The sequence below is a fragment of the Sphaerodactylus townsendi genome, linkage group LG12, assembly GCF_021028975.2.
Source record: "Sphaerodactylus townsendi isolate TG3544 linkage group LG12, MPM_Stown_v2.3, whole genome shotgun sequence".
Classification (NCBI taxonomy): Eukaryota; Metazoa; Chordata; class Lepidosauria; order Squamata; family Sphaerodactylidae; genus Sphaerodactylus; species Sphaerodactylus townsendi.
The window spans coordinates 18,299,754-18,421,649 of NC_059436.1; the positions used below are offsets into that span (position 1 = coordinate 18,299,754).

At 44.4% G+C, this 121,896-nt stretch overlaps 4 protein-coding genes and 1 long non-coding RNA gene across 6 annotated transcripts; 4 read left to right on the forward strand and 1 right to left on the reverse strand.

The window, feature by feature from the left end:
- Positions 1-17,014: 17,014 nt before the first annotated feature.
- On the forward strand, positions 17,015-50,458 carry LOC125442027. The gene is made up of 27 exons (XM_048513122.1): positions 17,015-17,090; positions 17,836-18,018; positions 18,921-19,013; positions 19,579-19,752; positions 20,345-20,500; positions 21,025-21,145; positions 22,226-22,443; positions 22,799-23,050; positions 24,342-24,442; positions 24,655-24,750; positions 26,390-26,539; positions 27,087-27,158; positions 28,977-29,194; positions 31,478-31,529; positions 32,413-32,552; positions 34,309-34,499; positions 34,947-35,003; positions 38,290-38,469; positions 40,502-40,628; positions 41,940-42,139; positions 43,289-43,501; positions 43,723-43,868; positions 44,885-45,012; positions 46,480-46,612; positions 47,755-47,887; positions 48,433-48,588; positions 50,322-50,458. Exons 1-27 carry the CDS (start codon positions 17,015-17,017, stop codon positions 50,456-50,458), a joined length of 3,903 nt encoding a protein of 1,300 aa, XP_048369079.1.
- A 266-nt stretch (positions 50,459-50,724) lies between these two features.
- Positions 50,725-77,897, forward strand: LOC125442028. The gene is made up of 16 exons (XM_048513123.1): positions 50,725-50,750; positions 52,396-52,607; positions 55,373-55,505; positions 56,858-56,937; positions 58,733-58,893; positions 60,243-60,353; positions 61,225-61,390; positions 61,899-62,065; positions 62,338-62,416; positions 63,501-63,659; positions 64,516-64,848; positions 69,090-69,208; positions 71,962-72,077; positions 73,853-73,991; positions 74,488-74,625; positions 75,951-77,897. The coding sequence occupies exons 1-16, from the start codon at positions 50,725-50,727 to the stop codon at positions 76,155-76,157; spliced, it is 2,346 nt and encodes a 781-aa protein (XP_048369080.1). The 3' UTR covers positions 76,158-77,897.
- LOC125442078 lies at positions 58,822-62,012 on the forward strand. The gene is made up of 3 exons (XR_007245937.1): positions 58,822-58,893; positions 61,225-61,390; positions 61,899-62,012. It is a non-coding gene; the product is annotated as an uncharacterized LOC125442078 (long non-coding RNA).
- A 1,705-nt stretch (positions 77,898-79,602) lies between the features above and the next one.
- Positions 79,603-84,096, forward strand: LOC125442063 (uncharacterized protein CXorf65 homolog). 2 transcript variants are annotated; one of them, XM_048513184.1, is made up of 7 exons: positions 79,603-79,773; positions 80,025-80,062; positions 80,497-80,583; positions 81,329-81,445; positions 81,834-81,908; positions 82,488-82,589; positions 83,401-84,096. In XM_048513184.1, the coding sequence occupies exons 2-7, from the start codon at positions 80,038-80,040 to the stop codon at positions 83,475-83,477; spliced, it is 483 nt and encodes a 160-aa protein (XP_048369141.1). In that variant the 5' UTR covers positions 79,603-79,773; positions 80,025-80,037; the 3' UTR covers positions 83,478-84,096. The 2 variants fall into 2 exon arrangements, with proteins under 2 accessions (XP_048369141.1, XP_048369140.1); XM_048513183.1 differs by lacking the exon at positions 80,025-80,062 and adding an exon at positions 80,160-80,342.
- A 6,147-nt stretch (positions 84,097-90,243) lies between these two features.
- Positions 90,244-120,681, reverse strand: ATP12A (ATPase H+/K+ transporting non-gastric alpha2 subunit). The gene is made up of 23 exons (XM_048513006.1): positions 120,435-120,681; positions 117,405-117,554; positions 113,050-113,109; positions 110,582-110,785; positions 110,014-110,127; positions 109,179-109,313; positions 107,849-107,966; positions 107,085-107,353; positions 105,859-106,057; positions 105,380-105,489; positions 103,986-104,120; positions 103,698-103,890; positions 101,568-101,743; positions 100,549-100,685; positions 99,778-99,928; positions 97,845-98,013; positions 96,390-96,544; positions 95,856-95,979; positions 95,141-95,286; positions 93,563-93,696; positions 92,975-93,076; positions 91,800-91,891; positions 90,244-90,731 (listed from the first exon to the last, which is right to left on the reverse strand). The coding sequence occupies exons 1-23, from the start codon at positions 120,441-120,443 to the stop codon at positions 90,703-90,705; spliced, it is 3,111 nt and encodes a 1,036-aa protein (XP_048368963.1). The 5' UTR covers positions 120,444-120,681; the 3' UTR covers positions 90,244-90,702.
- Positions 120,682-121,896: the final 1,215 nt, after the last annotated feature.

Below are 121,896 nucleotides of genomic sequence, written 5' to 3' on the forward strand. Positions count from 1 at the left end.
CTGGCTGGAGCCTCCTCACCTTCCCCTACAGGTGAGCATGCCTGAGAGGCCCTGGAGGATTTGTCGGCATTCTGCCGGTCCACGCAGAACAAGTGTGGGACTTGAGGCCAGGTGGCACCACCGAATGGCCAATGGGAGCCGCTGGTGCTGATAAAGATGGGAATCCTACTTGTGCTGTTTGCTTTATTTTATTTGAATTTGTGCTACGTCCTTTTTCTTCCCTGTTGCTCTTGTAATGGGGAGTGGGGAGGACAGTCCAAAGAGTTCACCTGCCACCTTAGCATTTCATTCTGCAATATATTTTCCGAGCCGCTGTGTTTTTAAAAGAAATCTGTAGACCTGCTCCCTCACTTGTTTTAAAAGATTGCTATGTAAGGGAATAATCTGAGCATGGCGGCTTACATTTTACTGACGACGCGTGTCTTGAAAACACTCTTGTGGACTGGGAGCATAAGTATTGCTCACCAACTCTTCCTTCATGCCGGGTTTTCAGACAAAGGAGACCTATGCCCCGACGGTCACTTTTGTCCAGAGGGAACCAGCTACCCCCTTCCGTGCCATGCAGGAACCTATAATAATCTCACAGGGCAGGCCGCTTGCTTCCCGTGTCGACCTGGCTACTACTGCCCGGAAAATATCACCGACTACAGTGGGTTTCCCTGCCCACCCGGCTTCTACTGTCCCAGAGGTGAGAGGTGCTACATGAACAAGGTATGAGTGTGATGGATATTTCTGTGGTCTAGAAAATCACTGAAATGCTAATGCAGAGGTCCTCGTACCCAAGATTTCTTATAGGAGAAAGTTTTTTAATTGAGGAACTGGAGAAGTGCTTCTTTTTGCTTCTTCATTCTTAGGAAGAGCTGGGGCTGATTTCCAAACAGAAACAGACCAGAGATTTGAAATTCCCAACAAATCCAGAGATGTCAGCGCCACCTGCTGATCGCACAGGGTAGTGGCATTAAGTATTGGAAACAATGTGGGCATTTGATCATGGTGCTCTGGCACCCCTGGTTTGTTTAGCCCAGGGGTCTGCAACCTGAGGCTCTCCAGATGTTCATGGACTACCATTCCCATCAGCCCCTGCCAGCATGGCCATTGGCCATGCTGGCAGGGGCTGATGAATCCATGGCTATCTGGAAACCTCGATTACAGGCAAAGGATTTCAAGCCCGGTCTGCAACCTGAGGCTCTCCAGATGTTCATGGACTACCATTCCCATCAGCCCCTGCCAGCATGGCCATTGGCCATGCTGGCGAAGCTGATATTGATCCATCAGGCTCAAACCACAGGCAGTTACCAAGCAAGGGAGAGCTGGATTGAGCCAGAAGCAGCATCAATGCCCTGTTAACAGGCTTTGTGTTGGCTGTTTGGAGTGGCCCAAAAAAGCCAGCTATTGTCAGGAACTAGCAGCTTTGAGTGTTTGAATACTCATGGGCAAACTGCAGCTAGAGCAGAACGCTGTGATTAGATTGCTGTTCAGGGCCAGGTATTTGGAGCATGGGACCCTGATTCAGCAGCTATTATACTGGCTACTGATCCACTCCTGAGCTCCGTTCAAGGCCTTGATTTGGTCCTTTAAAGCCACTTAACCTCTATGAGGAAGACAGGTGGCCAACAAATGTTTTGAATAATATTATAGATTCAGCCTGAGATTTGCTGCAAAAGTCTTGTTCTTAAAGCTGGTAATTTCACATCTGCATTGCAGCAATTCTGATGTACAAATGGCTGACGTGGTAGGATTCATGTCCTCCCCACCCCCCAAAACTTCTCTGCAGATAAAAAGCAAGCTAGGTTACAAACTTGTTATCATATGGATTTGTGTGGAGTAGCATTCTATTGTAACAATCTCTACCTGTAGCCTGCGGTGGTATATCCCAAATACTAGTTTTTCTTAGAAAGAGGCCAAGAGGACAGCAAAGGAATCGTATATCTCCTGAGTGACTTGAATTCTAGCATCCGTTTTGTTGCTGTGTTTTAAAGGAACCAAGTATGCCACGCAGTTCCCCTGCCCTCGTGGCTATTTCAACCCTGATCCCATGAGTCACAGTCTGGATAGCTGCCTGCCCTGCCTACCAGGGCACTTCTGCGGGAAGGAGAATTTAACAACTGTCTCGGGCAAGTGTGACGCAGGTGAGGTGGAGCCATCTGAGCAGAAGCTATTCTGTGTCTGATGACATTTCAAAGTTCAGTGAAAAATCAATTTGGTTTCCTCTCCCTGACTCAAGAATTTGATGTTTTGTAAGTTTGCTTTTAAAATTTACTTTCAGCATGAAAACTTTCAAATATTTCAAGCTGCTTGTTTAATTTTTTTTTAAAGATCACATTTCTTTTACCAGTTATGGTTCTAATATGAGCCCTTTTGGGAAAATCAAATGAAATAAATGATTCACAGTTAATCTCTTGCACCCTTACAAGTAGGCCTGTGTTTACCTGTTGTCCCTTTATTTATTTTAAGGGCTTTTCTGCACATGTTATTTCATCACTTGAGTGCCTCTATTGCATCATGGGATTTTTTCTTTTCTGTGTTTGTTTTGCTCCCTCTAGTGGTTGCTTCAACATTTCATCCCTATATCAACCTCATATTCCTGAGTACTGTAAAAGTGCTGGGAAATAAGCTGGAGACAAAGGGGTGAAATATCAAAATGACTGCTAGAAGGTCACACATGCAGAAAACAAAAAAAAACCTGGTTGCAGTGTGGGCACTCAAGCAACAAAAACATGTGTGGATGAGCCCTTATCCTGATGCTAAGATGTCCAGAAGGCACATCCCTCTAAAGAGCTCCTGTCCATTGTGTTAGGCAGTGATAAAAGACCAGCATTAGATGCACCATTCCGATGCCATATGCATCATTTAGACCTTAAGTAATTTCAGATGCATCTGAATGAACCTAGTGGAACTTATGCTTTTTTCATATCTCATGCTTTTTTTTTGTTTTGCTTTGTTTTCGTTCTGCTCTCTTTAGGCTGGTTCTGCATTTCAGCAGCCTGGTCTTCCCAACCCTTTGATCTGGATAACTACACCAATGATAACTGCCTCTGCCCAGCCACGGCCACTGGAGCAAAATGCTCACCTGGGTTCTATTGCCCAGAAGGCAGCCCAGAACCGGTTCCATGTCCCCCAGGCTTTTACTGCAACGCACCAGGTAAAAATGGAGAAACATAAACAGGCTGTATGACTGGGAAGAGGCAGGGAATGTTTGCTGAAGGCTATTCTGTGTCTCTTGCTAGCTCAGGAGACCCTGGCCACTAACTCTATCTTAAAGCTGGTCACCCTCAGTTTCAGTCTTCCTGTCCAGATAGTTGTGGTTCACTCCTTTCTCTCATTTTTCTTCAGGTCTGTCTGCTCCTAGTGGAGAATGCGCTGCTGGATTTTATTGTGTGGGTGGAGCAGCTTCTTCCAAGCCAGTCGATGGTGTTACAGGCAATATCTGTCCACAAGGAACTTACTGCCGTGAGTATCTGGGAAATACTTTTGCCTGGATAGAAGGGATGCTCACGGTGCTCTATTTTTGTCAGCATAACCACCACTCACTTCTACCCTGTGGAAATAGATTACCTTTTTCGTGCTAAGGATGGCAAACTATTGGCCTTTGAGCAGTGGTGGGATCCAAAAATTTTAGTAACAGGTTCCCATGGTGGTGGGATTCAAACTGTGGCGTAGCGCCAATGTGGCTGGGCGGGGCACAACGGGGGCATGGCGGGGCATTCCGGGGGCGGGGCATTCCTGGGCGGGGCTGTGGCAAGGATGCAGCCGCTGCACCAGTCCTTGGGCGAGAAACAAATGCACGCAGGCGCAGGCTGCCATGCACGCTGGTGCACCTTCTTCTAGACTGCTTCCAGTTCTGCGCGCCACTGCTGAGAGGAGGGGCGTAACTAAGGCCAAAATCACGTGGCAAAATCACCAATTAGTAACCCCCTCTCGGCACACACAAATAATTAGTAACCTACTCTCGGGAACCTGTGAGAACCTGCTGGATCCCACCTCTGCCTTTGAGCAGCTTCAGTTAACCAGAGACCTTATTCTACTGTATCTATAGACATGACCTGACTGATTTTAGATAGGAGTAAATCTGCATTAATTCAGGATCTCAGCCTCCAGTGGGCCTGGAATTCCAAGCACCTTGGCATATAATCTACAAGCAAGAATAACTGTTTAATGTATTTATTTTGTGTCCCTTTTTACCTTTCCTGAAGTCCCTGATATCCAAAGAGTGCTGTTTGAGACACAGAGAGGACTTGACATATTACTACCTGCTGCCAAGCATTTTGTAATCTGCCCCCTTTTTTTAAACTTTCCTTAGTTGCTGGATCATCCAAACCAAGCCTCTGCCAGCCTGGCACCTTCTCAAACCTGCTGGGACAAGATGCGGCTTCTGACTGCCATCTCTGCCCTTCTGGGTTTTACTGTGAAGGAACAGGACTGAGTACCCCCACTGGAGAATGCTGGGAAGGTAACCCACAGTGCCCAGTGAGAAGCAAGGATGAATTGGAGTAACAGCTCAGAAGGGAATGTGGGAGAACTTTAAAATAAAACAAGTGGAAGCCACATAAACTGAGAATTGGGGGGTTGAGGTGAAATTTGCGGTTTTGAATTTCTACAAAGCCCAGCTGAGATTCTGAACTGCTAAGTGTTTGTTCTTTGTTTGTTTGTTTGTTTTGCTGTCAAGTCACAGCTGACTTTTGGGACCTCATGGGGTTTTTAAGGCAAGAGACATTTAAGATAGTTTACCATTGCCTGCCTGTGCATCACAACCCCAGTATTGGAAGTCTGACCCCTCCCCCCCCCCCCCGCAAACTCTTGTGGCTAAGAGTTTGCAATTGGCCCAAGATCACCTGCAAGTTTCCATGGTAGAGTGGGAATTTGAACCTGGCTTTCCCATATCCTAATATGACATACAAATGTAATACATAATAATACAAATATAATAGATAGTAATGATACAATACCCTGGGTCTCCAGCTAGGTTACTACATATATTTAAATTTTCATTTTCTTTCCTAATCTCATTGATGGAATAAATGCTTGGCTGCCCATCAGATGAAAGTATCAAGAAAAAGAGCTAAATTATAAAACAATATGCCAAAATAGCATTCTTGAGGTAAGCAGAACCTAGTAATGTCAAACGAGCTCATGTTGGAAAAACTAAATTTGTTTTTCCTTCAAAGACTTGATATTGGAACGTCTGAACATAACTGCATCACAGATGCATAAGTAATTTTCTCTTCCCGGGCAATCCTGAGAATTGTGGGTTTTGGAAAGGGGTGGTGGATTGGTGCTTGAGAATATTTAGTACTGTCAGAAAACCCAGTTTCCCAGGTTCTTCAGGAAAACCATAATAATTAAATTACTTTTAAATGGAAATATGCTAATAATTTATATGCCATTAAAGGTTAAAAAGAAATGAAATGAAATAATTAAATTATTTAGAACCTAGTGTATCTTGAGTGTCCTTTGGGATAGTGGCAGAAGAACCATAGCACATTTTCTGTCCTCCTGTGACATTAAATCTGCTTTTTCATTTCTGTTTCAGGCTACTATTGTGATAACAGTGAGGGACCAATCAGTGACTACACCCTCTACCCCTGTCCCCAGGGCTTCTATTGCCCACCAGGTACACAGCGGTCCACCCAGTACATCTGCCCCTTGGGGACGTTTGGACCCCGACAGAAACTAATGAGCATCCATGAATGTCAGAGTTGCCCACCAGGAAAATTTTGTTCATCCCCTGGGATTGCCACTCCAACAGGTGAGTTGTTCTTCTAGAACAGGATGCCTGAGCATCGACCATGCAGTTGATCAGTCAGCTGAGTATAGAGTGTTTCTGTATAACCTGGGTTCATATTTTAATTCCAGTTTGTAAACTTTCTCCAAGATAGGTAAATGTGAACAGGTAGCCTACCTTCGTTTCCCAAAGCCACTAATGATATCTTCTGTTTAGGAGATTGTGCCGAGGGATTTTGGTGCAAAGGAGGGGCACAGATTCCCAATCCCACAGACGGTGTCTCAGGAGTTTCCTGTCCTCCTGGATATTACTGTCCATCAGGTACTGAAATGTCTATCACCATTTGATACCTGCAAATTTCCCTTGGTAGTGAAAAGTGCCATCAAACATAGCTGACATACGGTGGCCCTGTAGGATTTTGAAGACAAGAGATGAAGAGAGGTGGTTTGTTATTGCCTGCCTCTGGATAGCATTCCTGGACTTCCTTGGTGCTGATTCGTCCAAGTACTAGCCAGGGTTGGCCTTTCTTAACTTCTGAGATCTGATTAAATCAGGCTAGCCTGGCCCATCCACATCAGAACTGTGTCCCTTGGCCCACTGTAATTCTTCCTCCACTTCAATGCTTAAGAAAGACATCTACCTCTTACATTTCCTCCTAGGATCCCTCGATCCATTGGCCTGCCCGCATGGAACCTGGTCTGGTGATGCAGGGAATAAAAATCTCCAGAATTGCCAGCCCTGCCCTGGGGGGCATTTCTGCAATGGGACCGGCCTTGTGGTTCCATCAGGACGTTGCTCAGCTGGGTACACACAAGACGTGCTTTCTAAGGTTGCAGTTGTTGCTTTGAGGCCTCCAGAAAATGTCGTTAGACTCCAGCTGCAAATTCAGCTGGGGAAATTTGTCTCTTAATTGGTCAAGCCTGGGGCCAGGAGATTCACTGAATTTACAGCAGGGTTCCCCGCCATTTTTGAGCCTGCTGGCCTATTTGGAATTCTGACATGGCATCATCAGTGCAGCAACAAAATGGCTGCCACAAAATGGCTGCTGTAGGAGGTGGAGCCAGTCACAAAATAATTGCCACAGCTTAACTTAAGTAACACAGTAGTAGTTGTGACCAAAGCAACATTTTTAAAACATTTGCATAGCCAATCAGACCTCCAATAGTCAGTCAAAAGCCTTGCTGGGCAAAAGCTCTACCTGGCCCCACTTCTGAAAAACACTTGGGAAATACCTGGAGATCTTGGGGGGGTGGAATCAGGGGAGAGCAGCATTTGGGGAAGAGAGGCACCTCAAGAGGATGTAATGCCTTAGAGTTCACCCTCCAAAGCAGCCATTTTCCCCAGATATTGGTAATCTGGAGATCAACTCTAACAGCAGGAGAGGCTGGCAAGCCTAATTCACACACAACTAGGAATTACCCTCCAAGCATGGAACTCCTTGGTCACATTTGTTGACTCAAAAGTCAAGGCATTCAAGGGCTTTATAATATGTGAGCTGACTTCGGGAATAATCACATAAGGATTTTAAGTTGAAACTGTAAATTGCCTGTTTTTGAAGAACATTCCATTGGGCATGTTCTCAGGTGATGCAAACATACTGACTGGGTTTTAGCTGTGGCTGTTTCATTCATGCATGTTATCAGTTTTTGTTGCAGTCATAGGGGTTTGCCAGGTTGGTCTGCAGTAGAACTGCTAGATTTTAGTCCAGTGGCGCCTCGGAAGCTATCAAGATTTTTTGGGTATAAGCTTTTGAGAGCCAAAACTCCCTTCATTAGAAGGTGTATCTGATGAAGGGAGCTCTCAGTCTCAAAAGCTTATACCCCCAATTCTTGCCAGTCTCTAAGGTGCTCCTGGACTCAGATCCAGCAGTGCCAATTACAGAATTATTCATGTATGTGTGAACTCACCAGGAAGACCTGGGTTTCTGGTCCTTGCCTCTTTTTAGGTACTCGTGGTCAATTCTAACTTATTTCTCTTTGTATCTTGCTAGGTTTTACTGCCTCTCAGGGTCTACAACACCAACACCCACAGATGGGATTTCAGGTGCACCCTGCCCCATGGGGCACTTCTGTCCCTCAGGCAGTGACAGACCTGTGCCCTGCCCTCCTGGCTCCTACATGGCTGAGACACCTGGACAAGAAATATGTCATCAATGCCCAGATGGAAAATATTGTATCCCTGGTCATATGCCACAACTTTGCCCCAAAGGTGAGTCTTTAGTTTCCCCAATGCAGGGATATTTGTTCTCCTGAACTGCAGAATTCCCTGCAAAATCAACATTTTTAAAAAAGCGTTGGCTTCAAGTTCTCAAGGTTATATCAATATTTAGGAATGCCATGTCAATGTTTCAGGACAAAATGGTTTCAACAAGAGTACCTTTTCTTCAAAACATAGGCCGTACGGTCACACAGCCCAGAAATTCCCAGTTAATTCCGGCCGTGAAAGCCTTCAACAATACACAAAGCAGGTGCTTTTGAATTCTTAGAAATAAATTAATATTGATGAGTAAAATTATAATAATTTTTTTGAGTTGTCTCAAGGTTCTTCTGTCAGCCCTTGCAAATATGATGAAATAGGTTTTTGTCTGCAGAAACTCATGCCACAAAAAATAGGTTTGGCTTGAGGATGCCTTTGGGATTCTTGCTTTGCCTCAAAAGGCAAACCTGGTCCCCATTTGGAAATACAGCAATGGTCTTCTCTTCATTATCCCCCTATGCCCGTGGTGGCGAACCTTTGGCACTCCAGATGTTATGGACTACAATTCCCATCAGATGGGGATTGTAGTCCATAACATCTGGAGTGCCAAAGCTTCGCCACCACTGCCCTATGCTTCTGCTTAAGTAAACATGCAGATGATCCATTCTACTCTATTTGCAGTTCTCTGCCTGTCTTGGCAGCTTCTGGTTTACACAGATGTTTTCTCCCCTTCCAGGCTTCTTCTGCCCTGAAGGAACAGGTTCAAACTGGCAGCCTTGTCCCCCAGGGACCTACAGCCCTAACCAAGGGATCAGTAGCCACACTGACTGCAGATCTTGCGATGGAGGGAAGTTCTGCCTGGACTACAATGCATCGGATGTAACAGGACTATGTCAGGAAGGGTATTACTGTTCCCAAGGAGCACACAGGCCCGATCCTGAGATCCAGTACAATGGTATTTACTCTGTTACTTGAAGCAAAGTTCATTTTCTGGACTTGTCCCATTCTGGTTGTCCAAAATCTTTTCTTCCTGATCAGTCAGGCCGGTCACACTGCAGCTACTGACTGTGCCTCTCTGCCTATTCATCGATTAATGTAGTTAACAGCAGTGGAGAGGAGAAAACTGGTCCTGGATTAGTGTATGCGAATTAAGAGTAAAGTCTGCTTTCAAGGTGCTAGATCTCATGAGGTCTACCTTAATCTTGGATGGCCCTCCATGGTTTTTCTCCCCCATTGTCACCAGAAAAATAGCTTCTCATGTTTGTTTATCCATAAAATCTTGGGTATCATCAATTTTTTTTGCATACATGTTCTTTTCCTCTCTCCTTGTGAGCTAAACTCTTCCCCTCTCCCTGTTGATCACAGGTCATGCAGGCCCGTGTCCTACCGGTCACTTCTGTCCAAGGGGCACAGCTATTCCCCAGCCCTGCCCTGTGGGAACCTTTGGTCCAAGGAACAAACTAAGCTCTGAGGTAGGAAACTGAGAAACTGAGTCACAATTCTTATACAGAAATTAAAACCCTTTCCTTTCATCCTCTTGACAAAATAATTTCCCCCATTCAAAGAGGAGCCATTGAAGTGCTGATGAGGCAGGATGCCGATTTTCGTAAATCTTTAGTATAAATTCACCAACCTGTGCTAACTCCATTAAAATACTGGAGGATAAACAGGGCTTGTGTTATACAAGTTTACAGGGTTGCCAGCCTCCAGATGGGATCTCCTGCTATTACAATTGATCTCCAGGTGACAGAGATCAGTTTACCTGGAGAAAATGGCTGCTTTGAAGGGTAGATTCTATGACACTATACCCTGCTGAAGCCCCTGCCCAATCCCACCCTCCTCAGACTCCGCCTCCCCCAAATCTCCCGGTATTTCCCAACCCAGGTCTTGCCACACTATTGGTGATGGGGAGTACCATCAGGTTGCAGATGACTTATGATGACCCAATAAGGGGAGGGGCTAGAGATAGGCTCAGGGATAGAGCCTCCGCTTTCCAGTGGAAGGGTCCCAGGTTCAGTCCCCAGCATCTCCAGTTAAAGGACAAGAAAACATGAGATATACTGAACCTCTAGACCCCACTGAACTGCTACTAGTCTAGGGTGGCCATATTCTCCAGGTGAACTGATCCCTATTGCCAATAGTTGAATTGTAATAACATGAGAAGCCCAGCCACCACCTGGAGGTTTGCAACCCTAGAGATGAACCAATGGTCTGATTCAATGTAAGGTCATCTGACCCCATAGGGTTTTCAAAGCAAGAGCTTTGGCAATTTCCCATTGCCTGCTTCTGCATAGCATCTCTGGACATCCTTCATGGTTTCTCATTTAAATACTAACAAGGGCCGGTGCAATTTAGCTTCTGAGAGCTAATGAGATCCAGTGGGCTGATACATGGCCTTTCCCCACTTACCTTAAGCCCCACGCTACTATCCTCAAGTAGTGCGGGGTCCCCTGGCACTCCCCACGACAGGGGCGGTGACAACGCAGCCGCCCCGATGCTGCCGTTGTTGCGCCCCCTCAGCGCGCGTCATTCCTGGCGCTCTTGTAAATGGCACCTTTTGATGACCCCGCACAGAGCGCAGGGTCGTGGGGACTCCTGGGCGCGCGCCAGAAATGACACGCACTGAGAGCAGCATCGTGGTCGAGTGGGGAAACACCCACATAGCGGGGGTCGTGGTGAGTGGGGAAACACCCACAATGTAAGTGGGGTGGGGATATTTTTGTGCCTCTGTTAGGTTTAAACCACAGCATACATATTAATTATTTATCTACAGTGCAAAGTCTTTCAACTAGCTTTATACAGAATCCATAATGAAAAGAACAACTCTGAGCCCGTCTCTTTTGCCTTTTCTTATTTAATTCAATACTCTGTGTATTTCACCAAAAAAAAGTGTTTGTTGTATGTCTTGAGACTTTTGAAAAAGGTAAAGAAATATTAGACTGGCACATATTTACGACATTGGTAGAGCTTGTTCTTAAAATTCCGAGGAAAGCGTGTGGCTTCCACACTGCCTTGAATTTGTTTATTTTATTGGATTTATATCCCGCCCTGTCCCCCGCCGGGAATGCCCTGCCCTGCCCTGCCCTGGTGCCTTGATTTTCTGCTGTGTCAGAGAGTTAAAATTAAATTCTCCTGTCAAGGTACTAGGCTTCATTAGATTATTTTTGACTGCAGATTATATTAGAAACTAATCAGTAGACTAATTCATCTCTCTCAGGCCGAGTGCTCTCCCTGTCTGCCGGGCCACTACTGCAACGCTTCTGGACTGACAGGCCCAAGTGGACGCTGTGAAGAAGGATTCTACTGCTTGCTGGGCTCCACCATCCCCAACGTGCCCATCGTGGGTCAAACCGGGGGGCCTTGCCCTGAAGGTAGCTACTTTCCCAGGGACTCCATTGCAAAAGAGCTTGTGATCTTGTGGGGTCCCTGTTCAGATTGTCTCAGGCAAATAGAAACATCTCTGAAATGTTGGTCACAGCAGGATGCCGGCTTTCCTAAATTTTTAGTCTGAATTCACCAACAATTCCTACTGTGTCAACTCCATTTAAATATTGGAGGTTTAACAGGAGCTGTGGTGTACACTTTTATGGTGGTGGTAGGGGTTGCCAGCCCCCAAGTGGTAGATGAAGATGTTCCACTATTACAACTCATCTCCAGGTGCTAGAGATCAGTTCACCTGAGAAAATGGCCACTTTGGAGCGTGGACTGTATGGCATTATACCCCACTGAAGAAGAGAAGAGATTATACCCTGTAAGGAGACTTAAGGTGGTTTACAAGCTCCTTTCCCTTCCTATCCCCACAACAGGCACCTTGTGAGGTAGGTGGGGCTGAGAGAGTTCCAAAGAACTGTGACTAGCCCAAGTTCACCCAGCAGGAATGTAGGAGGGCGGAAACACATCTGGTTCCCCAGAGAAGCCTCTGCCACTCAGGTGGAGGAGTGGGGAATCAAACCCGGTTCTCCAGATTAGAATCCACCTGCTCTTAACCACTACACCATGCTGGCTCTCAAGCCTGAAACACCCTTCAGGCTCCACTCCCACAATCTGGAGCTGGCAACTGTACTTCTGTTTCTTGTGTTAATTGACTATTATAAATGGGTATCAAATGTTGTGAGTAGGCTGTTATATTCCTGGGGTTAGCATCAAATCTCTGATGGGGTATGGAAATCCCAGTAGAGTTAGGAGGGAGTTAGAGCCTGGGAGAGCAGGGTTTGGGATGGGAGGGGGCCCAGTGGGGTATAATGCTAAAGAGTCCAGCCACCAAAGTGACCATTTTCTCTAGAGGACCTGTTGTAGGGAGATGAAATCACCAGGTCCCTCCTGGAAATTGGCAACCATGCCAGAAGCATGCTACAGTGGTGCCCATTAATGCCTCTTAGACTTATTTGGGTTCGACAAAAGATGGCTGCGACTCCATTCTGAGTGCTTGGAAATCCCAAAAAGGAACTCCAACATTCAAATTAAAAGAGCGTAGTCACAAAACTCAGCAATGTTCCCAATTATAATCAAAGCAACTGAACAATTAAAACATTCTAAAGACAATGATTTAATCACAGTTAACAACGGTCCCTAAAAACAGTAAAGCAATCAAGCAGCAATGGGAAGGGGGGGCCAGAATCTGCCCCTCACCCAAAGCCCAGGAGAATAAACTCATCTTCACTTGGCATCTAAGACAGTAAAGAACAAGTGAACAGTGATTAGCAGTGACTGTGTGTTACCAGCCTGCAGGTGTGGGGTCTGGGTTCATCTCCAGACTACAGAGTGATGTTGCCCTGGAGAAAATAGCAGCTTCAGAGTGTGGGCTCTATGGCATCAGCCTGCCCTCCCCAAACCCCACCTTCCTCAAGCTCCACCCCCAAATCATCAGGAATTTCCTAACCTGGAGTTAGCAACACTATCTTGGTCCTTTCAATCCCTGGGGCCAAAGGCCGTTATCCATTCTGAAGCTGTGACGAACGATTTCCTGAATCTGCTGTGAAATGTTTTCTTTTGGCCCACTGAGCTTTCTGGACCTCCAGACTTTTAACATTTTGCTTCTCTTCCAGGTTACTTTTGTCCCAAGGGAACAGATGTTCCGCAGCCCTGTCCAGCAGGGTCATACAACCCTTTGCAGAGGCAAGCCAGCTGTCTCCTGTGCCCTCCAGGGTAAGAAAGAGAGCCATTAAATGAAGGAAATGACAGTTGTGTCTGCAGCAATAAGGGAAGGCAGTTTCAGGTGGATAGCCCCATTGGCCAGTAGTAGAACAGTTAGATTCAAGTCCAGTGGAACCTTAGAAACCGACAAGAGTTCCAGGACATGGACTTTCGAGAGCCAAAACTCCCTTCAGATACAAGTAGGAGTGGAGATCACGGAGTCCTTATATCCCAGTCTGAGACCAGTTATAATTCCAGGAGATCATACAATCATACAATTATAGAGTTGGAAGAGACCCCAAGGGCCATCAAGTCCAACCCCCTGCAATGCAGGAACCATAATCAAACCACTCCTGACAGATGGCCAAGCCTCTCTTTAAAAACCTCCAAAGAAGGAGACTCCACCACACTCTGAGGTAGCGCATTCCACTGTCGAACAGCCCTTACTGTCAGGAAGCTTTTCCTGATGTTTAGGTGGAATCGCTTTTCCTTCACCTTGAACCCATGACTCCTGCTTCTAGTCTCTGGAGCAGCAGAAAACAAGCTTGCTCCCTCACCAACATGGCATCCCTTCAAATATCTAAACATGGCTATCATGTCACCTCTTAACCTTCTCTTCACCAAACTAAACATACCCAACTCCCGAAGTCTCTCCTCGTAGGACATGGATTCCAGAACTTTTACCAAGTTGGTTGCCCTCCTTTGGACCCGTTCTATCTCGTCAATATCCTTCTTGAATTGTGGTGCCCAGATCTCCAGCCACCACGTAGAATCTGACAACCCTAAGGACAGAAATAAGTCAGCCATCTCACAGTGGAGTCCTGTGCAGAGTTGCTCCAGTCTAATCCTATCAGAATAAGTGGGCTCATAGCAGAGTATCTCTGCATAGGATTGCTTGTTACTGAGTGAAGACTGAAATGTCAGCCACAAAAATTGAACTTCTCTCTACCTTGGCTCTTTCCCTTTTGTGGCTGCAGATACTTCTGTCCCAAGAACTGCTCTTCTTTGGTTGGGAGCGAATGCCCAGCTGGACATTACTGCCCTCTTGGGACAGTCTCTCCAACACAGTTCCCATGTCCCCAGGGGACTTTCAGCTCAATAACAGGAAGTAGCAATGCATCTTTCTGCTCCCCCTGTGGGCCAGGTGAGTATTGCAGCTCACAACATTACGTTAGGAAAATGTATATCAGTGAGTTCAAAAGACAAGAGTACCTTCTCCACCTGCATCTGTGCTCTCATGTAATTAAATCAGTCCTAAATTGTTATTCTGGGAGGGAACGCAGCACAGTATAGCCTGATCTCATCAGATCTTGGAAGCAATGCAGGGTTGGTACTTGGAAGGGAGACCACCAAGGAAGGCTCTACAAGGAGCAGCCAAGGCAAACCACCTCTGAATCTCACTAGCCCTGAAAGCCTCTTGCTGGGGTCACCATCAGTTGGAAGCTAAGCAGGGTTGATAGTTGGACAAGAGACCACCAAGGAAGACTCTGCAGAAAAAAGCGATGGCCGTCCACCTCTGCTTCTCACTTGCCTTGGAAGCCCCTTGCTGGGATCACCGTAAGTCACCTGTGACTTAATGGCCCTTTGCACACACGCAAATTGTGATTTTAGGTTCTATGTTTTTTAAAAATATATATGTATTTTATTAATATTGTGAGCCGCCTTGCAAGCAAAAGGAAAAAACATATCTAGCGGATGATTTAAATAAATCTAAATAAATAGATAAATATTACATGTGCATCTGTTTGGCTGTTGTGGGTTTTTCTGGCTATGTGGCCGGAGTCTGGTAGTTTTTGCTCCTAATGTTCCATGCGCATCAGAGGCATGTCGCAGTAAGATGTGTTTTTCTCCATGTCACAGTGTGGAGTAATTGAACAGTGGGGTATATATTTTGTCTGCTTCTTTTAAAATGTAGCTCTTTGGGTGATTCCGCACACGAGTAAAATAGGTTCGACCCAGTTCCCTGAGAAGGGTACGAACCTAGGTCAAAGCCATTGTTGTTCCCCACTGCAACCAGCTTGATCCCAGCTCGGAGGGCAGAATCATCCTGTGCTTCTTCACCGGTCCGTTCCGATTGGCTACTGTTCTACGGCCATGTTCCATCTATCCCCACACACATTATAAAAAAAACTGTCACAGGAATGGAGGGACGAAGGTGGCGTTTTTTGATTGGCCAGCAGTACACATGCCCGAAACACTCAGCTGTGATTGGCTGAATGGAGGACTCCTGGCACCAGAGATTCCGCACTTTACTGGAATCGAGCTGAGTTCGAGAGTGGTTCCCTGAAAAAGTAATAGTTTCCAACTGGAGTCAGAAATTTGACTATTACATGGGGCGAAGCTGGTACAAAACCACATCGATCCCAGTGGTTGTGCGGAGCACTTATGTCGAACGCAGCTTGAACTTAGGTGGATAACGCAAGTGCGGAATCAACCTTTGAATGCTTTCTCCTGGAGGAGTAATTCCCCCATTGTGTTTCTGACTACCAAATAATAATGGCTTCCAATGCTTCTTGCAGGCCAGTACTGTGCCCTTCCGGGGCAACCCCACATCACAGGCCCTTGTTCAGCAGGATACTACTGCACCTCGGGAGCTTCCACCCCAACACCTACAGATGGACTGAGTGGCAGTGTGTGCCCAAAGGGGCATTATTGCCCAAAGGGATCTGCCTTGCCCCAGCCATGTCCCCGTGGCTTTTATAGCAACTCCACCGGGAATACCAAGATTGAGGACTGCCTCTCATGTGATGCAGGTATGGTGAGCTAGGATTGTCAGTGTCCAGGTAGCAGTAGCCCAAGGTCACCCAACAGGGATGTAGGAGTGTGGAAACACATCTGGTTCACCAGATAAGCCTCTGCCACTCAGGTGGAGGAGTGGGGAATCAAACCGGGTTCTCCAGATTAGAATCCACCTGGTCTTTACCACTACACCACACTGACTGGAGCTGCTTTGGTGAAACATTGCCAGTCAGAGTAGACTAAGATGACCAGATTGTCACCTTTTTAAACCGGGACCAGGGTGGTCGGGCGCGCGTACACACAGCTGTAGGAGCGCACTGCCTTTTGAGGGGCTCCCCTGTTTCCCACCCTGTCACAGGGTGGGAAACGGGAGCACCCAAAAAGGCAGTGTGGCAGCCTTCCAAAAATCGGTACAGTAAAAAAACCCCGCAGGACGCGGGACAAATTGGTTTAAGGCGGGACTGTCCCGCCAAAAGCGGGACGTCTGGTCACCTTGGAGTAGACAGTGCTGGGTTAGACCAATCAACAATCTGATTTCATGTAAGGCAGCCCTCCAGTTTCATCGCTGTTTTTCTAGTTCTAGTCCCCCTACAATGGGATCCAAGCCACAACTTTGACAGACTGTTCATAGCCATTCCTGGTACATTACAGATGCTCTCTTATGTTTCTCTGTCAGGGTATTTTTGTGCTGGGACAGGGCTTGTAGCTCCTACTGGACTCTGCATGTCGGGGTTCTACTGCAGTGGTGGAGCTGTTTCTCCAAGATCTGCGGAGGTAAACTATGTCAACACTGCTACGGCCATGAATGCCCCAGATGGAAGGAGGGGTGGAGAGGTGTTATTTCATGCAGACATTTGATCTGTTGTATTTTTGTCTTCCACTCAGTTTACCTGCAAAAAGCAGCTTACTTCCATCAGAAGCTACCTTGTTTCTGTCTCTGCTGTTCATGCTGATAATTCCAATTTTGGAAACACCCTAAGACTGATCTAGGATTTCCTCCCATGGTTCTCGTATATCCCTACCAGTACCTACAGCATTATGCCCTGCTGGTATCTTTTTCCTTTTCAGTTTCCATTTTTATCATAAACATCTGCAATTGTGGCATGCATTTTATACCTGCAGATAACCAACAGAGGAGGGCAGTGCCCACCTGGCCATTACTGCATGAAGGGAAGTAGCCGACCTCAACAATGCCCAGCGGGGAGCTACAACCCATTTTGGGGCATGGCCCAGTGTCTGGAATGCCCAGATGGTGTCTATTGTGAGATTGGTTCTGTTAATTACACACACTGTCCAGTGGGTGAGTTTGAGTCTGCTATTGCTCTTCCAGATATTTGGGGGTGGGGGGAGGAGAAAGGCTGTTTCTTTCGTTGCTTCAGTGTCTTGTCCAGGAGGTACAAGAAAGTCGCTTCCTAGATTATTATTGACATTGCCGCCAAATCACTCTATCATCAGGTTTTTGTACTTTTGCATAATATCTTTTTGTTGCAGTTGTTAGATTAGTTGTCCTTTTTGATGCACATACACATATCTTTATTGGTTGTGATCATAAATTATCCAAGATTGACACACAGAGTCATTAACCTGTCTACACACAATACAATTTTAAAGCGACACAATAGCCTGGTTTCAGTAATACCAGCAGAATGAATAAAAAAGACATCACCAGCCGCTTACTTGTTAAACCTGCCAAGGCACAGAAGCTGGCCACCTGAAAGGTAGTCTCATTAGAACAATTCAAAAGGAGGAGGGCATTTTGATAAGACAAGACCTACTGGAAAAGACAATAATGCTAGGAAAAGTGGAAGGCAACAGAAAAAAAGGAAGACCCAACATGAGATGGATTGACTGTATAACGAAAGCCACAGCCTTCAGTTTGCAAGACCAGAGCAAGGCTGTTAACAATAGGATATTCTGGAGAACCTTAATTCATAGGGTCACCTTAAGGAGAAACTTGTCAACACTTAACAGAGACAGGCATCTTTGGAAGAGTGATGATGTATCTCAGTCTGCTACAGTGATATCTGTCTTCTTCCCCACTCCAGGACATTACTGCCCACAGAATACAAAGTTTGCCACTCAGTTCCCTTGCCCACGGGGGACCTACAGCGAGATCCTGAGCATCAAGAGTGTCTCTGAATGCCAGCCATGTCCTCCAGGAAAGGTCTGTTCCAAGCCTGGTTTGATGAGCCCTGATGGCATCTGCACAGCCGGATGGTACTGCCCACGTGGGTCAACATCAAGCAGGCCGATAATACCAGGAAGTCACTCAGGTATAAGAGAACACTGAATGCAGAATATCATGGGAAAGAAATGAGACTTTCAACCCCGGAAAGCTTATAATGCGGCATTGCAGCTGAGCCAAATTGGAGAAGGGGTCTCTTTTCCTATAAAAGCTTTCTGCAAGCTGTGAAAATCATCACCCTCCTGTTTCAGAGCGAGGGCTGGAAGAATTACGTGGTGTCATCATGATACGATGACACTATTGCATTCACTGATTAAACTTGGATTGGTTAAGATCATGCACTCTGTGAAATTTTTAAAACTATGCCAGAGCCACTGCCAATCCAGCAGCCGTTGCTGATGTGCATAATTTGGCAAAATTAGTGCACAGGGTTTACAGGGACCACTTTGCTCCTTTTCCTAAAAGCCGCATTTTGAAAAATGTTATCTTAGGAATTATTCATTGTCATTCTTAGCAGCCCTGGTAGTAGGCAGAATTCATCCTGCTCAGAACTTGAGCTTTAAAAAAAATGTTTCAAGTTCTGATGGTGCAAAATTAGGGCTGCCCAGATACAGGATGGCCGATTATGCTGGAGGCCCCCGCTGTGTGCTGGCAACAGAACCTTGGTATGGCAAACTTCCTTGTACCAATGTATAAGGAAGTGGCCGTGCATGGGGAGCAGAAGTGGCGTGTGGCAAACTTCCTTATACTGATGTGCAAAGAAGTTGCTGCATGCCCACTGCTCTTGCTCTTGGCTTTCTCCTGAGAAAGCAAGAACACTTCAGGTGCACAACTCATGCCGCATGGTAAGCCTCCTGTCTATAATCAACCAATGTTACTTTTTCTGAGCATGGAATACTTGCTTCGTATTTTTTTCACATATTGTCTTTTCCATTCCACTGGCAGGATCTGCAGCCCAAGCTTCGGGTTTAATTCGAATGTGCCAAGCTGGGACTTTTTGTCCAGAGGGCTCTTACGTTCCAGTCCCTTGCACTCCAGGTAAGTGCATTTGTTCCCCTCAGTCGCCATACTTGCCAAACCCACCCTTGTACTCTTTTCTAATAAAGAAATCTATAGCTGTCTCCTAAAATGAGGGCAATATACTGGAGGGGTCTAGATTTTGTCTGTTTTGGCACGAGTGACCTAAAATGTCTTTAAAATATTTTAGATCCCTGACCCATGCCATGCAAGCTCATTGTGTGACCTTCGTCACAGACTGTCAGCTTAGCCTATTTCACAGAGTTGCTGTGAGGATAAAAACGAGGAGAGGAGAATGATGCAGAGAAGAGAAGGGTATAAAAACCAACCCTTTTCCTCCACTGAATAAGCTATAGAAACTGCCTTGATGGTCCTAATTCCTTGCCAGTCCCACCAGCTGTGGGACCAGTATGGAATTAGCCATGCACTTGTGGATTGTACTTGTATACTTCGAAAGAAGACCATTTGCTGATGCCTCAGTTCTTCACAGGAATATTGTAGCAGAGCATCACGCTGAAAGATGGTGATACAAAGACTGAGAAAGGCCTGAATGTTGACGATGCTGTCCCCACTCCGCCTCCTCTAGGTTTCTACTGTGCTTCTTCAGAACTGGCAGCTCCATCAGGGCCTTGTGATGGAGGTTTCTACTGCACTGGGGGTTCCACCATCCCCAACCCAACCGATGGAGCAGTCGGAGATATTTGTCCTCGAGGCCATGTCTGTCCCCAGGGAAGTTCTTCACCATCTCCTTGTCCTGTAGGTGAGTCTGAGAGCAGCTCTGTGCCGCTGTTCTGAGGTTCATTCAACATAGAGATGGAATGACACGGCCTAGGCCATCTCCAGATGAAATTGGACCTCTGTCCAAAAGGTGGCAGTGATAACATTAGTTCAGTATATTTTATTAGGAGTGGTAGGACAAAACATCATGGTATGTGTAACACATAGTCCACGATAGAACAGCCACAAATTCCTACTTGAAATTCACTGTTGGCATCCTGAGGCAACTCCCTGTATAGTAGGTATAATGTCATAAATGCTGCAATATCATAAAGTAGCAAGCTGTTGTTCAAAGTGCTTGGTATTTAGACTCAGCTTTCAGAAGAAACATTTTCAGAGCACAGTAGAAAGTCCCGTAGATGTGCAATTTATAATGGGGCCAGTTTTCACATCACAAAGTTTTTGTGTCTGCTTCAAGGACAAGTGATGCTGGACTCAAAGCTAGCTGATAGGAAAGAGTATCAATTACAGCTGCACATATAGACAAAACTACATATTGTGTCAGTTCTAGGTACACACACACCTAATCAAATAAAATACATAAGCTATACACAAACATGCATTTTATTTTACAGGCTCCTTTTTTGCTCACCGCGGTGGCAGGTCAATGCAGGACTGCCGGCCATGTGTGGCTGGCTGGTTCTGTTCCCGCCAAGGTCAAAGTTCTCCAGAAGGTTCATGCAAAGAAGGCTGGTTTTGCCCAGAGGGATCCGTGTCCGACCAGAATCCAGGTGGGAAAGGATGCCGCTTGTTGTTGTGGAGTTGAGACTGTCAATTGTGTGTCCATAATGCATCATTGCTGAGAGGGCCAGGTTTCCACGCATATTTTCTGCCATCTAGTGGCTGCTTTGATTTTTCATAGCTGTTTCTGGAAGGGGTGTGTGTGTTATAAGCACTTAAAAGACAGCCTGAGGATATAGGTCTTCTGACACGGCAGTTTGCTTCTTCTATTCGTTGAGTTAAGTGGAACCAAAAGGATACATGCATATGTAGCAGCAACCTTCTTTTGGCTTTAAAAAAATCAGTGGACTTAATTACCAAAGGAAATTCTTGATTGGAATAACAAGGCTCAGTGGTGGTTCAGGGGTAACTTGTTCTGTTTCTGAATGGGAAACATAGCAGATGTTATGTTGACGTTCCTCTAAATTGTTCAAATTCTTTCCCTTTGAGTACTAACAATTCAGGCTTCCTCTTATATCAAGTGCCCACAACACAGGATAACACGATTTCAGTGTAGAGTTTATTTTCCTTGTAGACCACCTGTGTCCTCCTGGTCATTTTTGTCCTGCGGGTAGCCCGGAGCCCAAGCCATGTCCTGCTGGAAAATACCAGGATGAAGTTGGCCGAAGCATATGCAAAGTCTGTCCGGCAGGAAGGTAATGAGGAAGTTTGTTAGGATCACCCTCCGTGGATATCCTTGGGGGTGGAACTAGACCTGATGTGCAGTTCTGTGATTCATTTTCCTGAGGAGGTCCTTTGATCAAGCTGAGCAGTTGAGGAAAACCAATGATTGGCAGGAGGAAGGACAGAAAAGGGGTGTTTGACCTCTTCCTTCCCAGCCATTCAAAACTGATCTCCTCCTGTTTCTTTCTGACTACCTTCCCTCTGCTTGGCACCAAGTATATTGGGATCCCATGGGCTGGGGATCATGGGAAATACAAACCATATGGAGTTTGGTAATTGGGGAAGGCTATGTTTTCCAAGGTTCCTGATATCTTGATGGGCAATGATTGCTGATCCAAGCTATGAAGAAATGCCAGAGGATTAAAATTTAGAAAGGATCCTTTGTGCATTTATTTGTTAGGTATATTTGCCGCCTTTTCTGTAAAACATTAGGTTACAGAAACCAAGTTAAAAGCTTAAATGTTTATTTTAAAAAGACAGAAATGGGAAACAAAAAAGGAAGAAGAATAACAATAACGAAAGGGTAGTATGAGATAAAACCAAAAAGAGAAGGTCCACTTTTTTTTAGTCTTGAACCTTCTGCTTAACTGTTTTTATCACATCCCACCCTTTTTAAACAGAGAAAGCAAGAGCTCTACAATTGGCATGTGCCTGAGCAAATCAAAAGATTCTGAACTTGACATACTTCTGCAAGGAGGGCATTCCGTCCCCAGATGCCACCACCATAAAGGCTCTGTTGCTGGCTACCACCCACTGTATTTCAACAGATGGGAGTGGGGGTCCTGGTGCTACCTCTTGCTAATTACAGCTGATCATTACAAATCAAGCTGCTTTCTCCTCCCCAGAATTTCAACAATATCACAAATTACTACCATCAAATTGTAGATGGTACACCCAACTTGGTGGTTTGCCTACAGGCTATGAGTTCATAATCAGCATGAGTTTCCATCAGGACACTTCTTAGGTACTTGGTTTCTAGGTCCGAATAATAAAGAATCCCCCTTTTCCAAATAAACAAAGGTTGAATTGTCTGTTGCGTGTTTTGTTGGCAGGTTCTGTGGCCCTGACTTCCTGCCACTGGATTCCCTGGAGAACTCTTCACACGGAGCGATCATGCCTTTCGAATGCCCACCTGGATACTACTGCCTCTCCGGAACAAAAGCTGCCAAGCAGTACCCGTGCCCTGAGGGCACCTTCAGTAACCAGACAGGCTTGAGCAGCTCCAGAGAATGCAGGCCATGTCCTAGAGGCGAATACTGTGCAAATCCAGGTGTGTGTGTGTGTGTTAAGTGCCGTCAAGTTGCAGCCAACTCATGCGCCCCAAGGGGTTTTCAAGGCAAGAGATGAACAGAGGTGGTTTTTCATTGTCTGCCTCTGTGTAGTAACCAAGTAGATCAAGTTAATGAAGAGTGCAGATGAATTTAGGTGAGGCATCTTGGTAGGGATTCAACTCATCTCCTTAGGAATGTTTTTCCCAGCAAAACACGGCACCCTGATTTCTAACTTTTTAGTGGAGGCACTGGATAATCCTAGAGAGGAAGGCCTCCTTTGATAATGTGCAATGCATCACTCCCAAGCTATATAGGATTACTTGAACTGTCTTCTAAAAATCTCCCGTTCTCCAGGGCTTGTCACCCCAAGTGGCCCGTGCTCGCCTGGCTATTTCTGTACCCTAAGGGCCCGGGTCCCCAACCCAGTAGATGATGACTCTGGAGCCTTGTGTCCGGCTGGGCACTTCTGCCCCGTGGGTAGCAGCAGCCCCACACCATGCCCAAGTGGAATGCTTCAACCTCAGACTGGGATGTTGTCTTTCAATGCTTGCTTGCCATGCCCTGGAGGGAGCTTCTGCCAAGGCGAAGGACTGGCTAGTGTTTCTGGTGAGTTCCTGGCACTAGTTCTCTGGTGTGACTCGTGATTTGGTATATACCAGTCTGAAGGGAGGAAGTTCTGTTAGAAGAAGAAGAGTTTGGATTTATACTTATTTCTTTCCTGTAAGGAGTCTTAAAGTGGCTTACACACTCCTTTTCCTTCCTGTCCCCACAACAGGCGCGTTGTGAGGTAGATGGGGCTGAGTTCAGAGAAAACTGTGTCAAGCCCAAAGTCACCGAGCAGGCTTCAAATGGAGGAGCAGGGAAACAAATCCAGTTCACCAGATAAAAGACTGCCACACAGGCGAAGGGATGGGATTCAAATCTGGTTTTCCAGATTAGAGCCCACCTGCTCTTAACCGTTACACCATGCTAGGTAGGATATTATTCTTGAAAAAAACTCAAATCATAACAGGTTGGATGCTGTTATTGAAAACCTCACATTTCAAGCTTTCTAGGGTGTACAAAAGAACTCATGCAGCTCTTGACTCCTACATAAATATTGCCAGAAGGGAAGATTTCCAAACTGTCCGCAACCCTGTGACTTCACTTGATGTCTACAGCACCTCTAGCTTTAATAATATAAGGTATACCACATTTTTCTTTCCTCCTGTTCTCTGCCTCACATGAGATTCTCATACTTTGACAGAACTGAACATCTGCTGGTTTCTGCCTTTTCAGAAGGAGAATATCAACCTTTCCTCTGCAGCCTGAAATCTTTTTGCCCCAAGTCGGGCCTAAGCTAATTAAATCTGTCCTCCCCTTCCCCCTTCCCCATCCTCCCACTTTGCGCAATAGATTGTATCCAGACTAAATTTTCCATTAACCGACGTGAAGGCATAAATTTTGCCAAATCTCTCTTCCTGCTGCAGACCCCCGGCTTGCCCCTCACTCTACTCCCCTGGGCTGCCACCCACTGTATTAGTGACTATGAGACAAGATGCTGGAACAGGCAGACCACTGGACAGTGCAGTGGTTAAAAGCATTGGACTGTAATCTGGAGAACCAGGTTTGCTTCCCTGCTCCTCCACATGAAGCCTGCTGGGTGACCTTACGCCAGTCACAGTTCTCTCCAAACTCTCTCAGCTCCACCTGCCTCACAAGGTGCTTGCAGAGGGGAGATGGGCAAACGTAAGCCACTTTGAGACTCCTAAGATTGGGGAAAACAAGGGATAAAAAACCGAAGTTTTCTTTTTATGAGTGTGTCTTCCAAAGTCCACTTTGGGGCAAATCAAGCAGTTGTTTTGCCTCAGGCTCACCAGCCACCTGCTGTTGTCTCCATAGTTCTCGGCTTTTGCAGGGCTTTGCCATGCTGGATACTACTGCGACCTGCTGTCTACACGCCCAGACCAGGACCTGTGCCCGCCCGGATTCTACTGCCCCAAAGGCACAGGGTCCCCTGTACCATGTGCTGCTGGAACTATCAACCCACACAGTGGGAAGTGGAACGACTCAGACTGCAAACTCTGCCCAGCTGGGTATTTTTGTAGTGGTATGTATGCCAATGACTATCCCCGCCCCTCTTTTGGGTGTACTTTTGGCAAATAATTTGGTGGGCTTTTGCTCACTTTGTACTCTACAGAAAAACCCATTTTTCCTCTCTGCTATTTCAGGACTGGGGAAGACAGCTCCAGAAGCTATTTGCTCCTCTGGTTACTATTGCCCTCCAGGACAGACCTCAGCCATGCCGGCTGCCCATCGGTGCCCACGTGGGTTTTACTGCCCCAAGGGATCTGAGGCTCCAATAGTTTGCCAGAAAGGAACCTACCAACCAGAGGAAGGGAAAGAATCATGTGATCTTTGTACAGCTGGGTTTTTCTGTGAATCATCTAACACAAGTAAGAAAAAAGACAGTGCTCCGCTGCTAGGGAGAAACAGTGTGGTACAGTGGTTAAGAATATTGGACCAGGATCTGGAAGATCTAAATTCAAATCCTGACTTGTTCCATAGAAGCTTGCTGATTGACCATGGGCCAGACATACTCTCTTAGCCTAACCTTCCTTACAGGATTGTTGTGAAATTAAAATGGAGGAGAGAAGAAGAGTTGGATTCATATCCTCCCTTTCTCTCCTATAAGGAGACTCAAAGGGACTTACAAACTCCTTTCCCTTCCCCCCCCCCAAAAAAACAAACACCCTGTGAGGTAGGTGGGGCTGGGAGAGCTCCAAAGAACTGTGACTAACCCAAGGTCACCCAGCTGGCATGTGTTGGAGCGCACAGGCTAATCCAGTTTACCAGATAAGCCTCCACAACTCAAGTGGCAGAGCAGGGAATCAAACCCGGTTCTCCAGAGTGCACCTGCTCTTAACCACTATACTACGTTGGCTTTCAAGAAATATGTAAATCGTTTTGGGTCTTCATTAGAGAAAAAGACAGGGGAGAAATGAATTAACTAAATAAATAGACATGAATGGAAATAAATACAGATGTTATAGTATAGTATATAGAAATACATGCAGATGTTATAGTAACCTGTACTGCATACTGTGCATGATCCTACAGCTGCTTGGATCCCACAGATCTGGTCTGGTACAGGTGCCATTTCCTTCTCTCGTCAGGGTAAAGTCCCTTGCCCCAGAGTAATAAAAACCTGTTGAGGCTAAATAGCCATTGAATTGCAAAGATCAGTGTATACAAAGTGTTTATATGTACATCAGCATGAATATGTTGTTATGTATTAACAAAATTATTTTCACCAGAAATTACTGCTTACAAAAATTATGAATAATACAACAAAACAGTCTGTATGATGATTGTGTGAGCAAGATTACACAACCAGAATTATCTGTATCAGTAGGACATGCTTTCAAAAGCACAACAATCCATTTGTATGATGCTTGTATTAGCAAGAATCCAGTAACAGTCACAGTAAACTGTATATAGACAACTGGCACACATTTGCCTTACACACTTTTTTCATACCTACTGTATTTAGACAATAAGCAAACATAGGCAAATAAGCAGAAAGCTAGCTCTGCACTGTTTCATAAGCTTCACCAGTATTTGCCAATAAGAATGCCAAATTAATTTGTGACGCGGAGACATAAATGCTCGTATCAAAGTACCATGTTCAATAATGCACAAAATAGTGGTTTTGGCAAAGACAGTGCATAAAAATGAATGAGAACTCTCATATTCATTTGGGATTATATTCTAATGCAGAAGCATACAATTTAACTTCTGCACCTCAACTGACTGAACTATCGTCTTTATGTGGAACAGAGTATAGATAAATGCTAGAGGTTTAACCTGGACAACACAGGAGATGCATTTTTTAAAAAAAAATCTTCTAAACTTAGAAGGCTGTCCTGAGGCCTCTGTGTAAAAAGTGTGTTGTGTGTCTTCTAGGTGTTGCTATCCAAGCTCCCAAACCATGCCCTCCTGGGCATTTTTGTCCCCCTGGCACTGCATTTGGATATGAACACCCATGCCCCAGTGGCACATATGGACCCAAGGCTGGTGCTGCTGAGGAATCTGACTGTGAGCCCTGCCTGGCAGGTAAAGAAAGGCATGGATCAAGGAGAGCATGGCCTGGATAAGGCAGAGAGAGAGAGAGAGGGAGAGAGGGGGAGAGAGGGGGAGAGGGAGGGAGAGGGGGAGAGGGGGAGGGAGAGGGAGGGAGAGGGAGGGAGGGAGAGGGGAGGGGGAGGGAGGGAGGGGAGAGGGAGAGAGAGGGAGAGAGGGAGGGAGGGAGGGAAGAGGGAGGGAGGGGAGTGGGGGAGAGGGGGAGTGGGGGAGAGGGGGGAGGGAGAGGGAGAACAAAGCATTGCATTTTGCTTTGTGTCGCCCACACTGATGGTGTGTGTGCAGTTCTAGGTCCACTGTGGAGTCTGCTCACACCTCCCTGCTCACCTGCCTCTGTCCTTCTCCCCCACTGCCCACCCATGTCTCCTTTACCCACCCGCTTGTGCATTTGGTATCCCTCCCAAAGATCAGACACCCTTCCCTAACTCTACTGGGCAGAGAATGCAACCAAAAACACTGCTCCTGGGAATTTCCGTGCCATTCACTTCTCATGCATTTCTCCCCCTGTGGTACTGGGCAGCGCTTGCAGATGGGGTTGTGGGTGGTGCCAGGGCTCCCAAGCAAGCAGATGGGATTCAGGGGAGGCACGTGGGTAGGGAGAGGTGGCAGAGGGCCCTTCCAGGTGACCTGGGCCTTGGCAGCTGATCCATCTCAGTCCTTTTGCACAAGCTTCAGGGTTTTCCCTTCCTCTTTGCAGGGATGTATTGCTCGTCACCTGGACTGTCCCAACCAACCGGTCCTTGCCAGCAAGGGTATTATTGCAGCCAAGGAGCTGTGAATCCAGCTCCAATTAAGCACAGGGTAAGAGCATGTAAGGAGCAAGCGAAAGGCCTGCAGATTTTATGAACTGGTCAACACTAGATCACAGCATCTTTTTTGAAAATCAGAGTGTCTGTGTTCTGTCACTAATACTTCCCCAGTTCCTAACGGCCGGATCAGAAACATGCTGCAAATTCCCTTTCTGAAGCACACAACAATGTTCAAAAAAGTTATCAGAAGAAGAGCAATGGGGATTGGGACTACGTTGTGGGGTGGGTGGGTGGGTTAAATAGCATTACCGACTTGCAGGTAGTGGCTGAAGATTTCCTGGGATTGCAACTGATCTCGAGGTAGCTGACCAATCTCTATTCCTGTCCTTCCTCCTTCTTTCCCAGGGAAAGAGCTGGTCAGTATGTCTAGCCATGGAGAAACCCGAAAGTGGAGCCAGCCACTATGGTTCCAGTGGTGCCCGCATAATAGACAATGGACTTGCCATGAATGCAAAGGCAGGGGGTTGGACTTGCCTTAGTTTTACGTTGAGTTCAAGAGCGCAATCCGAGAATAGGGCTATGCTCAGTTTCAGGTATCAGGGTTTTGCCTTAACCCTTGCCCTTCCTTGAACCCCAAGACTAACTATTTATTTTTATTTAATTTATTCAGTCATAAATTGTTCCAAAAATTGTAACAAAAACCCAAAACCTAAAACTGACCATAGCCCCCTTCTTGGACTGCGACCTAGAACTCAACGTAACACTAAGACAAGTCTTAACCCTGCCCTTGCCTTAATACTAACCCTAACTTATTATTTTTATTTAATTTACTCAGTCATAAATTGTTCCCAAAATTGTAACACAAAATAAATTAAATAAAAATAATAGGTTAGGGTTAAGGCAAGGGCAGGGGCTCAGGCTTGCCCTACAGTTATGTTGAGTTCTATGGCTCAATCCAAGAATAGTGCTATGGTCAGTTTTAGATTTCGGGTTTTTGTTACAGTTTTGGGAACAATTTTTGACTGAATAAATTAAATAAAAATAATAAATTAGGGTTAGAGTTAAGGCAAGGGCAGGGGCTCAGGCTTGCCTTAGTGTTATGTTGAGTTCTGGGGCATAGTCCGAGAATAGAGCTATCGTCAGTTTTAGGTTTGTTCAGGGGGTCCAAAATTATGTACCCTCAAAAGGGTAGCCCCAGCTACTATTAGCTCCAATTGGAAACAGTGGGGGATGGATACATCCCTTTGGGGGTCCATAACTTTGGACCCCCTGAACCAACCTTCACCAACCATGGGTGGTATCAGCAAGAGACTCTCCAGATGAAACCATCCAGGTTTAGTGACGTTTGGTTCTGAGGGTCCAAAGTTATGGACCCTCAAAAGGGTAGCCCCATTGGAAACAACCTTGGCTGGTATCATCAGGTGTGTCACCTGACAATATCCTGAAATTTTGGTGCCACTAACCTAAAAACTGCGTCCCCTGTTGGCTGACAAAGTAAAATCACTAAAAATACCAACAAAATAGAAATGAGCCCATTTTTTTCTGCGCCCCCCATGATGGGTGCCCGGGACATTTGTCCCTCGATGTCCCCATTGGAGCTACCCCTCTGCATGACAAACTCTGTTTCTTGTTGCATTCCTTTTCCTGTTTTTTGTCTGCAGGTGGACACTGCCAGTTTCCTCTTGACCGGAAACGATATCTGTCCTCCTGGGCATTACTGCCCAAATGGGACTGGGTATCCCATTCCTTGCCCACCTGGCTCCTTCTCTACCTCTCTGGGCCTGAAGTCTGAGCGGGAGTGCCAACCTTGCCCAGCAGGGCTCTACTGCAGCCAGTCAGGGATGTCTGATTTCTCACAGATGGAACCGTGTAATGAAGGGTGAGAGAGGGTAGCAGCTGCTTTTTCTAACTGGATGTCAAGAGGAGTCTTCCTAGCTCCCTGTGAAAGAATGAGGTCGCTTTGGCCTCTGTGAATAAATCTGGTTGACTTGAGTGATGGAAGAAGATCCAGATCCAGATTAAAGGGAACAGAACTGTGCTAGATAATTGGGACAGAGGAAACTCCTCCCTGATCCATAAGCACAAGGAGGCAATGGTAGCAACCGACAATCTGAACTTGATTTACCATTTTGTTGTTATTATTTTGTTAAATTTATATCCCACCCTTCCCAGCATAGGCCATGCTCAGGGAAAAATACATACATATCTAGAAACATTCCATAATAGTCATTTATAAAACCAACTCATTAACATCTAACATAATTCAGATGGCAAACCACAATATAAACCTGTGAGAGATCATCCTTCCCACAAATCCCTGTTGTCCAAGCGTTGGAAAAGTTAACAAGAAGGGGTGACACAGGGTGACAATAGTGTATTGGTGACTGATTGTCAGGAGGCCGGCAGATAGAATAGTAATGGATGAGTGGCAATGGAACATCTCTGTCTTACTGGCCCTGCAGAACTTTTTAAGGTCCTCCAGCTACTTGCGGGACCAGTTTTCGACTGAAAAAACGAATAAACAAATTTAATGAGGATGTAAAAATAAAATGGATGTATGCCCTGACCTGGATGGCCCAGGCTGGCCTGATTTCAGAAGCTGCTCAGAAGCTAAGCAGAGTTGGCTTTGGTTAGTATTTAGAATGGGGGACTACCAAGGGAAGTCCGGGGTTGCTATGCAGAGGCAAGCAATGGAGAACCACTTGTTCAGGGGGTCAACCTGATATGACAATCATTAAGTGCTGTACCTTATGATTCTTGACAAATGTATTTTCTTTTATGTACACTGAGAGCATATGCACCGGAGACAAATTCCTTGTGTGTCCAATCACACTTGGCCAATAAAGATTCTATTCTATTCTATTCTATTCTATTCTATTCTATTGTGTGTGTGTGTATCTTGCCTTGAAATTCGTATGGGGTCACTGTAACTCAGCTGCAACTTGTTAGTGTTTTCCGACCAAGAAGATATAAAAATATAAATAGGGTGCTGTTTTCTGGGGGGGCGGGGAAGCATCTGAAGAAGTGGTATGTGAGGGGGGGGCTTCACAGGTGTGCAGGGCCATTGTTCAGGGCCATTGTGGCAGGTGTTTTGTGGGCAGGAAGATCTGGTGTCTCCAAATTCTTTCTGCTCTCACATCAAAGGATGTCCTCAGATCAAGATTTGCACTGGGCTTATATCTGTTCCACACCCTGGCCTTGCTGCTTTGACAACAAGAAGGCTCTGTTCTGTTGTCCTAGCATAATGCTCCAAGTGCTTTTGGCTTGATATTCAGGGTTGCATTTTGCTTCTTCTAAAAAAAAAAGCAGAGCAAAGCAAAGCAAGAAAACAAAACAGTCCTAGAAGATCTAGAAGATCTTCCTCTGTAATACCCATGGAGGTCCTTGATTGAAGAAGAGGCATCCAACTCTCCTCAGGGAATGTACTGAATAACCAGGGTGGTTTCAACTGAGATTAGAGGGGAAATACAAGCCTTAGATTTACCCCTCCATATTCACAGGTATGTTTGCCTTGAAGGCAACTCTGCTCCCTGCCCCAGTGATGGGATTCATGGATACAGATGCCCAAAAGGTTTCCACTGTCCTGAGGGCACTGGCCTGGAGATTCCCTGTGAGCCTGGCACGTTCAGCCCCATGACTGGAGCCAGCGCCTGCCTCCTCTGCCCACCGGGTACAGCCTGCAAGCATGTTGCCACTGTGGAGCCAGTCAGCTGCCCTAGAGGTAAAGTATTTAACTCTGGAAGTTGGAAGAATGTTACAAAATTTTGGGCTTTTTCACATTCTCATTTTCCTCACTTGTAAATTCCTGTTTCTTTGGGGGTGGGATTCAGTTCCACATGCAGGTTTTTATGCTGGACGTAAACCAGTGTAATGTCGGATCAACCACTAGAGGGAGCACACGTGGAACAGACACACACACTCACACACACCCACACCCATAACAGTGAAGAAAATGAGAATGCAGGAAAGCCATTGCAAAAGATTGTCCTCTTGTCTCTGAGCTGTCATGTCTTCTAGCTTTATTTCACGAGTGATGGTAATATCTCCATCCTACAACAACCTGGTAGGTCACCAGTGTCCACCTCAGACTGCCACCCCTCTGCCATGTCCTGCTGGTACCTTGAACCCCCTGGAAGGCGCACTTTCCTTCTCTGCTTGCAAGTTCTGCCCAGTTGGGAGGTACTGCCGTGGAAATGCTAACTGGGAACCTGACGGTAAGTAGCCCTGATATCTGCTGTGATGGATTAGCCCATAAAGGAGTGATATTACTATTAGTAAAGGCTATTTGAGAATACCTGTATGAGGGGTTAATAGCCCATTGTTTAAGTAGCTGGATGTGTATACATCTTTATGTTTAAATAAGATGCATTATGTTGAAATTATGAGGTTGATGTTTACAGTTGTTTTCTTGACACACCAAAAGATTCTGTAACTGTTGAAGGCTTTCACAGCTGGAATCACTGGGATGTTGTAGGGTTTCTGGGTTGTATGGCCGTGTTCCAGTGGCATTATCTCCTGACATTTCATCTGCATCTGTGGCTGGCATCTTCAGAATCCTCTACCATGTGCTTAATATAATATAATATAATATAATATAATATAATATAATATAATATAATATAATATAATAAATGTAATGTAATGTAATGTAATATAATAACAATGCCATATACTAAAAAATAAATACTACTGATATAATATGCAGAAGTTTTTTTCCTGCTGGGGCCATATCTGAGCAGGGAATGACACAGAAAGAGGTTTACCCCCTTCCCCCTTGTACCTGCTTCCTAACACCAGATTTCTTGCCAGCACAGAGCTGTGGGAAATGCCATAAATAGATTGCACAGAAAGTGAAGACATTTGGAAAACATTTCAAACCAAAGAATTGTTTTAAAATGGGATTCATTTAAAACATTTTGAGACTGGAAATAAGATGTTTTCTGGACGTAAAAGGGAAAAAAACAATGCAGTACTCCATGGTGGAAATGTTTTAGTTCCTGCCTCAAAACATTTTAAAAGGTTTATGCAGAAAGGGCTCGTTTGCCTTTCTTCATATGATCACAGCTCCTAATAATCCTTTGTTTCCTCCACTGGCAGGTCTTTGCTCCGCTGGATATTATTGTGAGGGTGGAGCCACTGACGCAGTCCCACGAAGCACCTCTGAGTTTCCCCTCAATGGGCCCTGCCCCTCAGGGCACTACTGTCCAGAGGGCACTTTGGTTCCTGTTGCCTGCCCAGTGGGCACTCTGAATAATGCTACAGGTGAGTGCGGGTGTTGACCTGAGCGGGCCACTCAGGTTTCAAAAGCTGATTACTACTAAACTGACCTATTTGGGAGTATACCAGGAATCACTTCTGTTCTCTACTTTTCACAGTCAGTTTTGCATTGTCCTTTGTATGGCCTAGTGTAAAGGGTAAAGCACAGGGAGGGTATATGACCCCAAGGACTTCAGAGGTTCATTCTCATAAGGACTAAAACACGGCTATTTCATTACTTTATGCCAGCAGCCTCAGTGTGAAAGCAGACCTGGGCATTGCTCATTTGCCAGGCCCATCGGCCAGCGGATGACCCTGACTAAGCCTGCCATGCTGGGAGGCCTTTAGAAACCCACAGAGCCAGTGGCTGTGCCTTCTCTTGAGGGCCTCGCCATCCCCTACCTGGCCCACGACCCTCCACAATATTTTCTGTTTCTTATGCGGCCCCATGGAAAAAATAATTGCCCGCCCCTGGGTTAGAGGAACGCTTACTGTCTTTGAGACAAACTAATTTATGAAAGAAGCAGACAGCTGCACATTCAGTTCTATGTTTGCCTGCAACTTGTTAGCTTGATGGAGAAAATTAGGCACGTGAATGAAAAGTAATGAACGTTATGGTGCTGAGATGCAGCCCCTGCTGTGCATGGTGGATGACAGATGTACAGCTTCTTTATGTGGCATGGATCTCTTCCAGAGTTGTCTTTCCCCTGTAGGAGGTGCCTCCCCAGACTCCTGCGTCCCCTGCTACTCAGGCTTCTTCTGTGCCAGCGTGGGCTTGAACTCGCCCACTGGACCTTGTGCTGCTGGATTTTACTGCCCTGCAAACTTCAGTTCCTTCAGCCCCACTGCATTTGTCTGTCCTAAGGTCTGTTCTGCCCCCCCACCCCCCCCACCCCCGGCATCTTTGATTGAGGTGCCCTGTTCTTGGTTGGGACAGAAAGGGGGAATGCAAGCCAGTTTCTACTGTTCTTAAAATGGCTTTATTCAAAGGAAGAAACAAGACTCTAACTCCTCCCAGGGTTAACTGAACAAAGTACTTGCTTATCCTCAGGCTGTAGGAAGCTGTAAACTTGTCTCTTCTCCGGCTGCTGTTGGAGGGTTGACAGTCTCTTGCTTCCTTGTAGCTCTGGAATCTTGCTCTTGCTGTAGACCCGTGGTGGCGAACCTTTGGCACTCCAGATGTTATGGACTACAATTCCCATCAGCCAATTGGCCATGCTGGCAGGGGCTGATGGGAGTGTGAATCCCTGTGCCCTGGAGATATAAGAACCCTCCCCTACCTAAACCACCATATAAACCTATGGCTTCTCTGGACCTATATGGTTTTCGAACAGTGCAGAGATCCTCATATAGCACCTCATAGATTAAGTGAACAATTAACCACAGAGAGGGCTTCTGGGTAGGGAGAAAGGAGAATTATGCTGGGAAAAGTCTTAAAGGGTAGGACCTAACTAAAACACCCTCAGGAAAGGCTTAACAATAAGGCAAAACCCATACTGACTATAGGGAAACTGAATCTTAAAAGGGGAATAACTAAAGGCTCTGTGGGGGCATGACAAGGTCTGTCATGTTTACTGGAAAGTCCTGATTTTAGGAAATTTAAAATATCTTCTCCGGACGTTGCTCTACAACTTGTTTCAGAAAAAAAACACTAAGTCGATAAAATCTAAATGGGGGGAAGGGTGAATGAACTGTCATTGTCTCATCCAGGCTTTTTGCTCTTTCTCTGGTTCCCAGGGGCACTACTGTCATCCCGGAGCGGCCCACCCAACTCCCTGCCCTATTGGGGAGTACCAGTCAAGTCGGGGTTCAGACCACTGCCTCCTGTGCCCTGCAGGATTCTACTGCCAAGGAGGACTTTCTGGAGACCCCAGACACTGTCCGCCCTACACATACTGCCCTGCAGGTACACAGATATGTAAATGCAAGTAAGGAAAGCACAAGGGCTAGGGTTAGTTTTGGCTGATTTGTAGAATCGGTTGCTTAAACCTTTGCACACAGGTTATAATTTGCTGTCCACACATACGCACACGCTGGTTAATTGGAGGGTCTGACAATGAGAAAAGATCTCTGTAACTGACTCTTGAAATATCTGCTACCAGACTCCTATCTGCCGGCACCAAATTTGGCATTCCCTTTTTTTCAGTCTGCCTCCATTTCCTTATTTTCTCTCTTCTGACACTAACAGCCACAAATAACTTGAAGCTGACGAGGCTCACCCAATATCTGTGTCAAACCATTGATTTTTATACCCAGTTCACAAAGGTGACCATCTGGTCACCTTACAATAGGGGCAGTGGCCAGCAGGAAGCTGACTAACATTGGCTCCTTTCCCGGACATGCCTCCGGATCACCCTTGTGTTTTCTTCTCCTAGGTTCTTTAGTTCCTCAACCGTGTCCTGATGGCACTTTCGCCTCTAGGTGTACAAGAGGTATGCCACGCAAGTCTTCTATTTGCTTTGTTGGCAGTCATAGCAAATATCATTCGTTGTTTAAGATCACTAATCTGGTATTCAGAGAGGGTTTAAACCGTCCTTTGAGGTGGGTTAGGTGGAAAGAATGGCAAACATGTACATGTATATTCTAGAGGGTCTGAATCCACTTGTTCTAGGTGGAATAATGTTGGCTTTTTCAGAGCGGGTTAAGGAGAAGAGAATTTGGATTTATACCCCACCTTTCTCTCCTGTAAGGAGACTCAAAGTGGCTTACAAGCTCCTTTCCCTTCCTCTCCCACAGCCGACACCTTGTGGGGTAGGTGGGGCTGAGGGGAGCCTCAAGGAGCTGTGACTAGCCCAAAGTGCCCAGCAGAACTAAGATTGCAGAAATACATCTGGTTCTCCATATAAGACTCTGCCGCTCAGGTGGGTAGAATCAAACAGTTCTCCAGATTAGAATCCACCTGCTTTTAACCACTACACCATGCTGGCTGTAAGAGTTTGGGGTACAAATGGACCTAACCTTGCTGTTTCAAATGCAAGTTGGTGTGGTGGCCAGGAGACCCTCTGTTGGGGGCATCTGATTCACCTAGCTATGCTGATCTAGGTTGCTGTAGCCTCGTCTTTGGAGTCCACCTGCTCTTTATCCACAATGCCATCCTCGCTGTGTTGTGTTTTCAATGTATAATGTTGCTTTGAGTTTCCCTGACAGTTCTTCTCTGCCAAATAAATGTTTTCCACTTCTTTTGCATCAGGAGAGGCCGGAAGGAAGGGCAATGTGCTCCAGGCTACTTCTGCCAGGAAGGGAGCTCTGATGCCACCCCACAGGGACACAACTTCACCTGGTTCCCCTTGGCAGAGTGCTTGTGGGGTCAAGAGTGTGCAGGGAACTGCCCAGCAGGTAATTGTTTAATTTAGTTTAGTTTATTCGTCTTACATGCCACCCTCCAGGGCTCAGAGCGGCTTCTAACAGTTCAATAAATGCAATGAAATATAATAAAGCATTTAAAGTGTAATCTGAAACCAGATGGCAACTAAACAAAATATAAAAATACCCTACGGTATGAAACATAAAGATAGGTGGAAGATGGGGGAGACCAAAATGGTGGGAAACTATAGCTGGCTGGTGGGACAGCTCATCTTACAGGCCCTGTTTAGTTCGTAAGGCTTTAAAAAATATCCACGGCACCAGATAATCTGAGCAGCCGATGGTTTTGACAATGAAAAGGAATGACACTGAAACATTTCGAATGGGCCAGGTCTTCAAAGAGACTCGAATACATTCCCACAAGTTCTCAGAAAAAGTCTGGGGGAAAACAACCTCCATTCCAAATTGAGATGGCGGGCATTCTCCTAACTGTCGTCATCTGCTGTCACTTGGGTATCTGTTTACCCTCCCTTTTCCTGACCTCCCCACCAGCAGACTGATCCATGCGCCTCCTTTTAATCTGACCCAAATCCTAGCTGCCAGCACTCCTTAATATCCAAGATCCCTGCCAGCACAGGCTACTTTCTCTCCAAAATGTCATCTTTCCACAATTATTGAGTCAAACCCAAATCACTAGACCAGCGATTCCCAACCAGGGTTCCGTGGTACCCTGGGGTGCCGTGAGCATGTCCCAGGGGTACCGTGGCAATGCTGCCGGCCCCCCTCACTTTTGTGTGGTCTCCCGCCAGCACCAGCAAGGATATGGAGGTGGCCAGGGGCCAGAGATTTCCATGAGATGGCAGCCACTTCCCTGCCCCCCTACCCCCACACCCGTGCTTCCCTTCCTGGGAGGGAAGGTGGGGGGATGGCAAGCAGGAGGCACTGGGAGGGAAGGTGGGGGGGAGGATAGCAGAGGGTACTGTGAGGTCGGAGAGTGAAGTCAAAGGGTACCATGACATTGAAAGGTTGAAAACACACTAGACCATAGGTGTCAAATAGCTGACCCCTCAGATGTTATGGACTACAGTTCCCATCATCCCCTGCCAGCATCATGCTGGCAGGGGATGATGGGAACTGTAGTCCATAACATCTGGAGGGCCGTGAGTTTGACACCTGTGCACTAGACCTTTCTGAAAACGAGGACATGGCAGAGACAGAGATTCAAGAAATCAAAGCCAGCCTGGCAAGCTAGTTCATAATGTCAGCAAATCTTGCGGTGGGAACTGTCTGGTATCTTGCAGCCATGTGGCAACATCTCATTTTCAGAGAGTCACTGGGCCCCCTAACAAAAGGAGCTGGGTGCATTCTTTGAAAAGCAGGACCACCTGATTTTGCAGGGTTTGGAAGAAGTTTAGGTTTTTTTGTTGAAGCAGGTTGGTATAGAAATTCTGTGATGTTTACAGTCACGCATTTACAGTTTGTGTGTGTGTGTGTTCCCCAGGATTCTACTGTCCAGAGGGCTCAGCGGGACCCATTCGTTGCCCAGATGACACCATTGGTTCCTTCCCAGGTGCCAGGCAAAGAGAAGATTGCCTGCCCTGCCCGCCAGGGAGGTGGTGTAAAACAGGTGATCATTTATCCATGGATATCCCTCCCAGAACACCTGTGTGTGGTGCCATATCTCTGACTCGCCCTCTTCCTTCCCAACACACTTCTCCCATGAAGCTGTTGACTCTGGTCCTTAGTTGCCATCATCTCCTGTAGAGTCTGAGCCCCCAAGTATGCATAATAACTGCATTGCTTTGGACTCCTTCTTTCTCTCCCTGTCTTCCTTCTGTCGTCTTCTCTAACTTTTCTGAGAAATGTCACTTTTAAGATCCTTAAGAAGTGTTTTTTTCCCCATGGATAGGGGATTTCAAAACATAGTTGAGAGCACAAGTATCAAAACTCTATTCCAAAGTCAATCCATTTCCAAACCAAGAAGTGCTGAATTGCATACAGATGAAAGCATTTGCATATTATTTGCTGCTGCTTCTTTTGCTATTAATTGGGAAAGATTAGGAGCTATGCAGGGCACCAGAATCCTACCCATTAACCACTCTATTACTTTATGGTCGAATCCCCACTACCGTCTTAGCCAGGTTTCAGAACACAAACTAACCAGGTTTGAGGGACGACCTCCCCGGTCGAATCCCCACTACCGTCTTAGCCAGGTTTCAGAATACAAACTAACCAGGTTTGAGGGACGACCTCCCTGGTCGAATCCCCACTACCATCTTAGCCAGGTTTCAGAACACAAACTAACCAGGTTTGAGGTCGTTTGTGTTCTGAAACCTGGCTAAGACAGTAGTGGGGATTCGACCTATGACAGACTCACTAGCACCTTTTTAATGCTCTGGCTCTCTACCTCTTCAGAAGATCCAGTGTCTTACCCATGTCCTTATGGCCACCACTGCTACAACGTGAATCATACCGGCACTGGGGGACCCCGTGCTCTCCCTCTGTGCCCCAAGCAGGCTTTCCGAACAGAAGAAGATGCTGAGATCCAGTCCGATTGCCAGCACTGTCCACCAGGCTACCTGTGCCCTGAAACAGGTGAACTACTGCTTTGATGACCGTTTTTTGCTTCAGCTCAGGAGGAGCAGACAAACAACATCCCAGGGTGCTGTTATCATTTGAACAAGGGGAAGCTGAGGTATGTTAACAAACAGGTGCATCAGACCGTCAGCCAGGAGGGAGACAGAGAGAGCAATTCCCTTTCTTGCCAGGTCAGGATGAGTGGATGCTCCTGATTTGACCAAGGCCGCCTCTTCTCCCATCTTCTCTTCCCTGGTCTTACAACCCAGCTCAATTCAGTTCGAGAACCACAGCCAGAAGGCATTTTAGGCCCATCTTCACGTTTTTATAGTGACTCCTTATTGAGGTATCCCATTTGTCATGCCTATCAGCTTCCCCAATAATCCAGACTCAAGTGGTAGCATAATCTGTTTATTGATTGTGAGCTGTGAATATTATACACTCCTGGCATTGCCAGATCGGACAGTTCTTTATATTCAGCTTCATTAGGAGAGGCCTTTCTCCTTTTTGTGGCTTCACAATAAAGCTAATTTAAGACGTATTTTATTCCTATCAGGACAAAGTGGTGGTTCTTTTTGCCAAAAAAGTATCTTTTTTATCCCAAGCCAGGAAGATGACATAGGGCCTTTCCCCACTTACCTTAAGCCCCGCGCTACTTGAGGAGAGTAGCGCGGGGTCCCCCTGCACTCCCCACGACAGGGGCGACAGTGAAGCCTCCTCGACGCTGCCGCTCTCGCACCCTCTCAGCGCACGGCATCCCTAGCGCTGGAGAAAACCGCCTTTTGATGACCCTGCGCAGAGCCTGGGGTCGTGGGGACGCCGGAGCGAGCGCCAGGGATGCTGCACGCTGAGAGCAGCGCGCAGCATAAGGGGGATCCCTGTGAGTGGGGAAACGCCCATATTTGTCCCTTAAGCAAAGCAGGTTTTGTGCAGAGGTTTTTATGTATGGCTGCCATTGTCTCTCTTAACCTGGATTTTATTTTGCGACAGATTTGGTTGCTGTTAAAGATTACCCTTGCGCTCCCGGGTACTGGTGCCCAGGAAGCAGAGGTCCTTTCCTTTGCCCATCTGGCACCTTTAGGATTCAACCTGGTGCCACATCTTTGGAGGAGTGCACTCTCTGTCCATCTGGATTTTACTGTCCTGATCCAGTGATGTCCGGCATACCAAACACCCATGGACTACCTTGTGAACCAGGCTACGAATGTCCTCCAGGTGAGAAATTGCTAACTAATACCAGCTGATGGTCAAAGCAATGGCATATAAGACCCAATAATTAATAGGACATGCAGACACTCTTTCAGGGAGACTTTGGGCCTTTCCCCACTTACCTTCTGCTGCACGCTACTCGGGCCAAGTAGCGCGGGGTCCCACGGCACTCCCCACTATAGGAGCGGTGACATCGCAGCCGCCCCGAGGCTGCCGCTGTTGCGCCCCCTCAGTGCGCGTTATTCCTGGCGCTGGAGAAAACGGCGCCTTTTGATGAAGCCCAGGTGCGCGCCAGAAGTGACGCGCACAGTGAGTAGTGCGCAGCAACGGTGGTAGAGGGAAAAGTGGGGAAAGGTCCTCTGTTGGAGTTATGGATTGGTTATGGTTCTGTATAAATTCCACATCAGTAACTGCTTCTATGGGAGGGCCAATTTCTGGAGAAGTTTAGCAGTACAAATCTGTACAGTTACTCCAGACTAAGCCCATTGAAATCAATGGGTTTGAACTGGAGTAATTCTGCACAGGATTGCACTGTAATGGTAATATGTTTATGTGTTTTACTTGATTGTCTTTCCATTGTGCATATATAGATACATTTATGTACACACACACATATGTGTGTATGTGTGTGCGCGCGTGCATGTATTTTTAAAAGTTGGTTTTCATGTTTTTAATTGTATGCCGCCTTGAGGTGGGTTGGTTTCACCAAAGACAGACTGCCGACACAACTGGTCAAGAATCTGTAATATTTATTGTTTGGCCACGGAAAACTTGAAATTAAATTGTACCAGGACACCAGAAGGCTGCTTTGTCCTAACTGTCTATTGATGTTCCTCCCCAGGCTCAGTCAATCCCTTGCCTTGCCGGCCTGGCTCTTACTGCGGACCCAATACAGGGGTTCCTCCACTATGTCCTGGAGGCTATTTCTGTCCTGAGGGGTCATCCACATACAACACACCGACGCAGTTGTGAGTATAGCCTTTCACACATGTGGCACAACCTCAGACTAATTTATTAATTACTCCTTTCCACCACATATTCAAATTATTCGACACATTCTGAGGCAGCCTGTTAGGGGGATTGATGCATTCCTAACTCAATGTATCTGCTTAAAGCTACAAATCAATGCTGCTAAAAGATATATGTATAATCAGCCAGAGCTCTTCGGGGGTGGGTGGTTCCCAAATCAAAATAATAATAATAATTAATATATATATATGTTTCCACTGCCATCTGGACCATTGCTTCCTTGAGCTTTACTTTATGGATTCACACACTTTGTAGATAACTAGGCTTCCCCTGACACCCTGGTCTCATGGGAAACAGAGTTGCAACCATTATCTTGTGGGGGCAGGAAGCCAGGTGGCTGTCTCTTACTATGTGCTGCTGACCTTGGGGCACCTCAGCTCCAGGGACTGTTTTTACAACCTCTTGGGAAAGCAGGAGGGGGACTTGCAATGAGATAAAGAGGATGTCAAAAACCATGTTTGTCAGAACTGGCTTTGTCAAGCTTTGGTGCTTTGATGTCTCATCAATAAACACTACTGATCAACCCAACATTTATTGGCTCAACATTTAAGACCTAACACAGCCGAGTGACAAAAAAAATGATGAAAAATGTCCCATTGACTCCATCTTGGTATTGCTAACCAGTATATTACTTGAGTTAGGAAAAGGAGTGGGGATGGAAGAGGCTTTGTTTCTGAATCCATTTGCTAGAAGACATGCAATGGCATGTAGTATTCAATTATTCTCCTCCCTTCCCTTTCCCTTATGTTTTGGTATGATTGTGGTATGGAGGTTTGGACGGAATGTTTTAGTTTTCATCGTTTCATCCTTGTTGGAAATTTAAGGGCATCACAATGAACTGTATATGCTTTTATTGATATAGTTGTTGGAAGGCACTTTGAGTCTGCTCTGTCAGGGACAGCAAGATACAAATCTAACGAATGGACAGATTTTTATCACATTCCAAAACTGGAGCAATCAAGAGTTGCCAGAGCCCTATTTATCTAATAAATAAAATAAAAAATAAAATAATGACATTCAAATTTCGATGGGTCTTTTTCCATCGAAACCCAAATTTCAGATTGAAATTTTCACTTGAGTGGCAACAAAGAATGGACATTCTAGAGGATTTGGGATGTCTGAAAATCTTTCTTTCCACTCTTGAGGACTGAAGGGAGATAATTCTCACAGTGGCGGTAAAGGTAGGTGAGGGACTTCTGACAGCTGTGGATGCAGCAGTTCACTTGCTGTTCCTGTTCCTCTGTTTCCAGATGTGCCTACCCCTTCTACTGCCCCCTTGGCAGTGCTCACCCACTTCTGTGCCCAGGAGGATACACTGCCTTGAACACAACGGGTCTCAGAGACTCCTTTGAGAAGACCTGCAAAGCCTGCGAGGTGGGCACGTTTGGTGTCAGTGCCAACGACAGCCCTTCCTGCTCGCCCTGTCCCCCTGGATTTAGCTGTCCAAAAGGTGATTGTTCCACATCAGGATGCAAGGTGGGGGGGGGGGGACCTTTTGTTGAGGCAGAGTTTGGCTTCAAAGCTCTGCAATATGTTCACAGAATGAGACAAAATTAAAGCATTCTTTAAATGCTACCATCCCCTCCCCCTTTTTCTGGTGGAAGAGGGAATTTTAAAGTTGGAATGTTGGACGCCACTTATCTTATATCTTATATTATATTTAATTTACTGTGATTTGATGTATTGCTGCTAGAGTTCATTTTATGGTTTTACCGCTGCCTTAAAGTCTAATGTTTTTATGTTTTAACTGTCTTATAAGGTTTATATGTTGTACATCGCCCAGAGCCCTTCGGGGATGGGGCGATACAGAAATCAATCAATCAATCAATCAATCAATCAATCAATCAATCAATCAATCAATAAATAAATAGCTGTGGATCGGCCAGTTGAGAAGTCAGAAGGGGGTGGAGAGTTTGGAAATCTTCCCTTCTGGCAGTATTTAAAAAGAAGAAGAAGAGTTTGGATGGATACCCTGCCTTTCTCTCCTGTAAGGAGTCTCAAGGTGGCCTACAAGCTCCTTTCCCTTCCTCTCCCCTCGACAAACACCTTCTGAGGTAGGTGGGGCTGAGAGAGTTCCAAAGAACTGTGACTAGCCCATGGTCACCCAGCAGGAATGTAGGAGTGTGGAAACACATCTGGTTCACCAGATAAGCCTCTGCCACTCAAGTGAAGGAGTGGAGAATCAAACCCTGTTCTTTAGACTAGAACCCACCTGCTCCTAACAACTATGCCATGCTGGCTCTCTTAAACAGGAGCCAAGAGCTGCACGAGTTCTTCTCTACACCCTGGAAAACTTGCAATGTGGGTTTTTCAATATCATCATCCCACCTGTTGCTGTTTGAGGTTTTTTTTTTAGAACAGCATTCTACCTAGCATGGTGAATCAATTAAGAGCAGGTGGGTTCTAATCTGGAGAAACAGGTTCGATTCCCCTCCCTCCATCTGACTCTTATTTTGCTGATCTCTAAGGTGCTCCTGGACTCGAATCTACAGCAGACTGATAGTGCTGCCTTTACCCCATGTGCATTGAAGCTCCGTAAGAATCCTCCAAAAGCCTCTACCTTTGAGAAGTTCCCACTGCTTTCTTTGCTGTTCCCCAGGCAGTGCCAGCTACCTTCAGCAGCCCTGCCCCAGAGGCTATTACTGTCCTGCCATGGTCCCTGCCCCAGTGCCGTGTCCTCCAGGCACTTACGGGAACACCAGCCTTGCGAAGCAGCTTGAAGAATGCCATCCCTGCCCAGCTGGCTCCTTCAACCATCTCCCTGCTCAGACGGGATGTTTTCCTTGTGGGAGCTCCTCCACATCCAAAGCAGGTACAGGTGGCACCCTATAAATGTGACTCAATCTCCCCACCCCTGAAGTTTATGTAATAGCTGTGTAGGAGTCCTCTGTTTAGTGGTTCGAAATATAGCTTAGCAAAATGGCATGTTTCAGTCTCATAGATGTCCATCTCTCCAGTAAGGGGCTAACGAAACTCCCAAGCTTTTGAATAAGGTTGAGAAAGATGTCCTTCTGACCCCTTCTGCCTTCTCAGGTGAAACCCGTTGTACCTGCCTTGGTCAGAATCGGGCTTTTCAGGAATCCGATGGCTCTTGCATCTGCCAAGTGGGGTACATTTACTATGACGAACGAGGAAAGGAAGCATCGGATAGCAACAGCGACCAAGACTGTGAACCCCAGGTATGCAACTGCTGCTACGCAGTACCTGTCATGCAGGTGTGCATCCCTTCCTTTCTTTATCATTTTTTATAAAATGTGGACTTGCTTGAAGGTGATTTCTGTGGAGTCAGATAGTTGGTCCACTGGTACTGTGGGTATCCAAAGTACATTCAGGAATTTGAACCTGCCCTTTCCACTGCATAGAGCTAATTGCAGAAGAGTCATGGGGGAAAGGAGGAGGAGGAGGAGGAGGAGGAGGAAGGGGGGCGGGTTGGATTTATATCCCCCTTCTTTCCTGTGAGGAAACTCAGTGCAGCTTACAAACTCCTTCCTCTTCCCACAGTAGATATCTTGTGAGGCAGGTGGGGCTGAGAGAGTTTTGAGAGAACTGTGACTAGCCCAAGGTCACCCAGCAGGCTTCATGTGTAGGAGCAGGGAAACAAATCCAGTTTACCAGATAAGAGTCTGCCATTCATGTGGAGGAGTGAGGATTTTCCAGATTAGAGATTTTCCAGATTAATCACTACACCACATGGGTTCTCAGGATTGCTTTCTCATCCAGTGACTCTTTTTCAATCTTCAAAACACACACCTGGGCATGCAAGAGAGGGCTTTTTGATGGTAGACCCACAATTATGTAACAATTTTCTCAAGAAGATGCACTTAGCCCCTTGCTTTTGATCTTTAGGAGACAGCTGAAGACAAGTTTTATTTAGGACCTCATTTCTGATTTGTTTTTTCTTCATTATCAGTTCTAATTGGAGTTTTTACATTGTGACTTTTAATGTGTTTTATCGTTGTTTTATTTACGTTGTGTTTATTTTGTTTTTATAATCATTTCCTTTATGTTGTAAATGGCCTTGAGTTCCACAACGGAGAAAGGCGGTTAGTAAATTTTAAATAAACAGTAAATAATCTTTAACTGGTGGTGCCAGGGACTGACCTGTGACTTTTTGGGAAAGGGAATGTGTTTTGCCACTGAATTAAGTATGATTCTTCAATGTAATTAATGTGTTTCACCCATTTTCCTTGGGCAGGTGGAGGACCGCTGTGCTCCTGGAGAGATCCGCTTGGCATCAACCCGCAAATGTGTGTTCCCCGAACAGTACAACTGTTCCCCAGTTTGCGACACGGTGGGCGGGGAACTTCATGCTGAACTTGGCATGTATGTATCATCTGTGCAGGGAAGTGAATGAGTGACTCAGGCATTCTTCCTTGGCAATCAAGAGCTTAAAAACTCAACCGAGAACATTTGTTGTTGCTTTTTACCATGGATAGCATTTTTTAGGTGTTCTCAAAGGATGAGTTCAGGGAATGTCAACACTTTGCAAAAGTGAGTTCTGTTTCTTCCTAGCCGCCTCTGTACAGAACAGCAAATCAATGTTGGGACTGCAGTGCTTCACACATTCTGCACATCTTTAGATGCATTTTTTTATCTATTTTATGGCTTGTATCCTGCCCTTTTGATTTTTTTTTAATACACTGTTTTTAAGCTGTCTTTATTGACTGGTGATTGTATAACTGCTGAGATTTTGATAGTGTTGTACTAATGGAGCCAAGTCTCTTGTGTTGTTTTCGTTGAATTTTTAATTCTGTGCTTTTCTTTATCTTTTTTTTTTTAAGCTGCCTCGAGCAGATCTCTGGAGAGGTGGCGTGTGCATGTCCAAAAATGGTGAATTAAATGCATTCACATATGTAACGCACACAAAAATGTTTTGTGTGATTGAGACTCCACTCCCTGCCGTCTGGGCGGCCGCCCTCCCACACCATGACTAAACAACTTTTTTTGCACCTGGTCAGTGTATGGACCCGGGGGAAAAGAGGAGGGGGTGGGGACAATTTTCTGCCCCATACATGACTAAGTATCTGCAGCCTGGTGACCTGTGACCCCATATGGCCCCCTGGGAGGTACTTTCCTAGCTCGGAGCCATTGACTTCTAGCCTGTTTCCCCCCCAGTATCAGAAATTGGCTGGGAGAAAAACATTCCAAATTATACAGTGAAGTGTACTTCTCATATTGGTCCTTAGAGGCCGTCTATGTCACCTATAGTGCTGACTCAGTTGAAACACTTGCTCATACCTTACTTTATTGCAAGTGGTACATTTAGGAGCTGTTTAATTCTGCACCTTTGGCCCCTCTGAATGTCCTGATGATTTTTGGTAAATCTTCTTGCTGATAAGGATGACATTGTCTCACACACAGTAGCAAAAGTTCTGCTACAGGGCTTACAAAGGTCCTGGTTGGTAAACTTATTGGTTCAAGTTATTATAGTACAGATGCTGCGCAACATTATTTTTATCTCGTTGTCTCTTTTTTTTAGCTTGTCTTTGACTGTCTTTTAATAATCCGAACTGAACTGTGTGCTGTGTTGTTAAAAAGGTCCAGGAAGAGGCTAGATTGTGGAAATATTCAGACATTATAGATAAATAAAATAATGCAGAAGTGTAATTATTGATTAATGGTTCACGGAGGTCAATATAATTTATTGTATCATTTAAAAGAGTTGTGGAATATATATGTGTACATAAAGACAAAATATCTAAATAATATGTGGGGAGAGTGTCATCTTGTAATGTTGCCCCCCTTCAGAAAAAAAGTAGCTCCCACCATGCCTATTTTCTTTCTCCACAGGTGCCGCTGTGAGCAGTATGTCTCTGCAGAGGAGGTCTGTGACCGGCTGTGCTTGCTCAGATCCCCAGAAGCTTTCCTGAAATTTGGTGTCAACAGGGAACTATTCTTGAGCATTGAAGGAGCTGAGGAGAGAGTGAGTAGAGAAATGCGCTGGAAGACGGCCTGTGGTGGGCATGCCAGTGGGTGAATGTTCTAGAACAGGGGTGTCCAACTCTGGCAGTTCAGATGTTCTACATCGGTAGATGTTCAACTCTGTAGTCCACTTTAGATGGACTACAATTCTAATTGGCCATGCCAGCAGGGGCTGATGGGAATTGTAGTCCATGAACATTTGAAGTGCCAGTTGGACACCCCTGTTCTAGAACATTCACTAAGCCTTTTGAATATTAGCAGCTTCTCTGGCACAGTGGTGAAGTCGTCAGGCGATGTAGTTTCTGGGTTGAGAAATGCCTGGAAATTTCAGGTGGGTGGGCACCTGGGGAGGCTACAATGCTGTAGAGGCCACCCTCCAAAGCAGCTACTTTCTCCAGGGGGAACTGATCGTGGTTGCTTGGAGATCAATTGTAATAGCGAGAGATCTCCAGGTTCCATCTGGAGATTGGCAACTCTATGTGGGAAGTTTAGCTAGATTTGGAAATTTGAATTAGACAAAAAGTGTGATTTTGCGAAGTGGTGTTTTGAGTAATGAACCCGTGAGCCTTTATCCATGAGGTGAGCCAGCGTGGTATAGTGGTTAAGAGCAGGTGGACTCTAATCTGGGGAACCAGGTTTGATTCCCCACTCCTCCATATGAGTGGCGGACTCTTATCTGGTAAACTGGGTTTGTTTTCCCACTCCTACACATGAAACCTGCTGGGTGACCTTAGGCTAGTCATAGTTCTCCCAGAACTTTGTCAGCCCCACCTACCTCATAAGGTGTCTGTTGGGGAGAACTGAAGGGAAAGACCTAGCTCTTCTTCCCAAAAAGTGTCTCAGAATCTACCTGTAGGCTCCTTCTGCCTGGAGATAAAATGTCAATAATAAAAGGGGTGGAGGGGTAAGGAGTGTAGCGACTAGCTCCTGAGGATACACAGAGTGTTGCACTTTGTCCATGAAAGACATGGGGGAGCATGATTCCATTCAGAAATAGAGTAGCCACGTGTGCCTGCAGAGACATCCTGCAAGCTGCTTCAGATGTTCAAAAAAGTGGGCCGAAATGTGCTTTTCTGTTTCTGGCAACATCCAGTCCCGCAGCTGCATTGCCAGCAATTCTCCTACCTGTGCTGTGCTTTGCAGGAGATACCAAATGCCCTGGGACCAGATGGACATGTGCAGAAAAGCCCAACAGTCCATTTGTCTCTCTTTGGCGCTAGTGGTGTCTTTGGCTTCCTGCTCTCAAGCCTGGAAATGCTGGAATCTTTTCTGAAAGGTAAGAGCTCTGTGTTTGGTCTCAGTGAAAGCCAGCCCCAGTACAGCCTCAGGAAAATGTGTGCCGGCCATTTCTTAAGCTTGGGAGAGAATCCAAGATGTAACGGCCTGGTGAAAATTGTTTATCTAGGCTTTATGCTCATGCCATCTGGGTAGAGGAGATGTTTCTGTCTTATTGTCATCACCATATATCCCTTGTTTTAAGGAATTGTCCCTTCATCAAAATGCAGCCGGTCTGATGAGCCACCCCTTATGTGAAAACATTAGAGCTCCTTTTGTCTGCTTTGGATAGATGCCCCAATTCTGTTGCTTGCAGCCACTGAATCATTTCCTACATTTAGCCTACGAGAGTCAGAAATTTGAGTTACTACTGGTGTGAACCAATCTTTGGATTATAGTGTTTTTTTCCCCAGTGTCTTGACTCTGGACAATTGTGAGCAGGGGTGGTGTTCCTCATCAGTGAAAGGTCTTGTGATGAAGTGCCCTCTAATTCCCCTTGAGATTAATTTTCCTTGTTATTTCCTCCATTGCTTTTCCCTGGCCCAGGAGATGTTGGGCCACTTCCCCCAAGACAAAGACATCGGCGGGATGAAGAAGCTGCATCAGCCCAGCCCATGAACCCCTTACCCACGATCCCAAATCCCATTGTGTGTCTGACAGCAGGAGATGCTATTCTTTTCCAGCTCAGCATCAATCCATCCAGTGAGTATCTCCCATTGAATTCAATTGACACCTGTGAGTTAGTTTAATCTCTGTATGTTCTATTTGGCTCGTCAGTGTCTAATCTGACTGGCATCTGCTTGGAAGGTCTCCAGTGGAGAAGGGACCTACCCAGAAGTGTTATCCAGCAGGTTCTTACCAGTTCTCGAGAGTGGGTTACTAATTATTTGTGTGTGCCAAGAAGGGGTTACTAATTGGGTCTGCTTTTCCGTTAGAAATTCCATTAGGTCCAAAAATCATAAAGTCCTGTTTTTTCCTATGTAGCTGGTTAGCGAAGGTAGAAAACGGGATAATTCTCCCTGTTGGGCTGTTTTAAAAACATGTTTTAGAAATATGGTAAAGTTCCTTGTTTAAGGAAAGTATCCTTGTATTGTCGAAGGCTTTCTTGGCCGGAATCACTTGGTTGCTGTGTGGTTTCCGGGCTGTATGGCCGTGTTCTAGCAGCATTCTCTCCTGACGTTTCGCCTGCATCTGTGGCTGGCATCTTCAGAGGATACTCTGAATGGATGATCCTCTGAAAATGCCAGCCACAGATGCAGGCGAAACGTCAGGAGAGAATGCTGCTGGAACACGGCCATACAGCCCGGAAACCACACAGCACCCAAACGAAAGTATCCTTCTTTTGATTTCTAGAAACAAAATTAAGTGTTTGAAAGTATTAAGTATTTGACAGGCAGTCAGTTAGAGGAGAAGTAGTTGTTTCTGTTGGCAGTAGACGATAGGACTTGCTATAATGAGTTTAAATTATGGACAGAAAGATACCAGCTGGAAATTAGGAACTTTTTTTTTTACAGTAAGAGTTTTTTACAGTAACAGAGAAATTATTAATGCCCCGCCCCCGGAATGCCCAGCCACGCCCCCGTTGTGCCCCGCCCATCCCCATTGGCACTACGCCACTGTTTGAATCCCACCACCATGGGAACCTGTTACTAAAATTTTTGGATCCCACCACTGGACCTACCCAATGCTTTTCCTGGAGATTCTGGAGATTGAACCCGGGATGTTATGTGTGCAAAGCAAATGCCCCTCTCACTCATTCATTTGGATCTTGATCCAGGGTTGCTGGCTCCAGGTTGGGAAATACCTGGAGATTGGGGGGGGGGGGGTGCAGAGTCTGGGGAGGGTGAGATTTGCAAAGGAGAGGGGCTTCAGTACCATGCCATAAACTCCATCCTCCGAAACAACCATTTTATCCAGGGAGACTGATCTTGGTTGTCTGAAGATCAGCTGTAATAACAGGAGATGTCCAGGTGCTACCTGGAAGTTGGTAGCCCTGTAATGTAAGGCCAAATGCAAAGCTTTGAGAGAAAGAACAAGTGCCTCATTTATTCATTAACTACTTTTCCCCTGCAACTTATGCTTAAGTTTGGAAGGTTACATCAGTGTGATACTCAGCCCTAACTCCCTTCTTTGTCTTTGCTGCTGTGTTGATTCCTTCATCCTCAGTCCCCCTGCTCTCCTGGTATCCCTGATCTCATCCTTTCTTTTCCTACAACCTCTTCTATTCCTCAGTGGCTTGACCCTTCCTTTCCTAAGCTCCATGACTCCTCTGCTAGCCCAGCCCATTCCTGACCCATTCTCCACTCACATTCTTTCCTGCTTCTGATCTTAACATCCTCTTTCTCGTCCTCTGTTCATGTGCCCAATCTCCGAGGAAAAGCCAAACTCCACAGTGTGTGGCTTTTGGATAACTGGGTTGCGTTCATTCTTCTCAGACCGCAGAGCCAGTCATTACCCCATCTATCAGAAGGAACATCTCTACAACAGCAACCCCAACTGGGATTTTGGTGCCTTCAGATGGTTGGACCACCTCATTCAAGAGACTCACCTCAACATCTCCAGGTACCCCTGATAATGTCACAGATGTCTTTAGCGAGGGGTAGTCAGGCCTTGAAAGCCATCAAAACTACCCAGGCATTTTCTTTCAGACAAGTGGGAGGATCCATTCATAGGATTATTCTCCTACAGCATAGGTGTCAAACTTGCGGCCCTCCAGATTTTAAGGACTACAGTTCCCATCATCCCCTGCCAGCATCAGGCTGGCAGGGGATGATGGGAACTGTAGTCCATAACATCTGGAGGGCCGTGAGTTTGACACCTGTGCCCTACAGAATAACAATGAGGATCCAGAGCATTGTGTCCTGGTTGGGGTTTTCTTAGTTCCCCAAATGAGATCCTGCTTCCAAGTACGGACACTTTGAAAATGCATGCTCATTTGCAATATTCCCTGTAATCTGCCTGGGTGCCATACACTCAAATGTGGGTACCACACAGATAAGGGGCTCCCTGCAGGGGGATCTCTCTCAGGCACCTCCATTCCACAACAGTGTTATCAAAGTTCCACGCAGCACCTGGGAATAATTGGAGGGACTATTGCTCATAGGACTTTCTCCCCAGATGTTGGTTCCAAATTACCTGTTCTTCCTTCCAGAGTGGATGCCTTAAGAACCCTTAATTGTACTTATTTTTATTTTCAACAGCGCTGCACCTGAATGTGCGTGCATTAATAGGAGACCTCAAAATAAACCATGACGTGATTGTTCCCTTATTTATATTCAAGATTCTTTTTGTGTGATGTTTTGCCAATGCAAATGAGCACACAACAGTAAAACCACACACAAAAGCAATCTTGATGCAATCATGTGTACAGTCACCTAAAGGCTGCTTTTTTGCAATATGTTACCAGTGTACCGGTGATATAGCTCAGTGGGAGATGCACAGGGACATAAGGAACAGAAAGGAACTGTAATCGGCCCTGCCTGGAATTTTAATTATTTATTGCTACATTCATACCCCACCCTTCTAATTCCACAGGACTCAGAGTGCCTTACAAAAGCAGACATAGAGGACAAAACAAATACAAATGCAACACTGTATGAAAAACCCTAGCATCAGCTAAGCCTTAAATAAAATCTATATATAAATAAAAAATCACCAGCTATACTTTAAAAGCTTCACATAGAGCAAAAAGAAATCAGAGCTGTGGTAAAAAATGGTAAACCAAAATCATAGCACTAAAATTGAGTTCACCCCCACCCCATCCAAGGATCTGTGAAAAAGAGCCATTGCCACCAAACTTCCTGGGGGGGTGGCAGCTTTGGAAACTGGAGGTGGCAACAGAACAAGACTCCCTTTTCATAGACAACCAACCTCCTCAGTTCACTCAAAGCAGCAGGCAAAGATCCACCAGCCCACTGGAATACACAGGTTGGTTTGGATGGGCAAAGGCCCTGTGGGATTGATTTTAGAAATTCTCCCAAGTGTCTTCCTTGCAACTGGAGCATAGCCAATTCCCTGTTTTACATCTATCCTGCCATCCTTTGTTAGTTTCACCACGTCTTACCTCTTCCTGTCTCACCACTTGAGAAGTGGATAAGACTTCCCTCAGTGCGAGATGTGAATCATCAACAGGAATACTTTAGGAATTACAAATCAAATCAAAAGTCATCATTAGGCACTCACTTCAGGGATAAGAGTTTCCCCCCCTTCTTCATCAGAGAGCCCCTTGTCTGAAATACAAGAAAGTATGGAACAATGATAATTGTAAAAGGCCCGAGGCATGATCAAGAACCGGTTCAAGACAAAGGCATAGCCTTTGAATAAGAATGGGACTGGCACAAAGAATCTGATGAAAGAAACTTTGACTCTCAAAGCTTATATCCTGGAAATCTTGTTCATCTTTAAAGTGCTACTGTACTTGCTACAAGGATGTTGCTTTCATCTTAATGAGCTTAAAGGCCCTTTACATACTGGTAGGCAGAAAAACAAAGCTGTTCTTTCTCTGCTCAGGTTTGCCCATGTTTTCCTGGAGCCAGGGACATACGTCTTCAGGGATAACGTCGTTGAGGAGCGGATCTTGATTGTGGTTGTGAACAACAAAGGAATGGGCTGTGATCCTCTCATGGCTCCCTTCCAGCCTTCCTCCCCATACCAGCTGTCCCGGCATGGGGTCCTCAAACACCAGGTGTTGAACGTGGCCCCAGATTGGGCCGCTGTTGCAGGTATTGTTACAACAGCGCTTCCGCACACTGGGTTTTTCTGCAATTTTTTTCTTCAGTTATGTGCCTGTACTGCATTGGGGTTGGGGTTTTTAACAGTACATGTTTACAGTACAGTACATGTTTGCTCCCTCCAGTGGTTGCTTCAATCTTTCCTAGTTGTTTCTCTGTGGGGGGGTTTTACGAGCATTTTAAAGTAGCAGAAGCCGGGCTTCATGGGTTTGTAAGCCCCTTTGAGCCTCCTTACAAGAGAGAAAGGTGGGTATAAATCCAAACTCTTCTTCACCTTCTTCATCTTCCGTTTCTTCTTTTTCTTCTTCTTCTCTGCCCTCCCCCTGGGATGCTGTATTGTAAAGGTGAATTTTATGTGATTTTAATGTATTTATTATTATTTTTTATGTTGTATGATTCTCTGAGCCCACATGGGGAAGGGCATCTTATAAATTCAATAAATAAATAAATAAAATCCAGCTGGTTGTCCCAGTCAACTGGAAGAAGAAGGCAGAGCCTCTGCCCGTCTCTTCCCGGAGTAATCCCACACTCATAACATGCAAACAATTCCCAGCTGTGCTGCAATAGATGGGAATTAACAACCAAGGTGTGGCCCTATGTTACCTCACATCACCTTGCTTGAAGAATGCAGTAATAGACCGCGTTGCTTTCTTGGCGTGAGAACAGAAAGCACCATAGCTTCCCAAGTATGTCAAAATAGAAACACCATAAAAATTCCTGGAGGTTTTACCCTGGGCAGCAAAACAAAGATAATGCAATGCGTCTGGAAGAGACTGATTCCAGACACATTCATGCTCTCTGGGGCCAATTATGTCATTGTACAGCTCATATTACTTTTTGAGTTCTGGGTGGGAGTGAAATATCTCAATGAATAAATAAATGTGAAGTATTTTATTAAATAAATAAAAGTGCCAGCCAGAGACATGGGCAAACTGTTAGGAGCAGAAACTACCAGACCATGGCCACACAGCCTGGAAAATCCACAACAGCCAGTTGATTCTGGCCGTGAAAGCCTTCAACAATACAAATAAATAAATAAACAAATGAAATGCTACTGCTAATGCCCCTGCAAATGCATTTCACCTGGGCACACATCCAAATGCACCTCAGCCCACCCACACTCACACACCCGTGAGGTGGACAGAACATATACTCCACCACATAATCGCTGCACACTGTGCCATGGAGAGAAACCCATCCTACTGTGACATGCCTTCGAAGATGCCTGTGAAATATTAAGGAGCAAAAACTACCAGACCATGGCCACAAAGTCCTGAAAACTCACACCCAGAAAATGTAAACTTGTTCGCACTTCTTCATGTGCCAGTCACCTGTACAGAAATGCGAGGATCGTTTTCAGTGACTCCTTCATTTTTGCCGTGCAGTTCTGTTTACGTGGAAAGAATGGGCTTAGTACAGGGGACCCCAGCCGGTTTGAGCCAGTGGACACCTGTGGAAGTCCCAGAGCAGTGGAGACAAATGCAAAATGTTTGCTGCAGGAAGTTGGACCAGCCACAAAATACCAGGAAGTGAAGTTATGCTTATTGTCGCTTTTCTGCATCTCAGGCAGAAGCCTTGCTCAACAGGATGCTTTTAATCACATATTGTTAAAAAGAGGCCCTTGCCACACAACACAAATAAAATGTCATGAGGTCAGGAAATAAAACGTTTCCTGCAGGATTGCCACACAGTTTTTGCAGAAAGCATTTGGCAAAAGTTTTATTTTTCCTCCAAACGTGTTATTTCGAAAACCCTAAGCTAGGGACTTTTCCCCTGAAGCTGTTTTTACAATGTTTTCTGTTTGCTGTGTGGAGAGCAGGCAAGGTTTTATTTTTCCTGCCTGACTGTTAAAGCTCTCACTTTTGTTTTTCCTGCTGCTCACGCCCACCATTTGCTGTTGCTGCAGTTTGAGTCTCGGTGCAACCCGCCATTTTGGTTTTCCCCATGGACGTTTCCTCTTCCGGCATCATAGATTCACACCATTCAGTGATTGAAGCGTACAAATGAATTCAGTTTTGCCTGCTGATTACGACAACGTGTCGTCTTCCCTTTTTTAGAATTGGGAGCTGTGGAAACATTTTATGCTAGGAAGTGGAGAGGAAATTGGGAACTCCAGGGACATTTATTATTATTATTATTATTATTATTATTATTATTATTATTATTATTATTATTATTATTGTTGTTGTTGTTGTTGTTGTTGTTGTTGTTGTTGTTGTTGTTGTTGTTGTTGTTGTTATTGTTTATTAAATTTAGTATACCGCCCTATCCCCAAAGGGCTCAGGGCAGAGTACAAATAAGAAGAAGAAGAGGAAGAGTTTGGATTTTTACCCCACCCTTCCATTCCTCTCAACAGACATCAGGTGAGGAAGGTGGGGCTGAGAGAGTTCAGAGAGAACTGTGATTTGCCCAAGGTCATCCAGCAGGCTTCATGTGGAGGAGTAGGGAAAGAAACCTGGCTCTCCAGATTAGAATCCACCTGCTCTTAACCACTACACCACGCTGGCTAAGAGATAAAGAGGAAATTGGACAGAGTTGAACTCCGAACATGTATTTATGGGGTGCTGTCTGTGCTTGGGGTGCACTGTGGGGGGAGAGCTGAGACCTTACCTCACCTACTCCAAACTTTTCTGCAAACTTTCATGGATACACTGATCAGGAAACATGATTGCTCACTTCCCCCCCCCCCCTCCTTCAATCACAGCTGTGCTATCCTGCCTTTCCAGCTGTGCTCTTTGTCCTGGGATTCCTCACAGTGGTGCTGACGGTTCTTGCCATCGCCCTGAAGCGCCCCAGCTCTGCCCCGAACCCCATGAAGTGTTGGAAGCCACGCTGGAGGAGCCTGGGGGAACCACATGTCCCTCCGGAATATGTGCTCATTAAAGAGAGGTGAGTGGCAAAGCCAAGGCCAGCAGCAGGCAGCAACCGTATACTGAGTGCCGTGGTGCGTTTTCCAGACTCTCTGCTCGGTAGGGTTGTCACCTCCAGATTTTGAACATGGGTTTGGCACTGAGGTTACATCTCACAAGGAGACATGACCATCAGTTTCTTTCTGTTGTCCCTCTTCACACCAGCCGACTGCGTAGCTGTTCATCCCCATGAACTCCACGAGCCCAGGAAAGATCTTTCTGGGGGTTGGAAGAATTTGCAGGACAGTGGGGGAACACAGGAAGACTTCCATACTGGGTGGTGGGATATACACCCGTAATAGTAGTAACTAGCGGGCCCTGGCCACGCTTTGCTGTGGCTTAGCGTGGAGAAATGGGAAAGGAACAGTAGCAGCAAATCAATTACAGAGGCCAGCAGTACGTGCTCATGCAAACACGCAGCCTGATACTGTGCGATGTCATTGATGTGTGTGCCCGCATTCCTTGGGGGGGGCGGGGAATAATGCATGCCTGGTTTTCTTAACTGTAACCGCAGTATTCAGGAAATCTAGGGTGCCTGGCCACTCCCTCCCGTCCATTGCATGTTGCCCCTCACTCTCTTCCCTCCCTCCCTTCTCTTCCCTTGCATGCCACCCCTCCCCCTCCCTCCCTTCCCTTTCCCTCTGCTAGGGTGGGTGGGTCTTATCAAGATGCTGGGCCCCCGCCTCCCCTCCCTTGCATGTCACCCCTCACTCTCTCCCCTCTCTCACTTCTCTTCCCTTGCATGCCTCCCCCTCTGTCCCTTTCCTCTTCCTCCTTCTCTTCCCTTGCATGCCTCCCCCTCCGTCCCTTCCCTCTCCCTCTCCCTCGTGTGTATGTGTGTGTATGTGTCTCACTTCCAGTGGAGTTACTGCCTATGTACTGTTATCACTGCTCATATCTGGCCATCTGAGTGAACATTCTAAGCAGCACGAACATTCTAAGGGTGACAGTTACACACAGGCAGCTGCATGTCCTTCACCAGGGAGCGCCAGGAAAAAGGTGGTTTACCTGGGCCAGGTGTGACATTTCAGGAATGTGAACATCTAAAAACACTCTCGCCTGGCTGACTATAGTGGCTGGGAATTTTCAGAGGAATTGGCCCAGCAGTTACTGAGGTATACTGTCATCAACAAAAACACTGTTAGCTTTATATATATATAGATAAATCAAGTACAACACCTTTTGTAACCCAAGAAACTGAATCTGTGTAGCAGCATAACCAGAGGGTTAAAAGTAATGCCCACAGAGGATACAAATTCTCTGGGGTCAAGCAGAGGTTCATTAAAGAAACAGGTCTCTGCAGAATGTGTGTTTTCTGTCTGGTTTCTGCAGCCTCCAGTTCTATGAAATGCTTGGGCCCCGAGGATCTGGCGAAGAACCCGACATTGGAGAAAGAGGGTTTTGTGGATTCGGTAAGGCCCTTTAAAAGAGGGCTTGTAAATGAATGGGTTGATCTTGGGTTTTGACTCCCAGCCATTGGCAACACACACCCCAAAAATGGCCAATGAGGTTTTTATTTTCCTGTCTCCCAATTCCAGCATGAACAGTTTTTCATCTCCCAGCAAGAAAGTTCCGGCTCCAAAGCTCAGTTTCCAAAATCAAGACATGGCAAACAATGCAGATCGTAATATTAGATAAGATACCATCTGGCAAAACGCACCTGGGGGACTGCCAAACCTATCCAAAAGTGGCAGGGGGGACTGCAATGGTTAACTTGCTGGTGCCAATCCAATTTAAATTGTGCATGGACTATTGCTTTGTTTACTGATTTATTTACAAAATCGATATCCCACCTGTCTGCCCAATCAGTCACCCAGGTGGCAGAATTTGTAGTTAATTATACATCCTGATCTTTGGTTTGGTGTAAGTTATTGGACAGAAGAGTTTTATAAATGAGTGGGAAGAGAGTGGCTCTGGACTTTCACTAAACGCCAGCAACCAGCTGTTTCTCTAATGCCTGATGGTCTGCAGGGGTAGGGAACCTGCGGCTCTCCAGATGTTAAGGAACTACAATTCCCATCAGCCCCTACCAGCATGGCCAATTGGCCATGCTGACAGAGGCTGATGGGAATTGTAGTTCCTGAACATCTGGAGAGCCGCAGGTTCCCTACCCCTAAGGAATGGGAAATCCTCACAGACAGGCTGGGTGCACTGATGGTGTTGAAGGAAGAAGGAAAGCCCAGCAGATGGGGCTGTTTACTGTCTTGGGGAACGGTTGCACTGAAAACACATTACAGAGCAGAACACGAAGACTTTCCTTAGCGTTGGACTGTCCTCATTTTACTAAATCCAATGCCTGTTCACACTTTAAGGAAGGGGTGCCAAACAGGCAGCCCAGGGGCTGGATCTAGCCCCTTGAGAGGGATTCTCAGGTCCCAGCTATAGGCTTGTTAGTCCAGGCGCCAAGACAGCAGCCCCCCCCCATGCTGACCACCTTCCCCAGGCCACCCCCACCCCCTTGGTGCCAATCTTGGCTGGCAAGCCTGCTGTGGGCTCACCAGCTGAGACATACACACAGAGAGAGAGAGAGCTGAGCTGAGCTGAGCTCGGCTGGGAAGTCTGCTGTGAGGTCACCAGCTGAGGCAGCCACCCCTGTTCCCAGTATCGACCAACTCCCCAATTCTGTTCTGGCCTGGCAAGCCCACGGTGTGCTTGCCAGCTGAGGTAGCTACGTGCCCAGTCAAAGTAGCCACACCACGCCTCATGCAGGCTCACCAGCTGAGGGAGTGTTGGCATAAATTGAATAGATTAGCAGAGTAACATAAAAGAGACCAATACACAGTTGCTGTTTGCATAAATGAACTTTACTATTAGGGAGGGCTACATGGAAAGACAATAAGAACATCTTTCTGTGCTAGTACTAAGTTACATACCTCATGGTTTCATTTGGTGATGGCAACTTGTGGTGACTGCTCTGACAAAGAAACAGGCTTTACTTTAAAACTTTCTGTCTACGTGATTAGATGCATGTTAGCAGTGCCGGACAAACTGACCAATAGCTTAATTAATAGACTGCCCATAAAACCGTGACCTCAGTAACTACTTTACATACACACTGTCTGAGCTGTGTGCAGCCATCTCTTCCAGTGCAAACCACCTTCCCAGTGCCATCCTGGGCTGGCAATCCCACTGCAAAAAGAGAGTTTGCCACTAAGTCCACTTGGTTTTATGGGGAGAAATGATGAAAAGGAATGGTATGCATTTCAGGAGACCGGCGTGCAATAAAAGACCTGGAAGATTTCAGCGTCCGCACTTTGTACGACAAACTGGAAGACCAGAACCTGCACCTCGTGTCTCAGCTGGCAAAACACCGGACCGACGTCACCATCTTTTACCAAGGGGTCCACCAGAAGATCCAGAGTCTGGTGGTCAGTACAGAAAGGGAGGAAGGTGGCTCCCTCCTGCATGCTATGGGAATATCTTAGAAGCAGAAAGATCATTGAACAGCCTTGGTCATGCATGGGTGGAGCTGTGGCTCAGTCAATGGGCATCTGCTTTGCATGCGGAAGGTGCCAGGTTCAATTCCTAGCACCTCCACTATAAAGGATTAGGTTGTGCGAAAGACTCCTAGTTGAGACCTTGGACAGGTGCTGCCAGTTTGAGTAGATCAGGGGTAGGGAACCTGCGGCTCTCCAGATGTTCAGGAACTACAATTCCCATCAGCCTCTGTCAGCATGGCCAATTGGTGGTGGCAAACCTTTGGCACTCCACTCCAATTGGCCATGCTGGCAGGGGCTGATGGGAATTGTAGTCCATAACATCTGGAGTGCCAAAGGTTCGCCACCACTGAGATAGACTGACTTAATTGAAGTGACTCAGTAGAAGGGGGGGGGGGGTAAGCCCTGCATTCAGCTAAATGAAGGAAAAGCAAAAACCAAACAAAACAATAGTGCTTGAGGGAAAATATTTAGCAGTGTAAATATTTATTGCCTATAAATTGCCAAATATTTTCCCTCAAGCACCATATTTTATTTATGTTTTTGTTTTGTTTTTCCTTTTGACTCAGTAGAAGGCAGCCTTGTGTGTTGTCGTGTGCGTTCATCTCTGTCGAACTAAGTGCTGCAGTGGGGCAATTTCAGTTGTGATTTACCCAAAATGTAAAATGCTTCCATTTCAGCTGTGATTTACCCAAGTTAAATGCTTCTGCTCAGCCCTGGATTAACCATTAGGCAAACGAAGCACACGCTTGGGGCCTCAAGTAAAGAGGACCCCACGCAGTTTTTTTTTCCCCGTGCTGGATTTACAATGCACTGTGGGGCAATGTTGAAGTGTTGCAGCTGAACCGGGGCTGAACCAAGGCCCATAAAAAGGGAACCCTACAATAAATGCAAAAGAAAATAATTGTGGCGCTTCCCCTCCCCGCGCAGGGCTCTCTGGCTGTGGTTCCTTCCCTCCCTCCCTTTCCTGGGGTTTTTCCTCCCCAGAGGTGTCTTTTTCCAATTGGCCCAAGGGGCCAAGAAATAGTTTAGCCCACAGGGCGCCTGATGTTGGAGGCAGCCCGTCCCCGGTTTCCCAGCCTTCCCTTCCCAACCCTCTGCATGCCAGCCAAGGTCCTGCTGCAGTTGCCTCACTGTCAGCTGGACCCTGCCCACCAAGCTACGGCACGCCCGGCCCAGTTGCCTCACTGGGCTCCAGCTAGTTCCCCGGCCTGAGCTGCTTTTAGCCTGCCCACCCGGCCCAGCCCTCTCACACCCTTGCTTCTCTCACTGCCACCAAGAATCACCCTCCCGTCACCCTGCTGCAGCAGCAGCTCCAGCGACCGGCCGGCGCGGTTTCCTCCTGCGCGCCTGAACGCCCCAGTCCGGGCGCGGGGGTGGCCGGAGTCCCGGTCGCTGGAGCTCCGTTTGCGCCCGGACAATAATATTAATATAATTATAGTATTGAAAAGGTTAATATTTTAATTTATTCATTAGATTACACACACACACACACACGGTTTACTATTATTTTTATTTTGAATTGCATATACAGTACCATCGCTTTTTCAGTGCTTAGGGCCTCTAAAAGTTTTAATCCGGCCCTGCTTCTGCTCACCTGTAGCACTGATCTGTAGGAACACAACACTGGTTGCCTACTCAAGTGTAGGGGAAAAAATCTCAATGTCAAATCCATTCAAACAATATGCATGTGTGTAAACTGCGGTCAAGTCGTAGCTGAGTTATGGTGGCCAAAGCCAAGAGGGATTCCAGGCCTGCGGTAAGCAGTAGTTTGTCCTTGCCTGCCTCTGTAGAGTCCTCATTGGTGGTCTCCCTTCCAAGTATTGGCCCCGCTTAGCTTCAATGATCTGATGAGACTGGGGTATCTTTTCTGGCCACCCTCCTATGTTCTGGCCATAACAATGACCCTATTTTGTAATGGGAATGTCCTTCCAGGTGTGAATACCTAATTCCAATTGGGGAATGCATATATTTGCTGCTCTGGTGATTATAGAGGTAAATAAATACCTGGATCCCTTGTTTGGTGCCCCCCCAAGACTCAGGCAAGATATGAGACTCATTCTCAGCAGCTGCACAAACTCCTGGCCCCAGACTGATCTTTCCTGATCTTTGCCACATGCCAACCCAACCTGGCAAAGTCACAGTAGTTCCTGAAGTCCCAAACCTCCTCTGTAATCTGTGTGATAATTTGCCAAGTCGGAGAGGTGGCCTGAGTAACCAAGGCAGACACAGCACATTCTGAGAATCAATCTCTGCGTCTAGGACCTGGTGCAGTCGTTGGATGTGGGGCAACTGAAGGGCCTAGAAGGGGCAAAACTCTTCATGGAGAAAACAGCTCAGGTCAGCATCAGCCCAGCCAAGGAGATCCAGCAGGATGAGAACCCCCCTGCCAAAGTTCCTGGAATCTTGCAAACAATGGGCTACTCCGGTAAGTGATCATCAAAACGAGGTGAACAGAATTCCTCTTGACCGCTTTCCAATTTTTAAAAAACATTTATGTTTGCTCCAAAGAAGTTCATTCTGTTGAAAATCTATTCAGATGGATGGATGGATGGATGGATGGATGGATGGATGGATGGATGGATGGATGGATGGATGGATGGATGGATGGATGGATGGATGGATGGATGGATGGATGGATGGATGGATGGATGGATGGATGGATGGATGGATGGATGGATGGATGGATGGATGGATGGATGGATGGATGGATGGATGGATGGATGGATGGATGGATGGATGGATGGATGGATGGATGGATGGATGGATGGATGGATGGATGGATGGATGGATGGATGGATGGATGGATAACCCCAATGTAGCTGCATATACTAGTAGATGTCAACAGTGGGTATGATCATCTACCTACAGACATTTGGACAAAGTGGCCACACTTGCTTCTCACCAGGCAGGAATCTGCTTCTGAATTACCTTAGGTGCTGAGTGGCAGGAGGCAACAGAGCTGATGAAAGTCCTGGGAATGCTGCTGCGCAAACTCCATGGTGGGAAAACTGTGAAACAAGAAACTGCGCCAGGACGTGATGGGGCTGTGGGCTTTGGTCTGGCTATGCATGAGCAAGCTGTACTACAGCAGAGATACCAAGTAAGCACAAAGGCATTGTGCAAAGCTGTCTTATACTGAGTAAACACATGGGTCCTTCTAGTAGAGCGTTGTCTGCTCTGACTGCTGGTAGCTCTCCATGGTCTCAGGCACAGCAAAAACTTCTAAAATCTGCTTCCTGAGATCCTGTAAGTGGAGATGCTGGAAACAGGGACTGCGATGCATGTAGAGCTGAAGCGCTGCCAAGATTTGGGGCAATGCTGTCTTCTTTGTTCCACTCTGGGTCTATGATTCTTCAATGTGATTCTCCACAGGACACTGGCTTGCTGCAACAGCATGTGCTGTCCAGTGGAAAAGGGGCCTCCATTAGTTCCCATGGCTTTGATGACAAAGGTAAAGAGATGGCTTTGTATCTGGTAATAGAGCCAAGCTTTACTCCATCCCTGAGCCCCAGCACCTCCACTGAGAATAGATTTTTAAGCACATAGAGTGTCCATTCTTTTCAGGTTTGATTCTCAGTTATGCACACATTTTGCACTCTTTGGCAGTCACCTTGCCCACAGATCAAAGAATCCATGCTGTTTCAGAAACCTTTTCAAGTGCAACTTTTTCTCCCCCCTCTCGGGGAAAGCGAAGGAGTGGCACAGCAGATCTTCCCATGGTTCAGGCCACTTTTTTCAAAATGATTAGAAGGGCTTGTGAAATTTACATTAAATTAGAATCATATAATTATAAAGTTGGAAGAGACCAGAAGGGCCATCAAGTCCAACCCCCTGCCATGCAGGAACATTCAATCAAAGCACTCCCAACAGCTGGCCGGCCCTCCAGCCTCTCTTCACCACACTCTGAAGCCGTGCATTCCACTGTCGAACAGCCCTTACTGTCAAGAAGTTCTTCCTAATGTTTAGGTGGAATCTCTTTTCCTGCTCTTTGAATCCATTACTCCTTGACCTAATCTCTGGAGCAGCAGAAAACAAGCTTGCTCCATCTTCACAGTATTTTAACATGGCTATCATGTCACCCCTTAACCTTCTCTTGTACAGACTAAATATACCCAGCTTCCTAAGCCGTCCTGATAGGGCATGGATTCCAGACTTTATACCATTCTGGTCACCCTCCTCTGGACCAGTTACAGCTTATTAATATCCTTCTTGAATTGTGGTGTCCACAATTGGACACAGCATTCCAGGTGAGGTCTGACCAATGTAAATATGGTCTAGCAAAGTAATGCTAGACCAAAAATGGCACCTTCCCCTAAAAAGAAAAAAGGCAGCAGGCAAACTCCCCAAATGGACATTGCACGTAAAGGACAAGGAAGCAGCAGGCGAGCAAAATAGTGTATCGGATCAGTTAGAGACACTTTGCAGGAGGAGAATCCCTGTGTAAACAAAAAAAAAAGGGAAAACCCACTGTGAGGCAAACAACTGCGGGGTAAGTTGTGCATGCATGACTGACCGAAGTCTGTATTCCTGATCAGGGCTGGATCCACAGATTCAAAAGAACATTGTGGGGGCATGTCTGACTGAGCTGGAAGTGGAAGCTCTGATAGCAACTTCTCCCCTTGCCAGGACCTTGTGTGAAATCAAGCAGGCTTTGGAGGCCTCTCGGCAGCCCACTCACTCTCCACCTTCTCCAGGTAATGCCACTGAGCTTTTTTTTTTTTTTTGCATTTTTCAGCATTGCTAACTACTCTCACACACAAGCCTTTATTGGCATTATACATTAAAATAACTACTCACTTAATTTGCCTTCCAAAACAGTGTTCTGTACTAAGATACAAACGTCCAATCCATCTTGTTTATTTTATATTTATTATATTATATTTATATAATACCCCATATGCCCCTATATTTATTATATTATATTTATATAATACCCCATATGCCCCTACTCTGCGATCAGCAGAGGCCAATTTGCTGGTGGTTCCTGGCCCCTCGATGATGCGGCTGGCCTCCACACGGGCCAGGACCTTTACGGCCCTGGCCCCAGCCTGGTGGAACACTCTTCCTCCAACTGTCCGGGCCCTGCGGGATCTTGGTGAATTCCACAGGGCCTGTAAGACTGAGTTGTTCCGCCAGGCCTTTGGAGTGTCCAGTCGCTGAGTGGCGCCCCCTTCCCCTCCCCCTCTCCTTCCTCCCCTGCTTTTTTGCACATACCATCTGATGCACTTTACCACCTTATTATCCTCCCAGAGAGGAGCCTGGCCCCTCCCTTTTTTTTTTACTGGGGTGATCTTAACTGAATTGGATTATAGGGCACCTTCTGGTGATATCAACCGCTGTTTTAAGTAGTTTTTAATGGATTTTAGTATTATATTGTTATCAATTTAATTAATTGTATATGTGAATGTTGTACACCGCCCAGAGCCCCTAGGGGATAGGGCGGTTTATAAATTGAAACAATAAATAAATAAATAAATAAATAAATAAATAAATAAATAAAATATTTATTATATTTATCTTACCATCCACTGCTTTGTTTTGCCTTTTCAGGAGCCATGTTGGACGATAGTGGCTTCTCAGTACCTCAGATCAATACTGTGATCCCCACCAACCTGGCCAGCTTGTCCCCGCGCCATTTTGTTGTTTACCGTTTTGGCTGCACCGTGACCCACCTCCTGGGGAAAGCATTCTCCTACCCAGCACTGGTACTTCTGTTGGCTCAGGCAGTCCCCAAGCGGGGCCCAGTCCAGGAAGACACCCCATTTGCCAGAGATTCCTACTATGATGCCAACAACAGGTTCCTGTACATCCTGGCGTCTCACCTGGAGAATGTCGGGGGATTCATAGCAATCCTGTTGAATGCCGTGGCAAAGATCAAAGCAGGTACCATTGAGGAGGTGGACAGTTGGGGCAACTTTATACTGATTTAGTCCATTAGGGTCCATCCAGCCCACTCTTGAGGCCACCAACTCACAGGAGGTCTCACATTTGGTATCTGAAGGATAAAACCACACAGTACACAAATGCATGGCTGCCAGTGAAAAGGGCACCCCTGAATCAATTTCACGAATTTCTCTTTATAGCATCTTGTTCCATTCACCTTGTTTCCTAACACCTTATTAATATGCACTTCTTCTCCATTTCCTTCTTCCCCACATTATTGGCTTGTGCAAGTCAGGAGACAATAATATCAGGACAAGAGATTCCAAAGGGAACTGATATTTTAAGCTTAGTATCTTCCACTAAAAGGATCTGGCAGTAGATGATGGGAAAGACCCCCATCTGGGACCCTGGGGAGTCCCTGCCAGTATGAGTAGACAATACATTCCTTGATAGACCAAGGGTCTATCAAGGAACTGGTCCAGAGGAGGGCAGGTGGCATAGCGCCAATGGGGCGAGGTGAGGCGCTATGCCCCGAGTGTGTGCCTGTGCAGGGGCTTGGCCAGGTCATGGCAGGGGCATTCTGAGGGCGTTCTGGGACAGGAGCAGTCAGGAGGGCAGCCAAAATGATAAAAGGTCTGGAATCCATGCCCTACAAGGAGAGACTCAGGGAGCTGGGTATGTTTACTTTGGTGAAGAGAATTTTAAGAGGTGACATGATAGCCATGTTTAGATATTTGAAGGGATGTCATGTTGGTGGGGGAGCAAGCTTGTTTTCTGCTGCTCCAGAGACTAGGACCAGGAATAACACGTTCAAGGTGAAGGAAAAGAGATTCCATCTAAACATCAGGAAGAACTTAGTGACAGTAAGGGCTGTTTCACAGTGGAATGCACTACCTCGGTGGAGTCTCCTTCTTGGGAGGTTCTTAAAGAGAGGCTGGATGGTCACCTATCAAGAGTGCTTTGATTTATTCTTTCCTGCATGGCAGGGGATTGGACTTTGATGGCCCTTGGGGTCTCTTCCTGCTCTATGATCCTATGATTCTATAGACCAAGGGTCTGATTCTTTATAAGGGAGCTTCTTGTGTTGCTTCGTATTTCCTCCTCCCCCATCTCAATTGTTTAACTGGAAATAAATCTGGTAGTTGTTGTGTTCCAAACTTGCACTGTATCACTCAGACTGGGCAAGCTCCACTCATGAGTCCCATAATTCTGTCCCATCAGATGTTCCTTTCTGTTGGATTCTGATAATCAGCTCTGAATTTCTGCAGATGTTGGGTGAAAGTGCACAAATGTGGTTCTGACTACACATAAGGATAACTGTATTTTCTTTGGGGTGCTGTGTGGTTTCTGGGCTGTATGGCCGAGTTCTAGCAGCATTCTCTCCTGACGTTTCGCCTGCATCTGTGGCTGGCATCTTCAGAAGATCTTCTGCCAGTCCTGACCATGATGGAGCAAGATCCTCTGAAGATGCCAGCCACAGGTGCAGGTGAAACGTCAGGAGAGAATGCTGCTAGAACACGGCCATACAACCCGGAAACCACACAGCACCCCAGTGATTCCAGCCATGAAAGCCTTCGACAATGTATTTTCTTTGTTGGTAATTTTCCATTGCATGGCAAGAGAGTGATCATTTCTACTCTATGAAGGCATGTTTTGAAGTACAAAAGAGGTAAGGAAAGGTGTGCGAGTCCTCAAGAGATGGCACATAAAGGTAAAAAGAAATGAACAGAGCTTGAACAACAAGTCTGGAAATTTCTATGATTATTTTGCATGTCTCTTACATTATAGGGATAGAAAATTGAGTTTAAATACCTTTTCTGTTTCCCTTTGTGCAGATGTCGTTAGTCAGTTGTTGCTCAGCTATACATCCTTATCTTTCCCTGGTTGCTTATTTAACAAAAGGTTTATTTTCTTTTGTCTGAAAAGGGTGTTACTTATTAAGGAGACAGAAACAGAAGATCTGGGAAGCAGATTGCAAAATAATGCACCTCTAACTATTGGTCTAGAGGTGGCACCAAAGAGTAATTCTACAATGTGTTGGAGGAGGTGGAAATAAAACTAGAAAGTGGAGCTCCTCACTGAGGTCCATCGGCTTGAGACCTGGACTGGCTGAGTAAATTGCACATCCCTCAAGGTTGAAACTGACGCCTGCGGGGTCTATTTTATTTCAAGCCACCCACACTCTGGTTTTCCCTTTTCTTAAGGGGGATTTGAATCCATGCAATGAATACTGTGACCTGCCAAATGTCGTGATGATGAAATCCAGGCAGTTTCCAAGATAAAATAGGTTGCCGCACCCTGTGATAATCAGATTGCTGCTGTAATTAGGAGCAGGAAATTTTCCCCCTCTTTTGCATCATTTTCTTGGCACACACTTTTTTGTTTTTGTATTAGTTTCCATTCTTTATTTCTCCAATTGTCACCAGAAACAAAGGAAGTAGGCCTGGGGTAGGGTTTGATTCCCCACTCATCCCTATGAGTCACTGTTTCTTATCTGGTGAACTGGATTTGTTTCTTCACTCCTACACATGAAGCCTGCCAGGTGACCTTGGCTAGTCACAGTTCCTCAGAACTCTTTCAGTCTTACCTACCTCACCAGGTGTCTGTTGTGGATAGAGGAAGGGGAAGGAGTTTGTAAGGCACTTTGAGACTCCTTATAGGAGAGAAAGGTGGGGTATAAATCCAAACTCTTCTTCTTCTGCAATGAGGATTTCCTTGTTTTTTGGTGTGTGTCTGTGTGTGTGTGTGAGAGAGAGAGAGAGAGAGTGTGAATGTGCGTGCTTTTTTGGAGTTCAAAAATATTTTACTGGGAGGCCAACCAGTAGGAGTGGAAATTTCTCAGTGCAAAGAAATGGAATGATCCAGCTGAAACCCACCTTTCTTTTCAGGGACAAATTCATGTGACTTGCTATTTTCAGCTTGTGAAATTTCTGGAAATTTGGGGCTGGTATCTGGGGAAGGCGGGATTTGGGTTAGGGGGGACCTCAGTGTGGTATAAAGCCATGTGGCCCAGGCATTTTCTCCAATGTATGGATCTCTGCTGTCTGTATTTCTTTATTTGGTAAAAAAAAATTAAAAGAGATTTTCTAAAGAACTGTTGTGTTCAAAGGACACCACCTAATAGTGCAGAAAGGTCTTAGAATTGGCAAGCAGATGTGGCTTTTCTGTAGTTGGCCATTTGGATTCCTTCTCGTCTCTTCCAATCCCTCTTCTCCTCTTTTGTTGCCTTGGAGACATGTATTTATTATTGATTTAATGGGTCTTGTAGGCCGGACTTCCCGTCACAGGGTGAGGGAGGCTTCCGACATTGTAAGAACAGCCAATTTAATTTAAAACAACATTTAATATTTAAAGCTAATCATAACATTTGAAGGCAGTACTTATGAAATACACTACTAAAATACGAACACTGCTGAAAGGAAGAGGGTGAAAAATAAAAATAGAAGACGGAAGAGGGGGAGGCTGAAATGGAAAAACTGTAGCTGCCTCAACCATATGCCTGGTGGAATACCTCTGTCTTTCAGGCCCTGTAGAACTGAACCATGGCCCGTAACGCCTGCATCTCACTTGACAGAGCGTTTCACTAGGTTGTGGTAAGCTAGGTATCTTTCGGGCCAGGGACCATCAGTAGGTTGTCATACTCTGAGCGAAGCTATATTCGAGATGGTCCAAAAACCCATCCCTAAGTTTTAGCTACTTGCAACTCTTCAAAACTGAACTCTGTCCATCCTCAGTGGTGCCAGAAAAGAGGAGAATTGATGAAGTATGACAGTCTCAAAAGCTGGCAGGTCTGAGACAACCAGGTAAATGTCAGGGAAATGAGAACTGATATGAAACTTTCACAGTTGAGGATTCACTTTGATAGCTGAGGACTTTGATAGGTCCTCCGGTCCCTGTCCATCCCCATATCTGCAGGAATTTCCCAGCCTGGATCTTCAAACCCTACCCCCAGTGATGGGATTCAGCAGGTTCGTGCCACTTTGGCGGAACCGGTTGTTAAAATGGTGCTTGTAAACAACCAGTTGTTACATTATTTGAATCCCACCACTGCCTACCCCCCATCCCTGCCGGTGGCCAGGGGGATCTGGTAACCCCACTACGGTTCCAGGCTCCAGCGAAAATCTCCAGGTATTTCCAATCCAGAGTTGGCAATCCTAAATGAGTAAGGAGGTTGGAAGCTGCAGGATTACAATAATTCTCATGAACTGGGCCTGTCTTGTATCTTTCTTTCCCCTTCCCAGGTCCCAAGGAAGTGATGCCTGCTAACAGAGGCTTTTGGAAGGAGCTCAACACAGCCATCGCAGCTCTTGCCAATGCTTTCTTCCAGTGCTCTTGGGGAGCAGCAGAGACAGCAGAGAAGGTAAACGTGTGTTGCAGGACTTCTGCCTAACAGTGTGACTCTGCCAATGCACCTGTACAATCCAGCAGTCTGGCTCAGCCAGTGGCCCTCTCACCTGGCTGGTGTAGTGCAGTGATTAAGAGCAGGTGGGCTCTAATCTGGAGAGCTGGGTTTGATACCCCACTCCTCCACATGAAGCCTGCTGGATGCCCTTGAGCCTGCCACAGTTCTTCAGAACTCTCCCAGACCTACCAACCTCAAAAGGTCTCTGTTATGGGGAGAGGAAGGAGTTTGTAGGCTGCTTTGAGACTCCTTAAAGGTAGAGAAAAGTGGGTTATAAATCAAAACTTCTTATTGTTGATGTTGATTAGATTTTTATTTTGTTCCTCCTGACACAGCAGGCTCAGAGCGGCTTCCAACTTCATGTCAATGAAACCATACAGAATTCACTATGCCTTGAAAACCCCAGTGGAAGGTGGAACTGTTAAAAACTTAAAACATCTTCCCAATCCCCAGACCACACAATCAAACCAAAGAACAGAAGAGGAGGGGAAGGAAGACCAATCAAGATAGATCAGTTCCTGTTGCTGCCCTCCACTATAGGCCTGGCAGAACAGCTCTATCTTACCTGCCCTATGATTGTGAGATTCAGCTTCATATATAACAGGTTTACATGAAATTAGTATGACCACAGTCAGATCGGGGGAGCTAAGAAGAAGAAGAAGAGTTTGGATTTATACCCCACCTTTCTCTCCTGTAAGGAAAATCAAGGTGGCCCACAAGCTCCTTTCCCTTTCTTTCCCCACAACGGACACCTTGTGAGGTAGGTGGGGTTGAGAGAGTTCTGAAGAACTGCGACTAGCCCAAGATCACCCAGCAGGAATGTAGGAGTGCAGAAAAACAGTTGGTTCACCAGATAAGCCTCTGCCACTCAGGTGGAGGAGTTGGGAATCAAACCTGTTTCTCCAGATTAGAATCCACCTGCTCCTAACCACTAAACCATGCTGGTTCTCCACCAAGGCTGGTCCTGGTTAAAATTTGGATAGGAGACCGACAAGGGCTTCCACGCAGAGGCAGGCAATGGCAAACTGCCTGTGAACATCTTTCCTTGAAAACTATGCAGGGTCATAATAAGTTGGCTGTCATCCAATGGCAAAAAGAAAAAAAATGGCCATAGTGTTCCCAGATTCCTTAAGGCTTAGAGCCCTATAGTGTTTGTGATTTCCAAGACATACTTGCCAATTTCCAGCAGATATTTAAAATAGGATGGATAGGCAAATCACCATATAAGTACCTCTGACGCTGCAAGTTATAGCTGAGTTTCACGCAGTTCTCCTGGGTTCCTGCAACCTTGCCAATGCTTGCCATAGTGTGCAAGGTGTCAGGCGCCATTATATAATGGAAGGTGAGGCAGCATTCCTCAGTCTTGGCAGTCATAGGTGAGGATGCCATTCCAAAATCCAATCCAGAGCTGAGATGCACTTCTAGAGCAACTGGGAAACTAGTCCAATTAGGGGTGGGAAGTGCCATTAAATTGCAACTGGCTTATGGTGACCGTGGAAAGTTGTCATAGCAAGATAATAACGGAAATGGTTTGTCATTGCCTGCTTCTGTTGTGACCCTGAGCTTCCTTGGTGGTCTCCTCTCCAAATACTGACCAGGGCTGACCTTGCTTAGCTTCCAAGATCTGATGAGATGAAGCTAGCCTGGCAAAGCCAGTTGCTCTAGATCTGTGGTGGCAAACCTTTGGCATTCCAGATGTTATGGACTACAATTCCCATCAGCCCCTGCCAGCATGGACAATTGTACTACAATTCCCATCAGCCCCTGCCAGCATGGCCAATCCTAGCATGGCAGGGGCTGATGGGAATTGTCGTCCATAACATCAGGAGTGCCAAAGGTTCGCCACCACTGCTCTAGATTCATTCTAGAGCAGATTTGGGTGGGTCTGCCCATCACTACCAGCAAACACATGTGGCCAATGGAAAATTAGTATGTGGATTCACTCGACTAGAGTGGCCGTCCACAAAACCCTTTTGGGAAGATCTTTTGTGCATTCATTCACAACAGGAGCTGGGCTTTGCTCATATGTGATTATTATCTGCTTGCCTCTAAATCACAAGGGAAATCACAAGCCACACCTTGGCTTCCTCCTGTGCCCAGAAGCCAAGAGAAACTATCCAAAGAAAGGGAGTATATAAAGAATGAGGCTCCACCTACATGTTGCAAAGGCCACGTGCGTGCTTGGGAACAAGGCCAAGAACTTTGTATCACACATGCAATGGGCATTTTGTGTCTCCCAAGTGGACAGTACTGTTTTCTGCTTGTGACCACAACAGACAGAGAGAAGCCGTTGCAGCCATTCCATCCTGCTGTTTCTACATCTTCAAACTGCTTTGGGGAACTGCTGTTGGCTTTATTGTAAAAATCATGTCACTTATATGGCTACCCATAAGTTTCACAACAGAGCCTGTAGCAGCTACATGGAATGGTAGGAAAATGAAAAAAAAAAAGCAATATGGGGAAGGTACAGCTTCTTCTCCCTTCATGCTTTGGTCAAAAACAGAAAGAGCCCATGTAGAAGAGGAGGAGTTTTGATTTATATCCTGCCTTTCTCTCCTGTAAGGTGTCTCAAAGCGACTTACAAACTCCTTTCCTTCCTCTCCCCACAACCTTATGGGGTAGGTAGGGCTGACTTCTTGGGGCCTTACTTCTGTGAGGTAATTTACTAACTGTGAGGTAGGTGGGGCCTTACTTCTTACTCCTTCTTTCAGAGCCCTGTGACAAATTACTCGCCCATGTGCTTAGCCACTCGCTCCATTTTTGAAGAATTGCTGAACATCCCAATGTGGCCTGATTCTCACTTCCTTGAAGACTGCCCACACAAAAGGTACCGATCGTTTGTTTGTTGAGGCACCCAACCCTGGGACAGACAAATAATCCTCTGTCTGAGAGTATGGCTCCATAGGTGACGTTAGTGCATGCATTTCAGCAGCAGAGTTTCTTTTTGTTTGCATAACTGAAATAATTGCCTGCCTTATATAACTTCCCCAGTTCTTTATTCTCTCATCCGTGTAGGTAAGCAACACGGCCCTGTGAGTGAAACACGATCTTTCTCATCATGTGAAAGCACTGGATGCATGATATTAGTGCACGCATCGGAGGAACACAGCCATTTTTCATGGCAGGCAAAATAACAATGGCCTGTTCTGTACAAATGGGAACCCGCGTTGCCTGTGTTGCCGTTTGTGTGGCAGGTACGGGGGCCATTCGGGATCACTAGGATCCCAGCGTTAGGATGCAGCTTAGTTCACACAGGAAATGCTGGGTTTCCCTGTGAACTGTGCATCCAAGAATCCCTTCCTACCCAAGGGGCCCCCCACATGAGAATCCCCCACACACACTTATCAGCACAACATGGTGGCCTCCTAGAGAATCCACTCTAATGGCAATTGCCTGGAGAATTCACCATCATGGTGGATGGGAAAGGGGGAAATAGAACGCTTCCCACTTGCTGTAGCTTGCACAGGCAAGTAGGAAGCATCTGAAATCCAGGTTAAAGGGGAAAAGTCGCTGATTTGGTTCAGCCAAATATAACGGGTTAGAAGCATTTGGGGGGCAGGTTCTGTGAGAACTTCTCCCCCATAATGCTTTTTTCACACCCCTGAACCTGACATATTTGGCCTGTGTGGAATTACCCAATGCTTAGTGTTTATACATCGCTTTCAACTTACAAAGGGCTTCACAGACATTATCTTGTTATCCTCATAACACTCCTGTAAGACAGGCCAGTATAATTATCCCTATCCTGTAGATTGGTAGACTGTGGCTGTGATGGGATGACTTGACAAAGGTGCCTTAAAACTCTTGTGTCAGAAGCAAGATTTGAACCAGGAACCTCCTGAATCACAGCTCAGCCTCTTAGCTGCATATGGTACGCCAGCATGCACAGCTTCCTATTCAGAACTAAATTTACAATGCAAAGGTTCCTAGAATCAGGAATTTAGGCAAGGAGGAAATATATATCAGTGGTCACTAACTGCAGCCAGCCATAGGGCTAGGCCCATGTCCCCGCCCCCCATGCATTTTCCAATAGTGCTGATCATTATGAACCCCATTAGGAGATGTTTGTCTCTTTCAAATTGACACCCTCAGGAATTATCTAATTATGCTGAGAAACCCAGTAGGAAAATAATGCAGTGTAAAATTAGTGCAATATTCCCCTGAGACGGGATGGAACTAATAGATAACTTCAAACATGTTTCCTGGAAAGGCAGACTAGATGATGGATGGATGGATGGATGGATGGATGGATGGATGGATGGATGGATGGATGGATGGATGGATGGATGGATGGATGGATGGATGGATGGATGGATGGATGGATGGATGGATGGAGGGATGGAGGGATGGAGGGATGGAGGGATGGAGGGATGGAGGGATAGATAAAGGGAGGGATAGATAGAGGGAGGGAGGGAAGGAGGGAGGGAGGGAAGGAGGGAGGGAGGGAGGGAAGGAGGGAGGGAGGGAGGCTTTGAAATTAGACTATTTCCTCCTTTTCCCACTTCCTTCATCAACTTAGTGTAATGGGTGGCCAGTTGGTGTTGGTCCTCTTAACATGTCTGGGTGGCCCAAGTGGGAAATCATCCTTTCCATGTTCCTCAGGGTGCAGCATTACAAAGCTTTCCAGTTGCAAGCAGAGATTCGGGATATAATGGAGAGTTCAGAGCAAAAGAGAGAGGAGGGGGAGGAGAAGGATGGCGATGAGAGTCCGAAACAAGAAGGAGATTCCTCTGGCTGTGAGGTATGTAATTGGGTGACTTGAGCTTGCAGTTCCAACAGTGTCTCTCCAGTGACTTTCTTCTGCTATCTTTATAGAGGACTGGGTGAACAAAAGAGATTATGTCCTCCACTTTCAGCTGCAGGCACCAGTAAGCAGGTTTCAGGCTGGGAGGCAACCAGAAGTTGCTGGCAGGCAGGATGGGAGATTGCCTGCCCCCAAACTCTACTATCTAAGGCAGCCACATCATACTGTCTCACTATAGAGTTGGTCCTGTATGAAGAATGGGGGAAATGCCATTCTAGTGTGAGCCCCTGCATAAAGCAGCCAGTTGCACTAGAGAGAAAAAGCTCTTGTGTTTTTAATAATTTTGCAGAAGATAAAATTTCAGCACCTGAAGCTCTTTCAATATGGCATCAGCTGTCCTTGCTGAAATCATGTCTTCTGCATCAAGTCACAGGAGGCTTTTATTCCATCTCTAGCCCACTCTGTCACCCTCCTAACACTTTGTCTTCTCCAGGCCAAGATTGCTGAGCTGGAGCAGATGCTGGACACCTTAAATGAGGACTTCTTTCAGCTCACGGTGCAGGCCTTGATCACCCAGAAAGAGGAGGAACTTTTGAAGCTAGAGATCCAAGCACGCGAGGAGCCAGACGCAGTACGGGCATTGCTTTGTTTCATTGCCTCCCGCCACTTGCCAGGACTTTGTTTTGTACCATCACAGCACTCCTAACACATGGCATGCAAGTCCTTAGCCCTTTCATAATTTATCTTCAAAGCAACATGACATTGTGTTTCAAACATGAAAGAGAGAGAGAGAGAGAGACTCAGTTCCTCCTTCAGCCTAGTTCAGGCAGCATGAGAACTTTGTGCTTGTGTTCCAGTGGTCAGAGTAATGAACACTGTAAAGTGAAGGTGTGTTGGCTTCTGCTGAGTCAGGCTATGGTTCCATCTCTGAACTCTCCAGTTTGACTGGCAGCAGCTCTCCAAGGTCTCTAGGCAAGGGTTTTTCTCAGCCCTCTTCCACACATGCAGAGTAATGCACTTTCAGTCCATTTTCACATTTGTTTGCAAGTGGATTTTGCTATTCCGCACAGTAAAATCCAGCTGCAAAGTGCATTGAAAGTGGATTGAAAGTGCATTATTCTGCATGTACGGAAGGGGCCCAGACTTGCTAGCCTGGATCCTTGCAATCAAGGACTGAGCCTGAGACTCTCTAATGTGTAAAACATGCACTCTGCCATCAAGCAACATCTTCTCACCAAATACTCTGGGGTAGGTGAGGGACAAATGCTCAAGAGGAGAAGCGATTAGTTCACAGTTCTGTGGTCAATATATATCACATTTTTCTGACCAAATATGCACATTTCCACTTCATGCTTTAGCAGATGCCCTGTATACATGCTTGCAGATAGATGGTCTTTCATTCACATAATGCTCATTTATCACCCTGCCTTCATATTATTCCCTGGAACTGCACACTTGAGACCAATGCAGACATCTAAAGCGAAAGAAAGAGCAAGCCGGACACAAAATGTGGGACATATGACTTGCCTTATGCTGAGTCAGACCACTACTCCATCTCTCTTGGTATTGCCTACTCTGACTGGCAACAGCTCTCCAGGTTCTCAGATCGAGAAAGGTCTTTCCCAATACCTGATAGCCTTTAACTGGCAGTGCTAGAGATTACACCTGATACCTTTGGCATGCAAACCTTTTTCCTTCCAGCAACTGATAGTTACTGTAAGTGAAAATGTTGGGGGTTTGAAACGGGAACATTATTTGGGTAAAGGATATCCTTTACCACTGGGCCATGGACTTTTAAGGTGGGATTAAATCTGAGTCATTGCCAAATAGCCATGAGAATCCAGATCTTTCAGTAGCTACTACCCTTTAACCAGGAACACTATTTCCTTAATGCCACCAGACTGAGTTGTTTCCTTCTGTCTCTCTTTCCCCACTCACCCTCGATCTGCATCACAGTCTTCATCTGACCTTCTTGGGGAGAAGACGGAGGACTTCTCTGAGCAACTTGAATCCTGGACTGCTGTGAGAGATCAAGCTCTGTTGCTGGAAATAGAGAGGAGTTTCATTGTACAGCGGATCAAAAACATTGAATCAAAGCTCTCTAGTCTTCTGATGATCCGAAATGGCTCCAAGACAGACCAACCTGAACTGTGCACCAGATAAAAGGGCTCAGTTGACTGCAGTATGATCTTGCTAAAGAAATGAGTACTTCATTTGAAATGTCTACTTTACTCTCTCTCAAGTAAATATGTTAGCATGGTCAGGTGAGATGCAGCAGTTGAGAAAATTTTAAACTTCTGCATTAAGATATAATCCCAAATGAATGTGAGAATTATCATTCATTTTTGTGTGCTGCCTTTGTCAAAACTATTATTTTGTGCATTATTGAACATGGTACTTTGATACAAGACCATTTATAATTCATTGAATGACTGTCATCAAACGTTCAAGTGGAGGGAGCAGGGCTAGGTAGGCAACAGTGAGGCAGAGCATTCTACAATAAAGGTCCATCATGTTGAGGTCTGTGATGGCGGAATATACAATCTACTAACACCTTTTTCTGAGAAAGAGTATAGATTCCTTTAGGGCATTTACATGTACATACATAGCAGCACACAAATATCACTTTATTGAAAACCAATGGTCATCACAGAGTGCCATAATCCCCTTTTACAGAGATAAGTGGGGACCAGATATTCCAACATCAGCTGATCAGTATCCAAATTTCATTTGAGGGTACTCCACCATTAAAAGTATATTAAGTTTCTCCATGACCAATCTTGTTGGAGATGTTTATAACGAATGTTACAAGCTCCCCTGGAAGGGACACGAACCCACAATCCCTGGCCTAGAAAGCCAATACCTTATCCATTAGGCAATTTCCAAGCCACACATATGGCTTTTGCTATCAACCCCTATGATACCTTTTGTCTGGACTACCTAACAACAGTCAGACTGCATAGTCCTGTTTTGCAGTGATTTTGCTCCTACCTTCAAGATAGGATCTAGAAGGAGATGGTTACTGTACCAATAGCCCTTGCTCTACAGTGAGTCTCCATTTTGTCTACAAAAAGCCACCAAGAGAGGTCAGCCAGAAGTTTGAGGTGCAATGTCTCCAGTATGCAGGTGGTACACCATTCTACATTACTCTAACTGATCCTATAAAGATAGTGGAGGTCCTGAAACTGTGTCTGGGGGTAATGATGGGCAGGATAAGTGTGAACAAACTGAAGATTAACACTGACAAAGTGGAGGTATTATTGGTTGCTTAGTTACTTGGAGCTAGCTGAACCCTGTTTACCCTGCTACATCTTATTTTGGCTTGTGGTTGGTTTTCACACCTATTGTGCTAGATGTATTGGAGCCAAGATACCTCAAGGGTTTCTAGCATAAACCAGTCCACACACTGTTGCCAATATCCAGGGTGGAGCTTTGAAAACACCTGGAATTACAATGGCTTTCCAGATTACGGAGATCAATTCGTCTGGAGAAATTGACTGCTTTTGACGGTGGACTCTATGGTGTTATGCTCTGCTGAGGCCCCTCCCTGAATCCCTACCCTGTCCAGGCTGCACCTCAAAATCCCATCTGCAGCTGGCAATCCTATGAGATCATCTCTAATGTTTGCTTCGCTATCCCACTGCATTCAGAGATTCTATGGCAAATATGTGTTTTGGTGGAAGCACCGAAAATGATGGAATTTGTCCCCTTGTGGAACTCATCTGGCTTTATTATTATTATTAATAAACTTCTGTAAATTATTTTGATGCAGTTAGTTCAGCATTGATTGGTTTTATCCCATTTTTAACTTTCTAATGTTTCCAGAATGTTGGATGTCAGGTCTTTTAGGCTTCAATTGATGATTCTTTGTAAGCAGCTTTTGTGGAAGAATAAAAACAGGGTATAAATATTCTAATAAACAAGCACCATTTTCAGTTTGGTTTGTATGGAAAAATCACTCACATTTTTAAAGACTGTCCCATGCTTTGTTCTAAAAAGTTGGTTTTTGTTTGAAAGCTCTTTTTTTGTGTGTGTCCCAATTTCCCATCTTTATTCCAAGTGTCTTCTCAGCACTGTGGTATTTCATGTTTTTGTGTGAGTGCTGTCATGTGACATGTTGTAACCAATTTGGTTTCTACCTGAACGAATGATGTTACAAACTGATACATGGCTGAGTGATATCACTGATACAAGGTGAACAAGTCACATGGGCCAAGATAGCGAATCAATGAACACACACAATTACTATGTGAGCACACAATGGTAATTTGATGCCATAAAATTTCACCTCTGGCTTACAAAAGCTGAAAGGGAGGTTTGATTATTGAAGTTGGTAAAAGTTAATCCAAACAACAGGCAAGTAGTTTTGGCTTAGAGCTTGTACTCACATGAGATGAGGATGCCTGAAAATTCATCTGGTCCTTATTAAAACTAAGCTACATCTTTAGGTAATAGTTGTAAAATGGAGCAAAAAAAATCTACGGGAAAATTTTAAAGTTAGTATATTTTTGCTGTTTTTAACCATTTGGATTTGGTAGCCAAATAAGGCAGCAGTCCAGTCATCTAGTGGTACTCTAAAGACTAGCAAAACTTACTCAAAAACTTACTCCAGAATAAGTTTCTGTCAGTCAGAACTTCATCAAGTAAGGATAAGGTGGGCTCAGATATCATTTCCCCTAGAGAAAATGGCAGCTTTGAAAAGTGAAATCCTTGGTATTAAACCACGTTGAGGTCCTTCCTTTTCCCAAACCCCACCTTTCCCAAGTCTACCCCCAAATCTCCAATAATATCCTGACCCAGGAGTCCCACATCAGATACGTGAAGAGTTCATCCATTAGGCAGATATATTTAAACTCCAGACAACAGAAAGGGATGGAGTGGGTGATGTTACAAACATGGGCCAGTTTTTTAAAAGTAAGCAGTCAAAAGAGTTATCTATTCAATTAAAAAAATTTCATGTTACCTTTCCATTCATATACGGTCCCCCCAAGCAATTACCGGTAATTCATCATGATTTGATTTCACTGCCTATCCAGGATTTGGTAGGTGTAGAGTTTGCAAAATATCATGGAAATACCAAGTTTTCAAGCAATCAGGGCTGTGTTTCCACATCACGTGTTATGTTCCCATCAAGCAAATATGGTTTACCTCTGAACTGCCAGTGATTCTGCGGGGATTTAAAGATTCGGTGACAGAAGTGTAGGATGAATTGTTACTGAAACAGAACAGTGTTCTTTTTTCTTGCTTGCTTTAACACTGCCTTTGTGCATCTATCCAGGCCTGCAAACATTTCTGCTCACACTGTTTTCCTTAGAACATGTTCCAGGTAAAGTTACCAGAAGGAAAAACACTCTGGCCGAGAGCCACCTCTGCTTTGTGCCATCTCGCCAAGGCCTCTGGGTTCTTTTCTAGTGAATGATGGTACTATTTGTACAAGTGGCATCAAAGAAAGGAGCCCTTTTTTTTGATCCTACTGTAGCCTATGGTTGAAAATGTTTGTGCAGCCCTTTGCTGGCACAATACATCACCCTTGGAGAGGGAAACAAAGCATAGCAGCACCCAGCAACCGCCAAGACTTTTGTACTCAGTTTGGTTTCCAGAAAGAGCTCTTTCGTCCTGCCCGTTGTTTTTAAAGCCTACACAGAATTAAGGAGGCAAGATCTCAAAAAAAATGTTCTCGCCTTTCTGAACGTGTCCGATGTATAGCAATTTTGCATTTCTTGGATTGCTTACTAATATACAGTCATTTTGCCATCATCTTGAAAGCACACGATCACAGGTTGGTGTGGTGATGTTATATTTTTACTGTCTAGAGCTTTAAAAGGTTGTAACCTACCTTGAATAATTGCTTTTAAACATAATTAGCTAATAGAGAGCAGAGGGAAGAATTCCTGGAAACGTAATGGGAATGACAATAGATTTCCCTATTTCCTGGGTATTTTCTGTTTCTTTGGTTGTTATCAGCATAAGAGAAAACTATTTTATGCAGTGTTTTAATAGCATATTTTCCCATCTCTTTCCCCCCTTCAGGTTAGCAGAAGACATGTTTATAATCGTGCTTCATGGAGGTATTTGGCCTTTCTTGGGTCTTCTATTGTCTTTGTCAGCTGTAATATATGATATGGTCTTTTTTTCATTGGCCCTACCACATGACCTATCCTCCAGGTGGGGACTGTGGACTTGGGTGATAGATTTCTGCATATGGCAGACTCAGCCACTAACTTGCCCATTGGTAGAGTTTCCAAAGATGGAGTCTGGAGAGCTCCCAGAATCCTAAACAATAAAACAGTAAGAAATCAAATGTTGCAACGATGAACTCTCCACCAATGAGGGAGCAGGACTCACAAAGTAAGTGTTGTGCTGGAAGTTGGGGGGGGCACTACAGCCCCAGTAAATCCCATTGCAGGGGAGATGTTTACTCTTCCATCCTTGGCTAAAGCCCATTGCATCTCCCCCATAATGGGCTTTGCTGCTAGTCTGTTTTATATTTTTTCCTTCACAGAAAACAAGGCAGACATTTTTAACAGTCACTGCAAAGTCCAGATTCTCTTGGACTGTATAAAGAGCCATTGTGGCTGCAAGGAAGAAGGTATGGTAAATGAGAAAAAAATATTTTTATTGCAGTTATTTAGGCCCCTTATGTTATTTGAAGTATATGAATCTTGAATGTAACATTGTCCTGGAACTGGGGGAGGGATGGAGGCGGTGAGAGTTCCCAGGGTTCCGATTGCGAAGACAAAAGGAAGTTCTTTTTTTCTTGTGAAACAGATGCTCAGCCTTAGAGGGTTTAACTGCCAAGCCCTGTATCATTCTAATAATGTCTCCAGTTAACTTCGGGTGACTCAGATGCCTTTCCAGGTTAGCCCATGCATGAGAGATAATCGGAGACTCGCTTCAGTTGCATTTGGCAAGCATTACAGAGGGAAGGAAGCAAAACTTAATGTTGCGTGACTGAAATCAGGAGGAAAAAACAGTATGGTGAAGTGGTTAGAGAGTTGGAGTAGAATCTGGGAGACCTGCATTCAAGACCTCATTCTGTCACATGCCTTCAGCCTAACCTTCTTAACAGGGCTGCTATTATGATAAATTGGGGGTATATGCTCACTCAGCCTTCCTTAAAGAAAGGGTGGGAAAGTGTACTTGATAGATAAGCTTCTGGAGCACCTAACCCGGAGAAATATTGGTTTAGTTATGCCAATGATAGAAACTGCCCTTTGGAAGTCTGAATAAACCTGTTTTCCCTCGACAGAGGGGAGGGTCTGCCTAATCAGCCGTTCTATTGCCCCTTTATGAGGATTGTTAATGTTGGTGCGTTCCTATATTTTGTGTTTCAGATGAAATAGAGTTAGCAGATGAGACCGGCCAAGTAAAGAATTTGCTCCTGAACCGGCACCGCTGTGCAGCTGAGTTCCTGGCCGAACGAGAGACCTACGTGGTCCTTAGCGTAGCAAGTAGGCGCTGGAACCCAAATCCCCAGACCAGAGGGCTCCAACCTTTTTAAACCTGTGGGCATCTCCCGTATTTTGAGAAGAAGTGGTGAATGCCACCCCAGAACTCCTGCCACAGGACCTGCAGCCAAGTACAATCCCCTCCCTCCTCACTGTGCAAAAGAATTGCAGAAAGGGGAATGAGGAGAAATAAAAGAAAGGGCCCCCCAAAGATGGCAGAAGAAACAGGGCAATTAAAAAAGGAAAGATTGAGGAGGAAATGGAACCACAAACCTGGATGCTTACTAGTCTTCCTGATTTTTCAATGGTTCCTGTTGCATTTGCACTTGTTCATTTGAAGTGTTCTCTCACAGGTCTAATGCATAACTGTTTCCCTCCTTTCTCCGTACAGGGGGTGAAAACTCTTCAAAAGTAGACTTCACACCTCTGTTGCAAGATGACAGTGTCGTTAACCAGAAGTTCCTAGGTGGGTAAAGGCATTTATTTTTAGTTATGCATGGATTTATGGTACCCAAAATCATTTTGGAAATGAGATTATAAACTGCAGCTAATCTGCACACATCACCATCTTTCCAACTACATCTACCTCCAAAAAGAATCAGATCCAGAGAGTAAACAACTAGGCAACAGTTTGGTTCCTTTTGTCCCTGAAAAGAAATCTGGAATGGCCCTCAGGGTTATGCACTGTTTTTTATAAGAAAATGGTAATTTATGGACACTTTGACTTCTTATTACAGGACTCCCTCCAAAGTAAGGGAACAGTGTAGGCCTGAAACCAATAACTTTTCCAGCTGGGGTGAAGGGGGCGGAGAACAGTCAGGTATAGTTTAATGAAATCAATAGCTGATGTGGTGTAAGCATTTGTTAGTTTATAAGTAATTCACACTGGCATAGATAGCTATTTTGTAAACAAAATGGATAACAAGTATTTATTTTTTAAAAAACAATAACTTGGGTTTAGCATATCTATTGCACTGGTAGGAGCCAGGTCCTTAAAGGTGACAGTTGTTTTGAAAAGTTTATTGCATTTTTCTTCTATTTGAAGCTAAACTGGGGAGCTGGCAAGACCCAAAGGCACCTTCTCCCAGAGTGAAACCCAGAAAGACCCACCACAAGAAAGCTTCCTTGGATATTCCAGCTATGGATGGTAAGCTTATAATCATGAAATAAATGACCCCATGCTGGATTCAATGTCTGAGTCTTTCCATAGCTAGGTTGCTTTGCCTTTAGACAAATGTGATCAAACATGTTTTTTTTGTTTATGTTGAGCCTTTCTATTTTGCAAGGAGTCTCAAAGCACCTTACACATTTCCCTTCCTCTCCCCACAAGAGACACCTTGTGAGGTACAGGGGAGAGGGACTGAGAGAGTTCTGAGAGAACTGTGACTATCACAAGGTCACCGAGCAGGAATGTAGGAGTGGGGAAACAAATCCAGCTCACCAAATTAGAGTCGACTGCCCTTAACCATTACACCACTCTGGCTATGCATTAATATAACACACATATTCAGTGACAAACCATCACAGACAAGTTAACAGTGAGTAATTGTATTTTCGTATAAGTCTGAGGCCCCTCTCTGCACATGCAGAATAATATACTTTCAATCCACTTTGGAGCTGGATTTTACTGTGCGGAATAGCAAAATCCACTAGCAAACAATTGTGAAAGTGGATTGAAAGTGCATTATTCTGCATGTGCAGAAGGGGCCTTAGTGGTGTTTCTGTTTGGATTTAATATTTTTAAGCGTGTTTTTATTATATAAGTTTTTTTATCTGTTAGTTCCCTAGGTGACTCTGATGAGGGCAGAAGGGTGAGGTACAAAGTTTGTAAATCAATACATCCATATTACATCACCCTGTAAGCAGATGGCATCTTGGTAGTTATATGGAATGAAACCACCGGGCTTGTTTTCCACCCGTGTACAGGTTTGCTTAATTAATATATCTTTCCATTGCAGGCTTACGGAATCATTCTCCCCTTGACAGCAGGACCAGGACTCCAAATGCCTCCCCCAGACAAAGCAGGAAGCTCTAATTACTGCTGGATCCCAAGGCATAACAAGGGCAAAAGCTTCAGGAAACATGTTCTCGGCTACTTCGTGCAGATGTTGCTTAACTCATTCATTGCTCAATAGAATAACTTATCCTAGAAGCACCTGCAGCCTTTCCACATTCTTCTTTTTGGAAACCTTTCAATTTGCCATTTTCCAGTTTTTTTCCTGAAGGTTTTTTGAAAGAACCACGTGTACCCTCGCCGGCATGAAAAGTGAAGCAAACAGTCCCTTGATTCTATGGACTGAACCAACATCCAAGGCACCTTATTCAGCACAAGTTATTAGCTCTTGGATCTCTCTTCCCTTGAATGGCATCACTGTGGTCACAATTGAGTGGCAGCAGGCTGCATTGTGAATTTCTGCATTCAGAGCTCAGTTTGCACCAAATTTTACCAAGATTGATTTCTGGAGACCTGGTTCAATACTACTCATTAGCCCTAAAAGTAATTTTTAAAAGTCAGTGTACCTGAGTATAGATCTGTGGAATTGAACATGGCTTACCTCCCAGATCTGTTTAGAAGAGGAGTTTGGATTTATACCCTGCCTTTCTGTCTTGTAAGGAGTTTCAAGATGGCTAACAAATTATTTTTCACTTCCTCTCCCCACAACAGAAGTAGGTGGGAGAATCCTGAGAGAACTGTGACTAGCCCAAGATCACCCAGCAGGCTCCATGTGGAGGAACAGGCCAACACATACAGTTCACCAGACAAGAGTCCACTGCTTATATGGAGGAGGGGGGAATCAAACCCAGTTCTCCAGATTAGAGTCTGCCTGCTCTTCACTGCGCTGGCTCTCTCTTGGGATTGCTCACGTTCTAGACTTTTTCTTGCTTACAAACCAGAATTCCTAAATGAGCTACTTATTGTAGAGCAGAAAAAGTGGAAAGTACTTTTGCAGATTAAAATGCTAGGTAAAAGACAGGAGTACTGAAGAACTAGATAACACAATTGGATGAGCAAGATTTGTGGATGGGAGCACTACATGAAAGTCCCATTGTTGTAACCGCTTTGGAAAGCTTTCTGCTTTTTAAAGCTCAGACCAAGTGTTTGCACCCTCACTGACATGTTTTGCCTCTGCAGCACTGAGGACTAGAAATGTGCAGTCTTAAATGTGAGGAGGAAGAGAAGAAATATGAAAGCTGAGTTTCTTGTGATGCCGGCATTACTAAGCATCTGGATTGATGACATACCTGCAATTTTGAGTAAGATGCGTTTGAAAAAATTGCTGTCTCCTTTCTGGGATAGACTTAAACACAATGAACCCTATGCAGAGTGACACCTGTGTAAGCCCACTGAGGACCTCTGTACCCTGCCTTTCTGTGATGCACATTAGGTAAAATCTGTTTTTCTTGTAGCTCCTCAACTACAGTATCCAGAACGAAATCTTTTATTTCAGGATACTGTCATGGATTCACAAGAACATCTTCCTGTGGTTTGAGGACTGAGGTCGGAAGACAGACAGAAAACGCACGTTAAGCTTTGTTGTTTTTCATGTGGACATTTTACAAGGCTGAGAATATGCAACTGTTCAGGGTTAGAGGGAAGAAACAAATGCTTTCTCGGTGGCCTCTGAGTTCACAGAGTGGAAAAACAAACAAGTTGATCGTTCTTGGCATGTTCATTATCAAGATGGGCTTCAGCTCAAGACATTCCTGAGCTGGACAGAACATTAAATCCTACAGAGATAAAACAGGAAGTGTGCTGTTGATAGTCACAGTGGATGGTCTCAGTAAGACTGCCAGAGGATGCTTCATTTCTGTAGGGTAAATCATTTGTATAGGGTAAATAGGGTAGCTAGCCACTACGAGGGCCGGGACCTTTTCAGCCCTGGCCCCTACCTGGTGGCAGGGGCTCCCCACTGAAATCAGGACCCTGCGGGACTTAAATTGTTTCCACGGGGTCTGTAAAATGGAACTATTCTACCAGGCTATTACATCTGGCCAGCCGGGCTTGAATTGAATTAATTTCTTCATTAGCGGCCTCCCATGGATGCAGAAGGGGGTGGGATGTCACCATCTTGTTACTTGGTTTATGCTGATTGATTTTTATGATTGTCGATGTTTTATGTTGTTTTAAATTGTTGGTTTAAATTGTTGTTCACCGCCCTGAGCCCTTCAGGGGAGGGTGGGCTACAAATCGATAGACAGATGGATGGACGGATGAATGAATGAATAAATATGCAAATTTTAAGATTCCAGTTTGGTTATAAGATATAGCATTGTTCTAATTACTGCAGAAGGGAGGCGGGTTTTTTTTTTAATGCTAGCACTTACATCTCCCCAAAGGAATGAGAACTTTGATTTAGTAAGGTTTGGAACCAGCTGGTTTCCTGGCACACATTTCCTTCTTCAATAAACCATCTCTTTCCAAAGCAAATAGCCAGCGACAGCTTTCCTGTATCTCAAAAGAGCAGTAGGTGCTTCAGAAGATGCTGAGACAACTCCAGTGTCTTCAGGGAGCTCCCAAATCGAGAAACAGAAGACTTTATAAGAACATAAGAACAATCCAGCTGGATCAGACCAGAGTCCAGCTCTCTGCTACTCGCACCAGGTGCCTTTGGGAGCTCACATGCAGGATGTGAAAGCAATGGCCTTCTGCGGCTTTTGCTCCCAAGCACCTGGACTATTAAGGCATTTGCAATCTCAGATCAAAGAGGATCAAGATTGGTAGCCATAAATCGACTTCTCCTCCATAAATTTGTCCAAGCCCCTTTTAAAGCTATCCAGGTTAGTGGCCATCACCACCTCCTGTGGCAGCATATTCCAAACACCAATCACACGTTGCGTGAAGAAGTGAGGATGGCTTGGAGGATGGCTTGCTTGCAAGCTCATGACCTCCCAACATATGTGATGGACCCCAGAACCTCATGGCAATCATGTTGCAATCCCCCTGCCCCAAGGCAGCATCCACTCCCATTATTAAAATTACAAGCATGCAGACAGGTTGAACAAGACTGAGGACCTGTGCTACAGTCAACATATAGTCAACCAAAGAAATTCGTGGCCTGTTACAGGGACATATTCAAGGGAAAAAAATACAAACAAAAATGCAGAAGCAAATTGAGCTAGGGCATAAAACAGAGCAAATATTATTGCCAAGTTTACTATGGGCATTGTATTTTAAGAATTCAACAACTGTCTTGTTAAGTCATACCAAGGTTGATCTAGTCTAGCAGTAGAATTGCCAACTGCCTGGAGGAAAAAAAATCTTACCCTTTAAAGTCTTACCCTTTATTTACGTTATTTATCTTCATGTCATGAAAAGGTTCAGCTGCCCATTCCAATATAGGACAACCCAATAGAAATTGCACTGAAGAAGACTCACAGCAATTGCTGTCAATTGCTTGTTATAAGCGTCCAAAAACAAAAACAATACAGCAGTACCACAAGCTATCTGAAATACAGACCCTAATAACACTGATAAATATCCTGTGTCCATGAAATACAATGAGAGTCACTAGGCTAACCGGAACCTGGATGTGTACCTGTCTTGAACAAGCTTCAAGGCGAGGGGATCATAAATTTCATATGTCCGGGCTTCCAAAATGTACAAAAGTTTGTATGAATGGCAACAATTTGAAACTGTCAGGGATTGCAGTCTGCTCTAAAAACTCTGTCTGCTACAAAATGTCCACTGATGCTTCCATTTTAAAAACCTTTTTAACTCTTATATTTTGGCTTGGAGGGAGCAGGGACTTAGGCTGATTCCGCATGGGCCAAAAACAGCAGTGTGAAAACGGTGCGAAAATGGTGTAAAAGGGTTTAAAACAGTGTAAAAGGGTTTATACTGTTTTCACACCGTTTTCACACTGCTGTTTTTGGCCCATGCGGAATCAGCCTTAGTTTATGTTAGGACAAGCGGACTTTCAAAATGAAACATAATTTGAGTGGGGGTAATGGAAAGTCAAAGACTTGAAACATGAGCAAATGAGCAAAACCTGTTCAACTAGTTTGGCTGCTGCTAGAACAGCACACTATGGATCCATGCAGTTGAACGCCTAAGTTCAAAGTTTAACTCCTGGTATCCTGACGGCTTATTTGTTGCGGCGCCTCCCTATGTTTTGGACGTTTGTGGAACCAGGTTTCATTTCAGACTGTAACGCAGCCTCCACTCTACACAACTGTAAATGGGGACCTCTCAAGACACTGAACAATGAAAGCAGCGCAAGCCAATTGCTGAAAGAAAATAAGCAAGCCTTGCCCATATTGCCACATGTTGCAATTGTGTTGAGAAATACGGGTTTCTTCCTTGAGGTGCACAGTGTTTTGTTTCTGTGTTATGTCTTCTGTATTAGCTCACCGAAGTTCCCCTGCCTGAACCCCTCATTATTCTGACAGCTTTATATTTAACCTTGGCTTGATATTTTGGAATGATGAAAAAGTAACTGCTTCTATGTATTGACCTCTTTAGTTTCTCTTGCACCATAAGCCACAAAAACTGGCGTGTCTTCCTTTTGCCGAGCCCTGAATAACCACTCCCTAGGAATTCCCCTTCATCCATCTGATTGTCCTTTTGCTGCCTTTTGTCTTGGTGTGGAGGATGGAGACTGAAAGAATGAGATTATACTTTTATGAATGTATGTGTTTGAAATCTATTGTGGAAAATCCTCATTTTTTACCATCAGCACCATTTTCTAAGAAATCATAGTAAAGGGAGTGAAATGAAATAAATTACTTCTCTCTCAATGCAAACATGAAGGTATAAGTACTGAGCAACTAAATTGTACAGCATTTAGAGACATAGGCGGCCCCTTCCGCACATGCAGAATAATGCATATTCAATCCACTTTCACAATTGCTTGAAAGTGGATTTTGCTATTCCGCACAGTAAAATCCAGCTTCAAAGTGCATTGAAAGTGGATTGAAAGTGCATTATTGTGCATGTGCGGAAGGGGTCTTGGATTTCCTCATTAATTGCATTTGACAGCTGATCTTTCTTCTGCTGCATTTACATATTCTGCTCAGAAAGCATAGTTTTCTGCAGTGCCGTTTGCAGATGAGAAAATTATCTGTGTCGGTATGTAAAATATCTTAGGGTCATTCCGCACATGCAGAATAATGCACTTTCAAACTGCTTTCAGTGCTCTTTGAAGCTGTGCGGAATAGCAAAATCCACTTGCAAACTGTTGTGAAAGTGGTTTGAAAACACATTATTTTGCATGTGCAGAAGGGGCCTTAGTAAACATTTGTAATTCAGTAACTGAAGCCAGCTTTTTCAACCATAGGCAATTGGTAGGACAGGATTATGCAGCAGGCAACATGCTTCCTGCCACAGTGGAGGGAGGGCACCATGCTTCCTGCCACGGTGGAAATTGGCATTTCTTTGGTGAGCTGTCACTGTGCAGAGTTTAAGTGCTGGTGCCAAAACAGGCTATAACAGGGCAATGCTAAGCCATTTAGATTCACTGAAATCATTCCTGTTAGGGTTTCTCCCAGAGACAGTATTGGCTAAACAAACAAAGAAACAAAGAAATAAATAAATAAATAAATACTGTGCCTCAGAGTTATGAATGTTCCCTCAACTGTCTCTATAAGGTTCCCACATCATGAAAGATATTGCATTTGCGCTAAGAATTACAAAGAATCTGCCGTGCATGTATTGCATCACTGCTCACTGTACAGTGCAATTAGGGCAAAACTATTACTTCCCCTATTTGTGGACACTGATTGTCTACCTGATCTGTATAAGACTGTATTTTTGTTGAACCATGAATTTATGCATATTTTGCAAATGATAGCCAAGTTTGTTATTACAATTCAGTCCAAAAGCTTATAATTACCATTTTTACTACATCTTTTACTTATAAGTGTGTTATATTCCCTTAATTGTCTGTCCACTTTGGACCTGTTACACCATTGAAGGTTATATGTATGCATGTATGTGTGTCTGTATAAGGTAAAAAGGTAAAGTTTGTCCCCTGTGCAAGCACCAAGTCATTACTGACCATGGGGTGATATCACATCACGATGTTTACTGAGCAGACTATGTGTATGGGGTGGTTTGCCTTTGCCTTCCCAAACCCTGTACACTTTAACCTCAGCAAGATTGGCACTCGTTTTACTAGCCTTGGAAAGTTGGAAGGCTGAGTCAACGTTGAGCTGGCTATCTGAAACCTACTTTTGTTGGGATCAAACTTAAATCATGAGCAGAGCTTTGGCTGCAGTAGTGCAGCTTACCATCTGTGCCATGGGTCTGTCTGCATGACTTCTAATTATTGTAACGTTCTCTAGTGCCCTGCGCAAGTACAAGTTCTTAGCTAGTGAGCACTGTCATTAAACAAGCACATGGATGGGCTAATTCGCATCAAAACCATTATTCAGCATCATCCCTCTGTTCTGGCCTCTGGGCACTTCCGCACATGCAGAAAAATACACTTTCAATACACTTTCCCAATTGTTTGCAAGTGGATTTTGCTATCCTGCACAGTAAAATCCAGCTTAAAGTGGATTGAAAGTGCATTATTCTGCATGTGCGGAAGTGCCCTCTGTGTCCTGCGCCCCCCATTTGCTGAAACCTTCAGGTTCCAGGGAAAAAGTAGAAAAACTACAAAGAAAGACTGAGATCAATACAAAACCCAGCAAGAGGTTGTAGCCAGTCATGTTCTACTGCCCTACCCCAGGCCCAATACTCTCTACTTCTCCATGTGCTAATAAACCGATTTTCTCTTTAGCCTCTGTTCGGCATTGCCTTCACTTTGCCTTCCCTCCAACCCTTCCTCCAAAGACTGCAGTGACAAACAGGTCCTTTTTGTAAAAACAATTATTTTATTATCAAAGTATGCTCATCCAGTGCAGTCCTTAGCAGCATGTATCTGGTCCACACATAGTCGTTGGATTGCCGTGTAAGACATTAAATGCTTATGAACACCAACAAAAATACAGCTTCAAGAAACCTAGTGCAAGTCAGTGTCTTACTATTATTACAAACATGTGGTTTCTTTAATGATATACATGGGGCGGGGGTCTTTCCTTTGAACTTTGTACACTTTAAATAATCAAGGGATCCGGCACTATAAAAAGAAAACATTCAAGTTGACAGCCAGAGGGTCAGTTTTTACAGTACTGTTGAGGTCCGCTTCTTTTCTTTTTCTCCTTTCTTTGTCCTTCTTACAAGAGTTTGTCATCAGCTAGTATTGCACAGACAGGACCTTCAAGGAGGCAACTAAAACACACTCTCCAGCATGGAGAAACGAGAAGAGTGATGCCACTCAATAATACATATTTTGATCCCACCAGCCTGGAAGTAAGAAAGACAGAAAGGAATTAAACATTTCTTAAGGGGCAAGAGCTTGGTGGCATAATTTGTCAGTAGGAGAACCTGTGATCTGCTCCCTTTCGTTCCTGTGTCCTGTTAGTATATGACTAAAGGGCCTGGCTCTTCTCCATGCGCCTTCTTCCAAAGCTTCAAAACTGCTCATACGTGAGCTTCTTTCCTACTCAACTTGCTCAGTTCAACAGGGATCAGAAGAAGAAGAAGATTTTGTATTTATACCCTCTCCCTTTCTCTCCTGCAAGGAGACTCAAAGCGGCTTGTACTTTCCCTTCGTCTCCCCACCACAGACACCTTGTGGAGAACTGGGATGAGGGATTTAGGCATACAACCTATGGCCCTATGCCAAGAAGCATGGCCTGGCCTCTTTTACTAAGTGCCTGGCCTCTTTTACTAAGTCTACTCAGTGCAGCTGGAAGTGTGTGATTTGTCATGGGAATGAAACGGCAGGCCTTTCTAAATTTTTAACATAATTTTTGTCGCCTTTCTTTGAATTCGGTTTAAATCAGCGCACCATTTATCAAAATGTGGATGCAGTGTTACAACTGGGGTCTACGCAAATTGTTGTGAAAAAAATTCCTGAGAGATCTCCTGTGCCTTTCATGCATCTTTGGCAAGTGCAACCTACTTTGTCACTAGCCTTTGCTGTTCACAAAATGTGTCTTTTGTGTGTTAAAGATACATATTCATCAATTGGATCAGTAGTTGTCAAGCCTCATAAAAGTCAGGCCTCAAAAAACACACAGACGACCATCATGTTCCCAGCCCTTTCAGTTCTACTGGAAATCTATAAATAAACAAAACCCACCAAATCAAGATAAAACTGAGTCATTCACTTTGAATGAACTCACAGAGAAACTAGTTCTCCGCTTGTAAATAACATCACTAATAGTGTCTGCAATAGCTATGAAGATCACAGGATATTGCTTCAGTGGCTACCTGCAATAATGGGCGCTCATTTGAAATTGTCTATATAGTAAAATTAGCCGGGGCTTAAATGCACATGAATCTTTCAATAGCATGCATGCTACTTACTTCCTGGATGCCTCCTGATTAGCAGCTTGCGGATTTCATCATATACCCATATCAAGAGGGCATAAGGCATGGCAACGAACCAATACTGAAACCTGGAAAGAAGAATATCAGGTATTGGGATTTGTTTGCAAACTAAATATCCTGTTTTTAATGGACTGAGTTCTCCAGTTTTGCATCTGGTGTGGCCAAAAAAAGCAGGAATGAAACGGGTCGAATCCCCACTTGGGTCGAATCCCCACTGGGAAATTCAATCTGGATCAAACCAAGTTTGAAAATAAACTGCACCTTTTCATCGAGGTTTCAACCTCCCCACAGCAGCATGTTTCCAGTGAAGACATCTAGGCCTATCTCGGATTCAAGAAATGTAACAGTCCCCACTACCATGCAATTGGCTCGGTGGGTCTCTCCTGATTGGCTATCGTGCTGTGTTGGGACGTGACCTTTTTTTCTGATTGGTTATAAGGCATTTGTGTCACACTCCTTGGTGGGAAATTTGAACCAGGATTAGACCCCCTGATCCTCCCCTCCAAACTGGATCAAAGACTTGTTTTTTGAAAAAGTAGTACTTTCAAGCAGGTTCAATAAAGACATGGGATGAGAATGAGCACCAGAACCGGGATGAATTCTTGTTCGTCAATCAGGCAATGGGAAGTTCTTCCTGAATCCTTGATATTTCACATGAGTATCACGCGATTAATTGACCGTGGGGAATCAGCCTTGGTTTTCAATCCTTAGACTGCCTTAAACTAGGCAGTCAGTTTAAAGATATCTGTTTTCAGGCTGATTTTTATGTGGTTTGATGTAGGAAAAAATTACAGTCAACAAGCCCTATTCCCACCTATCGGCCTTGAAGCTACTCTCAAATAATATGGAATGATTCAAAAAAAGTTTGGAGCTTTATCTGGTAGTTTTTAAAAGAAGCTACAGTGAAGTTTAGACAAAAAATGATGATACAGAAATTAATAAAATTAGTGATTTTCCCCCTTTTACACTGTTTTCCATAAAAAAATGACTGGAATTTTGACAGAAGATTATTTCCTGTTCACTAATTGTTCTATACCCATGTCTCAGGCTGTACCATTGTTCTCATTCTCAGAGATTTCCTTATGGTTTGCCTACTTGTGATACGTGCATAAATGAACATCAGAATCTTGCAGGAAAATAACTGAACTCACCTGAGGGGTGTGAAGTTCAACGCAGTAATGCTTCCAAGTCCATAACAAAGAATTACAGCTATTCCTATCTGGGAGATTATGCCCACCCAAATGACTTTGTTCCTATGAGAAAAATAAAATACATGATTAACATATGTAAACAACCCAATGATTTTTCTTTGGTATTTCTATCTGCTGAATCAAATATCAGCTCATCATTCGTGTCTTCATAATATGGAATGTTAGACTGAAAAATTGCCATTCCAAATCATAAGCAAAGTTACCTGTCCTATAGTAGGGGCACCTGTTTATCCTTGTCATGTAGAGAGGAAGGGGTGAATGGAATGGTGGATGGTATGGGCCAGAGGTCTTCAAACTATGGCCCTCCAGATGTTCAGGAACTACAATTCCCATCAGCTTCTGCCAGCATGGCCAAGTAGCAGGGCTGATGGGAATTGTGGTTCCTGAACATCTGGAGGGCCATAGTTTGAAGACCCCTGGTATGGGCCATGGAGTGTAGGAGTGGGGAATCAAACCTGGTTCTTCAAATTAGAGACCACCTGATCTTAACCACTACACCATAGTGGCTCTCAGCTAGTAGGCATTTACCTGAAGAGACCTTGCTGGAAAATGGAATTCCGTCGTGTCTTCCTGATGATCAAGTCTGCCACTTGCTCTATGGTGATGCTGACAAAAAAGGCCGTGTAGCCCGTCCACTCCAAATACTGCCTCTGGTAGAAAGTCTGAAAATGAATCACAAATGTAATGTTTTTGTATTAAATGGCTGACTTGCAGGCAAGCTTGCAGGATGTGTGACCCATCGAGCTGAGCAGAGCCCTGAAGCCATTTAAACTACTAGGTGCCCAACACACTGATTTCATAGCCCAGTTGGGTAGTAAAATGTTTGATGGAGGAGTTTTTGATGGATCATACATTGTACAAGTTTTCTTTAACTTCTACGGAGTTGCAGTGCAGAAACCATTTCAAAGCAAAATGAATTTTTTCCGCTAAAGCTATTCATGTCCATCAATGAGAATATTGTAATATTTCCAATAGTGTAAGAAAGATCAGAAACTGAGTTTCAATTATTGGCATCTGTTACAGGGCTGAAACAGAGTTCCATGTCTGCCTCGGTTGGTAGTGAGAGAGCTTTTTAATGAAACTCATTAGCATGTGATAACTTTATGAATGGGGCCTTCTGAACATGCCAGAAGCCTCCTGTCTATTTATGAATGGCACGCTATCCAGTGGTTGACCTGACATGTTCCTCAAGGCCACAGAGTACTGCACTTATGTTTATTTTGGTTGCTGGAATAGGTAGATTTCTGCAAGGTGTACTATAGTTAGCATCAATTTGATATACCGTATGTTTTATACTAGGGGAAAATATCTTTTGCAAAGGTCATGCAATGCAAAATGGAATACTGTTTTGTAGAATTGATGGCAGTGACTTTATAAGAGCATGTCCCTCATACAGAATTGTGCTAATTACACAAAAGTGATTTATGGTGATGCCTGCAAGAGGCTTCCAAGGCAAATGAGAAGCAGAGGTGGTTTGGCATTACATTCTTCTGCAGAGTTTTCCTTGGTTGTCTCTCATTCAAGTGTCCAACCCAGCTTAGCTTCCAAGATCTGACAAGATCAAGGTACACCATGCCTTATACCCACCCAGTGACTGCTCGGCCACCCAATTCAGAGTCTTTGGCAGCTGTGGCCACTACTGTTGTGGCACTGTTCTGCCCCCTCCAGAGGGCTTCTCAGTTGTGCAGGGGGGCAAAATGCAAAGCAAAACCTCCCTGCTGCTGAAAAGTCCTCTTCTGGACCCAATGGACTTAAGGCAACCAAAAGGGTGCAAGTCTATGCCTTGGGCTGCTGCATATCTGGAGGCGAGGCCAGGGTGGAATCTGACTAACATCAGCAACACCCACAGCCACGCCTCTGGAATTCTCCCACTACACTGGTGAAGCCAGCAGGGGCATTTACATGACACTGTGCGCCAGTGCATCCAGGCACCACGGCAGCCGTTCCCTGGCAGATTTGCCCCTCTGCCAGGGTAAGTGCCCCAGGGAGGGCAAATTCGCTGGGCTAGGCCTGCACCAACTCCCAATAGCAATTCCTCCCTGCTTTTGAATTAAGTTGCTAGGCTATTAGTAATCAGTGATGTAACTGAACACACTTGTATCGTACCCATTCTTGTCCATAGCTGTCTTCCAAATCACCAATGATTGGGTTTTCCCAGTCCACGCGGATTCTGAGTAACGAGGAAGGTACCCAGCCTTGCTCAGCATACACAGCAAAGTAAGCCAGAAAGGCTCCAATAGATTGCAAGATGCCTACAATAGAATGGAAGACAAAGATTGTACATTTGTTCAGTAGTAGCAGCGGACAAAATAATGGGTGAATGGTTTTTATCCTAGTTTTATTGAAGTCTTTTCATTCTACTGGGGGTGGGGTGAGGGCGGTATGGGAACTAGAACTCTATAATTCCCGAAGCCTAAAAAAAGCCCAAAATATTCTGAGAGACCCGTCTCATCCAGCACACTCTCTTTTTGAACTGTTACCATCTGGCAGATGATACGGATCTATCAAAACTAGGACAAAGAAGCTTAGAGACAGCTTCTACTCTAGAGCTGTGGCTATGCTGAACTCTGCGGCTTCGTGTTGATGTGTTTGGGGCTGTGTAGGGATGGGTGGAGGAAGGGGAAAGTGAGGATGGGGTATGAGTCTGAAACTGTGTGCATCGAGGAATGCTGCTGTAAAATTTCGTTGTGCGTGCACAATGAAAATAAAATGCTTATGCTTATAGAAGGCTTAGTGAAGCCACAAGGTCAGACCAGAGTTCATCTCTCTACAGATCTGATCCACCACCCATCCCCAAGTTGTACAGAGTTATTCCTCATACCGATCTGTAAGTAGGAGTACACTGCCAGCTCTTGATTGACCAGCCTGTCCCTTTTCTTATGCCGTGGCTTCCTTTTCATGATGTCACTTTCAGCTTTTTCGTAGGCAAGTGCGACAGAAGGGATCTGTGAGTAAAATAAATACCAAAAACGCCCCATGAGTCTGTTGATAGCTTGTAGGATTGATGTGGGATCCCCCCCCCCTTTCTCCACTGACAAAACAAACATCCAAGCAGCCAGCGTAGTCTAGCAAGTAGAAAGTGAGTGAAATAAGGAACTCTCCAAAGAGGTTTCTGGTGCCTTTCAGCCTAACAAGCGCCATGAGGTATCTGTTCACCATGAAACTGTTTTGCTGAAACTGAATGCAGAGAGAGAAAAGTATCTAATCCTCTTGGATAAGCTCAAATTGATCTGATTACTTCATACCACAAGAACTCTGCTGATTCATCCTTCTGTCATTCAAATATACATAAAGCTGCAGCATGGGCTACATACAGTAAAGAGAAGGCCATATCTTCCGTAAGATAAGAACTCACAATGTCTGTGCCCAGGTCGATGAACAGGATGGTGATGGTGCCAATGGGCAGAGGAATGCTGGCCATGATGTAGAACAGGAAAGGACAAAGTTCCGCAATGTTTTTGGTCAAGGTGTAGGCGATGGTCTTCTTCAGATTATCAAAGATTAAGCGACCTGTAGGACACAAATGGCTAATTGGCAAATTGTTTACGGAAGATATGCCATATTTCTTGGACTGGGGCTACCATTTTCCACTGTGTGCCAAAAGGGAATTTCTGACAGGTGTTTATTCATTTATTTGTTTCCATAATTGTACCTCGCCTTTTCTCTAGGCTCGAGGTGGCTTACAGGTAATAATTAAAACATTATAAATTAAAAATCACATATAATTTTTAAAAAGAAATTTGCCTTCCTTCACCAAAGTGTCTGCTTTTCATACACGATCAAAAGCCCAGGGAAAAAAAATTCAGCTCTTCCTGAACAAGGGAGCTCCAGTGAGCTCTTCAAATATGAGGGACCCAAACCAGTCAATGTTGTAAATACTGTATATACTGTCATACCGATTTTGGAAGGGGTGTCAGAACATGTGTTTAGATGAGCAAAATCTAAATGACAGCTGGACCCTCCTTCTAGCAGGTGCCGTGTGCAGATTAGGACTGAGTGCACAGCTTGTATCGTGTGCAAAACCTGATAAGGTAAGGGCACTTGATTGGTACCACTTTTGTATATAGATAGCACAGACAGCAGAGTGATGTGTGCCTGAAAACACCTGTGGTCTGGCGAAGCACTTTGTCAGTAGATAGCAATAAATAGAACTGCACTGGTGACCGTGTGTCTGTCAGTTCTTGTCTACACTGAGTCCTGCAAGGTGGTCTACTCCGAGTAAATCCGCTGCTTCAACAAGCAAAAGGAATGTTCAAGAAGAAAACTTTCTGCACTTGGTGGGGGCACTTTCTACCCTTTCTTCTTGCTTCCTTTGCAGACTGTTCTGACTGCTGTTCTATTTTAAGGAGCAGCCTATAAAGGAGATAGTTCTAACATATTAATCTCCATGATCTATAGTCTGATTACGTTGCCATCCATTCTGCTGTCCTAACCTCACCACAAAGAGGGGAATTTTTAGACAATCTTCAGTCGTTTACCAATTCTCCATACGACAAGGGAGGTATGCTGAGTTGGGGTTCATATCAAGCGTACGAGGCCCAAAGAAGGCGCTACAGGAAGTTGTGCATTTGAAAACGTTTGAAGGGATTGTTCACTTCTACGTGCATAGTTTGGTGTGAAACTACATTCCCTATGCTTACTTACACAAAGTGTATCCATACAGTCATGTCTAGGTGAACCACAACTGCCCTTGAGTGTTTCCAGCTTGTGTCAACTCACACTCTACATGTGTGATTTGCCTTCAGACAATGCTCCCATGTTCCCATATAGGTTACTTACACTTTGCAGCCAAGGGATCAAGTGATCTTACCTTCCTCCACCCCAGTAACAATAGAAGCAAAGTTGTCATCCAGCAAGACCATGTCAGCGGCGTTCTTGGCTGCATCAGAGCCTGCAATACCCATAGCAATGCCAATATCAGCTTTCTTCAAAGCCGGGGAGTCATTAACACCATCTCCTGTCACAGCCACTACGGCATCCTGGAGGATAAAAGTGTCAAGAAGAGAAGGAGAGCTTTTATACCCCATTTTTTCCTACCTTTAGGGAGTCTCAAAGTGTCTTACCAACTCCTTCCCTCCCTCTTCTCACAACAGACACCTTGTGAGGTAGGTGGAGCTGAGAGATTTCAGAGAGAACTGTGACTGGTTCAAGGTCAGCCAGCAGGCTTCATATGGAGGTGGAATCAAATCCGATTCTCCAGATTAGAATCCACCGCTCTTAACCACTATATTTCTGCTGTAAATTGCTATTTGGCCCCTTCCGCACATGCAGAATAATGCACTTTCAATCCACTTTCAATGCACTTTGCAGCGGTGCAGAATAGCAAAATCCACTTTCAAACAATTGTGAAAGTGGATTGAAAGTGCATTATTCTGTATGTGCGGAAAGGGCCACAGTTACAGGGCAAAACCTCATTTATCCAAATAGGCTTGAGAATGACCAGCGCAGTCAGATTATCAAGTAGTGTCTGCAGAAGGTCACATTAACCAGGAGGATCACAATTTGCAAACTGTAAATTTCCAATAACCGAGAATCACGCACCAGAGATTCTCTGATACCAACAAAGTTTCTTTCCTTAATTTCTTAAATTGAGACCATGACATCTGTTTCTTGCTCACATTGGCTGGATTTAAGCAGGAAGTGAACAGTCCTGATGAGAAGCAAAGTTATGCAACCATCCCCTTCAGGGGACATCAAAATACCCGGTGTCCTGTGACTGCTTTTGGTACATTGTGAGCTGAATTAAACAGTCAGAGCAAAAACCTGATTAAAGCAAATGCTGGATATCTTGTCCACAGAGACTTGGAGTGGATATAAATAATACTGCGCTGAAGAGCTTACTGGCTCTAGTTGCTAACTATAGAGAGGGCGCAAATACTTATTTTGTTTCTGCTATCTATCATTCGTTATAAATGTTAGAATGTAAACTATAGATGAGACTTTAAAAAATAGGACAAACTGCCACAGGAATTATTTTCTTTCCATGCAAATGTAACCCATGCCATTTTAGTATTTTCTGGTTTTGTTGGATCTTAGGGCCCAGGGGATAAAAGGTCACTGAGCATGTGCAGTTGGTAAGCTTGCTTACTTATTACCAACTGCAAGAGCCCCACCCTCCTCAATTGATCTGGCCTGCAGCAGGAGAAGGAAGGCCTACAGCTTAATTGAGGGAATGACTTATTTTTTTACAGGCCAAATTGAGGGATGACCTGCAGCAGCTACATCCGATGCAGAAGACCAGATGAGAGAAAGAAGATCTGCTTTATTAATAGTTTGGACTTTATTGCTATTCTTTCATTACTGGACACTGTTAGTGGTGGTAACTGTTCTGAGTGCTTTTTCTTAAAACAGCACTGAAAATTTTGTACAATTGAGTTGTGCTGTATATATATACCCACTATATGTTCACTATTATTTATCCTTAAATGATAGAAAGTTGTGTTAAGATTAAAAGTTTGTTAATTTGTTCAAGCCATTTCATATTTGTTTGTTAAGCCACAGGGTGCTGTCATATATTATTTCCTAAGTCTCCAATGGAGATTGACGTGGCCAAGGATAAGTAGGTTACACAAAGTTAAAACTGGAAATTTGAAAACCCTGTTGAAAAGGTTAGATAAGAAAATTCTCCCTTTTGCCTGAGTTGGACATTCCCTGTGGCTACAGGCATTTTCCATGTGAAACTATAGTGTGAAAAGACCATCGCAGTACAAATATGCATGTTTCTAATCTCGTTAGTTACCAACCTGCCTTTGGCAGCCTTCCACTATAATCAGTTTTTGCTGGGGTGAAGTGCGGGCAAAGACAATTTCTGAATGATTTCGAAGGATCTCATCCAGTTGTCCTGAAGTCATATCCTTCAGCTCCATTCCATTGATGACAGCTGCTCTAGCTTCCCTGCAGTGGTCACAGGTTGTTACAATTAAAACATGCAGCACTAGGTGTGTGAATCAGATGCAAATAAGTTCATAAATCTGCATTAGAAAATGTGCATGAAAGCTATTGCAGAACTCCAACAAAGAACAGTTAGAACACCTCAGTACTAGTGTTCTTAAAACCAGGATGCAATTAAGGATAATTCAGTCTAACTTGGGCTATTGGTGACACAGAATGAGTAGAATGAATATATTTGAGTCACAATATCCAGATTCTGCCTGCAACATTTAAATAATTGGTTCATTTTTGGCAACCTACAGACGGGACGCATTACCTTAACAAAATAGGGAAGCAAGGCCAGAATTCAGTGAAAATTCAGTGAAAACAATCTACTTTGGGGGGGTGGACTTCAACAGAGACAAGAAATTCATTCATTCATTCATTCATTCATTCATTCATTCATTCATTCATTCAAATTTATATCCCACCCTATCCCTGCAGGGCTCAAACTTTCCTTAAATAATTAATTGTTTTAATGCATGAATTGTGTTAAATGACAGGACCAGCTGTGTATTTTAAAAAGTTAATAACTGGATTTAGAGGGACCAGTTATGGAGCTTGCAATCTGGGGTTATTCTTACCCTTTGTCCACCTGCTCAACTGGAATGTTAATGCGCTTAGCAATGTCTTCCACGGTTTCACTAGTGGCTGAAATGATGCCCACGCTTTTGGCAATGGCTTTGGCTGTGATTGGATGATCACCAGTGACCATGATCACCTAAAGAGACAATAAATGTGAAGACCACATAAGTAGTGCAGATAATCCAAATTAAAGATATAGTTTGTGGCACTCCCTTTCTCCTGACTTTTTATTCTCAGTGAATGTCGATTTACAGGATCTGTTCTTAGTATACTTTGGCTGTTTAGTATAAAGTATTAAGACATTTTTGCATCAAAAAGGATAGTTAGCTGTATGATAAGGTTTCCTGTTACTATCTTTTTTTAAAAAAAAACAACCCTATGTATTTCCCACTGTATGTTGAAATATCCGAAGTTCTTTAATGTAATTTTTATTTTCTTACTACAATACTTGGAAACTGAAAACTGTAAAATAGTTCAATTGTAGCTGTTTCCTGAAAGTTTAGACCTTTAGTTGTTATTTCTTCTTGTCACAGGCCTGCCTTCAAGATTTCTAGTTCCAGGTTTTAAGTTGTAATAATGATCAGTAGAAGAAGAAGAGGAGGAGGAGTTTGTATTTATATCCCACCTTTCTCTCCTGTAAGGAGACTCAAGGTGGCTCACAAGCTCCTTTCCCCACAACAGAAACCTTGTGAGGTAGGTGGGGCTGAGAGAGTTCTGAGAGACCTGGGACTAGCCCAAGCTCACCCAGCAGGAATGTAGGAGTGCGGAAACAAATCTGGTTCAACAGATAAGTCTCTGCCACTCAAGTGTAGGAGTGGGGAATCAAACCTGGTTCTCTAGATTAGAATCCACCTGCTTTTAACCACTATACCATGCTGGTTCGTAAAGAAACACAGGTGAAATATCAGCCACAAAATACAGAAGGATTTAGGCAACAGCAGTGCAAGGTGAGCTATATTGCTATTTGCTATCGGCACTTCAAAATCCAACAGTGTATAGTTTCACATGGAAGATTCACCTTGATCCCAGCACTTCGGCACTTCATGACAGCATCTGGAACAGTGGATCTAGGGGGATCAATCATTGACATGAGCCCAATAAAGCAAAGATTGGAAGTAGGAAAGTTCATGGAGTCAGTGTCAAATGGATAGGTGTCTGGAAATTCTTCTTCCGGGAGGTACAGATGACAGAAGCCTAGAATTAAAACATTAAATAATTGAGTAAAAGTGGTGAAGGGGAGGCAAGGCAAGGTATTGATGGTCAGATAGTTCATTGAACTATATTAATTATCACTGCCATCTAGAACAAAACTTACAATAAAATAATTAATAGTGGAACAACTATCAAAGTGTAAAAAGTAGTAGGCAGAGGTCAATTAATTAAACTCTTAATTTAAATTTAATGTTTGTTTATCAAGTTAACCATTGGTTACTCTGTGAAAGATAGCAGCCACCGCAGCAAAGCAGGTAGAGCCCTTCAAAGCCAGTAATTAGAATTTGTAGAAGGCAGCTGAACATCACTCAACCAGTATAACTTTGAAAGCAATGAGTGGAAAAGTAGACACCAGTGCCCATTATGATTGTGATAAGTATATATTTCTAGAGCAATTAATATCTTGGTCCAGATCCCTTGGAGTCTTGTTGAGAGTTGCAAACATTCACCAGCAATAGTCCTATTGCTCTTATAATGTAAGCAACTACATAGCCCTTTTTGTGTTCTTGAAGCTCTTCATATATATTATTTCACTAAGAAGTATATGGGTGGAATCTTAAGAATGCTTTCTAGAGAGTAAGCCCCACTGAGTAAAATGGGACTGAATTGACCCGGCTATCATTTCTTCCCATGAGATCTACAAGGGAAGCTGTCAGTATGATCACCATATTTCAGATTGTGGGCTGAGAAAATAGTGGCTATTTCACAGCTCATATGGTATGACCTAGCTAGAAGAATGCGCAGCACTCCTTGAACTCCTGGTTCAACTCTCAGTAGTCAGCCACAAATTCACAAGGTGGCCTTAGGCATCCCACAGTCTGCCATCTATACCACTAGACAATACTGGCCTGACTTACAAGACTGATGTAAGAATCACTGTGATAATATGCATGAAATGCTTTGGATACTGATAGTGCTATTCAAATGCTAAGTAGCATTCTGTTCATGGCCTTCCAGCGTTCACTCCAAGTGGTACAGCCAAACCCACAAGAGCTGAGATGCTTAAGTAAGCAGATATAGCATTACTCTGCTCTGTCTCAGATAAAGATATTATTATGGTCAGATGAGGTGCAGCGGTTGAGAAAATTGTATATTTTCACATTAGAATATAGTCCTGAACGAATATGAGAATTATCATTTTCACTTGCTGCCTTCTTCAAAACCATTATTATGTGCATTACAAGACCATTTATAATTCATTGAACAATTATCATCAAGCTTTCAAATGGATGGAGGGGGAGCAAGGCTAGGTAGGCACTAGGACCCAGCCGGAGCATTCTACAATGAAGAAAGTCTGTTCAGTGGCATACCTGGGCCCTTTCCCCACTTACCGTTTGCTGCGTGCTACTCTGCCCAAATAGTGCGGGATCCAGCGGCGCTCCCCACGAGTCTGGGCGGCGACAACGCAGCCGCCCTGACTCTGCCGCTCTCCCGCCCCCTCAGCGCGAGTCATTTCTGGCGCTGATAAAACGGCACCTTTGATGACCCCGGGCAGAGCGCGGGGCAGTGGGGAACACAACCCCGCACCAGAAATGACTTGCACTGCGGGTAGCGTGCCGCAAACGGTAAGTGGGGAAAGGCCCACAGTCTACTAACAGCTTTTTGTAAGACAGAGTATACCGTTCTTCAGGGCAACATAGAGGATAATTAAAATAATTAATTCATTGAGTCTGACAGCATGGCTGTGTTTACCACATCACATCAGAATTCCAATGGTGCCTTTCTAAAATGTCACACTGGCTGATGATGTCATTTCCTGGGTCACACCAGAAGTCACATCACAGTGTCACAATGATACCTATTTGCATATTCCTGCTCCCATAAACAAGCCAGTTATCAGTGCAGGGCTGGCAACTCTATGAGTGATATAACCCAAGAACAGCACAGTGCGTATTTTACCAAATTTGTGGATCAACTCTGCAACAGGTCTGCTCACCGAGTACTCTTTCTCCCATGCCTCCCAGTTCCATGTACGCGGTTTGGAAAGCCTCTGCTTTCTCTGCATCAAGTGGTTCCTCTTTTCCATCAATCATCATGGTGCTGCACCGTTCCAAAATCCTTTCTGGGGCTCCTTTCATCACCAGCAGGAACCGTTTATCGTTGGGGTCATCGGTCTCGTGGATAGAAAGCTGAACACCATGAAATGCAACAGTTGAAATGCCAGGCCTTTCAGTATCGCACTTACTTATTCTACAGGTCAGTCTCTTGAATTAATAAAGCTCACCTGAAACTTGTTAGTGGAATTGAAGGGAATCTCAGCCACTTTCCTGTTTCTTTTTCGGATTTCCAATACATCACCTAAGACAACTTCGGAAAACTTCAGCAGAGCTGTTTCTGAGGCATCTCCCACCACAATTCTCTAAGGACATTTTTAAAAAGTGGATTTCAGTCACAGTTATGTGATAGCCAAAGCACCTACAGACATTAAGTATGTTATATAGATGGCACCATATATCTTTTACAGAGGTAAAAGGTAAAGTTTCCCCTTCAGTCGTATTTGACCCTGGGGTATCACTGCAAGCAGTGATTTTATAGGCAAGCCGCTTTTGTGGGGTAGTTTGCCATTGCTTTCCCCTGCTATTCTTTACCCTCTAGCTATGAGCTAGGTACTCATTTACTGACCAAGAAATGGATGGATGGCTGAGTTGACCATGAGCCAGCTGCCAGGATATCTGACCCACAGGGGGCTTCAACTCCTGACCGTGTGAGAGGCAGTGCAAGCACTTAACCACTACACCACTTTTACAGAGGATGAGTGATCAAATGGCTGCCTTTTAATGGACATTCTTTTAATGGACATTCACTTAATAACATCAAGGTTCTAGAGAACCTATCCTATATTTTCAAATGGATGGGGGGTGGAGTGGGGCTTGGTAGGCACTAGGACTAGGACCCAGGTGGCGTATTCTACAACAAAGAAAGTTCGGCATGTTGAGTTCTGAGGTGGAGGAATATACAATCTACTAGCATCAGGGCAACATAGAGGATAATAGGGGAGTCAATGTACGCTGTAAGAAATCTAAGGCTTTAATGAGTTCTAAATTCTCAACCCTGTTTGTTCTTTAATATTTGGTGTTACTACCAGTAAATTCACTACAATGATTTCTATGGAAGTAGCACAGAGCACTAGTAATAAAATTAAATAATATAAAAGCTTAGGCTACCATACTTTATCCATTACATTGTTCCTCCATACGCCATGTGTGGTGTATGAAAACTCTTGCTCCATCTCTGCTTGAATCCCAGACCCTCAATTGGTAGGTGCTTTAAAATTCTTTTCCTTAAGCTGCACACGAACCTGATGTTGCATATAAAGAATGTTGCAAGGAAGCAAGAAGACAGTCTGATATCTTTGCTTGGCCCAACTGTGTTTGGGAAAGTTTACAAGTGATTACCTGAAAAATGGCTGCGTGTAATCTGAAAGCCTGCAGCAGCTTTCACTAACACATTTTGGACCAATGAAGTGACTGCAGCATTTATTATGCTGACATTCTAAAGGGAGAGCAGAAAAGTATAAGCAAGTCTTAGGTCCTTTAAAAGAAAGTACTCATCCTATGAAAGCCGCCATCCAGATCAATCGTCAGTTCTTTGGAAATAGGCCAAAAAAGTAATTCTTACCTTCATGATAGGTAAATCTTCCTGGCCTGGCCTGAATTCTGCCCGATTACATAGACTTACAATCTTCGACAAAGCTGTCCACGTGCCAGATGTCTGATCAAAAGTCTGAGCTGAAAAGGAAGTGGCAAAATGTTATATCACTCTGGACAGTGTTGCCAACTTCAGGGCGGGTTCTGGAGTTCTTCTGGAATTACAACTGATCTCCAGAGATCTGTCCCCCGGGAGAAAATGGCAGCTTCACAGAGGGTGGCCTCTATGACATCACTTCCCTACTGAGCTTCAGAAGGTAAACACTGTGACATCACTTCCCTTCTGATTTTCCCTGCCTCCTTCACAGCCCCAAATGCCCAGAAATTTCCTAAATTGAGGATGGCAACCCCACTTTCAAAAGATATTTGTTCCAAGTTCCAAAAAAAGAGGAACAAGGACACTCCACCCCCTCGAAAGAAAATCCTCCTCAGCCTGGTTTTTTTATTTACTTGTTTGGTCTTCACTGGTGTCAGCCGAGTAGATCTGCTCGTCAAACCAAAGATGTGCTACTGTCATCCTGTTTTGTGTAAGAGTTCCTGTCTTGTCCGAACAAATGATTGAGGTAGAGCCCAGAGTTTCCACAGCTTCCAAATTCTTCACTAGGCAGTTCTTTTTGGCCATTCTCTTGGCAGTCAAAGACAAGCTCACCTAATAGTTCGGAGAAAACCACCCCCCTCGTTAATCAAACGGCAAATGAAGTCAGGCATTTCTTGTAATCCTACTTAGGGTAATAATACTGTTGCTGCCAACCACATATGTCCAGATTCTAACTTTGATTCAACTCATGTATATCTTAATCTATTACAAGTGATGGCAGCAAAATTACCATCAAGTTATAATATGACCAGAGTCTATCATTTTAGTTGACAGATGTCACAGCTGGCATCCTTATTTATTTATAGTCCATCTTTCTCACTGAGATTCAAGGTAGACTACAGAATTTAGCAATGCCATGGGAATGCTACAAAACATAATAAACACTGTAATGAGACTGGATTACAAAGTCAGAAAAAGAATGCAATAGAAATGGAGTAGCATGAGAAAAGGGATCTAAAAATTACAGAAATTAGAAAACAGTGTGGTAAAAATGAGAAACGCATACAGTAAACACTGCCATAAACCACAACCCTCTCCCTTAAGTATTCTCCTGAACAATTCACATTTAAATACAACCCTGTCCTCTGTATAGAAATGCTTTCATGAAGTGCTGTTATGATCATGTGATTGTAAAAACAGTATGTCAAGTGTGCCCAGGCTGGTGTAAATGGTACTGGTAGAGGAACTCCCTCACAAAGATGAATTAATAGCAGATCCAAAGAAAACATTTGGGGGCTTCTAAATGGCATGCAGGTTTGAAGCATAGAAGGAATATTCTTCTGCTAAAAAGTAGCATGTTCCAAAGATGCAAAGAGGGTGTTTGTCCATTTTAGACTTTCAAACAATAGAGATGGTTTCATCCAAATGCCATATTTAGGTTTTTTTTCTCCAAGTAGGTAGTCCCAGCTACTGCTGCTTATGCGTTGTTTATGAGAATATGAAGGTACCTTAAAAAACCTGTTCACCCTTAAAATATTCAGATGAACATGCTATGATCAATAATGCAGAGAGACGTGAGCCTGTATACATATAGTTTCTGAGCCATGTAGATTGATGTAATGGACCCAGGCATACTTACAGTAACTGTGGCTAGCAGCCCCTCGGGCACATTGGCCACAATAATGCCAATGAGAAAGATAATGGAATGCAAGACGTGGTAACCCATAGAGATGGCAATGATGAAGAAAATAAACCCAATGGAAATAGCTACTCCCGCCACAATGTGCACAAAATGCTCTATTTCAAGAGCAATAGGCGTCTTCTCATTCCCAACTCCTGAAGCCAGTGAAGCAATCCGTCCGATTATGGTGCGGTCACCTGTGTTGATTACCATTCCCATAGCGGTTCCTAAAGAGAAACGGTTCATCTTAGTAAAGAGCTGTCTTCTCAACACATCTGGGTAATAATGTCACAACATTTTTTCTGGGGAGTTTTTTAGTTGCTCATCCATGCATAGTTGACTTCATCAGAGGATGCTATCAACATAGTTTTCTCCCAAACTTTATCAATACAATTCTGTTTTTTACTTGTGGCTCTTCTTGACAGTTCTTCCCCTCAACTCATGACACATCCAATTTGAATCAAAAAGGTATATGTCTTCCAAGTTTTTAGGGGTCAAATTTCCCCCTATTATTCTGACCCTATACACCAGAAGGTATGGACTCTTTCATTAGTATTTAGTTTAAAATGTAATGGCACTTGATCAGAATTGCTTTTGAAGAGACCATGGAAGCATGTTCTAATACAAAGAAGGGGAGACTTTGCAGCCTGATCCTATAAGATTCTATATCCACACCTAAAGGCACAAAATTTATCAAAATGGTGTTTGTTAAATGCCTGTACCTTCCAAGCAAGTTGTAGAGTAGAAAGCAATGTTTTTGGTCTCCAGGGGGTTTTCATGAGTGAATTCACAGGAGCGGGACTGTGGCTCTGACTCCCCTGTTAGTGAAGAATTATCCACCTGTTGAGCAAAGACAAAACCCCACACGTTATTGCATGAACCTGCATTGTGCTTACTCATCATTACGTTTTATTCAGAACTTCAATAATTCTTGCGGAAGTAGCAGTTAACCAAGAAATTGTCATGATAGCAACATCACCATGCACAGGTTTAACCTTATCAATGATAGAATTTGAGTGGTACATATATCCATGTATTGTAGAAGGCTTTCACGGCCAGAATCAACTGACTGTTGTGTGTTTTCCAGGCTGTATGGCTGCAGTCAGTAGTTTCAGTCCTAGTGTTTTGTCCAAAACACATCTTACCCTGACATGCCCCTGAAGATGCCAGCCATAGATGCAAAATGTTAGGAGCTAAAACTACCAGACCACGCCCCCAAAGCCTGAAAAACTCACAACAGCTGGTGCTTACATCTCTTGCCACATAGTCACCTAGACTCTGCTGCTTTCTTTACTGCAGATAGTAATAGTATCAAATTAAACCACAGAGAAAGAGCTGAGGGATTATCTTGCATTGCCAACCTCCAGTTGGTGCCTGAAATTAGAATTGGTTGCCAGCCTACACAGATCTGTTCCCCTAGACAAAATGGCAGCAATATGGTATACTGCAGATTCCAGGTGAAATCTCTCCCCAAGTTCCCTCTTCCACAGGAACCATCCCAAATCTTCAGAAATATCCCCAGCCATACTTAGCTACCCTGGGATGTCAGAGACCACCCTTCACCTCAGACATGGGGCAATATGAAGCATTGACATATGCTCATGTGGCCCCAGAAACTAACTGGAAGCCAACACTGAAAAACATACTCTGAGCAGCCCAATCCAGTTTCTAACCTAGAAACCTCATTCTGAATTGGTAGCAATTTCTCAGCCTGTTCTGAAGGCAGACATATGTAAACAAATGCACAGTTCACGCTGGTTACGGTGATGTTACCTTAACAACTGGTTATGCAACAAGCCAAAAGGAGAGACAGCCACCTACGTGACTTTTCTGATGACTTAATGATCCAGTCCACCTAGCTGTGGGAAGATTCTTTCTTGTAAAACTTCAAAGGGAGTTGGGACTATTTTTAGGTACAGTTTCACTTGGCTACAGAACTGTCCTCTCTTTCAGTGGGCGGCTGTCTCTAGCCTGAAGGGAGATGCACTTCCATGTGAATTAACTTTGTTTCTCTCTTGGTTCGTAGCTCATATTTTGATTTTTTTTTTTTACCTTACAACTCTGGCTGGTGATTATCCGGATGTCAGCTGGTATCCTGTCTCCACCTTTGATTTCCACGATGTCTCCCACCACGAGCTGGTCTGCGGGCACTTCTTTTTTCTCGGAATCTCGAAGGACTAGGGCTTGCTAGCGAGAAGAAAACAGAAACCGGTTGTTCCTTTGGGCTGATTATTGTACTGTCAAAGGCTGGCTGTTGGGGATTTTCCAGCATGTGTGGCCGTGCCTGATGGTTTTAGCTCCTAATAGTTCACATGCAGAACCCAGCCACAGATGTGGGCAAAACATTAGGCGATAAAACCTCCGGACCATGACTGCATAGCCCAGAAAACCCACAAGAGCCAGTTGATTATGGTTTGCTTCCAGCAAAGATCATCCAGCAAAGATCTACGTAAGAGTTGTATAAATTTGTCGGCAAACTGTATTCCATTAGCACGGTAGAACTTTAGTTTTCCTATCAACAAGTTGAGAACAAGGCTACGTTACTTAGGAGTAAAGACTTATATACCCATTGCAAAGAACAGTAAATTACGTCGGGCACAACACTTTCCAGGACCCAATGCCTGGCTGGTACTGATGCTATAATGGTAGCCAGTCTGACTTCAGCTTTCAGACATGCCTCATAGCAATGGGGCCTCCAATTTTATAATTTACCTTCAGCCCACCATTGCTTTCAAGAGTTTCTGAAAGTTATAGGAACTTGATAAGATCTTTCATTCAATTATACTGTATTAAGTCAACCTGTTTTCCCGATTCTCTGCAGGAGAAGCTCTTTAAAATCATCCCCTGATTTTTAGTTCAACTATTGATCTGAGTATTGGTCACTCACCTGTGGTATCATTTTCTTGAAGCTGGCCATGATGTTAGTGCTTTTAGCTTCTTGGTAATAAGCAAACATCCCAGTAAGTATAACGACCAATGCAAGGACTACACCTAAATAAAGCTAAAGTCCAAGAAGATGATCTGTTAGTTAAAATATAACACTTATCATTTATCTCCTGCAATAATTATAACTGATTCAAGAAAAAAATGAGCTTGATTAAATAGCAACGGGGAAAGAGAATGCGTGTTGGACAGCATATCCATTGAGTGAGAAATACCACCAAAAGTTATAGGCAAGAATGTTGCATCTTCTGCCTAGAGAGATACTGCAAAAACAGTTGATGGAAATACTAGGAGGCAACTTCAGGATTCTGTCTGGCATTAAGATGCTTCTGTCCTCTTGGTTCTATGACTTAGAAAGAGATCTAAAACTGCATGAATACTGGGACTCAGGTGAGAATTCAAAATAGATACTTTGGACCAGAAAAAAACAAAATGTGTTGTCACCTTTAAAAAATTTTTTCATGTGGGGTCCACTCATGAGAAATGCAGAAACACAATGTAATGCTACTTACCTGGTTAAATGCTCCAGGAGTACCCTGCATAGACAGAATCCCAAAGGCAACCCAGCAGAGAATAGCTCCAATCCACAAGAGGATAGAAAACCCTCCTATCATCTGCTTTAGAAACTTGATTATTTCGGGTGTAGATTTGGGAGGAGTGAGTGCATTGGGACCATCCCGGGCCAGAACTTCTGCAGCTTTTGCACTTGTAAGACCCTAAAGGATATAAAGAGTATTACTAGAATGAAAAAAAAATTATAGAAAATACTGACATGTTCAAATTTTGATTGATTGATTATACTTATACCCCACCCATCCCTGGCATGGATTCATTGATGCTTTCAGTGTGTCATTCTGAGCAAAACTCCCTTTTTTATTTTAAGTTTTACAGCTAATTAAGAATTAAATGAATGGATGGATGGATGGATGGATGGATGGATGGATGGATGGATGGATGGATGGATGGATGGATGGATGGATGGATGGATGGATGGATGGATGGATGGATGGATGGATGGATGGATGGATGGATGGATGGATGGATGAGCCTTTATTGGCATAAATTTAAAAGTATAAAAAGAGGATAAAATACAATTTAAAGTTGATAAGCATAAAAACTTTTAAAATATATCATTCACACTTAATTATTTTAAGAAGGGAATTTTCTAGGTAGTTATTGTTTCTCGGCCTTTTGGCTAAGATCAAGTGTAGGTAGTTATTGTATAAAAGGTCAGAATTACTCAAAAGATTTGAGATTACAGCTGAATCAGCAGAATTAGTATTAAGCAATGGAATATTGATTGTTAAGAATTACATGTCAATCACAACTTAACATAACAATCTGATAATACTGCAAAATCAACAGTCGTCATAAAGTTATACACCAAAAACCCCTTCCAAACAAAAAAAGAGAAAAAAGGGAGATAAAGAAAAGAAAAAGAAGAAAAACAGAAAAAGAAAGAGAGAAAAAGAGAAAAAAACAAAAAAAGAAGTTAAGAAATGTATTGTTGAAGGCTTTCACAGCTGGAATCACTAGTGGTGGGTTTTCCAGGTTGTATGGCCACATTCCAATAGCATTTTTTCTTGATGTTATGCCTCCATCTGTGGCTGACTTCTTCAGAGGAAAGATGCCAGCCACAGAAGGAGGTGAAATGTCAGGAGAAAATGCTACTGGAACACAGCCATACAACCCAGAAAACCCACCCCAAGTTAAGAAATGACTTCCAGTTAAAGAAACTGAGCAAAACTCTTTCCATAATTTCAACATTTATATGGTTTCTCCTCCATGTGGATATACACATGGGCCCAAAGCTCTGTACAGCCAAACTCAAACATAATTTCTGGATCTTGATGCAAGTGTTGACAGATGTAAATTCCCACATAACTGATCAAAGGGATTCTCTGCATTTTTCATTGCAGTATTTCCCAGAAGTTCTCTGTGTTTCTCACTGCAGTGGCATTGTATCAATATTTTTTTTAAGTTTGATCTGAATCAAATTACTGTTTTGTACAGATCCTGAGATACTATTTGCTGTTAAAGACATACATGCTTTATCTCAGTCTTGGGAAGTGCTACGCGAAGGTAAGCCTAATTTGCATCATTAGTGTTTTAAATATTGGGTGTAGCTGCTGTCCTGCATGAGATTTGTTTCTCATGCTTTTGATACCCTGCACTATTCCAGGAAACCAGCTCACCATTTCCGTGTGCCTAAGAAATATTATAAATTTTACCAGGTAGAGAAGGGGGAATCAATCATTGCACCTTGCAAATAAATCATCTGCTTTGACTTTTCATTTGCTCACAGCTCTGTTAATGGTGACATGCCTGTAAATCTGATGACTAATGTAGATCTTTGTTCATTTCAGACTGTAGGGGAAACAGGCAGTTACTTCTCCTGTTTTGTGCAAATTTCTTAAATGAATCAATTTATCTCCATAAATTGTTGCTTGGTCTTCTAAGTTTTTCCCTAAGACTGTTCTTTCAAAGTGCACTTCTTCAGTTCTCTTTCCAGCCTTGACTGTTCCTTGTCTTGTAAGATATCTATAAAAACTTTTAAATGGTTGTTTTTGGAGAATCTGGATAAGGCTATTGGTACATCGCAGACTGTTGTGGGTATATAGGGTCATGATTAGAGGCACCCATTCGAGTGTTAAAGCAACAAGTCCATACAACTCTCAATAAATCTTTGAGTCTTTGTCCTGCCAAAATATATCAGCATCATACAAGGATACTTTTGTGAAACTGGCACATCCAGCGACCCAGAGATTTAGAAAAAGCTGATGCAACTAGGTCATGTGGCTTATTTCTGACACTCCAAAACTAGAAAGAAGCTTTCCAGCTGACTGGTAATAACCACTGACCCATTTCCCAGATTTATGATTAGAATTCTCCTTTGGCTATAAGCAGCACCAGCTACCATTTGAGTTCCTGTACCCAAAATGAAGAAAAAGCTATATTTTTTTGTTGTCTCTTAACTTACCTTGATAATGCTAGAGCCATATTTTTCTTCCAACTCTTCACCACTAAGTCTGTGGTCATCCTAAAACAATATAAAAAAATAAATTTTGGAGAAAAAAAAAGATAAATTGCTCTGTTTCGTATTCGCCTATGAGAACACCCTGGTGACATTTACTACCAAGGGAGGTGTGAAACGCTTCTGAGACAATTTTCCAGATAACAACTTTTTAGCATATTTGTCAAAATTTGGCAGTAATTTCACCCAGATTCCACTGCAATTTTGGTGGGGGAAGAAGGTCCCATCAAGTCCCAGCTGACTTATGGCAAACCCCTCAAGAAGTTTTCAAGGGAAGAGGTGGTCAGAGGTGGTTTGCCATGGCCTGTCTATGCAGACCGAGTGATCGAGGACTTCCTTGGTAGTCTCGCATCCAAATACTAACCCAGGGCCTGGTCTACTTTGTGTTCGAAGTCTGGCGAGGTAAGGTCGGGGGACTGTCTGGCGAGATAAGGTCGGGGGACTGTTGGTTAACTTTAAGTGAAATTGAGTTGCAACTGCCACTACAGCTTGCTCATTATGGGATGGTAAATAACACCCAACTCACCCTGCACCTATCCAGCTGCACCATCAAGGAAGACCCATTGCAATTGATTTAATTGGACTTGCTGAATTAGCAGAGATGTAAATGCAGAGTATTGAATTTAAGACTATGGCCCCTTCCGCACATGCAGAATAGTGCACTTTAAATCCACTTACACAATTGTTTGCAAGTGGATGTTGCTGTTCTGCACTGTAAAATCCAGTTGCAAAGTGTGCTGAATGTGGATTGAAAGTGCATTATTCTGCATGTGCAGAAGGGGCCTATGTGTTTACATTGATGAGGTTTGGAGCCCTCCTCCTGCTGGTTGCGGAATTACAGAGCTGGGAGGCATGCTAGCCAGACAGAGAGATAATATTTTGTTATCTGTTGAGCTGTTTGTACAACCTCTTCTTGGAAAGCACCGCATTCCTAGGCAGCTAGCTTAGTCTTCCTCTACAGCTTTTACGCAACCTTATCTGTTAGGGGGATCTCCTAAATGAAGGTACTCATATATGCTCACATGCTGTTAGCACACTACTGACAGCACAAACGAAGAAGCAATTTGCTGAGAGCAACATTTTTGTAATTGCTCCTTGTCAGAGATCGATTTGCTATTGCATGCTTTCTTTTATTGGTCCGAACAGACTGTTACCCAGGAGAAATATCTTCTGAAAGGTTTGTTAAAACATTCAGTCACTTCTGATATCCTTGAATTAAGATGGTGACTGAGTGGGTTTTGTAAAGTGTGCATGGTTGATGTAACTACATTCTTCTTTGCTGCTGTTTTTAATTCTGAATAAAGTGAAGGTAAAATGAAACGAGGTGTTTTGCTTATATAATTTGTGATTTCTCTGCAGGCACTGACCAGCATTCAGTGCCAGAGCACCTGTTTGGCATGCATCAAATCCCAGGTTCAAACCCTTGTGTCTCCAGGTATAGAATCTCAGGCAGAAGGGCTGTAAAGGCCTCAGTCTGAAACCCTGAGAAGCTGCAACCACCCAGGGTAGATCAGTTAAACCAACTATCAGGGGTCTGCAACCTGTGGCTCTCCAAATGTTCATGGACTACAATTCCCATCAGCCCCTGCCAGCATGGCCAATTGGCTGATGGGAATTGTAGTCCATGAACATCTGGAGAGCCACAGGTTGCAGACCCCTGGATGGATGTGATAGGAAAAACCAGTTCCTTATATTTCTGATGTACCCCAATACCCCAAGATGGTTTACATTAGGTCTACTAACTCTCTGAGCAAAACTGCCCACTTTGGCAGACTTTCAGAACTTTAAAAATAGAAGGGCTGTCAGGCTCCTGGCAGACTATTATTTATTCATGGCAATATTAATTGTGTCTCATAACAAGCATTAGTTAATTCTGATAGCGTTTATAACTCACGAGTTCCTTGAAGCTTGTAGCATTTAATCATGGCTAAATGGCTGGATTAAAACAGATTGGGTTTTGGATTTGTTTGTTTTTTTAAAAAAACTATTTAATATTCATTTGTAATGAAATCATGCTTTCCCCATAAATAAAATCGGAGTAGCGATATATATATGTGTGTGTGTGTGTGTGTATTTCTACTCCCGCTTTGTGTGTGTTATGTATACACGCATCAATTCAAGCAAAGCAGGAAGGAAGGCCAAATTGGCTCCCTAAAATCCCTTTCTCACGCTCTCAAAATACCACCAACCTCTCTGAGGATGTCCCAAACTAGTCAGTGCACAAGAGCTGTGCATATGTGCTGCCTTGTTGCCATGGATCCCTGGTGGGTTTGAGAACTATTTGGGGTTGGGGATGTCGAAATGCTACAAAGAAGCCAACAACCACTTGGGAAGCCTACTCCAGATGTGGGGAGCTCAGCAGCAGCTGGAGAGCACAGCAAAGATGGTACTGTAGAGTTCCAAAGGAGCTTTAGGTGGTGCAGCAAGCATTGGGGGAAAAATACCCCACTGCCATCCAGACAACTCTATAAGGAATACAGACTTAAGCTGTGTGTCATTGTGGCATAAGTTGGAGGGTTACGTCGGGGGCATTTCTGGGCCAAAAGCCCAGTGGAAACTGACTAAAATCAGTGCCACCCCAGGGAACACTCCTACCCCCAACCATGCTGGTGTTCTCAGTTATGCTGAGGAAAGCAGCCTCTTCCAGGTTGGGTGTCGCGGAGCTGTGAGCCGTCTGCCCACCGCTCTGTTTGCCCTCTCTGCCAGTGTAGGTGCCACTTATGCAGTGGTGGGATACAAAAAAATTAACAACAGGTTCCGATGGTGGTGGGATTCAAACAGTGGTGCCGCCGCACACACGCACCTCCAGTCCCTATTGGGCAGGGAGGTCGCTTTAGTAACCCCTTCTCGGCACTCAGAAAAAATTAGTAACCACTTCTAGAGAAGTGGTGAGAACTGGTTGGATCCCACCTCTGCACTTATGCCCGTGCCACTTGCAAACCATGCTTTGCTTCCCCCTCTCCGCATTGCGTTGTAAGTCTCCTACCACCCACATCAATGCAGGGCATGAGGAAATGGTCCTCAAAATTGAAAGAACCAGAGAAATCAGACTTGAAAAATGTACACCCTGGGAGGAGAAAATCCCCTTTTCAGTTTAAAGAGGACTCTGTGGTGAGCTGAATGTGCCTCCCAATAAATCTGAACGAGCAATCTACTAAAAACAGCGCAGCCCCAAATAGCACTCCAGTGTGGATGCGGAGGCACAAGTCATTTGTACTAACAGAAACTATGCAAATTCTCACAGGTGTACACTTGCAATAAGATTGGGACGGCATTTGCATTGTCTCGCAAGAGCAGTCTGTCACATGGCAGGGAGCAATCTGTCACAGCACAATACAGCATATAGTTACATGTAACTGGGTATCATGAAGGAACAGGTTCCAACCATTCAGTTGCATGAGCCGAAACAGGGAACTGACATATCTCTGAGCTTTCTCTGCAGCTCTATCTGGAACAGTGGTGGCGAACCTTTGGCACTCCAGATGTTATGGACTACAATTCCCATCAGCCCCTTCCAGCATGGCCAATTGGCCACCCTGGCAGGGCTGATGGGAATTGTAGTCCATAACATCTGGAGTGCCAAAGGTTCGCCACCACTGATCTAGAAGGTACCGTTCTCCTGATTAAATCTTTGCTGTAGCTCAACAGATGGGATTTGGAATGAAATGCTACAATAACACCAATAATATCTTTATAGTATAAAAAAATGAAGGGGAAAATTGCAAAGCCTTTTCAAAGGCTCTAATAGATGGCTATGGAATGGTGCCAGGTTGGGCAATTGTAAGAAGACAAGTGAATCCTTTCTGGTATCCCGTGGAATACAGATGTTTGCAGATTGGGCGGGGAGGGCAATTGCATCTGTTCCAGCTCTGTGCCCCAATAGTTCAGTCATAATTCAGTGGGCTAGTTTACTTCAATTGTCAAGTGCAACTTCAGAGGAAGTGAAATGATATCCGCAGGGATCTTCTCTAGCCCGAAAATCTTAATGGCATTGTAGCCTGTAGCTGGGAGGCAACATAATAAAATGAGCTGAATATTTGCTTGCTGTGTTCAGCATTGATAAAGTATTTTGAATGCTGAAAATCACTACAACTGTTCAACCTGAAATATTGCTGTTATTGGTTGTTGGTGGTAAATTATTTAATGGCAGATCAAGTATCCCTGCCCAAGACTGAACATTTGGCACTGTGATGAAGTACAAAATTTCCCCAGAAAATTACAAGTGAAAACTTTGGTATCAGTCTCTCTACAGTAAAAAGGTGTTTGTAGCAGATGTTGTTAGACTTTTTGAAGACACTTACCAAGTCCAGCTCTTTCTTGAGGTCTTCGGCTTTCTTGCCTTTCTTTGAGCTCTCTCTTAAATCTTTATAATTTTCTTTTTCATTTCCGATGTCCTCTTTTTCTAGCTCTTTTGTTCCATGGATCTCAACTGAGTAAATGTCAGGCTTTTTCTGAAATGTAATCAGGGAAATCGGTTGGCTTAGTTGGTTAGTTTAAACTCCTTTATCACTCTTACACACAGAAGTGTTGGTGGTGGGGGAATATGGAGAGATGAAAATTATTCCATAGATTTCATAAACACCTGAAACTGTTTTCCTAGCTGGCATTGACCTCATGCCTTCTCTCGCACATAAGCGCGCGCACACACACACACACACACACACACACACACACACACACACACACACACACAGCTTATAAAATCTGTCATAGCACTACAGGAATGTTTTACAAGCTCACAAGTATATATGCACATCAAGAAGAAGAAGAAGAAGAAGAAGAAGAAGAAGAAGAAGAAAAAGAAAAAGAAAAAAAGAAAGAAGAAGAAGAAGAAGAAGAAGAAGAAGAAGAAGAAGAAGAAGAAGAAGAAGAAGAAGAAGAAGAAGAAGAAGAAGAAGAAGAAGAAGAAGAAGAAGTGGATTTATATCCCCCCTTTCTCTCCTGCAGGGGGAATCTAACCCAGTTCTCCAGATTAGAATGCACCTGCTCTTAATTTCAAAAAAGATTGTATCAAATGAGATCTTGGGGGGGGGGGGGGGGCTACACATATGAATATACAAGTCTGCATGTGTGGATATATAAATCTGGAAATCAAAAATGGCAGTAAGATGGATCACTAACTCATCTTTACCAGGTTTTCACAGCCAGAATCAATCAGCTACTGTAGATTTTCCAGGTTGTGTGGTTATAGTCTAGTAGTTTTAGCTCATGACAGTTAACCTGCTTCAATGGCTGGCATCTTCATTTCTCTGATACCATCATTACCGAGATATGCCTCTGAATATGTCAGCCACGAATGTGGGTGAAAGGTTAGGAGCTAAAACTACCAAACCACAGTCACACAGCCACTTTGCAAACAAGCTAATTTGAAACCTCAAAACTTGGGAGGATTACAAGTGGAGAAAATGTAATACCCCTATGGTTTTCTAAAATCTTGAATACACACTCAGAAGTATGAACCTACTTGAGCATGCTTCAATGTATCTCAGAATGAGACATCAATGAAAGCAATGCCATGTTGACAATTCCAGATATTGGTGCACTGTGCGCATTATCTGTACACTAATAAACTTTGTTCTTGGATGTCTGAAACCTCACTCCCCATTCAAATATGTCAGCAGCATGCCAAGTGTACATCACAAGTACATGATGCAGTTACATAAGGATAGGAAGATCCCCAATTTGGTCAAAAATGCAAAGGATCAGATTCCACCTGCCATCCATTTCTGCATCCCATTTAATGTATTACTTGTCTTTTTCCTTTAAATTAAAAAAGACTTGTAGTAAATACTGTGTATATTATTGCCATGTAAATGTGACATCTACACACTCCCTGAATTGCCTGTTTTCCAGCAACCTATTTCTTCTTTCAGAGCAGATGCCAGTCACCCTGATTTTCATCCTATTGCAGGTGACATGAATTGGGAAACTTTCGCAGCAGCAGTCCTTCCTAATGAAATTGTGCCACCTGGCCCACTTAATTTGGATGTCCAGACTGGCTGATGTTTCTATCACCACCTTCTAATAGGTTATGCTCCAAAGACAGGCTTCCTGTTTTGTGTGAGCTTGTCAGCTTTTATATACATAACTCTCCACTCCGTAATTGCCCTATAAACTGCATGCCATTCTGTAGAATGACTGGCATTGGCTGACCCCATTTCTTACCAGATTCTTTGTGAATTCCTCAGTTTTTAGAAAGTGTCAAACTCCGTGACTAAAGTTCAAGTCACAGCCTGCTTATTGGCACAAGAGCTTAACTCTGAACACATGTGCACTTAAATGACTATGATTCGGTGTTGTTAATTACAATAATAAGTTGTGGATTAAAGCTTTCTCCATATCAGGGGTTGGTTTTTTTTTCAACACAACTCCTGGACGTCATTTGATGCCACCCACCTCCTGCCCCAGTTCTAAGCCGACAGGTGACCATTTCTACCAAAATGAAAATAAAATGTTTGCAAGTATTCAGTTTAATTTTTGCGGGGGGGGGGGGGAATGATTTTGTCGCTTCAAAGAAAATCAGCTAACTGTCCCAATTTTCTTCTTTGTACCTGAAATGCCATTTGAAATTAATTTCTGCCATTTGAAATTAATTTCCAGCTGATGCTTCTTGGTAATCATCTGACTTTCCATTAAGTCTATTCCATGGTAAATATCTGACTCTCAACTATCTTGTCTCTTCAAGGAAAACTGTAAACACTCTGAGACAATTTCATGTAGTTCAGCTCTTAGCACACTGTTCTTGCTGTTTGGATGGTGAATAGAAATACATGATAAACAGTTTTGTGGACCGCTGGAAACATCCTATTATGAGAAGATTATTGCGGGTTAAATTGGGGCTACTAAATTATCCTCCTTACTCAAAGTCTGTAATTTAATCACTTCACAAATCCAGATAGTTCCTTCTTTTTTGTAAGGTCGATAAATTATTCTGACTTAAATATTCCTTTCCTCCTATACATTTATATCATATTAAATGATAAAAGTGAAGACCAACAGTGAATCTGTATAAAGCAGCCATTCAAACCATTTTAAAATTTTGGGGAAATCCAGCGCAGGTATTTTCTCAGAACATATCCAAGAAGATCAGAACAGCAAACTCATAACAAAAAGAATGATCTACCTGATCAACATCTGCATAACTGCCAGTTATGCAGATGTTGATCAGATAGATTGTTCTTTTTATTGTGAATTTTTTCAGAGCATGCCAGAAGTCAGCTGTTCAGTATCAACTACTTTTACCCAATGCATGCTTTCTTGGTGGAAAGCTGTCAAAGTCATGTCAAAACTGATGGAATCCTATGCAGGAATGTATCTATAGGATTACTCACCTTCCCCATTATAAACTTCTTTCTCCTTTCCCCAAGTGGAAGAACAGATCTCTTTCAAGCCAATAAATAGATACCAAGGATGCTTCAACAAAAAAATTAAAAAAAGAATATACAATCGGCAAGACCCAAGAAGCTAGGAACAGAAGTGGTGATGGAATGCCAGAGCTCACAAAGGCTGTAACCTCCTCCAGACAGGAAAGCCAATGTTAGCTGGAGTCTTCTCCACACTTAGGCATCCTTCAGGTAGGACAGGTTCACCTTCCAGTGCCTGTGGGAAGAGTCTGCCTCTCACCTGTCCTTATGAATGTTGCTTGGCCACACCTCCTCCCCATTGAGGCCAGCCCATCCTCTGCTTCCCTAAACAGTAGGTGGAAATATACTACAGTAATGGGCATGCAAGTTCCAGGTCAGATAGTTTCTAATTAGGCTTTGAAATGATTGATCCCAACTCTGGCTCGTATGTTTGTGTTGATCAAGACAGCAATTTCCCTCAAGACTTCCTTTTAACCCCTGATTTTTTAAAAGGAAATTGTATAGGCCTCAACAGTTTCTTTTCTAGAGGTTTTGGCATCTGGGAAAAGAATGAGGAATGATGAAAGAGAAAGACTCTTAAGACATCTTTTCTGAACCATTCAAGAGTTCTGTGGAATAGGTTGGAGAAACATCTCACAATAGGGGGCTCCTTGACATAATAATGCTTTGACTTCGGTTGTGCAAATACTTAATTTTCTTTTCAACTGAAGGACTTACAAGGAATGCTACTTCTGGAAGGGAGAAAAAGATTATTAACAGGGATCAAAGATAGCTTTTTACTACTTCTGGTGTTTTAGGAATGTAAGAAAGTCTGGTCTAAAATGGCGTGCATATTAGGCAGCCCAATCTAAAGGGGCGGAGTTGCACAACGGCTGGGGATGGCGCCACTGTGGCACAGCTGCACCACCTCCAAAGAGGTTTCAGGCGGCACGGCAAGCACAAAAACTGCAACCCCCACCCCAGCTTCCCTGCAACCCCCATGCTGCTCAATGGGCTGCACCTGCCTTTTTGATCGCATAAGTTGCACTGGAGTGGCTGGGGGCATTCCACGCAACTTCCATAAATTGTGCCTGCATGATTGGGGGCATTCCTTAGTTTCCACGCCACTTCCCCTACCCCCTCCCTATCCTTTCCCTCACGGATGGGTGGGCCACGACCAGATGATGGGACCCCTTTCCTTCCCTCTCCTTCCTCCCAAGGTGGGTGGGCAAGGACCACCATGTGCTGACAGAGTTGGCCTTGGAGCTAGGCCATTTTTTTGGCATAGCTCTGTTATCCCCTATGGGGGATTTTTGCCAGCTGACTGGCAAGGCTTCCTGCACCATGGGGAAATCCTTTGGAGAGGGTAGGGTGATGCCAGAGCAGCACTGTCCACACCCGCTCAATCTGGATGGGGCTGTTAGTCACATTAGAGAACAGACTGAATGAT

Excerpts from the sequence above, each read along its gene's own strand:
- LOC125442027 (XM_048513122.1), top strand. The coding sequence starts at position 17,015 with ATGGCCCAGTGTCTGGAATGCCCAGATGGTGTCTATTGTGAGATTGGT. Across the intron at positions 21,146-22,225 it reads AAAGTCTGTCCGGCAGGAAG|GTTCTGTGGCCCTGACTTCC; the intron begins GTAATGAGGAAG and ends TTTTGTTGGCAG. Across the intron at positions 27,159-28,976 it reads GATTCAGGGGAGGCACGTGG|GTGGACACTGCCAGTTTCCT; the intron begins GTAGGGAGAGGT and ends TTTTGTCTGCAG.
- LOC125442028 (XM_048513123.1), top strand. The coding sequence starts at position 50,725 with ATGAGGATCCAGAGCATTGTGTCCTG. Across the intron at positions 50,751-52,395 it reads ATCCAGAGCATTGTGTCCTG|GTTTGCCCATGTTTTCCTGG; the intron begins GTTGGGGTTTTC and ends TTCTCTGCTCAG. Across the intron at positions 73,992-74,487 it reads GAGATTCCTCTGGCTGTGAG|GCCAAGATTGCTGAGCTGGA; the intron begins GTATGTAATTGG and ends TGTCTTCTCCAG.
- LOC125442063 (XM_048513183.1), top strand. The coding sequence starts at position 80,306 with ATGAACTCTCCACCAATGAGGGAGCAGGACTCACAAA. Across the intron at positions 80,343-80,496 it reads GAGGGAGCAGGACTCACAAA|AAAACAAGGCAGACATTTTT; the intron begins GTAAGTGTTGTG and ends TTTCCTTCACAG. Across the intron at positions 81,446-81,833 it reads CGTGGTCCTTAGCGTAGCAA|GGGGTGAAAACTCTTCAAAA; the intron begins GTAGGCGCTGGA and ends TTCTCCGTACAG.
- ATP12A (XM_048513006.1), bottom strand. Across the intron at positions 113,110-117,404 it reads TCAAGAAAGAGCTGGACTTG|GATGACCACAGACTTAGTGG; the intron begins GTAAGTGTCTTC and ends ATATTGTTTTAG. Across the intron at positions 90,732-91,799 it reads AATCAGGAGGCATCCAGGAA|GCTGGTGGGATCAAAATATG; the intron begins GTAAGTAGCATG and ends TCTTACTTCCAG.